The sequence below is a fragment of the Staurois parvus genome, unplaced genomic scaffold (assembly GCF_062004578.1).
Source record: "Staurois parvus isolate SC_StPar_1 unplaced genomic scaffold, SC_StPar_1.0 ptg001066l, whole genome shotgun sequence".
Lineage (NCBI taxonomy): Eukaryota > Metazoa > Chordata > Amphibia > Anura > Ranidae > Staurois > Staurois parvus.
Window position 1 is genome coordinate 3,559,752 of NW_028318862.1, and position 126,998 is coordinate 3,686,749.

Genomic DNA, 126,998 nt, shown 5'->3' on the forward strand with positions numbered 1-126,998 from the left:
TCTCATAATCCATTTGTAATATTCCTTCAATGTAGGCCAACCATGGTTGTCAGACTTTGTATAGTTCTGACAACATATTGGCAGCCACCTGGACACTCCAGAAGATATATTACATGATCTGTTTCACATGTAATAAAGGATTTGATATTATACTGTATATCTAATGCCCTAGAAACAAATATATGCATTTATTTTTGGTGTGACAGCACAGGGCAATGTCACAAGGTATAAAGAGACTGGTAGCATCTAGGGTACATATAGGGGAAGAAGTTCCAGGATGCATAATATATTGGAGGGAAAACTGGGTTTACAGTTTCCTTGTGGATTAGTAAATCCTGGTTTGAGTCCTGAAACTTGGAAGTGTTGTAGAGATTTGGGAGGGATGAGGTTTCCAACCCTAGGTCTATGTTTTGTTGAGGACCAGGCATCACTGCACAAACCCTTTTGATATGGGTGCTGACTACAGTTCAGGGCTCCAACAGAGGAAAAGGGGACGTTTCCAATCAGAGGGGACGTTTCCAATCAGAAGTCATGGTGTGGGCCATTGCAGAAGGAAGCTGCAAGATATACAGAGTATGAGCACAGAGCTTGCGTGGAAAGACTGGAAGATACAGACAAGGGCCTGAGGATTGAGGCCAGGGTAACCACACTGCGAGTGAAAGCTAGGAGGCTGATGTGAAGTTTTTTACTGGCATTGGAGGTAGAATGTTGGATAACACATGAGAGGATAACTTATGTGGCCTGGAAATTTATTTAATAAACATGGGTGGGAAAAGCACTAAAAAGATGATTTTACCAATAGACTGCATACTTGGAAGCGCTACAATTGAGCTAATTTTCCGACAGTGACCATAGTCCATAGGAAATGTAGATAGCAGATTCACAAATCTTATTCCATGGTAAAATGTCTCCATGTTACAAATGGATACAATGTTCCTTTGAATAAAAGCCATAGAGATAAGTGGTCTGGTTCTCATAACATAATACAAACAAGATAAGAAATAAAACTGTTATACTGTACATGGTGTTGAACAGAAACACATGGTATAGATTGTAGAACCACAAATAATGCTGATGGATATAGTGTATATTTATGGCATTTTCCATGTGTGCTATAAAGATATTAATCTTGGAAACTTGGCTGATTTCCATAAGCATATTCTTTTTAAACATATAATTTATATATACAGTTGTGCTAAAAAATCTGCCTCCCCTTGGAGAATTGGTAATATACAATATGTACCATTTTTAAAGAAGTAGGCAAAACGCATTTCTTTTATTCCTTATGGAATTCAACTGTAGGTCATAATGGAATGGCACAATTATAAAACAAAACATGGCAACAAGTAAACAAATGAAATGACCCCAGTTCAGAAGTCTGAATCCCCTTAGTTCTTAATACTGTGTATTGCCCCCTGGGCATCAATGACAGCGTGTAGTGTTATGTAATAGCTGTCGATGAGGCCCTGAATTCTTGCAGGTGGTATAGCTGCCCATTTGTCTTGACAAAATGCCCTCAGGTCATGCAAAGTCTTTGATGTTCTTGCATGAACCGCATGTTTGAGTGGGCTCCATGATATTAAGGTCAGGAGACTGTGATGTCTATTCCAGAACCTTCACCTTTTTCTGATGTGGCCACCGGAGGGTCAACTATGCCCTGTGCGTTGGGTCATTGTCATGCTGGAAAGTCCAAGAGCATCTCATGCGCAGCTTTTGTGCAGAAGAATGCAAATTGTCTGCCAGTATTTTCTGATTACTTGCTGAATTCATCTTGCCATCAATTTTCACAAGATTCCCCGTACCTTTAGAGCTCACCCCCCCCCACACCAAATATCAGTGAGCCACCACCATGCTTCACAGTGGGGATGGCATTCTTGTTGCTGTAGGCCTTGTTGACCCCTCCAAACATAATGCCTATGGTTGTGACCATAAAGCTCTATGTTGGTTTCGTCATTCCAGATTACAGTGAGCCAGAAGCTGTGAGGCAAGTCATGGTGTTGTCCTACATATTGTAACAGGGCTTTTTTGTGGTATTTGTGCTGTAAAGGATTCTGGCAGCTCGACCATGCAGCTCATTTTTGTTCATTGTATTGTGCTCCTTGAAGCAACCACATCATCTTTTTCCAGCCTGTATTTCTCCTGAGGTTATCTGTGAATTTTTCTTTGCATCCTTAACAATTCTTTTGGCAGTTGTGGCTGCAATCTTTCTTGGTCTACCTGACCTTGTCTTGGTATCAAGAGATCCCCGAATTTTCCACTTCTTAATAAGTGATTCAGCAGTACTGACTGGCATATTCAAGGCTTTGGATATCATTTTATTTCCTTTTTCCATCTTTATAAAGCTCCATTCTCTTGTCACGCAGGTCTTTTGACAGTTTTTTCTGCTCCGCATGGCTCAGTATCTAGCCTGCTCAGTGCATTCATGTTAAAGCTAACAAACTCACTGACTATTTATACACAGACACTAATTGCAATGTAAAAAGCCACATACATCTGAAGTTACCCTTTGATTGCCATTTTAACCCGTGTGTCACCTTGTGTGTCTGTACCAAGGCCAAACATTCCAGGGGAGGGAAACTTTTGATCAGAGCCATTTGGGTGATTTCTGTTATCATTATGATGTAAAAAGGAGCCAAACAAGTATGTGATAATAAATGGCTTCATATGATCACTATCCTTAAATAAAAGATAGTTTTTTTGGCATGATCACTTATATTTTCAATATCAATGCAAAAATTTCATGATTTCTGCCAGGGTATGCAAAATTCTGAGCACAACTGTATCTATATATAGAATTTATTCTTCTGCTTTATATATATATACTGTATATATGAACAAATTACAGGCTTTTTCAATGAACATTGAAGCTGAATGGAAAGCTTAAATTGGTACTAAACCCCGGACCCTGCATTCACTATATCTGGTCTCTCCAAACCCTGCATTCTCTATATCTGGACTTCCCGGACCCTGCATTCTCTATATCTGGTCTCCCTGGACCCTGCACTCACTATATCCGCTCTCCCCGGACCCTGCATTCACTATATCCGGTCTCCCCGGATCCTGCATTCTCTATATCTGGTCTCTCCAAACCCTGCATTCTTGATATCTGCTCTCCCCGGACCCTGCATTCTCTATACCTGGTCTCCCTGGACCCTGCACTCACTATATCCGCTCTCCCCGGACCCTGCATTCACTATATCCGGTCTCCCCGGATCCTGCATTCTCTATATCCGGTCTCCCCGGACCCTGCATTCTCTATATCTGGTCTCCCCGGACCCTGCATTCTCTATATCTGGTCTCTCCAGACCCTGCATTCTCTATATCTGGTCCCCCCGGACCCTGCATTCACTATATCTGGTCTCTCCGGACCCTGCATTCACTATATCTGCTCTCCCCGGACCCTGCATTCTCTATATCTGGTCTCCCCGGACCCTGCATTTACTATATCTGGTCTCCCCGGACCTTGCATTCTCTATATCTGGTCCCCCCGGACCCTGCATTCGCTATATCTGGTCTCCCTGAACCCTGCACTCACTACATCCGCTCTCCCCGGACCCCGCATTCACTATATATGGTCTCCACAGACCCTACATTCTCTATATCTGGTCTACCCGGACCCTGCATTCACTATATCTGCTCTCCCCGAACCCTGCATTCACTACATCTGGTCCCCCCAGACCCTGCATTCACTATATCCAGTCTCCCTGGACCCCGCATTCACTATATCCGCTCTCCCTGGACTCTGCGTTTACTATATCTGGTCTCCTCGGACCCTGCATTCACTATATCTGGTCTCCCACAGTACACAGAACATGGAAATGCAAGTATTTTAGTAAATATAAACTGCCAAATACCTTTTCTAAGCAGCAGTTAGAGCAGTCTTGTGACTTCTATCAGTGTCCAGCAGAGTACTGGCTAAAGCTTGTAAGAGAAGTTTTAATTTTACTCTAGGAGTTTTACTCTAGAAGAATGCAGGACCCCTGACCCTCTGTCTGACCAGTGCTGATTGGCCCTGTGCTGATCACATGCACACTCCCAAGAAAAAAAAAAAACCTCTCTAGCAATACACACCAAACTAAGCATGTGCAAAATGCCTATAGTTCAGTCTGTCTCATCAGGAGATAAGAGGTGGTCGCTTGAAAAAGGGGAGGATCAGGGAAGAAAGGATCAAATGGTCTTTTTTCACAATACAGAGGATTAACCCCTTCGGTTCCACAGTGAGTATAACAAGCATGCATTATTGTGTATATGTAAGGGTGTGACGCATGGATGAATACTGACATCTAATGTTAAACTATATTGTGCCTGTAATATGCTCTTTGGTCAGTAGATGGCAGCAAAGTACGAGAATCGATTTTGTAGTGACTTTTGCTAAGACAAGATAAATGCTTATTTACCCTATAAAGTTTAATGAATACTAATTTAGGGGCCGAGTAGGACCCTCAGAAGGGTCATAGTGAACTGTAAATGCAGGTTTGAGGCTGCAATTAAGAAATGACTTACTGCATCACAAACTCTATGGGAAGGGGAGGAGTTCCTGTGCTGAGGAGGAAGTGGAGTCTGGGTCTGGCTGTTGGAGTCTGAGGACGTCTGGAGAATCTGTGTGGGGCCTGGAAGAGGATTTACGGCTCACAGTGGAATCTGGCGACGGCACCTAAGGAAGATCCACAACGAGACCAGGAAACAAGTGACTGTATGGTCCGGTTCCGGAGTGGGTAAGGAGAAAGCACCAAGAGCCTGCCAGGGAACCGTAAGCGCGGCTTTGCCACAGCACATCGCACCACACGTGGTCAGTGACATTTTGGATATACAAGAAAGTTACAAGAGACACACTCCACTTTCCTTTGGATTACAAATAGTATTGCGCAATACTTAGGGTGCACCCCAACGTTATATCTTGCTCAGGAACATTCAGGCGCAGCCAGGCTGCTTTCTGGACATTGGGGAAAAGTCCGCAAGTACGGGGTTAGTGTTAGACAGTATTATTCTTACTGTATGGTTATGCGCTGTTATCATTCTGTTTACGTACGCTCAACTACATGATCTCTATAACTGTTCAGTAAACGTAATTGTTTTAAAAGAACCGCTGTCTGTGTGGCATTGTGTACCCTCTGAATCTGTGGGCCCAGCCCTCGGCTTTCCTTCATTTATAGACTGATTTTTACTGTTGTGAGTTTAGTAACACTTTAAGGATACTGTCATTTATTTTGACAGACTCTACAAATCCATTAGTTGCCATCTTTGCTAGAAGAAGAAGGGGGGATGCTCATTGGGTTCTCTCTCTAGCATAGCATCTGTAAGGAAGATACTTTATGAGCACAGTACTGTAGAGAGCTCAGTCTGCTGACTACAACTGTTAAATATCGAAATCATATGCACTGTTTTGTTTTTGCCTGGTTAACTAAAATGCATATAAAAATGATAGATTTAGCTATAAAGTGATTTTGGTTTTTGTTCACCATCTTTATTTCTCCTAAAGTTGGCCATTACAGACCTCTGCATGAAAACAAACAACTTAACCAAAGCAGTATATAAAGCAAGGAGATGTGGAGCTTACAGTAAATGAGTTGCTTGTGTGTTACAAAACGGCAGATGCTATATTGTCAGAGACGGCTACCCCTAATTACCACAAAGTATCTGATAAACCAAAATAAATGAGAGACGTATGCGCTCGCCTTAGGAAACTAACATGTTTACAGGAAAATGAACAATGTGCAACTGATGTCCAGAGCGGAAACAAAGATGGATTTTTAATATGAATTCACCGTGGGGTCTAAACTCTGAAGTGGAATTGTTTGCTTTTAATTAATTTGTTCTTTTTTTGGATTGATTTTGTGTTTTTTTTTGCACTTTTATATATTTGCTTATCTCTTTCAGTGAAACCCTTCACAAAATAAGGTTTTACCTTCATGTTATAAACCAAATTTTGGACACAAATTATGTTTTTAAGAAAATATTTTCAAAGTTAATTTTAAACATATTTTGCACTTTAAGAGGGTTATATAAAATCCAGATAAGGGAAAAATATCTTTCACACAAAACCCAACTGGGATTTTTCACCAAGCACATAAAAAGTTAACATGAGGTAATGGCAAGAGAAGACTAGGAACTCTTGTAAATCTAATCCAGATAAAGGAGATCAGAACCTCTCCAAAATACGCTGATTTACAGCTACAGGTCTCCACTTAGGCACAATGGCGTTCTTAGGGGGGTGCGGGCCGCATCGGGTGACACCATCACAGCGGGTGGAGGAGCAGGATTCTGGCACAGTGACAGCTGCCCCCCCCGTAGCGGTAAAATGAGTATCCCCTGAAGCAGATGCGATTGTGCCGGTTTCTGTGCTAAAGTCGGAGATCAGCTTCTTCAGCCTGAAACCGGTACATGCGCAGATGCTTCAGGGGATACATATCTTCAAGGAATACTAATTTTACCGCTACACCGGCACCGCTCCTTCCTCTCCGGAGGGGTGACACCACATGTTACCGCACCGGACGACACCAACCTTAGGGACACCTCTGGATAGGCACTTACTGACCCTTTTACTGACCCACCAGCTCAATGGCCACCAGTGTTGGATTACCAATAGGCAGAGTACAGTAGGCTCCAGTTTATAGGCCCCAAATCCAAAAAAAAGGTACAATGAATCTTTCTTAAATTGTTTACAAGAGATAGAAAGATTGAATCAACTCAAAGAAACAAAAACTGTATATTATAAATATTATATTACAGGATTTATATAGCGCCAACAGTTTATGCAGCTCTTTACAACATAAGGGCAGACAGTACAACACAATACAAATTATACAAATTATTGAAGAGAACGATTTGGTTGGTATTTTGAGACCAGGTTGGTGATGTAGCTGGGGGCAGAGTTGTGGATGGCTTATAAGCAGGGGCGGACTGACCATTTGGAAACTCGGGCACTGCCCGAGGGCCTGGGGTCAGTAGGGGCCCCCATGAGATGCCCCTGGTACCTTTTTCATAGGCTTTTTTGAGTTTGGGCAAGGACACAGGGGCCCCATGATCCCCTATTGCCCGGGGGCCCCATGAGTTGTCAGTCTGCTTATAAGTTGTTGTAAGCATCTTGAATTTTATTCGTTATGTGAGTGGAAGCCAGTGGAGGGATTGACAGAGAGGGGTGGTAGACACTAAATGGTTGGTAAGGTGGATGAGTCTGGGAGCAGAACTGATGGACTGGAGGGGGGATAGCCTATGTAAAAGTAAGCCAATGAGGAGGGAGTTGCAGTAGTCAAGGCAGGAGATGACCAGGGAGTGAATTAGAAGCTTTGTGGTGTCATTGGTAAGGAAGGTGTAACTTAACCGGACCCCGAATGCACTTGGGTATTTCCGTTAGACTCCCGCTTCCCTGTCCGAACACAGATCCACGGACACCACCACTGAGCCAAACAAGAATAGATGACACCAGTCTGTCTGAACATGGAACTCTTTATTTTAAACTCAGACAGGCTTTTTATACAATACACAATGAGACTGATCACATGATCATATGCAAAAGCAGCTACATACAGAAATAGACTTAACCTCCCTGGCGGTATGATTATTTCAGATTTTTGGTGCTGAAAGCGGTACCATTATTTTGCATTGAAATATGTAGTTTTTTATTGTAGGCTGTAATTTTTAGGAATAACTCCCTGAAATCTGCCCGAACAAGAGTCTAGTAAACATCCCGGGTATGATAAAATTTGAAACACGAAATCATACATTATAATTTAATAAATAATCATAAAATAATAATAATATAATAATAATACATTTAATTCAATAATATAATCAAACCAAAAACACTGAAATTTGAAACATAGCGCCAAGTTCGCACATCGCTGAGCAAAGTCGCAAAATCGATTTCAGTGTCTGATGACGAATTTCCCCACAAATCATTATCACTCAATTCTGCAAGTGGTTCTGATTTACTATCGCTGTTCTCTAGCTGATCTAAACCCACTTTTGACCTAAAGGGATGCTTTTTGGACGCCATGGACGTTTCTCAGTTTCCAGGCAGAAAGAACAGACAAAATGCAGACAGGGGACAGGAAAAGCACTCGGGACAAAATGTATGTGAAATGGGTTGAAACAGCAATGTTTTACTATGTAAAATTTGTTTGGAAAAAAATGACATTTTTAAAAATGTTCAAATTTCCCGCCGCCGCCAGCGCCCGTACGTCCCGACGTCACAGGGACCGGAACACAGAAGCCGGATGCCGGCATCGGCCGGAGGAGATGGCCGGGGACGCTGCAGGGGACACATAGCGGGAGCGAAGGACAAGGTAAGCTCTGCAGGGACTCCCTATGCAGCGCCGCATGGTAAGCCCGAGTGTAGCTCGGGGTTACCGCTTTTGGTACTGAAATTTTACCCCGAGCTACACTCGGGAATACCGCCAAGGAGGTTAACACTCTAAACCGTAAGTTAATTAGGTTAGCTAGCTGGGTGATCTAAACAAAAGGTGAATGGAAATTCACACCTAGACAATGGTGGGATGAATTAGAATCTCACTAAAGAGCACATGGTCCGGCTCCTTCAATTCACAGCTCTAGTTCAGAATCAGCAACCAGGAATAGTCTTCATATAGGTGATAAATATTACTGTCACATCTGAAGTAATTCCAACCGCATTCTCAGCGTCCATTAGTCACCCTGTGCCCCTAAGAGACACAGGGTGACTTACACATAAGAGGGATATGGGGAGCTGAGACAGGGTCTCCCGACCTCTCCAAAGTGAGCTGTGTTCCATGGGCCCCCCACCCAAAGTGACTCCCGTCACAGAAGGGGCATATCTTGGAGATGTTTCGGAGGTTGAGGCGGAAAGCTTTGACAGCGATTGGATGTGGGGCCGAAAGGAGAGTTCAGAGTCCAGGATTACACCCTGATATGTGGGGACGGGTTGATGGTTGAGCTGTTGATTTTGACAGAGAAGTCAGTGGAAGGGGTATATTAAAGACTCTATAGAAAATCCTGTGTTAATGCAATGTATCCAAAAGAACTTTAAGTCCATAAGCTATAGACATCGGGTTCACATTGCAGTTTGCCTTTTAACCTCCCTGGCGGTATTCCCGAGTGTAGCTCGGGGTAAAATATCAGTGCCAAAAGCGGTAACCCCGAGCTACACTCGGGCTTACCATGCGGCGCTGCATAGGGGGTCCCTGCAGAGCTTACCTTGTCCTTCGCTCCCGCGATGTGTCCCCTGCAGCGTCCCCGGCCATCTCCTCCGGCCGATGCCGGCATCCGGCTTCTGTGTTCCGGTCCCTGTGACGTCGGGACGTACGGGCGCTGGCGGCGGCGGGAAATTTGAACATTTTTAAAAATGTCATTTTTTTCCAAACAAATTTTACATAGTAAAACATTGCTGTTTCAACCCATTTCACATACATTTTGTCCCGAGTGCTTTGTCCTGTCCCCTGTCTGCATTTTGTCTGTTCTTTCTGCCTGGAAACTGAGAAACGTCCATGGCGTCCAAAAAGCATCCCTTTAGGTCAAAAGTGGGTTTAGATCAGCTAGAGAACAGCGATAGTAAATCAGAACCACTTGCAGAATTGAGTGATAATGATTTGTGGGGAAATTCGTCATCAGACACTGAAATCGATTTTGCGACTTTGCTCAGCGATGTGCGAACTTGGCGCTATGTTTCAAATTTCAGTGTTTTTGGTTTGATTATATTATTGAATTAAATGTATTATTATTATATTATTATTTTTTATGATTATTTATTAAATTATAATTTATGATTTTGTGTTTCAAATTTTATCCTACCCGGGATGTTTAATAGACTCTTGTTCGGACAGATTTCAGTGAGTTATTCCTACAAATTACAGCCTACAATAAAAAAACTACATGCAAAATACTTTCCATGCAAAATAATGGTACCGCTTTCAGCACCAAAAATCTGAAATAATCATACCGCCAGGGAGGTTAAGATGTTCTTCCAACTGTCAGTTTGTAAAAGCTTTGGTGCAGCCTCCGTAGGTGTAATGTACAGCAGTGAATGTCAACTCCATCTAGCTGCTGACGGACATGCTACTTAGTTCAATCCCAGAAACCTGCAAGGAGGGGAGGGCAAGGTTTCAACTGTCTAGGGGCCTCCACAGAATTTATTCCAGCACTGATTGCCATGAGAAAGAGACATCTTATCCACTGTGCAGGTAACAATAACCACTGGGGAAACACCGCTTACATTTGTTTGCATTATTCATTTTCCTTTGCGCAAATTGGCAACCTCAGTTTCTCATTTATTTTGGTTTATTGACATAATCAATTGTCCACCAGGTATATATTTAAACGTCTTGCTACTCAGGGCCAGCTCCCAGCTTTTATTGTACCGTGAAGGTGCCACCTCCAACCCTCCAAATCCCACTGTCTGCTGTGGTTCCCAGGCTCTTTAGCTGCTCCAGGAAACAAGGAAGAGGCCTGCAGTAAACAACGTCAGGAAGGTCAAGGAACATCCTTTACCAAATCAGTGAACCTAGAAATGCTCAGCTCTGAGCTTTTCTGGATTTCGAGCTGTCAGAATCCCAGGTTAAACACCAGGTAAACAGCTAATCAAGCACAGTTTTGTTCTTGATCGGTTGAAAGGGAGGACAGGGAAGACATTAGGGGGTTTATTTACTAAAGCTGGAGAGTCCAAAATCAGACTTCCTTCTGCATAGAAACCAATCAGCTTCTAACCTCAGCTTGTTCAATGAAGCTTTGGCAATGAAACCTGGAAGCTGATTGGTTTCTATGCAGAAGGGAGTCTGATTTGGACTCTCCAGCTTTAGTAAATAAACCCCTTCAATAGACACCAATGTCTCTATAAAGAGAACCTGTCATCTGTCAATGGAATTGAAAAAATGGTGCTGCTCTACCGTAAACAGGGCCTATAGACCTAAAAACACACACACACACACACATATATATATATATATATATATATATATATATATATAAATCCTGCAAACTCCACCGTCTTAGATTTATAAAGACATCTTATATAAATAGATACATTCCATACTGTGCAAAAAAAGTATCAAGCATATAAAAAAATTAAAACAGAAAATAAATCACCAAGACTATCAAAAAGTTGTGCAAAACCACAAATTAGTCCCTTAAACAAGGGCATAAGTGACACAAATCACAAACTAGGAAAGTGATGGACAAATGGCCTAAATATTGCCTTAAAGTCTGTGCAGTGAGAATTGACTGACAACTGGCATAAATGTTGCCTTTAACCACCTACCGTCCGGCCGTTGTATAAAAACGGCCGGTCGGTGGCAGTGCTGGGTCGGGTGGCCGTTTATAAACGGCCTCCCCGCACCCTGTTTGTGCGCGCTCCCTGGGAGCGCGCAGCACCGTGATCTGGTGCCCGCTGTGTCCTCCGGACACAGTGGAACACCAATCATCAGACGGGACCTCTGTACGAGGTCCCGATCATGTGATCACTGATTGGCCAATCAGTGATCACATGCAAAGTAGTAAGCAAGATGTCACTTGTGACATCATTGCTTACTACGTGTGAAATCTGTGAATGATCACCGAGGTCACATGGTACAAGGCTATTCACAACAGCCTTGTACCATGTGACAAGCTGTGACCAATCACAGCTCACTCAGTAGTTCTCAATGGCTGCAAGAATGCAGCCAGAGAGAAGGAGAAATTATTGCTTTTACATCCTTTATGGGTGTAAAAGCAATCAGTGTAAAAAAAAAAAAAAAAAATACTCATCACCTCCCACAAGTAGTACAGTGTCACCATGGTAAACCTGTACTGCTAGGGTGACAGTATGTAAAAAAAAAAATAAAAAGTAATATAAAATTTTTTTTTTTTTAAATGTTTAAAAATTATAATTTTGGTTATAAACTAATTTGTTTTTTTGGGGTTTTTTTTTTAACTAAAAACATAAAGGAATAAATTTTGGCCAAGTTTTATGATGAAATACTATTTATTTGCAACATTTTATAAGAAAAACACTTTTTTTCAAAATTTTTGGACTTTTTAATCTACATAGCAAAAAAAATAAAAATCCCAGTGCTGAATACCACCAAAATAAAGCTTTATCTGTCTCAAAATGCTAAAAAATTCATATGGGTACAGTGTTGCATGACCGCGCAATTGTCATTCACAGTGTGATAGCGCTGAAAGCTGAAAATTGGCCTGGACTGGAAGGGGGTAAAAGGGTCCGGACTGGAAGTGGTTAAAGATGCACGGTGAGAAGGTTAAGATATAACCTGAGTGAAAACAGACAACAGGACCAGAAAAATGTCCTTCCACATATACAGTAAGTGTCTCAAAAAAGTGATGGTGACCACAGAAACAAATAATAAACAATAACGTGCTCGAGTCCCTGAATTTGGGACTTAATGTGCTTTATAAATAAACATCAAACTGCGACAACAAAGGAGTTTTAAAAGTGACGCAATGTGCTACATAGATAAATAAACGTAATTCTATACAAAAAGTGGCAATAAATAAGTGCCACCAATGGTTATAATATTAAACAAATGTGTAGCGCAGCACCATTTTTTCAATTCCCTTGTATTCTATGCAGGTGTATAGTCAGGTGACAGCTGCTTCCTAATTTTAGGTTATTATATATGTCATTTGTGGTTAGCGCAGGTGATTCATATACTGTCATCTGTCAATGCCATCACTCAGAGGCTTATTAGTCCACTTGTGATAGCAATAAAGTTAAATGAAAAAAAATGTACCCTCTTCTACAGGTGAAGCTCGAAAAATTAGAATATTGTGCAAAAGTACATTTGTTTCAGTAATGCAACTTAAAAGGTGAAACTAATATATGAGATAGACTCATTACATGCAAAGCAAGATAGTTCAAGCTGTAATTTGTCATAATTGTGATGATTATGGCTTACAGCTCATGAAAACCCCAAATCCACAATCTCAGAAAATTAGAATATTACATGCAATCAATAACCAAGGATTGGACCTCTGAAAAGTAGAAGCATGTATATATACTCAGTACTTGGTTTGGGCCCCTTTTGCAGCAATTACTGCCTCAATGCGGCGTGACATGGAAGCTATCAGCCTGTGGCACTGCTGAGGTGTTATGGAAGACCAGGATGTTTCAATAGCGGCCTTCAGCTCTTCTGCATTGTTCGGCCGCATGTCTCTCGTCTTTCTCTTGGCAATGCCCCATAGATTTTCTATGGGGTTCAGGTCAGGCGAGTTTGCTGGCCAATCAAGCACAGTAATCCCACGGTCATTGAACCAGGTTTTGGTGCTTTTGGCAGTGTGGGCAGGTGCCAAGTTCTGCTGGAAAATGAAGTCAGCATCCCCATAAAGCTCGTCTGCGGAAGGAAGCATGAAGTGCTCCAAAATCTCCTGGTAGACGGCTGCGTTGACCCTGGACTTAATGAAGCACAGTGGACCAACACCAGCAGATGACATGGCTCCCCAAATCAACACAGACTGTGGAAACTTCACACTGGACTTCAAGCCTCTTGCAGTGTGTGCCTCTCCATTCTCCCTCCATACTCTGGGTCCTTGGGCCTCTCCATTCTTCCTCCATACTCTGGGTCCTTGGGCCTCTCCATTCTTCCTCCATACTCTGGGTCCTTGGGCCTCTCCATTCTTTCTCCATACTCTGGGTCCCTGGTTTCCAAATGAGATGCAAAAGTTGCTCTCATCAGAAAAGAGGACTTTGGACCACTGAGCAACAGACCAGGTCTGTTTTTCTTTATCCCAGGTACGACATTTGAAGCCCATGTCCAGGATCCGTCTGTGTGTGGTGGCTCTTGATGCACTGACTCCAGCCTCAGTCCACTCCTTGTGAAAGTCCCCAACACTTTTGCATGGCCTTTTCCTGACAATCCTCTCCAGGCTGCAGTCATCCCTGCTGCTTGTGCACCTTTTTCTTCTACACTTTTCCCTTCCACATAACTTTCTATTAATGTGCTTTGATACAGCACTTTGGGAACATCCAGCTTCTTTTGCAATTACCCTTTGAGGCTTTCCCTCCTTATGGAGGGTGTCAATGATGGTTTTCTGCACAACTGTCAGGTCAGCAGTCTTTCCCATGATTGTGATTCCTACTGAACCAGACTGAGAGACCATTTAAAGGCTCAGGAACCCTTTGCAGGTGTTATGGCTTAATTAGCTGATTAGAGTGGAACACTTTGAGCCGAGAATATTGCACCTTTTCACAATATTCTCATTTTCTGAGATTGTGGATTTGGGGTTTTCATGAGCTGTAAGCCATAATCATCACAATGATGACAAATCACGGCTTGAACTATCTTGCTTTGCATGTAATGAGTCTATCTCATATATTAGTTTCACCTTTTAAGTTGCATTACTGAAATAAATGAACTTTTGCACGATATTCTAATTTTTCGAGTTTCACCTGTACGCTCTTTTACTACTACCAATAGTACTACCAAACCCCGCTGACAGCTGAAACATTAAAGAATGTTTTTACTGCTAAAATATCAAATTACTTATTAGAATAAGTAATGCGGTATTTTAGTAGCTGTGCGGTATCTTACTGCGGTAAGACACCGCTTAGTGAATTGTCCATATGAGAAGTTCACAGTTGAACTTTGTTAGGTTCGAATGTTCGACCGCAAACTGAACAGGAGGGTGTTTGTCCCATCACTACTGGTGATATTAGTGTCAGATTGCCCACCGTACTATTACAGTCCCACTATAAGTCGCTGATTGCCACCTTTACTAGTATAAAAAAAAAATTCCAGTATATATAGTGTCATTTGTAGACGTTATAATTTTCACGGAAACCAATTAATATACACGTATTGGGATATACCAAAGACATGTAGCAGAATACATTTTGGCCCTAGATTTATAAACAAACTGTATTTTTTTTTTAAATTAGATGTTTTACAGCAAAAAGTAAAAAATATAGTTTTTTTTGCTCAAAATTTTCTGCCTTTTTTTTTGTTTATAGTGCAAAAAATAAAAAAAAAACAGTGGTGATCAAATTCCACCAAAAGAAAGCTCTATTTATAAGAAAAAAAATATCTATTGCATTTGTGTACAGTGTTGCATGACTGCGCAATTGTCAGTTAACCTCCCTGGTGGTGTGATTATGTCAATATTTTTGAATGTCAAAGCGGCACATTGTTCTGCATGGAAATTTAAGTGTCTGATGAGGAATTTCCCCACAAATCATTATCGCTCAATTCTGCAAGTGATTCTAATTCACAATCACTGTTCTCTAGCTGATCTAAAACCGCTTTTGACCTAAAGGGACGCTTTTTGGACGCCATGGATGTTCTCAAGTTTCCAGGCAGAAAGAAGGGTAATAGTGCAGGCAGGGCACAGGACAAAGCACTCGGGACAAAATGTATGTGAAATGGTTTGATACAGTAATGTAATACTCAGGGGCGGACTGACAACTCATGGGGCCCCCGGGCAATAGGGGATCATGGGGCCCCTGTGTCCTTGCCCAAACTCAAAAAAGCCTATGAAAAAAGTACCAGGGGCATCTCATGGGGCCCCCTACTGAGCCCGGGCCCTTGGGCAGTGCCCGAGTTTCCAAATGGTCAGCCTGTCCCTGGTAATACTAACAGATTACAATGTATTGTGTGTATGTCATGTTTTTACTTTTTTTAATCTCCCGCCGGTTCCGCCCCCCTGTGTCGTGGCGCTTGCAGGGAATGGAACCCGGAAGACAGATGCCGGCATTGGTTGGAGGACCCAGTGGGAGGACCAGGGGCGGACTGACAACTCATGGGGCCCCGGGCAATAGGGGATCATGGGGCCCCTGTATCCTTGCCCAAACTCAAAAAAGCCTATGAAAAAAGTACCAGGGGCATCTCATGGGGCCCCCTACTGACCCCGGGCCCTCGGGCGGTGCCCGAGTTTCCAAATGGTCAGCCCGTCCCTGGTAATACTAACAGATTACAATGTATTGTGTGTATGTCATGTTTTTACTTTTTTTAATCTCCCGCCGGTTCCGCCCCCCTGTGTCGTGGCGCTTGCAGGGAAGGGAACCTGGAAGACAGATGCCGGCATTGGTTGGAGGACCCAGTGGGAGGACCAGGGGCGGACTGACAACTCATGGGGCCCCCGGGCAATAGGGGATCATGGGGCCCCTGTGTCCTTGCCAAAACTCAAAAAAGCCTATGATAAAGGTACCAGGGGCATCTCATGGGGCCCCCTATTGACCCCGGACCCTCGGGCAGTGCCCGAGTTTCCAAATGGTCAGTCCACCCCTGGGGAGGCGGGAGGATATCGGGGGATTGCAGGGACAAGGTAAATTACACTACACACACACTACAGTGTAATCCCAAGTGTGACTCGGGGTTACCACTTTTGATACTGAAAATTAACCCCGAGCCACACTTGGGATTACCGCTAGGGAGAATAAAGTAGCGCAGTGCTGTATAGCAAAAAATGGCCTAGTCATGAAAGGAGGTTAATCTTCCAGAGGGCAAGCGGTTGAGATAGTTTTTGATCTCTTGTGGAACCATGCTAATAATTTGTGTTGGATATTCTGTTTGTAGAATGTTGTTGCCCCTTAAATTCCCCTATACATGATGCATTATTGCCATAATGCGTATGTAATGTATACCCTGGAAATGCATTGTTTTGTGTTGAAATTCTTTTTTGTCTATTTACAATAAACATCTCTTTGATTTAAAAAAAAAAGGAAAAAAAATGTTTTAAAAAATTTCTATTAAAATAAACACATTAACAAAAACAAGTACCTAGGTCTAACCTTGAATTTGTGTGTAAACAGCGACTCCGTAACTCATATTAGGTATTGCTGGAGTAAGTGCAATCATTTTAGGGTGATCATTCCCTCTTATCCGTAAAATTATGACCTGTAAAGGCTTTTAGAGTGTTGCTTATGGGCAATTTTGAGTACTAAAGTTTTTCTCCATTTCGAGGGCGTGCACAGTGTTAAGGTTTCATATTCATGGTATCTATTCACTCAACGTAACCTCATCTTTTTATTTCACAAACAGGGGTGGACTGACCATTTGGAAACTCAGGCAGTGCCCGAGGGCCCGGGGTCAGTAGGGGGCCCCATGAAATGCCCCTGGTACCTTTTTCATAGGCTTTTTTGAGTTTGGGCAAGGACACAGGGGCCCCATGATCCCCTATTGCCCGGGGGCCCCATGAGTTGTCAGTCCACCCCTGTTCACAAAACAATTGGATATTATATTGTGTTTGTGTGCACTAAAATTAATTTTCATATATTTTTTATTCAAAGTATAGATATGATAATCAGTTGCCAAATATTGTGACACGTAGGGGGTTATTTCCTAAAACTGGTGCATGTGCAATCTGGGGCAGCTCTGCATAGGAACAAATCAGCTTCCAGCTTATATTGCCAAAGCTCAATTGAACAAGCTGAAGCAGGGACGGACTGACAACTCATGGGGCCCCCGGGCAATAGGGGATCATGGGGCCCCTGTGTCCTTGCCCACATTCAAAAAAGCCTATAAAAAAGGTGAATCCAACACAACAAACACTTTACTCCTGCGCTAGGAAAGGACTCAGTAGACCCAATAGGAATGTTCTGGAATTTTCTGGAATATGCACTGCTTGCTGCCCTCAACAGACCGGGGTGGTCCGAATACACTGGATACAAATGGAGAAACAGAAAAAGGGCGCACCGACCTAGTGCATTATCGTTTAAAATAATTTATTAAAGAAACAAAAATAGGTATCATACTCACAATGGACATAACACAGGCATGTCAAACTGAACAAGATGTATGATCCAAACAACATCTGAGTCCATACGTTGGAATCCTGCATGACCAACTGGCTAACGCGTTTCGAGGACACAACCTCTTCCTCAGAGCTCTGAGGAAGAGGTTGTGTCCTCGAAACGCGTTAGCCAGTTTGACATGCCTGTGTTATTATGTCCATTGTGAGTATGATACCTATTTTTGTTTCTTTAATAAATTATTTTAAACGACAATGCACTAGGTCGGTGCGCCCTTTTTCTGTTTCTCCATTTGTATCCAGTATAAAAAAGGTACCAGGGGCATTTCATGGGGCCCCCTACTGACCCCGGGCCCTCGGGCAGTGCCCCAGTGCTCGAATGGTCAGTCCGCCCCTGAGCTGAAGTTAGAAGCTGATTGGCTACCATGCAGAGCTGCATGCAGATTCGGAGTGCTCCAGTATTAGTAAATCTCCCCCTTTGTGCCATTGTTTTATTCTACTCTGCTTTTGGAAAATGGATAATAGTGTGGGGGCTTCAAGTAATTTTCTAGAAAAAAAAATGCAGGAAAATAAAAAAGTAGTGAGGTGGTTAACCGAAGAATAACTGGCCTGTCTATGCAAAGGAACGAATATCCTTCATTCAAATCTTGGAAAGTTGGGAACTGTTCAGTTCTTTTATGTGCGAAGGGAAACGGAGATTGATCCATGTCTGGTAGATAAGAACTATGAGCTGGCAATGCATGCTGGGAATTGTGGTTTCTCAGCAGATAAAGCGCCCAGTCCTTCCAGGTGGGACTTAGACAGTGCTGGAAATTATGACAGATAGACATTACACAGAAACAAAAGACCTTTCAGGACATCTGAAATCCCTGAAATGGAAAAATAACGAGGCTGGAGAAGCAGAGCCAGGTCCCATCACCTTCCATTTGTCAGCCCCAATTCCAGGTGATTAGAATGTTGTTAGCATCGGACTAGCAGCAGAGGAAGATTAATATGATTTCACAAAGCGTTCTGTCGCTCTCCTCACCCCTAATCGGCTTGTGATCTTTCTGCCCACTCTGTATCAGGACAACATTTACAGAAAACAGAACATAAGTCACTAAGTAAACAACACACTTCAAAATGCAACTTTGCCTTCCTTCGGGATGGAGTGTCTCGATTCTCTATGATCAATCATCTGGCAGATGTGTTATCTGGGGTGAGGCAGGCTAAATGCACATTTTTTATTTATATTTTTTATCTAAAGATGTGTGCTAGTAAAACTCCAGGAGTACAAAGGAACGGTCGTAGAAGTTTGCTAAAGTATGCTGAGGAGGAACTCAGAACGAACATGCTGCATGATATGCAAGGCCACCATTAGAAATCAAAGGGCCCCTCCACCACACAGAGAAGGGACTTTAAATACCATATGCACAGTAATCCTGCCAGTTGCAGCTCCCAACAAATAAATAGAAGTTCCCTGGGCCTCATCAGTTCAGCAACAGGAACCAGGAATAAAGAGGGGACTGTGTCACGCTGGTTCTAGTCTGCCCTGGAGGATTGATATAATAAGAGGCTGGAAAGGTCATTTATTTGTCAGGAGCCATGGCATGGAGGATTACTCCGACTGCTACCCAAAAATGAGTTAATAGTATCCTCCCTGTCCCCGGCCCCTGTTGCTTCACTGATAGGGCCCAGGGAACTTGTATTTAAAGCGTTATTAATATCGGTGCTGGTGGCATTTTATGGCACTTATTTTTGCAAATGAAAAGAAATTTAGCAGTTTCATGTTGTGTTGATTCAACCATTAGCCGCCCGGCCTATAGCCGTTTGGCGGCCGCAAAAATGCATTACCTTTCCGGGGTGTACGCCATTTGGCGTCCTCCCGCACATGCGCAGTTTGCGCGGTGGCAGAGCCGCGCAGCGGCGCGATCTCTCACCGGCCGTGTACCTCGGACACGGCCGATGACAGATCTGAGTGCCGGCCCCGTTGTCGGTACCATGTGACCTGCTGTGACCAATCACAGCAGGTCACATGACAGTTGTATACAATGGATGGCTTCATTCATGCCATCCATTGTATACTAGTGCCTAGCTGTGAATGGTCACAGCTAATCACATGCACATGTCATGTGATTAGCTGTGGCCAAATCACAGCTAAGCACAAAATAAAAAAAAAAAAATAAAAAACCTGAATGAATCGATTTCATTCAGGTAAATGCTTGCTTATTCCAAAGTAATTCTTTGCTATAAGCAAATTTTGTAAAAAAAAAAAAAAAATTACTGATCACTTCCCCAAAGTAGTATAATGTTACTATGGCAACATTGTACTACTTTGGTCGTAGTAAAATATGAAAAAAAATCTTAAAAAAATGTAATAAAAAAAAAAAAATAAAAAAAAATATATATATATATATATATATTTTTTTTTTTCATACTATCACCAGTCAGTGTCCCTGATCACTGCCATGCCAGTTATATGATGATGCTGTACTGCACTGGTGACAGTATGTAAAAAAACAAATAGTGAAAATAATTTTTTTAATTTTTTTCATTTTCCGAAAAATTATGACAAAAAAAATACAACTTCAAAAAACTCACCATGCCTCTTATGAAGTACGTTGGACTGTCTACTCTGCAAAAAGGGTCATTTGGGGGATATCTGTACTGTTCTGACATTCTTGGACCTTAAGAAATTAGATTGGCTGTCAGTACTTCAGGATTGATCAATATTCAGATCTATACCATAGTTTGTGAACTATATAACTTTCCTACAAACTAAAAAATACATCCTAATTTGGGTTATTTTCACCAAAGACATGTAGTAGAATACATCTCGGCCTAAATTTATGAAGAAAAATTATTTATTTGTAAACTTTTATAACAGAAACAAAGAAAAACGTGTTTTTTTTTTCAAACTTTTTGGTCTTTTTTTGTTAATTTAGCAAATTTAGCTCTAGTTGTGTGAAGAAAATGATAAAATTTTAGTTTGGGTACAATGTTGTATGACCGCGCAATTGTCATTCAAAGTGTGAGAGCGCTGAAACGTGAAAAATGGCCTGGGCAGGAAGGTGTAAAATTGCCCGGTGTTGAATTGGTTAATATTTTCTACTCTTTTTAAAATGTATTTATTTATTGGGGGGGGGGGGGGTAAGTAGCTGGTTTTGCCTAGGGCACAAAATAGTCTAGCACCGGCCTTGTCTCTATAGACACCTCCTAGCTGGGTACACCTCTCCCAGGAACCCTCCAAGGAAGCAGCCTCATACAGGGATCTCCAGCCCTGACCTAAAAGGCTTTTTGCAGTCTGCCCTATCTCCCATCTCTTTAAGGAATAGAATGTCTACAACTCTGTCTATCTGCTCCCCCCGGTATGCAGATACAGGTGCACTGCACCCGGTCTCCTGCCCTGTCCAGGTCCGATATGTGTTGATTACATTCTCACAGATGTGGCATGTATGCAGGGGCGGACTGGCCATTTAGACACTCGGGCACTGCCCGAGGGTCCGGGGTCAGTAAGGGGCCCCATGAGATGCCCCTGGTACCTTTTTCATAGGCTTTTTTGAGTTTGGGTAAGGACACAGGGGCCCCATGCTCCCCTATTGCCCAGGGGCCCCATGAGTTGTCAGTCCGCCCCTGCATGTATGGCTCCCATGCCTCAAGTCTACTGTGTCCTCTCCCCACCTAGCTTATATATGGATGCTCGTTCACCCAGTGGTGTAGTTTCGTGCTGCCCTAGGCAAAACAAAAATTGGCTTCCCCCCCACACAGAGATCTTGACACCGACCAACATCCCCCTCTCCCACGAAGACAGCCTGACATTGACCAACAACACCCCCCCCCTCCAAGAGAGCTTTCTACTACCACCACCACCCCTCATACACTAGCCACCCCCCCAGCCCGGTGAGAGAGAGAAGACACTCACCTTCATAGCTCTGGACATCCCCGTGAACAAGAGTAGGGCTCTGCATACACCATCAAGCAGCCCACAGCATCTCTCGGATTCCACCTGGTCTTCATTCGGCATGTGTTCCTTCTTCCATTCCTTCTTCCTGATGGCGGCACTGCACCCCTAAAAAATTCTGCTGCCTCCCTGAAAAATGCTGCCCTAGGCAAATGCCTTGTTTTCCTTGTGCCCCTACACTCACCTGTGGGAAGGCTCTACCCAAAAGAGGCCTAACACCTCGTGTCACTACCTGTTGTACCAGACAATATTCTGGTACAGAGCTACCTAGTAGCAAACTGGCCAACTTCACCTGCCTACAAGGCTGTTAAGGAATGATTTGCATGACTTCGCACACTATCTTGAAATGGGAAGTAATCCTTAATATTTGGAATATGTTATGAAGGAGACGTGAATATCTTTTGTGCTAAGAAGGCTCCACTGTTCCACTGTATCAAGTAAATTAATGAACCTCTAAGTAATTCTATTTCTAGACTGTTGCTAGAGGGAGCTCTAATCAGGGGTGTATTTACCACAAGGCAAACAAGGCATTTGCCTAGGGTGGCACTTTTTAGGGGGGCAGCGCTGCCCCCCGGAAGAAGGGACATATGCGGCATGGGGACCAGGTGGGATCCGAGGGAGGCTGCGGGCTGCTTGATGGTGGATGCAGAGCCTGACTGTCGTTCCCAGGGATGTCCAGAGCTGTGAAGGTGAGTGTCTCTCTCTGTTGCCGGCAAGGGGGTGGGTATTAGTGGAAGGCTCTCTCGGGTGGGGGTGGGGATGGGGCAGGGGTGTTGTTGATCACTGTCAGGTTCTTTCCATGGGGGGGACGTCTGGTGTTGGTCGGTGTTAGGCTCTCTCTGCCGGGGAGGGGGGGGGCATCCGATTTTTGTGTTGTCTAGGGCAGCACAAAACCTAAATACACCCCTGGCTCTAATGATTTGTAGTGTGGCTTCAGGGGACGATCAACCAACAAGCTCACATTAAGCTCAGAATGAGCAAGTGAGCAACTTATGTTTTCTGTCTCCTCTTTAAACACAGGCTAGTCACACTCAGTTTATGTTATCTTTATTCAGTTTTGTGTTTGTTCTGACATTCACTTTCTCTGTTTAGTATCCTATATGTTAGTAATGGTAACTCTCTAACACAAATTGAAGTGCTTTTCCATGTGGCCTGCACTGCCACTATAGAGAAAGTAATTATCTGTATAATGTGATCCATTTCTGTTTGTCACATTAAACTCGGAATGAACAAGTGAACCACACGTGTTTTCTGTCTCCTCTGTAAATACAGATACTGCAGGCTGCATCTTTGTCATACCTCACACTCAGATTACCTATAGCCCTGTAACACTAGGCACTGGATAGGCCTCCTTCTGGAAGCAGCGTCTTTGCAGAAAGAATGTATGTCGCTTGTAAAAGTGTCTAACACAGCAATGGGCAAACTACGGCCTTTTAATCCGGCCCGCTTGTTAATGGCAAACATTGGCTGTCAGGATGTAGGCGGGGCAGCGTGACGAACTCCTCTCCTCTCACAGTCCGCCCTGAAGACCGGAACGGCGCGGGAACACGGCGAGAGGAACGCGCGGAGCAAAGGTAAGTGAATTGACACAATATGGGGAATGAATTACTATAGGGGGGATGAATTACTATATGGGGGATGAATTACTATGGGGGATGAATTACTATGGGGGATGAATTACTATATGGGGGATTAATTACTATGGGGGATGAATTACTATGGGGGATGAATTACTATATGGGGGATTAATTACTATAGGGGGGATGAATTACTATATGGGGGATGAATTACTATATGGGGGATGAATTACTATGGAGGATGAATTACTATATGGGGGATGAATTACTATGGGGGATGAATTACTATATGGGGGATGAATTACTATGGGGGATGAATTACTATGGGGGATGAATTACTATATGGGGGATGAATTACTATAGGGGGGATGAATTACTATATGGGGGATGAATTACTATGGGGGATGAATTACTATGGGGGATGAATTACTATATGGGGGATTAATTACTATATGGGGGATGAATTACTATATGGGGGATTAATTACTATGCTTACTATGGGGGAATATTACTATACTTACTATGGATGGCATGGTAGTGGCTGGGCCGGCCAGCAGCTAGTCCGGCCCCCGGGTCCAATATATAAACCCATTGCGGCCCTCAAGTCAAAAAGTTTGCCCACCCCTGGGCTAACACCTTTACAAGCATTTAGGCGCATGTACAGGCATCAAGTGCTTAGGCGTTAATTCATTTAATTGGCCATAAAAATAATTTATACTGGCTATTGAAATGAATTAACGCTCAGGTACTAAATGCACCTAGCCAAAACGCTGCTCCTGGACGCACTGGCAGTGGGGTTTTTTTCTGCCTCTAAATTCTCCTGCCACTAAAAGCTTCTAAAGGTCTCTGTGTACATGGACACATAGGTTAACGTAGAGGGGCATTTGGAAGCAGGATAAAAAAATGCCTGACGCCTCTAGGAGCAGCTGAAATACTCTGAATGGTCTAGGGTCATCAGTAGTGTACCCCAGGGTTCAGTGGTAGGACCCTTACTTTTTAATATATTTATAAACAATATAGGGTTTGGGATTAAAAATCCCATTTCAGTCTTTGCAGATGACACCAAGCCGTGCAGTAGAATAACGTCCTTACAGGATGTCTCAAACTTACAAGCCGACCTCACTGCTCTGTGTAATTGGGCAACTATGTGGCAAATGAGGTTTAATGTTGATAAATGTAAGGTTCTGCTATTGGGGGCTAAGAATATTCATGCATCATACATACTAGGGGGGTACAACTGGGGGAATCAAGGTGGAGAAGGATCTGGGGGGGTCAATGGTGGAGAAGGATCTGGGAGTTCTGGTAGATCACAAGCTTAATAATGGCATGCAATGTCAAGCTTCAGTTTCTAACGCAAGCAAAATCCTCTCTTGTATTAAAAGAGGTATAGATTCCAGAGAGAGATATCATTTCCCCCGGTACAAATCATTAGTAATACCTCATCTGGAATATGCAGTTCAGTTTTGGGCACCAATTCACAAAAAGAACATTGGGGAACTGGAGAAAGTACAGAGAAGGGCAACCAAACTGATAAGAGGCATGGAGGAGATCAGCTATGAGGAAAGATTAGAGGAACTGAATTTATTCTCTTTTGAGAAGAGGAGATTAAGGGGGGATATGATCACCATGTATAATACATAAGGGGGGATATGATCTCCATGTATAATACATAAGGGGGGGGATATGATCTCCATGTATAATACATAAGGGGGGATATGATCTCCATGTATAATACATAAGGGGGGATATGATCTCCATGTATAATACATAATGGGGGATATGGTCTCCATGTATAATACGTAAGGGGGGATATGATCACCATGTATAATACATAAGGGGGGATATGATCTCCATGTATAATACATAAGGGGGATATGATCTCCATGTATAATACATAAGGGGGGATATGATCTCCATGTATAATACATAAGGGGGATATGATCTCCATGTATAATACATAAGGGGGGATATGGTCACCATGTATAATACATAAGGGGGGATATGATCACCATGTATAATACATAAGGGGGATATGATCTCCATGTATAATACATAAGGGGGGATATGATCTCCATGTATAATACATAAGGGGGATATGATCTCCATGTATAATACATAAGGGGGGATATGATCACCATGTATAATACATAAGGGGGGGATATGATCTCCATGTATAATACATAAGGGGGGATATGATCTCCATGTATAATACATAAGGGGGGATATGATCTCCATGTATAATACGTAAGGGGGGATATGATCACCATGTATAATACATAAGTGGGGATATGATCTCCATGTATAATACATAAGGGGGATATGATCTCCATGTATAATACATAAGGGGGGGATATGATCTCCATGTATAATACATAATGGGGGATATGGTCTCCATGTATAATACATAAGGGGGGATATGGTCACCATGTATAATACATAAGGGGGGATATGATCACCATGTATAATACATAAGGGGGGATATGATCACCATGTATAATACATAAGGGGGGATATGATCTCCATGTATAATACATAAGGGGGGATATGATCACCATGTATAATACATAAGGGGGGGATATGATCTCCATGTATAATACATAAGGGGGGATATGATCTCCATGTATAATACATAAGGGGGGATATGATCTCCATGTATAATACATAAGGGGGGATATGATCACCATGTATAATACATAAGGGGGATATGATCTCCATGTATAATACATAAGGGGGGATATGATCTCCATGTATAATACATAAGGGGGGATATGATCACCATGTATAATACATAAGGGGGGGATATGATCTCCATGTATAATACATAAGGGGGGATATGATCTCCATGTATAATACATAAGGGGGGATATGATCTCCATGTATAATACATAAGGGGGGATATGATCACCATGTATAATACATAAGGGGGGATATGATCTCCATGTATAATACATAAGGGGGATATGATCTCCATGTATAATACATAAGGGGGGATATGATCTCCATGTATAATACATAAGGGGGATATGATCTCCATGTATAATACATAAGGGGGGATATGATCTCCATGTATAATACGTAAGGGGGGATATGATCACCATGTATAATACATAAGTGGGGATATGATCTCCATGTATAATACATAAGGGGGATATGATCTCCATGTATAATACATAAGGGGGGGATATGATCTCCATGTATAATACATAATGGGGGATATGGTCTCCATGTATAATACATAAGGGGGGATATGGTCACCATGTATAATACATAAGGGGGGATATGATCTCCATGTATAATACATATGGGGGGATATGATCACCATGTATAATACATAAGTGGGGATATGATCTCCATGTATAATACATAAGGGGGGATAGGATCTCCATGTATAATACATATGGGGGGATATGATCACCATGTATAATACATAAGTGGGGATAAGGTCACCATGTATAATACATAAGGGGGGATAGGATCTCCATGTATAATACATATGGGGGGATATGATCTCCATGTATAATACATAAGTGGGGATATGATCTCCATGTATAATACATAAGGGGGGATAGGATCTCCATGTATAATACATATGGGGGGATATGATCACCATGTATAATACATAAGGGGGGATATGGTCACCATGTATAATACATAAGGGGGGATAGGATCTCCATGTATAATACATATGGGGGGATATGATCACCATGTATAATACATAAGTGGGGATATGATCTCCATGTATAATACATAAGGGGGATATGATCACCATGTATAATACATAAGGGGGATATGATCTCCATGTATAATACATAAGGGGGGGATATGATCTCCATGTATAATACATAATGGGGGATATGGTCTCCATGTATAATACATAAGGGGGGATATGGTCACCATGTATAATACATAAGGGGGGATATGATCACCATGTATAATACATAGGTGGGGATATGATCTCCATGTATAATACATAAGGGGGGATATGATCTCCATGTATAATACATAAGAGGGAATATGATCACCATGTATAATACATAAGTGGGGATATGATCTCCATGTATAATACATAAGGGGGATATGATCTCCATGTATAATACATAAGGGGGGATATGATCTCCATGTATAATACATAAGGGGGGATATGATCTCCATGTATAATACATAATGGGGGATATGATCTCCGTGTATAATACATAAGGGGGGATTTGATCTCCATGTATAATACATAAGGGGGGATATGATCACCATGTATAATACATAAGGGGGGGGATATGATCTCCATGTATAATACATAAGGGGGGATATGATCTCCATGTATAATACATAAGGGGGGATATGATCTCCATGTATAATACATAATGGGGGATATGATCTCCATGTATAATACATAAGGGGGGATATGATCTCCATGTATAATACATCAGTGGTTCATATAGTGAACTTGGTGTAGAGTTATTCACCCTGAGGTCATCACAGAGGACACGGGGGGACTCTTTACATTTGAAGGAAAAGAGATTTAATCTCCAAATACAGAAAGGTTTCTTCATAGTACGAGCTTTGAAAAAGTGGAATAGACACCCTCAAGGGTTGGTTCTGGCCAGCTCAGTGGATTGCTTTAAAAAAGGCCTAGATTCTTTCCTGGATACACAGAATATAACTGGATACTAACATTTATAGGTATGGGTATGGAATTATAACTTGTTTTTTTTTCATGGTTGAACTAAAAGGACAATTGTCTTTTTCTCAGGCAGACTAACTATGTAACTATGTGGTAAACTTAAAATAAAATAGGGCCTCAATAGCAGACCTCAACACTTCCAGAGGACTGCACAATAGCGGTGCTCTTACACGCATTGCGATGCACTGTATTGTATCCAGCTCAGAATGAATTGTAATGCACCTCAATGGCCAAAAAAGTTCACTCTTGCTATATTCTGTAGCATACTGGATGTAATATTGGATAGTGGATGTAATAATACCTCCCCCCGGTATTGGTGTAAATGGATGTTATAATAACCCCCAGCATTGGTATCAGTGGACACAATAACCTCCTGCATTGGCGTCAGTGGACACAATAATAACCCCCAGCACTGGTATTAGTGGTTACAATAATGACCCCCAGCACTGGTATTAGTGGATACAATAATGACCCCCAGCACTGGTATTAGTGGATACAATAATGACCCCCAACACTGGTATTAGTGGATACAATAATGACCCCCAGCACTGGTATTAGTGGATACAATACTAATACCCAGCATTGGTGTAATTGCATGCAATATTAATACAGTCATTGGGAGTACTTTTACTGTATAGCGGTGGGCTTGTATTTACCACTTAGTGGATCTAAAGTTGAAAAAAAAATGATGCCAGCACCAGCAAAGGAATTGAGGTATTTTACTTTTAATTCCATTTTAAATTCCAGGTTGTTTATAAGCATCCTGTAGATTGCACATAGTTAAAGTGGAACTTCACCCTTCCTTCTCTCTATCCCGTTCCCCCTCCACTGCACATCTATTTCTTTTTCTTCCTCCTTTTATTTGTTTAGCTTTTTATCAAACACTTTTTCTTCCTGACCCCCCTTCTGTCTCACCGGGAGCATCCATTCACTAAAGCAGGAGGGGGTGGACCTAGCAGCCTCTCGGTGACATCTCAGAAGAAAATGGTGGCTCAGGACCTGAGTGCCAGCTACAGAGAAGGAGATCTCAGCAGGACAATGCCCACCCACTGGGTGGGTGAGTATCCTTTCTGTGCAGATCTCCACATCAGGTAGGCAGGGGAGGAATTTTTTTTTTTAGGGGGTAGGGTAAAGGTCCCCTTTAGAGACATTTTTATTAGGGTTTTAGAGTAATTGTGTGCAAGAGCATTAATAATTTTGTTTTAATATAAAATATCATTATGGCCTATAAAATTAGGTTTCAATGGTATAAAGTTCCCTCGCTGCTCCGCAAGATATCCCCTGCGACTTCTGATCATTGCTGGCATTGCACTGCAGAAGGCACGTTTCTCCATATCTGGTGGAGTTGCCCTCTGCTTGCTCCATTTTGGTCCAAGGTCCATGACGTGAGTTAGAGTTAGTGCCGTGGAATTTTCTCCAGAGTAATATTTGCTACATCATACAAACCACTCGGTCCATCAGTATACTAGATCCCTATTACTTCACATCATTAATGCAGCCTGTTTAATGAATGTAAAGGCTGTGTATTCCCTTACACTGGAAAGACGTGCACCCCCCTAGCGTACAGGAATGGCTCACTCGACTGGGCAGACTGGAGGAGATGGAGGAGCTAATCTTCACAGCTGAAGATAGAATCTCTTCCTTTACAAAAACATGGTCGTGTTGGGTGCATTTTAAATTCTTGGACAAATTCAAGAACATCTGGACTTAGTGGTTGCATAGTGCGAGCTGTGTCTACTTGGGCTGGGTGTGCCTACTAGCAGTTCCTAAGTTGCCGAAACTAGGAATGTCATTCTGTATGCAATGAAATCTTTGATGCTTGACAAAGGTTTATTCCCTGTGCAGGGATGATGGGAGGGGGATGTGGTTGGTCTCCATCCAGATGCTTCTCTAGCCCTTAAGGGTCCTGCTTTCCTTCTTTTTTGTGAATACCATGAACACAACCACATGGCACCCAGTGCATGGTTACTTTATGATATGTAATTCCAAATGCCCAAGACAGGCCATCTGCCTTGTCTCTGGGCTGCGGTATGTCCATTGTGTAGTCTCGATCACCTTTGTGTTTAGCTTTGTTTTCCTCAAGGAAATGTGTTTTTTTATACTGGCCCTTTGTGGCTCAGTTTTGGTGGGCAAGTTTTGGCCTATATTGATATCATAACTTTGCTAGTCCACACTGATTCTTTGTTATATACCGTATTTTTGTTGGATTTTCTTTTCTATCTTGTTTTATCTGTATTTTGTGAAACTTCAAATACAACATATTATGGAAAAAAAAATCATAATCATGGTTGTTATTGATGTAGTCAGGTGCTGGCTATGCTATCATGGAACACGATGGCATCGCCAGATGGAACAGCTAACCTAACATTCCCCCTAGTGCTTATTATACAAAACGTTACCTCTTTTTCTGGCAGCAGAGTGGGAAATGAACCGCCTGACTTAAAGGAGAGAATCTTGGGACATGAGGTCACACCTTCATCTGATATTAGTTTTTTCACCACCTCCGGAACTACACATCCCAATGAGATGAATCGCAGAAAGGGCTGATGGGAGAGACTATATAGTTGACTGAATTTGTCAGGCCTGGGTCTTCATACAAGAACTTTAGAGCTGCTATCTGCCCACCCGGGTATGACACGCCATTGGGTCCTAGTCAGTCTCAGCCACATTTCAAGCAGAGAACCTGCACCATTGGGTGCAGCTGTGGAAGTCAAGTGTTCCAGCTGTTTTCCAACCTTAGGCTAGCCCAGCAGACTTCGATGTTGACCGCTACAGGGTCAGTCAACAAGTGCTAATCCGTTGCTCTCCGTCTTATGCCCATAAAGGCTGCCTTCAGATTCAGATTGGTGAGTGGGCAGTCGCCCAAATACATACATTATGTCACTCCACCATTTCAAGACACCTTATTTTTGCCATTTTAAAGGACCCATCACTCTAACTACCCCTTCCATTCACACACTCGAAACTGCAGAACTGTAAAGAATCATCATCACTAATGGGCCACAACATGCTAGTGAAGATACCATTGTACATTTAGAGTCTGATCTGTTCTTACTCTGCATAAGACTACTGGAGATTCTGCCTGAGTAAGATTTCCCCTTTTTACAATGTCTTACAGCAAGTGTCCAGTGTCCCAGTGTAAGGGGCAGCTGCACAGGCCCTCTCCTTGGCTTCTTGATAGGGGTTCTTCTTCTAATCCTTGGCTCTCTCACTCCTCTGAGAATTCTAGATTCTCTCGGTCCCCTTGCCTAGTTGTCTCGACACCAGGGGCAGACTGACCATTTGGAAACTCGGGCACTGCCCGAGGGCCCAGAGTTAGTAGGGGGCCCCATGAGATGCCCCTGGTACCTTTTTCATAGGCTTTTTTGAGTTTGGGCAAGGACACAGGGGCCCCATGATCCTCTATTGCCGGGGGCCCCATGAGTTGTCAGTCCACCCCTGCTCGACACTCTCAGTCCTATTTACAAGGAATCTCTCCTCTAGCATGGAGTGCTGCCTCTTCATTGGAGTACCTCTGTCTCCTAACAGAAGCCTTGAGCTTTCCTCAAGCTTGCCATTATAAGGGCTGTGCGCACCTGCACACTCAGCCTGCTGGTGATCTTAACGCTGGGTTGGAGATTTCTCTACTTCCTAAATTCTTTGAAACCTCCAAATTCCAGAGTCCAATCTGGGAATGCCAAAACCAGGAAAAAGTTGTAAAAATTCATTTCTCCGCATGCATGCAAACCATTAGTCATATCTACTTCCCTCTTCACAGTGGCAGGGCTTTACACTGGCACAAGATTCATTACATAGAGCTGTGCTCAAAAGTTTGCATACCCTGGCAGAAATCATGAAATGTTGGCATTTATAATGAAACTATGGCTGTTCATGCCAAAAAACTGTCTTTTATTTAAGGATAGTAATCATATGAAGCCATTTATTATCACATAGTTGTTTGGCTCCTTTTTAAATCATAATGATAACAGAAATCACCCAAATGGCCTTGGTAGAGACACACAAGATGACACACACAGAATAACATAGCAATTAAATGTTAATTTCCCACATCTGTGGCTGGTTAAGTTGCAATTAGTGTCTGTGTATAAAATCAAGAAATTATATCCCGCACCTCTATGTGCAAATAACTGTGTGTATATTAAAAAATATATTAATAAATAAATATTTTAATGGTGCATACAGATTATAAAAACATATGTGAGATGGCTGCAAACAATATTTGTGTTCCCACAATAAGCAATGATCATATACATAAAATGATCTTTGCGTCTCCCCAAACAAATAAGGGTTAAGATATAAGGATTACTTTTTGTTTGGGTAGGCACAACAATCACTTTATATGATCTGTGTATAAACAGTCAATGAGTTTGTTAGCTCTCACATGGATGCAATGAGCAGGCTAGATACTGAGCCATGGGGAGCAGAAAAGTACAGTCAAAAGACCTGTGTAACAAGGGAATGAAACTTTATAAGATGGAAAAGGATATAAAAAGATATCCAAAGCCTTGAATATGTCAGTCAGTGCTGTTCAGCCACTTAATAAGAAGTGTAAATTTCAGGGCTCTCTTGATACCAAGGCAAGGTCAGGTAGACCGAGAAAGACTGCAGCCACAACTGCTAGAAGACTTGTTCGTGATACAAAGAAAAACCCACAGGAGAAATACAGGCAGCTTTGGAAAAAGATGATGTGGTTGCTTCAAGGAGCACAATAAGCCGGTACTTGAACAAAAATGAGCTGCATGATTGAGTTGTCAGAAAGAAGACTTTACTCCCCCTGGGCCATAAAAAAAAGCCACTGAGGAGTGTCAAGGTGTTGTTGGGCATATTGTAATCGGGGTTTTTGTGGTATTGGCACAGTAAAGGCTTCTTTCTGGCAACTCAACCATGCAGCTAGTTTTTGTTCAAGTATCGTATTGTGTTCCTTTAAAAGAAAACAAAAAAAATAAAACACCGTCTTTTTTCCAGAGCATCCTGCATTACAGTTACCTGAGTGTTTTTCTTTGTATTCTAACTCTAAATAAGCAACTTTACAGTGTAATACAGCCAATGCTAGCAAAAGTATATTAGCCTGTATGCCTACAGACTCCAGTTATGGAAATCCAGCCCTGGTTGAAGAGCTCAGTGATGTTCAGTATGGAACCAACATAGCAAATAAACTTTCCAAGAAGTTAGTCAAACTTTTGCCCTGCTAGAGCTTATGCCTTGAGGTTTGTTGAGTTGGGAGTGGAAGGATTCCGCCATGCATCAAACTGTGCACAAGTGCAAAGGGGACCCTTACATTTCATCACCAGTGTGATTAAACAATGGAATAGCAACACTCCCAAGTCTTTTCTATTTCTGAAACATACAATTGGTGTGAACACTCACAGAGATCAGGTCACCTAACAAACCCCAATTATCCTGCAAACTACACCCACCACTGCCTCTGTAAGACTAGTAAGTACAGGAAAGCTGCAGGTAAGATGATTTTGTAAAGAATTGTGGAATCGGGGATTATTATGGAGTTATTATCTAGAAGATGAAGGGAAATTACAGGTCTGAGTGTTACAGCTATCATCTGCCTGGGATAAATGGTCTTCTATGTATGAAGGAACAAAAAAAATCCCAACTGTGAATTACATCTACAGCTATACATATCAGAATAATATCAGAAGCTTTACAAAAGTGAAGATATTTGAGTCAGATAATGGAGACAGCACTGAGTTCCAGTGTTATGACTAGACAGGCAGTCTGACTACGCATTGCCCCTTCCAATACACTAACGGCAATCGGCATTCCTTTTTTTCCAGGAAGTAAAAGCAGGCAGAGTAAAGACAGCCTGCAAGTGAAACTGTATATAAACTGAATAGATTGTTTAGGTTTGTCCAATATTATCCAAGGAAAACTCTGCAACAGAGACACCATTTGACACGAGCAAAAAAAATTTTTTATTTCTAGAGATTTTCCCTCATTTCTTGACCACTGATTGTCTCCAGCGCAAGAAGTGAGAGGAAATACCGCTAACAAGGACAATGATACAATAACAACCTGCCAAAGGATCAAATCCTCCCAAGGTAATAAAAAAATTGGCAGGTGTTCTAATTTAAACATTTCATCAATGTGGGGAGCAGAGGAAGCTTACCTTCCACCAACATAAACCCATTCTGAAATGGGGACGACACTTGTTGAGGGTGACCAATACTCTGAAAACCTTAATCTACTATAAATTGGTAATTTGATTTTATTCTTATACAGTTGCAAGAAAAAGTATGTGAACCCCTTGGGATTACGTGGAGTTTTGCATGAATTGGGCATAAAATGTGCTCTGAACGTCATCTAAGTCACAAGGTCTTCTGAGAGCTCTTTTCTGCGAGGCATGGTTCACATCAGACAGTGCTTCTTGAAACCAGTAAACCCAAAACAGGTGTGTGTTTTTTAAGGGCAGGACAGCTGTCAGCAACACATCCAATATCATCACACTGATTGGAGTCAAGGTTGGCTCACTCCTGGCTCCAATTAGCTCTGGGAGAAGTCGTTAAGCTAGGGCCTCACATACTTTTTCCTCCCTGCACTGTGAATGTTTACATGTTATGTGCAATTAAACCATGGCAACATCTAATGTTTGTGTAGTATTATGTTCAGCAGACTGTGTTCTTCTATTGTTGTGACTTAGATGACGTTCAGAGCACATTTTATGCCCGATTCATGCAAAACTCCACATAATCCCAAGGGGTTCACATACTTTTTCTTGCAACTGTAGCTGATTTCGGCCATAGTTCGGCTTAAAGGGTTATAAATCCCAACCAAGTTATTTATTTCTGCAATAAACTAGTCACATTTGTAAATATTCAATAGAGAAGATGGGACTTTCAGGGTGCATGAACATGAATACAAAACATATTAAAAATATGTTTGTAAAAAACACAAAAGGAAAAAAATACAGAAACATAAAAACAATTTCAGTACTAAGGGTAAAACTGAGATTCAAACTTGGTTATGTAATTGTAGTTACTCCCTACATGTTTCGCCCTCACGGGCTTCTTCAGGGGAGGTTTTTTTGAACATTTGTAATTGCAGTGTATACACTTGTGCTCAAACGTTTGCATCCCCTGGCAAAAATCATGAAATTTATATTGAAAATATGACTGATCATGCCAAAAATCTGGCTTTTATTTACGGATAGTGATCATATGAAGCCATTTGTTATCACATGGTTGACTCCTTTTTAAATCATAAAGATAACAGAAATCACCCAAATGATCAAATGTTTACATACCCTGGAATGTTTGGCCTTGGTACAGACACACAAAGGTGACACACATGGGTTAAAATGGCAATTAAAGGTTAACTTCCCACATTTGTGGCTTTTAAATTGCAATTAGTGTCTGTGCATAAATAGTGTGTTTGTTAGCTCTCAAGTGGATGCACTGAGCAGGCTAGCTAATGAGCCAATGGGAGCAGAAAAGACCTGTCAAAAGACCTGAATAACAAGGTAATGGAACTTTATAAAGATGGAAAAGGATATAAAAAGATATCCAGAGCCTTGAATATGCCACTAAATACTGTTCAATCACTCAATAAAAAGTGAAAAATTAACTCAGGAGAAATACAGGCTGCTCTGCAAAAAGATGGTATGGTTGTTTCAAGGAGCACCATACCACGTTACTTGAACAAAAATGAGCTGTATGGTCGATTGCCCAGAAAGATAGGTATCGGGATGAAATCCTTGAACCCATTGTCAGATGCTATGCTGGTGCAGTGGGTCCTGGGTTCCTCCTGGTGCACGACAATGCCCGGCCTCATGTGACGAGAGGCAGTTCTTGGAGGATGAAGGAATTGATAGCATTGAATGGCCCCCACGCTCACCTGATCTATATCCAATAGAACACCTCTGGGATACCATGTTTTGGTCCATTCGACGCCGCCAGGTTGCACCTCAGACTGTCCAGAAGCTCAGTGATGCCCTGGTCCAGATCTGGGAGGGAATACCCCAGGACACCATCCATCATCTCATTAGGAGCATGCCCTGACGTTGTCAGGTATGCATACAAGCACGTGGGGGCCATACAAACAGCTGAGAACCATTTTGAGTTGATGCAATGAGATTTCAGCAAAATGGACTCGCCTGCTGCATAATTTTTTCACTTTGATTTTCAGGGTGTCTTTGAATTCAGTCCTCTGTAGGTTGATAATTTTTATTTCCATCAAACAATAGGGCATCCTTACCTTCCTAACACATTACGCCGTCCATATCAGTATAGATATCCAGCATATTTTTCCCCATTGAGATCTGATGTGTTTTCAAAGTGTTCCTTTTTTGAGCAGTGTGTGTGTATATATATATATATATATATATATATTGTAACAGTGCGAGGCTCTGTCACTATGAAAATGGCCAGGAAAAAGACACAGAGTTTGCACGTCTGCTTAGTGCAATGCTACAGAGCATAGATTGAAGTGGAGAAAACTGCTTGTGCAGCTTTGTCTGGATCTGGGTATTTATTGCCGGATGGGGCTTTGTGGTTTGGAGATTCCTAAGAGTCTTGGGCGGGATGGAATCTCCAACCCTGTGTCTGAGTGTTGTGGACAACCGGCAGGGTGTGTCCAGGTGCACACAGCCCTTATAATGATGGGCTTGCGAGAACAGTTACCCCCGGTTCACATCTGTGCGGGTGGTGCCGCTGCGGATCCGCACAAAAATCCATGCAGCTGCGCCACCTGCATAGAGATATGTGGACCCGCGGGCGAGTGCCATTAGATCTAATGCACGCCACCTGCACTCGAAAACGCAACTGTACTGAGATCTAAGGTTCCCGTGCGGGCTGCGGTTTCTAAAGAAGTGCAGGGACTTCTTTCCCTGCGTGTCACGGGCACGGGAGTCCATTCAAATGAATGGGCTCTCGTGCCCGTGCAAAACGCGGCCCACGCGGACGCAGAGATGTGAACTGGAGGTCAGTAGTGGAAGTGGAATAGCAGTTGCTATTGCGTCAAGCCTGAAGACAGAGCCCTGTCAGGAGCGCTGGGAGCGCCTGGTGGAGACTACAACCCTTGTGAGGGGGATTCTGGGCCCAAGGACTGGGAAAGTCTGGCCAGTTTCGAGAGTCTGGGAGACCAAGAGAGGGTCTGGGAGGCTGAGTAGGCTGCAGAGGCCAGTGAGTCCAAGGGGCTGGAGGGAATCCGTGAGTCTCTGGAAAACTCTGTCAAGAGGCCACGTCAGGCCTGGACAGGAAGGAGCTGTCACCTAGGCTGAGAGAGCCTGGATAGCCAGTGGTTTGGGAGACCAAGCCAAGCAGAGGTACTGCTAATCAGAGAGCCAAGTGGCTTGGCATTTTCATTGCGTATTATTAAGTGTTCTTGCATGGCAGACGACTTCCTGTTATCTCACATATATATTCTTATTATTATAGCCAAATTTACCACCCTAACTCCTCCCACAGTTTTTACACTACGTAGACAGTAATATACCGATACGTGCGGATTGTTCCCGATTGGTGTGCTATTATTTTGTGGAACGGTTCACGAAATATCGCCGTTTTTGTGGTGAAATTGGTCCCATAGGAATGAATGGCGGAATGTTCAAAACTAGAGTGTGAGCTGAAAAATCAGGACATGATTTCTAAACTGCTATCACTCCCTCATTTTCAAGCCCATCTACACAAATCTTATATCAAAACGTTCAGTTATCCCTGCTGCCACTAAAAAAGTCCACGGCTAAGCCATAGTCCTGATAGTTTTTACAATATGACTATTTGTTTGCAACTCACGCTGCCCATTGACATTTTTGAAACTCCACTCTAGCCACCTCAAATTTGAAGGGCAATTTCTAAACTGCGACTGTGCCTTCATTGTTAATATTTCAGAGACATACTATACATCAAAATGTAGGTCTGGGTCTTGTGATTCTCACAATATAAAGCTCTTCATGTAGGATTTATAATTTTTAAACTACAACCATTTGAAGATGGCAACCGCCAGTGAAGTTAGCAAGTTGGAGCAGTTTGTTTTTAATCGCTCTTCTCTGCCCTTGCTTTAGAGTGAGTTGCCATAGGAACCCAGGTGTGTGAGCAGGCAGCAGAGTGGAGGCAAGAACACTTCCACACAATTTCCCCAGAAGTTGTAGCTTATCTAGTTTTAATTGAAGTTGAAACTCCCTCCTGGGAAACCTTGTGCCAAAAGGACTTTTCAGTTACTGTTTAATAAAAGTGGGCTACCAGGCCCTTAATTTTAGTTCCTGTCTGACATAAACGCACTTAAAAACGCATCTGCTACTGAGCTAAGCATCCCCCATATCACTATATATCGGGGGCGGACTGACAACTCATGGGGCCCCCGGGCAATAGGGCATCATGGGGCCCCTGTGTCCTTGCCCAAACTCAAAAAAGCCTATGAAAAAAGTAGCAGGGGCTTCTCATGGGGCCCCCTAATGACCCCGGGCCCTCGGGCAGTGCCCGAGTTTCCAAATGGTCAGTCCGCCCCTGCTATATATATATATATATATATATATATATATATATATATATATATACATTTTAAAAACAACTAGACCTCACACCACGTTTTGTTCTCCGCCGTTAAATTTTTGTTATGACTGCATGTCAGCGATAATCTGTTTTACATGCCGTCGGGAGCTGCTCCTTATTTCTCCTTTGTCAATGGCTGTAAATTGCCATCACAATTAAATATTGTGCACAGGAAAGCCAAATTTAACCCCAGGCTGCCAAGCCTTTAGGGTAGGCAAGAGACTGATTAATATCTACAAAACCAATTAGTGTCTATATGCTGGGCATCAATGTGATATTAGTTTTGTGATCCGCTCGTTGTTCTGCGAGGTTAGGGCAAGCTTCAACAGCTACAGCAGATGAATACCGAGCCAGACCAGGACTTGTTAAGCCAAGACATGTATGTCATCCGCTCGCACTAGAAGCCAATGTTAATTTTTGCCGCACATTTCAGAAAATGCAGAATGAAGAAACATTAATGACGTCCAGTCACACTGTTTTTTTTTTCTAGTATTAAAACACACAGAGATATGGCATCTTATGTGCTTAGCCAGCATGCATTATTATAAAGCAGCCTATTTACTAAAGACCAGTGACACCACCAGGGGCGGACTGACAACTCATGGGGCCCCCGGGCAATAGGGGATCATGGGGCCCCTGTGTCCTTGCCCAAACTCAAAAAAGCCTATGAAAAAGGTACCAGGGGCATCTCATGGGGCCCCCTACTGACCCCGGGCCCTCGGGCAGTGCCGAGTTTACAAATGGTCAGTCTGCTCCTGGACACCACTGACAATACGGCCTATCCATTCACTATAGGTTAGTGACATCAACAAGTAGACACGTGCGTTTCGTTACGATTCATATTTTGTTTTCGGACATCCGGATGTATACGAATCCCAAAATGGACATAATGAATATCAACGAATCTGAAAAAAAAAAAAAAGTTAACAAAATGAATGAATGCATTTGTTTCATTCGGATGATGTCGCATGATGAAATAGTAGCTCAGGCCCAATGGAAAATGAATTCAATTTTCCAATTCATACGATAACTCAGATTTGGATAACGAATGGATCTGAAATTTAGTTGCGTTTGTTAATTCGGATGCACGCTAGTCAATATTGTCCAATCAGCTCATGCCATTTCTCTTGGTGGGTTGGACTAGCACCTGAAAATATTGAATCCTTCCGATTCGACTCTGTCCGATTTGATAATATATTGAATATATGGAAATCTCCTGGAAAAACTGCAACATTTTTTCAATCCACCTGGACTAATGAATGCTGAAGAAACAAAATGAATTCCAAAAATGAATTGGTTCAACATAACGAATATGTCCAAACAAAATTCTTCAATGAACGAATGCGTCCAAAACTATATGAAAGTTTCTGGCGTGCACATGTCTATCAACAAGAATGCAGCCTATCCATTTCTTAGAGGCAAGTGACATCACTGAAGATGCAGCCTATTCGTTCATTAGAGACTAGTGACATCACTGAAGATGCAGCCTATCCATTCATTAGAGACCAGTGACATCACTGAAGATGCAGCCTATCCGTTCATTAGAGACCAGTGACATCACTGAAGATGCAGCCTATCTGTTCATTAGAGACTAGTGACATCACTGAAGATGCAGCCTATCCATTCATTAGAGACCAGTGACATCACTGAAGATGCAGCCTATCCGTTCATTAGAGACCAGTGACATCACTGAAGATGCAGCCTATCCGTTCATTAGAGACCAGTGACATCACTGAAGATGCAGCCTATCCGTTCATTAGAGACCAGTGACATCACTGAAGATGCAGCCTATCCGTTCATTAGAGACCAGTGACATCACTGAAGATGCATCCTATCCGTTCATTAGAGACCAGTGAGATCACTGAAGATACAGCCAAACCGTTCATTAGAGACCAGTGACGTCACTGAGGATGCAGCCTATCCATTCATAAGAGACCAGTGACATCACTGAAGATGCAGCCTATCCGTTCATTAGAGACTAGTTACATCACTGAGGATGCAGCCAAACCATTCATTAGAGACCAGTGACATCACCGAGGATGCAGCCTATCTGTTCATTAGAGACCAGTGACATCACTGAAGATGCAGCCTATCCGTTCATTAGAGACCAGTGACATCACTGAAGATGCAGCCTATTCGTTCTTTAGAGACCAGTGACATCACCGAGGATGCAGCCTATCCGTTCATTAGAGACCAGTGAGATCACTGAAGATGCAGTCTATCCGTTTATTAGAAACCAGTGACATCACTGAAGATGCAGCCTATCCGTTCATTAGAGACCAGTGACATCACTGAAGATGCAGCCTATCCATTCATTAGAAACCAGTGACATCACTGAAGATGCAGCCTATCCGTTCATTAGAAACCAATGACATCACTGAAGATGCAGCCTATCCGTTCATTAGAGACTAGTGACATCACTGAGGATGCAGCCAAACCATTCATTAGAGACTAGTGACATCAGTGAGGATGCAGCCTATCCGTTCATTAGAGACCAGTGACATCACCGAGGATGCAGCCTATCCGTTCATTAGAGACCAGTAACATCACCGAGGATGCGGCCTATCCGTTCATTAGAGACCAGTAACATCACCGAGGATGCGGCCTATCTGTTCATTAGAGACCAGTGACATCACCGAGGATGCAGCCTATCTGTTCATTAGAGACCAGTGACATCACTGAAGATGCAGCCTATCCGTTCATTAGAGACCAGTGACATCACTGAAGATGCAGCCTATTCGTTCTTTAGAGACCAGTGACATCACCGAGGATGCAGCCTATCCGTTCATTAGAGACCAGTGAGATCACTGAAGATGCAGTCTATCCGTTTATTAGAAACCAATGACATCACTGAAGATGCAGCCTATCCGTTCATTAGAGACCAGTGACATCACTGAAGATGCAGCCTATCCATTCATTAGAAACCAGTGACATCACTGAAGATGCAGCCTATCCGTTCATTAGAAACCAATGACATCACTGAAGATGCAGCCTATCCGTTCATTAGAGACCAGTGACATCACTGAAGATGCAGCCTATCCATTCATTAGAAACCAGTGACATCACTGAAGATGCAGCCTATCCGTTCATTAGAGACTAGTTACATCACTGAGGATGCAGCCAAACCATTCATTAGAGACTAGTGACATCACTGAGGATGCAGCCTATCCGTTCATTAGAGACCAGTGACATCACCAAGGATGCAGCCTATCCGTTCATTAGAGACCAGTAACATCACCGAGGATGCGGCCTATCCGTTCATTAGAGACCAGTAACATCACCGAGGATGCGGCCTATCTGTTCATTAGAGACCAGTGACATCACCGAGGATGCATCCTATCCGTTCATTAGAGACTAGTGACATCACCGAGGATGCAGCCTATCCATTCATTAGAGACCAGTGACATCACTGAGGATGCAGCCTCTCCGTTCATTAGAGACCAGTGACATCACCGAGGATGCAGCCTATCCGTTCATTAGAGACCAGTGACATCACTGAGGATGCAGCCTATCCGTTCATTAGAGACCAGTGACATCACTGAAGATGCAGCCTATCCGTTCATTAGAGACCAGTGACATCACTGAGGATGCAGCCTATCCGTTCATTAGAGACCAGTGACATCACTGAGGATGCAGCCTATCCATTCATTAGAGACCGGTGACATCACTGAGGATGCAGCCTATCCATTCATTAGAGACCAGTGACATCACTGAGAATGCAGCCTAATAGTTTGTACATAGTTATATAGAGGTTGTTTTACTAAAACTGGATTGTACAAAATCTGGTGCAGTTCTGCATAGAAACCAATCAGCTTCCAGGTTTTATTGTCAAAGCTTAATTGAACAAGCTAAAGTTAGAAGCTGATTGGCTGCCATGTACAGCTGCACCAGAATTTGCACTCTCCAGTTTTAGTAAATCAATCCCATTACTGGTAAGGTTGACTAAAGACCATCACCCCATGCAGATAATAGCAGCACAACCCACTATACATTAACAGGCCTTTCTGTAATTTGAAGGACAGAAAGGTAATACCCAAGTCTCGTATCGATATAAATATGACTGCTGAAGCACAAAGAATATAAAAATTCATCCAAAATTCAGCTGCAAAATCAAGTTTCTTTAGATCTGTATGATTAATAGACCAGTACATTTTTTTAAAATTTAAAATGGACAAGAAGACATTGTGAAAGGACTCATGTGTTACCTTTATAAAAGCCGCAAACACTGGCAAAGTAAGTTACTTGGCTCCTTATAGTTCACCAGGACTATGGGTGGGATGGACCAGGGATGCAATATCCCCATCAGAATTCAGTTCTTTCCAACAACTATCATATTCATCACAAAACAATAGCGCAGCGCTAAGATAAATTATAATGTATGTGCAATACAATAGCGCAATGCAAATATATAAAACTCTTATGTGTCACCACAAATTGAAAAAATAAAGGAATACAAATGTAAAGCCAAAACTGTGAATTCAGTGGTTCATCGATTACAAGGGAAATGACAGATGTGGATACCAAACGCCACCAAAACGTCTTGATGAACCACACAGCACCTCGGTGTACAACAAAGGGAGGCTTACCAGAACCATATGACCCCCAATGAAGAGTGGTCAACCGGCCTTTGTGTATCAATCCAAGATATCCAACTTTCCTGAAAACCACATGTGAAACGATGGTACTGCTGTGTCATATCAGATCACCGTGCATATATTATTATTATTATTATTATACAGTATTTATGAAGCGCCGATAGTTCGCTCAGCGCTGTACATTACAAAGGGGGACAGAACATGTGACAGAACAATACCAATACAATGCAAAACATGAGGGGATCGAGGGCCCTGCTCTTTGGAGCTTACAATCTAGGAGGGAGGGGATGGTGGCACAGGAGGAGATAGCTGTGGGGGATGGGGTGGTAGGAAGACTGGAGGAGGTTGGCAAGTTAGCAGGGGGTGGGTTAGGCTTCCCTGAAGAGATGGGTTTTCAGGGTGCGCCTAAAGGAGAGGAGAGTAGGTGATAATCTGATGGGTTGGGGCAGGGAGTTCCAGAGGATGGGTGACACCCTGGAGAAGTCCTGGAGGCAGGCATGGGAAGAGGAGACCAGGGAACTAGAGAGAAGGAGGTCCTGTGAGGAGCGGAGTGTGCGTGCTGAGCGGTACTTGGATATTAGGTCGGTGATGTAGTTCGGGGCAGTATGGTGGACGGCTTTGTACGTCAGTGTTAGGATTTTGAATTTGATCCGTTGCGCAATCGGAAGCCAGTGGAGGGATTGGCAGAGGGGGGTGGCGGAAACGGAGCAGTTGGAAAGGTGAATGAGTCTGGCAGCCGTATTCAGGATCGACTGAAGCAGAGATAGCCAGCGACGAGGCAGGCCAGTGAGGAGGGAGTTGCAGTAGTCGAGTCGTGATATGATGAGGGAGTGGATGAGCTGTTTAGTGGTTTCTGGGGTTAGGAACGTGCGGATTTTGGCGATGTTGCGGAGGTGGAGTCTGCACGAGTTTGTTAAAGATTGGACTTGGGGCTGAAAGGATAGGTTGGAGTCCAATTTAGTTGGACATAGTATCATGAAAAGGAAAAAGATAGGCTCTCCATAGTATAATCCAGATTAAAACACCAATTTATTGTGATAAATGCACTTACAATAAAAAGATTACAATCAGGCACTTCATATCATATAAACAACTTGTATTCCAGAATCCAAAATGGCTGCTGTGGGATCACAAATGCGTAGTGGCGCGTGTTCCGTCTCTGACCATATCATATTCATGCAATGGGTTTTCTATAGCACAAAAAAATTTTAAAAAAAATTTGAAAATCCTGCTGCAAGTGTCACCTTTGTTGTGGGATGGAGAGGGAAGTAAATTGCTTCAAGGAATCTCGACATTGTAGTTTCAAAAACATATAAAAGGAAAATAGATAATCAGTCTGGGAATAGAGAGAGTGATTTTATATTATATTTTTTCCTTTTAAAATCCCATTTTAAACTGCTTTCTGTTTCTAGATTGTGCATGGAAGAAATGTTTGATCATTGCACATATCTGGTGGTGGAATCGCCCAAATTGGACAGGTCGCATGGCAGGTATACAGTGAGGAACAGAAGTATTTGAACACAGCAAGAATTCTGGCTCTCGAAGACCTGTTACTGTGCCTTTAAAAAGTCCACCTCTACTCCACTCATTAATCTAACTTAGTAGCACCTGTCTGAGCTCTTTAAAGACACCTGTCCACCCCACAGTCAGTCAGATGCCAACTACTACCATGGGCAAGACCAAAGAGCTGTCAAAAGACACCAGAGACAAAATTGTGGACCTCCACAAGGCTGAAAAGGGCTATGGGGCAATTGCCAAGCAGCTTGGTGAAAATAGATCAACTGTTGGAGCAATTGTTAGGAAATGGAAGAGGCTAAAGACGACTGTCAGTCTCCCTCGGACTGGGGCTCCATGGAAGATCTCACCTCGTGGGGTATCACTGATAAGAAAGGTAAGGAATCAGCCCAGAACTACAAGGGAGGAGCTGGTCAATGACATGAAGAGAGCTGGGACCACAGTTTCAAAGGTCACTGTAAGGGACCGCCCGGCGGTACCACTAGCACTCCACTGGTCGGATGTTCCCAGCGCACGGAGTCTAAGCCCCAGGGTACTTGTTCACCAGGGCCCCTGATGGTGGGGATGGACTTGGAGTACCCCAGGACCAGGTCGTGACTACTGAGGACACCCGTCAGTAGTAGGGGTATTCGCCAGGGGCTCCCACGGGAGAGAGCCAGGTATGAGGAGGTCTGGAGACCCCGTAGAGAGGGACGGATGGATGGATGGATGGCTGAGCAGGAGCAGGGTCATACAAGCCGGGTCGGTAACTATGGGGACGGTGCGGTACAGAGCAGCGGGCAGAGAATAGTCGGGTCACACGCCAGGTCAGCAACAGCAGGTCAGATCCAATAGGGGGCATACAGGAGAGAGGTCAGGCAAGCAAGGGTCAAAACAGGAGAAAACAGCAAGGTCAGGGCACAATCCGGGTCAGCAACTTACTTCAGACAGGTTCACAGGTTCACAGGATACAAAAGACCAAAAGGCACTGAATGACAGCTCAGGGCCGTTTAAATATCCCGCCCTGCGCTGTCATTGGTGCCAGGCGCGCGCCCGCGGTCACTACTGCGCATGCGCGAACCTGATTGCCGCGGTCGGCCAAGTCCCGGCGCTCGCGTACAGGGAGGTGTACTGCGCCTGCGCCGGGACCAGCGGCGCGACGATCCCCGACAGTCACTGTCGGTAGAACACTACGCCGTCATGGTTTCAAATCATGCATTGCACGGAAGGTTCCCTTGCTCAAGTCATCACATGTCCAGGCCCGTCTGAAGTTTGCCAATGACCATCTGGATGATCCAGAGGAGGCATGGGAGAAAGTCATGTGGTCAGATGAGACCAAAGTAGAACTTTTTGGTCTAAAGTTCACTCGTCCTGTTTGGAGGAAAAAGAAGGATGAGTTGCATCCCAAGAACACCATCCCTACTGTGAAGCATGGTTGTGGTAACATCATGCTTTGAGGGTGCTTTTCTGCGAAGGGGACAGGATGACTGCTCTGTATTAAGGAGAGGATGAATGGGGCCATTTATTGTGAGATTTTGAGCAACAACCTCCTTCCCTCAGTCAGAGCATTGAAGATGGGTCGTGGCTGGGTCTTCCAACATGACAACGACCCGAAGCACACAGCCAGGATAACCAAGGAGTGGCTCCATAAGAAGCATATCAAGGTTCTGGAGTGGCCTAGCCAGTCTACAAACCTAAATCCAATAGAACATTTTTGGAGGGAGCTGAAACTCCGTGTTGCTCAGCAACAGCCCCGAAACCTGACAGATCTAGAGGAGATCTGTGTGGAGGAGTGGGCCAAAATCCCTGTTGCAGTGCGTGCAAACCTGGCCAAGAACTACAGGAAACGTTTGACCTCTGTAATTGCAAACAAAGGCTTCTGTACCAAATATTAACACTGATTTTCTCAGGTGTTCAAATACTTATGTTCAGCAGTGCAAGACAAATAAATTCTTTAAAAATCATACAATGTGATTCCTGAATTTTTTTTTTATTTCTGTCTCTCAGAGTGGGAATGCACCTACAATGTGAATTTCAGACCTCTCCATGATTTCTAAGTGGGAGAACTTGCAAAATCGCAGGGTGTTCAAATACTTCTGTTCCTCACTGTATCTAAAAACAGCCTATGGGCGAACAACAGGATCTTTGTTGCACAATAAGTAGATTATCATTGAAGCAAGTATTTTACTGGTTACTGGTTACTGGTTAGTGCTTCGACTCTGAACCTTGGGTCAGACCATGTCATGCCTCACTTATCCAGCTGATAGGTGGAAGCTCCTCCAGCTCTTAATTTATTAATTTCTATATAACATTATTTTCTTTGTTCTGTGCAAAACCCTTCTATGTGCATCTTCCTTGAAAGCTAGTTATGAATTGGAGAAGTTGCCATTTTTGTTTAGATGTTCTTCGAGTCTCTACTCTTTCACTGCAGTAAAAATGAACATGTTCTCCAAATATCTTTGTGTACGCACGAAGGACCCTTGAAGGAATGTCAGTTGATTTTATTCCTAAATCAAATGCCTCTTTGTAAAGAGGAAACATCACACCATTTCCACATAAGAACCTCTGTTGCAGTTCACGTAAATAAGTGGGTGTATTCTGTTTGGTATATGCCTTGAAGGAAGTAACAAATGTTTTCTTAGATTTTATCAATATATACTTGGAATGGCATTCAAAGGCATTGATTCATAATATATATCTTGAAGGAAACTGTTAACAGTGTCACTGAAAATGATAACATATGCTTTGGGAGCATTCCACCATTTGTCTAGGAACAGTTCAATGGCAGTTTTCTTCTATTGATCTCATAGGAAACGTCACCCCCTCTAGCTTGGCGTCACCAAAAGAATAAAGATGTCTGTCATATGTCTTGTATCCACAATGTTGCAATAGGTAGGGCAGAAAAGTGGCAAAATGGTTAGCACTTCTGTCTGGCAGTACTAGGGTCGTTGGTTTGAACCCACACCACAGCACCACCTGCCTGGAGTTTGCATGTTCTCCTTGTGCCTGCGTGGGTTTCCTCCCACACTCCAAAGACATGCTGGTAAGTTAATTGGCTCCTGTCTAAATTGGCCCTAGTATGTGTATGTATGAATGTGAGTTAGGGACCTTAGAGTGTGCACCAATTGAAGGTTAGGGACTGATGTGAATGTACAATATACTGTATATGTAAAGCGCTGTGTAAATTGACGGTGATATACAAGAACCTATAATAGGTACATCCCCCAGACAAATAGCAAAAGTATCTGTGAAAAATGTATATCACCAGTCCAGATGCAAAATGGGACATTATGTTGGAATGGGACTCAAGATGTGATGGAGATATTTTAGGTGTTTCATTTTGAATGGCTCACCTAAGTCTGAAGATCCTGGATATGGCAATCTGCAATGCCTTCCAAATGAGGCAGGGCGACTATGGAAATGTGGCTGAAGTGAACACTGGTGTTGATTTACTAAAACTGCACAGTGGAGAATCTGGTGCAGCTGTACATAGAAACCAAAAAGTTTCCAGTTTTTTTTGTCAAAGCTTAATTGAACAAGCCAAGGTTAGAACTGGGGAACTGGAGAAAGTACAGAGAAGGGCAACCAAACGGATAAGAGGCATGGAGGAGCTCAGCTATGAGGAAAGATTAAAGGAACTGAATGTATTCTCTCTTGAGAAGAGGAGATTAAGGGGGGATATGATCTCCATGTATAATACATAAGGGGGGATATGATCTCCATGTATAATACATAAGGGGGGATATGATCACCATGTATAATACATAAGGGGGATATGATCTCCATGTATAATACATAAGAGGGGGATATGATTTCCATGTATAATACATAAGGGGGGATATGATCTCCATGTATAATACATAAGGGGGGATATGATCTCCATGTATAATACATAAGGAGGGATATGATCTCCATGTATAATACATAAGGGGGATATGATCTCCATGTATAATACATAAGGGGGGATATGATCACCATGTATAATACATAAGGGGGGATATGATCTCCATGTATAATACATAAGGGGGGATATGATCACCATGTATAATACATAAGGGGGGATATGATCACCATGTATAATACATAAGGGGGGGATATGATCTCCATGTATAATACACAAGGGGGGATATGATCACCATGTATAATACATAAGGGGGGATATGATCTCCATGTATAATACACAAGGGGGGATATGATCACCATGTATAATACATAAGGGGGGATATGATCACCATGTATAATACATAAGGGGGGATATGATCTCCATGTATAATACATAAGGGGGGATATGATCTCCATGTATAATACATAAGGGGGATATGATCTCCATGTATAATACATAAGGGGGGATATGATCACCATGTATAATACATAAGGGGGGATATGATCACCATGTATAATACATAAGGGGGATATGATCACCATGTATAATACATAAGGGGGGATATGATCTCCATGTATAATACATAAGGGGGGATATGATCACCATGTATAATACATAAGGGGGGATATGATCTCCATGTATAATACATAAGGGGAGATATGATCTCCATGTATAATACATAAGGGGGGATATGATCACCATGTATAATACATACGGGGGGATATGATCTCCATGTATAAATACATCAGTGGTTCATATAGTGAACTCGGTGTAGAGCTATTCCCCCTGAGGTCATCACAGAGGACAAGGGGGCACTCTTTACGTCTGGAGGAAAAGAAATGTAATCTCCAAACACGGAAAGGTTTCTTCACAGTAAGAGCTGTGAGAATGTGGAATAGACTCCCTCAAGAGTTGGTTCTGGCCAGCTCAGTGGATTGCTTTAAAAAAGTCCTGGATTCTTTCTTGGATACACAGAATATAACTGGATATAAAATTTTATAGGTAAAGTTGATCCAGGGAATATCCGATTGCCTCTCGGGGTATCAGGAAGGAATTTTTTTCCCTGCAGGAGCAAATTGGATCATGCTTTGCTGGGTTTTTTGCCTTCCTCTGGATCAACTGTGGGTATGGGATTATAACTTTTTTTTATGGTTGAACTGGATGGACTTTTGTCTTTTTTCAGTCAGACTAACTATGTAACTGTAAGGGAGGCTAGAAGGACAAGGATCTTAGAAGTGGTTACAGGAAAAAGCTGAAGAAATGAAGCACGAAAAGGGAAACAACCGTATTGGTTATATGCACAAAAGAAGTGATACTTCTATTCATTCCATTACTAAATACTGTATATGGAACAGCCCAACGATGTACAGAAACTACTGGGCTGATACTTGCACTGGCTTTTGGATGATCGGGATAGATGCAACATCATGCCAAAAAGGACCTCCTATAATTTGAGGTCTAGGAATTTGGTAAGAGGCTGCTTTTGTTGGTGGTGGACAGGACCATGGATAAGGGGGTACCACCAGTCCTCCTGTATGGTGCCCAGGGCAGTGGGGGGGGGGGGGGGGGGCTAGGCAGCTGGGTGCATCAGATGTGGACAGAGCGGGTGGCTTCTTCTCCTCTTCCTCCAACTGACTTTCAGCTGCTGCAGAGAGAGCCATACAGGGGGTCAGCTCCATTAATTGCCCCTACCACACCCATCACCCTCCCTGTGCACCATACATTTCCCCCTGCTGCCCAGGCCTCCACCCCCACAGTGCTGCTGGCTTCCCTCTTCTCCTTTCCACCGGTATCTGCAAGCACACAATAGAATCCTTCAGGATGGAGGGTGGGGAAAGGGTCCGGTAAATATGTCACATTTACCAGCCCCTTCCTTTCCTGAATGAACACAACGAGTGATCGATAACAATCACTCACTGTGATCATTCATAACTGAAGCATATTTTTTTTTTGGTGGAGGGACCCTGTCAGGTTTGCTGTACGGGGCCCCATGATTTCTAACAACAGCCCTGGTGGTGGAAACACTCTTCACAATGAATTGATTGATGGACACTTTCTTCATGGGAGAACCTTCATAGCTTTTGGACTTTAATTTAAATGTTACGTTGGGATTTATCACATTTATTTGAGAATTATTAGTTGCTCACTTACTAATTTACAGCGTAACATACAGGTATGAGTATAATTTAATCCTATGGTGGATGTTTTTTGCGTGCCACTGTACAATTGATTATTTATTTGATCACTAAGTGCAGCAAAAATAGTTTTTTTATTTCTCAACATTACCCTGCTACATCAGATAGCATCTCCACTCTAATGTTCATACTATGATTTCACGTTCTCATTTGACTGTAGCTAGGGATATTTTTTTTTGCTATAATACAGAATATACAGAGTTACGGCTAAGATGTATATTATTATTATTATTATTATACGGTATTTATATAGCGCCAAAGGGTTTGCTCAGCACTGTACAGTAGCAAGGAGGACAGAACATGAGACAAGACAGTAACAATACAATACACGAGGGGTTCGAGGGCCCTGCTCTTTCGAGCTTACAATCTAGGGAATCTAGGGGAAGGTGGTACAGGAGGAAATGGCTGTGGGGGATGGAGTGGTGGGAGGAGTGGAGGAGGTTAGTTGTTAGGTGAGATCGGTTGTTAGGTGAGGTTGGGGTAGGCTTCCCTGAAGAGGAGGGTTTTCAGGGTGCGCCTGAAGGTGAGGAGGGTAGGTGACAGTCTGATGGATTGGGGTAGAGAGTTCCAGAGGATGGGGGAAGTCCTGGAGAAGTCCTGCAATCGGGTGTGGGAGGAGGAGACCAGGGAGCTAGAGAGTAGGAGGTCCTGTGAGGAGCGGAGGGCATGGGTAGGGTGGTATTTGGGTATCAGGTCAGTTATGTAGTTCGGGGCGGCATTGTGAATGGCAGTATATGTATATCTACATACTTGATGCCCATTGGGAGAAAGGACGAAGTATTGCACTAAATCATTTTGTTCTATGGCAGAGCTCTTATTTTTGCAGTATTACCAAACCTGCGTTGCTGTGGATTTGATTATGGCGGTAATAAGCATTATTGTGGAATATTGTATTTTCATCTATTGGACTCTCAATTATCCACATTTGCGATCATACATATGTTTCCAGGCTGTTGTGCTGGACTATTTTTGCTGCGGGTATATGTTGGACATTTGTCCTGCTTGCCTGATCCTCCAAGACTGTGGATACAAGACATATGGCAGACAGACGCCTCTCTATTTTTGGTGACACTACAACTAGAGAGGGTAAAGCTGCTTCCTTATGAGATCGATAGAGCAATACTGTCATTTGATCACTCAATGCTCTCATAGCATATATTATTCTCAGGGGCCTTGTTTACTGCTTCTTTCAAAAAAAAAAAAAATATATATATATATATATACACTGTATATATATATACATATATATATATATATATATATATATATATATATACACATACATATATAGATATAGATACAATTTTTTTTTTTTAAAGAAGCAGTAAACAAGGCCCCTGAGAATAATATATATATATATATATATATATATAATATATACATATATACATGTATATATACATATAATATATATGGTCCTGGATATGCGGGTACCACCAGTTTTCCTGTACGGAGCCCAGGCCATCAGGGGTGGCCCAGGCAACTGGGTGAATCGGATGTGGGCAGGGAAGGTGATTGTCATGACAAGGGGGAGAGGGGCAATTTTAGGAACTGATTCCCTGTATGGCTCTCTCCGCAGCAGCACAAAGCTAGCTCCTTCTCCGCCATATGTTTCTCCCTGCTGCCCAGGCCCCCTTGTGTGTCCCCACCTTCGCAGTGCTGCTGCCTCCCCACTGGCAACTGCAAGTACACAATAGGATCCTTTAGGATGGAGAATGGAGGAAGGGTCTGGTAAATGTGTCCCATTTACCAGCCCTTACCTTTCCTGAATGAACACAAAGAGTGGTCGGTACCGATCACTCACTGTGTTCATTCATAACTAAAGCATGGTAAACCGTGTTTTTTTATGGGGGGGGGGGGGGCTGTCAGGTTGGCTGTATAGGGCCCCGTGGTTTATGACAGCAGCCCTGTATGTGTGTTTGTGTGTATATATATATATATATATATATATATATATATATACTAAGAATCAAGGCCTTTGAAAGCTATGGAGTGCCTTCAGTATGGAGAGTGCGGGAAGGATCTGGTAAATATGTCACATTTACCAGCCTCTTCTTTTACTGGATGAACACAATGCGTGATCGGTACCGATCACTCACTGTGTTCATTCATAGCTAAAGCATAGTAAACTGTGGGGTTTTTTTTTTGGGGGGGGAGCTATCAGGTTGGCTGTATGGGGCCCCATGGTTTCTAACATATATTACGAAGAATCAAGGCCTTTGAAAGCTATGGAGCCCCTTTCCTCGTATATACTACTACAATCAGAGAAAACATTAGTTGCTTCCTTCAAGGCATATACCAACAAAATACACCACTTATGTGAACTGCAACAGAGATTCTTACATAGAGATGTTGTGATATTCCCTCCATACAAAGAAACATTTGATATGAGAATGAAATCACCTGACATTCCTCGAGTGCCCTTTGTTCATACGAGGACAAGATTAACTATCAGCAGCCCCAAGCCATAGGGATGAAAGTGTTTCAAGGGGTGTCAGAAGTTGTTCTTATGGCACTTCCAGTGGGAAAGAAGGTCAGCACAGGGATATGCAGAGTGGGGCAAAGGTAGGTTGCAACAATGCTCTGTTTCTGCCAATCCCCCTCTGGCGTCTCCACCTATAGCAATGAACTAGTTTTTTCCTCTGCCCCCGCTGTTGGAAAAGTACACCCTAGGCACCCCCCCTGCCCTGCATATCAGTTCCAGCGTGGCAAAGTTTCTGGCTGTACAGCTTTTGCCATTCCAGGCAGTTTGCCCCGATCTGTGGCAGCTTCCTGGCAGATGTTTTTTCACCCATCACAGCCCTCCCCAATTGGAAGTTAATGTTTTCACATTGCTGGACCATGTAGTCAGCTGCAGGGTTCACATGACCCCAGACACATGGGCCAGCAAGTGTAGGCATGGATGTTATATCTAGTTTGTGGCCCACTGTGTCATTTTGCTGGCAAGTGGGAAGGACACAGAAAGAAGTATTTATACTTTCAAGGGTGAAAGTTTACTTTTCTTTTGGGTATAATAGATTTATTTTGGTAGATGATAGGGTGCGGAATTTTGTTCATTGACCATAGTAAGCCCTATTCCAAACAAAGCAAGCCCATGCAGGTCACTGGCCTCCTGAGATTGGGACATTGACCAAAGGTAGAGTGACAGCAAACAGCCAGAGACAGCAGAAAGCAGAGGAGCAAAAACTAAGAACAGACAACATGAGGTGAGTGGATTTCCACAACCTTCCAGGACACCTGTACTGAGAGGCTCCTCACCGCCTGTGATGACTGACCACATCCTTACCTGCTCTAGATGAGTGCCTCAAGGTACTGAAGCCATCAGATGAGTAAGCCAGCCAGGCAAGCAGCAATTTCAGAAGGAGAAGTCAGGCACGGCAACCTCCATATTTTTCTTTCTACGTGTTTCCTTTAAAATGAGAGAGCAAGCATGTTCTAATAATCTGACCTGGATTCTACTGACAGATCTAACACTGACTTGGCATCCAATCTATAACAATCCACCTGCAGCAACCCTGTGTACGCAGACAGGGGCGGACTGATCATTTGGAAACTCGGGCACTGCCCGAGGGCCCAGGGTCAGTAGGGGGCCCTGTGAGATGGTACCTTTTTCATAGGCTTTTTTGAGTTTGGGCAAGGACACAGGGGCCCCAAGATCCCCTATTGCCCGGGGGCCCCATGGGTTGTCAGTCCGCCCCTGTTTGCAGATGATGGGCAGCTTGTTTCTTCTCCCCTCCTTGAATGCATAGAAAATTTGGGACTTGGAGAAACTCCAGCTCCAACTCTGCCATCTGCTGGAATTTCTTTAGCATTTGGATATGTTAATGCTGAGGTTCCACACCTGCGGGTAAAAAAAATGTGCATTTATTATTTTTGTCTGCAGGAGCCTGTAAAGCATTGCACCAGCAATCAGCAGATTGCTGGTGCCATGCAGGTCTCCTGCAGATCTGTCAGAATATCTGCTTGCCGTACGGGATGTAGAGGCAAGCAGATATTCTGACAGGAAGAATCAATGCACCGTGGTAGTTCATTGATCCTTCTTGCCAGTATATCTGCTTGCCTTCATATCCCGTACGGCAAGCAGATATTCTGACAGATCTGCAGGAGACCTGCATGGCACCAGCAATCTGCTGATCACTGGTGCAATGTTTTACAGGCTCTTGCAGACAAAAATAAGGCTGTTGGGACTTGTAGTCTCTCTTTCACAGAGGACTGTAAATGTGTGATGCGGTCTGGTGGGCAGGGCCCCGCGTTTTGTGCAATTTGACAGCTAGCAAGGGGGCGGGGGCTGGTCTGATCGTAACATGTTAAATCCTTAATTTTGGTGTAACATATTACGAAAGGTGAATTTATCCTTCAAAGATAGGTCAAATCAGACTGAGTCACCAGTCACACCTCTGTGATTTAACATTGCACAATTTGTGTGCAATAACTGCGCAATCTCAGGTGCGATTTCTGAAGACTTTCTTCCAATTTGTAGTGCGATTTCCATTATATTCTACGTATGTGAAATTGCATGAAAACTGCAGAAAAAGTAATTTATACTTTAAAGTAATTTATAGTACATTTATAGATAAAGTTGATCCAGGGAATATCCGATTGCCTCTCGGGGGATCAGGAAGGAATTTTTTCCCCTGCAGGAGCAAATTGGCTAATGCTTTGCTGGGTTTTTTTGCCTTCCTCTGGATCAGCTGTGGGTATAGGATTATCAGGGGCGGACTGACAACTTATGGGGCCCCCGGGCAATAGGGGATCATGGGGCCCCTGTGTCCTTGCCCAAACTCAAAAAGCCTATGAAAAAGGTACCAGGGGCATCTCATGGGGCCCCCTACAGACCCCAGGGCCCTCGGGCAGTGCCCGAGTTTCCAAATGGTCAGTCCGCCCCTGCTTCCACTATGTAGTGCAGGCGTCTGCCTAATTAGATACAATTGAAAGTGTTGTTTAGATTTGACCTCATATTTTATGGTTTTTGGTAAATCTAAAGCAAAAATCTCAGGAAAATTGTATAATGTATGGCCAGCCTTACACATATTGGGATTTGTTTCTAGCAAAGACATGTCGCAGAATACATTTTGGCCTAAATTTATGACGAAATTTGATTTATAAATTTTTTTTACTGGATATGTTTAATAGCAAAAAGTCAAAAATATTGTTTTTTTTTCACCAAATTGTTGGGTTTTTTTGTTTATAGCGCAAAAAAAAAAAATGCACAGGCGATCAAATACCACCAAAAGAAAGCTCAATTCATGGGAAAAAAAGGATGCAAATTTTATTTGGGTGCACCGTTGTATGACTGCGCAATTGTCAGTTAAAGTAACAGTGCCGTATCACAAAAAATGGCCTGGTCAGGAAGGGGGGTAAACCCCTTGGAGGGCAAGTGGTTACAATCATTTTCTCTCCCTTTTTTTTCTGATTTTATAAATGACACACATGGTAGCATTGCTGTCTGTGACTCCACATTGGCTCCAGCAGTTAGTTCCATGCACACGGGGTGTGCTGATAAAGCTGGTAACGTTGGCTGTGTAAAGTCACATTAAAAAATTGAGTTTTTCAGCTTTTTTTTGCGTTTTTGCCTTAGCATTTAGCGACGTTTTCCTGCTTTTGCATTTTTTAGCATTTTTTTTAGTTAAAAAAATGTCCAAAAATTCCGGTTTGCGGCGTTTTACTGCGTTTTTCAGCTAAAAAACTCCTCTAGAAACCTACTAGTCCTGGGGTTTTTTTTCCAGCCAAAAAATATTGATTACAGTCTGTGTGCATGGACGCATAGGATAACATGCTGGGGGGTTTACTAGCTGTAGTAAAAAACATCAAAAGCCAAAAACAGCCGCTGTAAAAACGTCATGTGTGCATGAGGACTGAAAGTGCATTGTGTTAGGACTGCCCATTCTTTTTTGAATAGGATGCCCATGTACAGGGCTATTGTTAGTAACCATGGAGCCCCATACAGCCAACCTGACACGTTCCCCCTCCTCCCCCCCAAAAAAAACAGTTTACTATGCTTCAGTTATGAATGAACACAGCGAGTGACTGGTACCGATCAAGCATTGTGTTCATCCAGGAAAAGAAGGGGCTGGTAAATGTGAAATATTTACCAGTCCTTTCTCCTACTCTCTGTACGGATGGATTTTATTGTGTGCTTGCAGCTGCCATTGGGAAGGAGAGAAGGGTAGTTGGCAGCACTGTGGGGATAGGGGGCACACAGGGGGGCATGGTGCACACGGAGGGTGATGGGTGCACCTGGGGTGCTGACCTCCTTTCCCACTGGGAGTGCCACAAGAACAACTTCTGACACCCCTTGAAACACTTTCATCCCTATGGCTTGAGGCTGCTGATAGTTAATCTTGTCCTCGTATGAACAAAGGGCACTCCGAGGAATGTCAGGTGATTTCATTCTCATATCAAATGTTTCTTTGTATGGAGGGAATATCACAACATCTCTATGTCAGAATCTCTGTTGTAGTTCACATAAGTGAGTGTATTTTGTTGGTATATGCCTTGAAGGAAGCAACTAATGTTTTCTCTGATTGTAGCAGTATATACGAGGAAAGGGGCTTTTTCAGCTTTCAGCGCTATCACACTTTGAATGACAATTGCGCAGTCATGCAACACTGTACCCATATGAATTTCTTAGCATTTTTTTGAGACAGATAAAACTTTATTTTGGTGGTATTTCTTCACCACTGGGATTTTAATTTGTTTGCTATATAAATGAAAAAGTCCAAAAATTAAAAAAAAGTGTTTTTCTTATAAAATTTTGCAAATAAATAATGTTTCTTCATAAATATTGGCCAAAATGTATTCATCTATCTTTTTAGTAAATAAAAAAAAAACCCAAATTAGTTTATAAGCAAAAGTTACAATTTTTAAAATCTGTTTTACACATTTTTATTTTATTTTTTCTTATTATTTATATATATACTGTGTATATATATATAAATATATATATAGCAATCAGTGTAAAAAAAGAAAAAAATCATCACCTCCCCCCCACAAGTAGTACAGTATCACCATTTTTTTTTCTTTTTTTACGTTGATTGCTTTTACACATATAAAGGCTGTACAATCAGTCATTTCTCCTCTCTGGCTGCATTCCTGCGGTCCACAAAGCGCCTGCACAAAACGTGGACCGCAGGAACACAGATATGTGAATCAGGGCTAAAGCAGTACCGATAGACGCAGCTGCAGAATTCTTCCAAATTCAAAACTTCCATTCGGATTTGAGATCTGCTCCAGCTACGAGCCAGCTCAGAGCTTCAGAGCCTTGCCAAGGATAGTCTGTTCATTTCTGTGAAAAGGCTGAGATCAGCTCTGCCAATGTACACAGGTAACATTAATCAGTGGATCTGAAGAAAGGACTTGGAATGGGGTCAGATGGGGCCAGGTAGGGGTGGACACTACAGCTTTAGATGGATAAAAAGAACTCCGCTAAGTACGATTTACATCTAATCTGACAAAGTAACATAATTCCACAGTTTCCGGAAACATTCATAATAATACGTTTTGTTCCCGCGGTCTTATCCAGAAGTAATGCTTTGCTCCTGTGCTGACCTGGAGGCTTTCAGCGATTTCCTATGATGACACCCCTAGGACATAGTGGAGGGGGGGGGGGGGCACAGGCACAAAGTATCAGGGGGTGTCAGCACTCAGCTATCAGTTTACTGACCATTGTTAGGTAAAGTGTTTAATGCTTTTACTTAGTTATTGCACCAAAGGCGCATATTAACCCCTTCACGCCAGAGCTTCCCTGCCCTTTAACCCCCCCCCCCCCGTATTCCCAAGTGTAGCTCGGGGTAAAGTTTCAGTACAAAAGCAGTAACCTCAAGCTACACTCGGGAATACACTGCAGCGCTGCTCTGCGATCCCTCGATCACTTACCTTGTCCTGCGCTCCCGCGATGTCCCTCCTGCAGTGTCCCCGGCAATGTAATCCGGCAGATGCCGGCATCTGTCTTCTGGGTTCCGTTCCCTGCGAGCGTCGGGACATACGGGGAACAGAATGGCGGGAAATTTGAAAATGACAAAAAGTGACATTCACTAAATACACTAAAATCACATAGTAAAACATTCCTGTATCAAACCATTTCACATACATTTTGTCCCGAGTGCTTTATCCTGCGCCCTGCCTGCATTTTTACTGTTCTTTCTGCCTGGAAACTGAGAAACGTCCATGGCGTCCAAAAAGCGTCCCTTTAGGTCAATAGCGGTTTTAGACCAACTAGAGAACAGCGATAGTAAATCAGAATCACTTGCAGAATTGAGTGATAATGATTTGTGGGGGAAATTCCTCATCAGACACTGAAAGTGACGACATCAACGATTCTGCGACTGAGCTCAGTGATGTGCGATCTTGGCGCTCTGTTTCAAATTTCAGTCTTTTTGGTTTGATTACATTATCGAATTCAAATTATTATTATCATTATTATTATTATATTTTTTTAATCATTATTTATGAAATTTTAATTTATGATTTTGTGTTTCAAGCGTTATCATACCCGGGATGTTTACTAGACTCTTGTTTGGACAGATTTAAGTGACATGTGTGCTGGGAGCGTGCACGGCATGCGCTCTCAGCACATATGTATTTTGTATATTGAATGCAAATGTGTGGCCGTTTGGCATCTAGGCCCAAGAAAGAGAAAGAACAGTAAAAATGCAGGCAGGGCACAGGACAAAGCACTCGGGACATTTAGGTGAAATGGTTTGATACAGTAATGGAATCCTAACAGATTACAAAGTATTGTGTGTATGTCATGCTTTTACTTTTTTGCATCTCCTGCTGTTTCCGCCCCCCTGTGTCACAGCGCTCGCAGGGAAAGGAACCCGGAAGATGGATGCCGGCATTGGCCGGAGGACACAGCGGGAGGACATTGGGGGATCGCAGGACAAGGTAAGTTACACTACAGTGTAATCCCAAGTGTAGCTCAGGGTTACTGTTTTTGTACTGAAAATTAACCCCGAGCCACACTCAGGATTACTGCCAGGGAGGTTAAGGCAGACGTTTGGGATAAACTCACCTACTTACCTATTTTCAGCACCTGATTCGGCTCCCCTGTGTCAGTCAGTGTCAGCTGCAGGGGAGAGGAGGGAGCGTTGACAATGGACGGGCCATAGGACCCTATAGGTGACATCACCACTCCCAGGCATTCCCAAACATTGTCAAGCTCTCTCTGCTCTTCCCTGCAGCCAATGCTGGCTGACACACGGGATCATGTGACCAGACCGGAGTAAGAGAAAATAGGCAAATACAGGTGAAACTCGAAAAATTAGAATATGGTGCAAAAGTTCATTTATTTCAGTAATGCAACTTAAAAGGTGAAACTAATATATGAGATAGACTCATGTCATCTGCTGGTGTTGTTCCACTGTGCTTCATTAAGTCCAGGGTCAACGCAGCCGTCTACCAGGAGATTTTGGAGCACTTCATGCTTCCTTCCGCAGACGAGCTTTATGGGGATGCTGACTTCATTTTCCAGCAGGACTTGGCACCTGCCCACACTGCCAAAAGCACCAAAACCTGGTTCAATGACCGTGGGATTACAGTGCTTGATTGGCCAGCAAACTCACCTGACCTGAACCCCATAGATAATCTATGGGGCATTGCCAAGAGAAAGATGAGAGACATGAGACCAAACAATGCAGAAGAGCTGAAGGCCGCTATTGAAGCATCCTTGTCTTCCATAACACCTCAGCAGTGCCACAGGCTGATAGCTTCCATGCCACGCCGCATTGAGGCAGTAATTGCTGCAAAAGGGGCCCAAACCAAGTACTGAGTACATATCCATGCTTATACTTTTCAGAGGTCCGATATTGTTCTATGTACAATCCTTGTTTTATTGATTCCATGTAATATTCTCATTTTCTGAGATTGTGGATTTGGGGTTTTCATGAGCTGTAAGCCATAATCATCACAATGATGACAAATCACGGCTTGAACTATCTTGCTTTGCATGTAATGAGTCTATCTCATATATTAGTTTCACCTTTTAAGTTGCATTATTGAAATAAATGAAATTTTGCACGATATTCTAATTTTTCGAGTTTCATCTGTAATTCCTCCCTATGCCCACCATTCTATGTTATGTTCTCTTCATACACCTGCCTCTTCAGGGAGCAATTGGAGAAGATACAACTCACAACCTCAGACCCGGACCTCATTGCTTGCCTCCCAACTTGGCCCTTGGGTGGGGGAGTTACGGAGGAGAGGACATTTTTCTTTTCATCTTTTTACTTGGCCTTAGACAAAACAAATTCTTTACCTTTTTAAGGTACGGTAACAGCCATAGAAAAATCTATTTACTCTATTTTTCCTATTTTCTTGATAAATCTGGGCAGCAGGCCATCTCCATTTATTGCTTCCCTCCTGGTCATCCCCAGCCAGGGCCACTGTATTTAAAATATTATTCAGTTTATACATGATTTATACATTGGTATCAATCTCTATGTATACCAATGTTGGATCTCAATACTTCTGCGCCTGGTGTTTTGTTTACTTTTTATATAGTAAAAAAAAGTCAATAAAAGTTAAAAAGAAACACATACCCACATTGGTTCCAATAAACAGTCATAAGGAATTTACACCAGCTGAAACTTTTTAAACATTGTTATGTTGAGTCTGGAATTAGTTTGGCACCATGTGCATTTTTTTTTATCATTTTCTTTCATGCTTCATTTAATAGAATAAACTATTATCTCAAATATCTTTTGCTCTGCAGACTCTGCCATCTTCTAGTCATCGGTATCATAATTCTTCCACATGCATACTGCATACAACTGAGCGGACTGTATGGAAGGATCGCATCTCCTGGGTTTCCACAGCCGTACCCTAATGAACAGGCTGTGACCTGGAACATCCAAGTCCCTGGGGGACATCGGGTCAAAATCTACTTTACCCACTTCGACCTGGAGCTGTCTTATCTGTGTGAATATGACTACGTCAAGGTACAACACCAAAGGAACTCATGTAATGTGGTCTCAAAGCATGATACTAATGTGTCAATGTATGCCAAGCCTGCAGAAGGCAGAATGGGAGGAATAGTTTATTCACTTTTCTATCAAGGCCTTCTTTTACATTTTTGTTCAAATCTGCATTTTTTACTAGAAAATCCTCAAACTATTGTATTTTTTCTGAACAGATAAAGTAGATATCTAGCTGACTTTAAAGGTATCACAATACTGAAAAGCAGAGGCCCTGTAGAATAAAATGGTGTCAGTTACAATTTTGTATGTGCAAATGTAAATGTTAGCTATATTTTGAGGAAATAAAAACACTAAAATGAATTTTAGTGTACACTAACACAACATAATGCTCATTAAAAAAAAAAAAAATAAAAGGGCAGAGTTGAGTAATTAGATACCAAACATGAATGAAGTCACGTGGTGTGTGACGACACGCGTGGGGAGGAGTCGGGTGACGTCAGCACTCCTACACCGATCTGACAGGCAGGATCTTGCTCTCCATTGATTGTTTTGACCGCTGTTTTTATGCGTTTTTAACACAGTTACCGTGTGAGTTCATATGCCTTAATAAATGATATGCCTTTTAAAGAAGCCTACTGCACTACGGTCTACTTTGTGGTTGTCGAGTTTTATCCACAGAGTTGGCTGTACTGAAATCGGGGACCCTTCTATTCGTTTCATTTAGTTTTTCACGTTTATGCACATACAGTTGTGTCCAAAATTATTCAACCCCCAATGCTGTAAAGGGGTTTAGGGACTATAGTGTACATTTGGAATTGTATTCAGAATCAAATCCTACAAGGACGTTGTAACTACCCAAATGCAACTAAAATGACATCAATTGTTTATGTAATACAGTAGTAAATGGTTCTTATGTGGTTTCTTCATTGCCACAATTATTCAACCCCTTAAAGACTACCACTCTGAAGAACAGAGGTTCATACAGGTGCTTTCCATCAGGTATTGAAAACACCTGTGGATGTCACCGAGCAGCAATCAAGCATAATAAGCACCAATTAGGCAGCTTTAAAATGACTGTGATACTCAGCTCCTTCTAGACATTTACTGGTGTGGTTACAAACATGGTGAAGGCAAGAGAATGGTCCAGGAAGACAAGAGAAGAGGTGATTTCTCTTCACAGGAAGGGCAATGGCTATAAGAAGATTGCAAAGATGTTAAACATACCAAGAGACACCTTAGGAAGCATCATTCGCAAATTCAAGGCAAAGGGCACTGTTGAAACGCTACCTGGTCGTGGCAGAAAGAAGATGCTGACTTCGACTGCTGTGCGCTACCTGAAGCGTAGAGTGGAGAGAAGTCCCCGTGTGACTGCTGAGGAACTGAGAAAAGATTTGTCAGATGTGGGTACAGAAGTTTCAGCCCAGACAATAAGACGCACACTGCGTAATGAAGGCCTCCGTGCCAGAACTCCCAGGCGTACCCCCTTGCTGTCTCCAAAGAATAAGAAGAGTCGACTGCAGTATGCCAAAAGCCATGTGGACAAACCACAAAAGTTGTGGGATAGTGTTCTGTGGACTGATGAAACAAAATTAGAACTGTTTGGGCCCATGGATCAACGCTATGTTTGGAGGAGGAAGAACAAGGCCTATGATGAAAAGAACACCTTGCCTACTGTGAAGCATGGTGGAGGGTCAATCATGCTTTGGGGCTGTTTTGCTTCTGCAGGTACAGGGAAGCTTCAGCGTGTGCAAGGTACCATGAATTCTCTTCAGTACCAGGAGATATTGGATGGAAACGTGATGCAGTCCGTCACACACCTGAGGCTTGGGAGACGTTGGACCTTTCAACAGGACAATGATCCCAAGCATACCTCCAAGTCCACTAGAGCATGGTTGCAGAGGAAAGGCTGGAACATTTTGGAGTGGCCATCGCAGTCACCAGACTTAAATCCGATTGAGAACCTCTGGTGGGACTTAAAGAAAGCAGTTGCAGTGCGCAAGCCTAAGAATGTGACTGAACTGGAGGCCTTTGCCCATGAAGAATGGGCGAAGATACCCGTAGATCGCTGCAAGACACTTGTGTCAAGCTATGCTTCACGTTTAAAAGCTGTTATAACTGTAAAAGGATGCTGTACTAAGTACTAAGATTGAATGTCACTTGGGGGTTGAATAAAACTGATAATGCTGTGAGCACAGAAAAGACATTTGTGGTTATTTCATTATAACTGTTATGTTATATTTGTCTGACCTACAAGTGCCTCTTTAATGTAAATGTAAGCAAGATGACTGAATGATCAAAAGCAATGTCAAACTGGCCAAAACACTCAATTTCAGTGGGGGTTGAATAATTTTGGACACAACTGTAATACGTGTTTGCAGCAGCTCATTACTTAGTAACCGTTCAGCTATTTGGCAGCACACAATTTCTTTTTGCTTTTTATTAGATACCAAAAATGTCAAAACTTAAAACGGTGCTCATTCCAAAATGGCGCAAAAATGACTGTTCCTGAACCACTTCCTGTCTGGCCCATGTACATAAACGGCCAGACGTGTGTGAGCTCTGTGTGAGGTCCTGATTCATGTGATCACTTATTGGCCAATCAGTGATCACATGAATAGTAGTAAACAAGATATCACTTCCTGACATCATTGTTTACTACTAGTGAAATCTATGAATGATCACCGAGGTTACATGGTACAATTCTATTCACAATAGCCTTGTACCATGTGACAAGCTGTGACCAATCACAGCTCTCACAGTAATTCTCAATGGCTGCAAGAATGCAGTCAGAGAGAAGGAGAAATGATTGCTTTTATATCCTTTATGGGTGTAAAAGAAATCAGTGTAAAAAAAAAAAAATCTTCATCACCCCCCATAAGTAGTACCGTGTCACTATGGTGATACTGTACTGCTAGGGTGACAGTATGTTAAAAAAAAAAAACCCATAAAATAATAATATAAAAAAATAAAAAATAAAAAATGTAAAAATTTTTTTTAAGAATATAATATATGGTTATAAACTAACTTGGTATATTTTTTTTTACTAAAAAGATAACTGAATACATTTTGGCCAATATTTCTGAAGAAAGATTAGTTCCTAAATTTTATAAGAAAAACACTTTTTTTCAAAATTTGTGGACTTTTATATAACATATGCAATCACTGGCTAAATCCTGCCGCCTCAACCTCCGGAACATTTCCAAAATCTGCCCCTTTCTGGCACCTTTGCCCTCCACCCACAGCTAAACAGCAGAGCCCCATGCACTGGGCCTAAACACCTCCTCAATCTCCAGAACATTTCCAAAATTCGCCCATTTCTGACCAATGACACCACAAAACAACTTATCCACGCCTTGGTTATATCCCGCCTTGATTACTGCAACTCCCTCCTCACTGGTCTACCATTACACAGGCTATCCCCCCTTCAGTCTATTATGAATGCTGCTGCTAGACTCATACACCTTACCAACCGATCAGTGACTGCTGCCCCTCTCCGCCCAAATCGCCCGCTCCGCTCCTCCCATGATATCCTCCTCTCTAGCTCCCTCATCACCTCCTCCCACGCTCGCCTTCAGGACTTCTCCAGAGCCTCTCCCATCCTCTGGAACTCCCTACCACAGTATGTCTGGTCAGCCCCCTCTCTGTCTGTCTTTAGGCGATCTTTGAAAACTCACTTATTCCGGGAAGCCTACCCCACCTCCACCTAAGAACTGTACTTGAATCACCTCCTCCAGATCATCCCCTGCAGCTATCACCTCCCCCTTCCTTTAGATTGTAAGCTCCATGAGCAAGGCCTTCCTATTCCTTCTGTACTGAAATGTATTGTAATTGTACTGTCTTCCCTTATATTGTAAAGCGCTGCGAAAACTGTTGGCGCCATATAAATCCTGTATTATAATAATATTACATTCACATCAGTCCCAAACCCTCAAGGGGTGCACAATCTAAGGTCTCTAACGCCCATTCATACATACAAGGGCCAATTTAGACAGGAACTAATTAACCTACCAGAATGTCTTTGGAGTGTGGGAGGAAACTGGAGTACCTGGAGGAAACCCACACAGGCACAGAGAGAACATGCAAACTCTAGGCAGGTGGGATTTGAACCAATGAACCCTAGTACTGCCAGGTGGAAGTGCTAACCATTTAGCCACCGTGCTGCCCTACTTACAGGTCTTACCACCAGCAGCCTGTGACTAGGCAGTGAAAGAGAAGCAGAAAACTGATGAGCTCATCCCTCTGTCACCCTTCGGTATGTGACACCTCTGAGAGCGGCGGATACCTGTGTCCCCGCTGCGTGCCATGGATCCTTTTTCTGACCCGATGATCACTGCTGAGCCTTGTCTGGGGAGCAGTGCCACAGAGGAAGTATTGCAGGTGGACCTGCTTTCCTTTTTTTCCCCACCATTACAAAAGTATCTATAAGCTTGAGGTTAGTTTTTTTGAACAGCTCCAAAATACAAAATAAATCAGTTTAAATCTGTTTAAAATAATACTGATATATGGCGAAGTATGTCTACCTCCTGTAAATGTTGTCACCGTAGTCCCTGTAGCTTTCCAATGCCTGTCTGGATGGTGAGGCGGAATTAGGATGAAATATAATTACTTTTGATGTATACATCTCCTTCATCAATGTATAAAAAAACCATAATTATGTTTGATAATAAAGTCAATAATGGGATGTGCATTAAGGAAATGCTAGACAAATTATAACTAATTGGTTTGTAAGGGTAATTGTCAGCTTGCAGGAGGACGGTATACGCATTAGTAGAGTTGACTAGGTGTTACATTTACTAGACAAGAATAAATGGATCTATTATCCATGGTAGTCAAACCATCAGTGGAAGATATGTGGAATGAAAGCCTTGTTCCAGTTGTAATCAAAATTAAGTTTATCTTTAGAGAAAAGATCAATTGTACTTCTTAAAAATATGTTCATTCTATTGGATTTATGGTATGTATGCTGGAAGTTTTTTGGAAAGTCCAGATGAGGAGAGGAGGTTTCTGGGGGTCAAAGCTGGCTGTGGGCTTGAAGTGCAGGCCCTTTCTGCTTCCAGTTTAAAAGCTGATGTCCAAGAGATTGTTGAAGGCCAATACAAGGAATGGGGTACTATTTAATAATACATTTACAGATTTTAAGTAACACACAACTGGAATAAATTTGTCAGAGCCTGGGATTGAACCTGGGCCTTCTGCAGTGAGAGGCAATGTTTCTCCTCACTGTGCCACCTGGAATGCTGGACAGCTCCCTTGACAATTCTTTGGATGATCCTGCCTTGCCCTGTTTGCCTTGAACCCTGAACTCCTTGCTCCTCCCAGGAACGTCCTATAAAAGCCATGTCCATGCACTTCCTCCTTGCCAGATTATTGTGCCTTCCCAGCCAATATCCCGCTCATCGGTCCTGCTGCTGTCTACATCTTTGTTACCGACCTTTGGCTTGCTACTGACTATGATTTTGCCTCATCCTAATCTACTACCATCCGTGACCGACCCTTGGCTTGTGACTGACTCTGCTTCTGTTTGATCCCTACACTGTTTGATCCGCTATTGGCTTCCAGCCTTCTCATTCCCCAGTGGGGTGATCCTAAGATCTGCAACCTGGTATTAACACGCAGCCCAATCCATCTCCACCATTAGGGGCTCTGGTGAAAACTGGGTAATACTTAGACCCCGCACCTCAGGTGAGCCTGCGTCATTCCCAGGGGGACCTGCTGGTGTACCTATCCTGCTGGTTTCAGGTAAGCCTTACAACTGCTGTAGCAACTGGTCTCTGAACCTGACCGCATATCGTGACAAAATTAGTCTTCAGATCAGTCCCTGTGTCTCTGTGGAGCCCCTGGCCGTACACCAATAGGATTTTGTTTTATATTGTTTGCTTTCGGAGCGTTCCTTCAGTTTTATAATGTTAGGGGGTCAAGTCAATGTTTGTTTTTCACCACAGTGGTGAAAACAATTCAAAGGAGCAGGATGGATAATTATTCTGGAACCTACAAACTTCTACCTGTGTGTAGCGCTACCACAGAAGGAGCCGCGTGTTAGACTGGCTTCTCTGCTCTTTTGCCTTGACTCTGAAAACAACCTCAGCCCCAGTGACACAACAGACTAACCACTTCCCATCCGGCCCATGTAGATAAACGGCCAGCCAGGAGCGCTGGCAAAGCGGGTGGGCGTTTCTAAACGTCTCCCCGAATTCATTGTCTGGGAGCACGGCACCGCGATGGGTGCCTCAGCGGAACACAGATCACTGTACGGGACCTCTGTGTGAGGTCCAGATCATGTGATCACTGATTGGCCAATCAGTGATCACATGAATAGTAGTAAGCAAGATGTCACTTGCTGACATCATTGCTTACTACTTGTGAAATCTGCGAATGATCACAGAGGTCACATGGTACAAGGCTATTCACAACAGCCTTGTACCATGTGACAACCTGTGACCAATCACAGCTCGCACAGTATTTTTCAACGGCTGCAGGAATGCAGCCAGAGAGAAAGAGAAATTATTGCTTTACAGCCTTTATGGATGTAAAAGCAATCAGTGTAAAAAACTTCATCACCCCCCCACAAGTAGTACAGTGTCACTGCATTAGAAAACATTACCAGCAATGGTAATCTATACTGCAATAACTCCTCTGTAAATAGTAGTCTTTATCCACTTTAAAGTACACTCTATGGTATGAGTGGCAGTGATGACATTTAAGACTCCCTATAGAGGTACCTCTTACTATGGACAATAGGCACAGCTCTTGTGAAGCAGCTATCTGAGAAGTCTTTACCACTAGTTCTTCAGCTGGCTAGCATTGAGGCCCAGTCTTTATGGTGGTGCACATAAATACAGTCCCAGTAAAGTCTGAATGCAGTAAATAATGCTGCTAGTTAGATTTCCAGCCCCTCTGTGCTCTCTGCTAGCAGCAACGGGTTAATAGCAGGAGTATCCTCTTAGCAGTCCCAGTGTCACAACACCAGGGGTCCTGCTGTTCAGATGTCAGCTGACTTCTAGATCTGCCTGGAAGACTCCTGTCACGTACCTGGTTGGGGAGCTTGACATGGAGAGGAGGCGTCCTCTTACTACTCCTGCTCGGAGCCCCTGATAGTGTGAACAGAGGGTGCAGAGCCAGGAGTGGCACGAGTGCCGGGTAGGTCTGGAGCTGGTGGCAGGTAGGCGAAGACCCAGGAGATGCAGGCCAGGTGCAGATGCAGGAACGTAGGTGCAGCAGCAGGCAGGTATGGAGGCAATCAGGATGCAGATTAGGAATGGAAACAGGAGTGTGGATATGGCAGCAGGCAGGTATGGCAATGACCAGGATGCAGGCCGGGTGCAGGACCGTGGCTGCAGCAGCAGGTAAGTATGGCGGTGACCAGGATGCAGGCCGGGTGCAGGACCGTGGGTGCAGCAGCAGGTAAGTATGGCGGTGACCAGGATGCAGGCCGGGTGCAGGACTGTGGGTGCAGCAGCAAGTAAGTATGGCGGTGACCAGGATGCAGGCCGGGTGCAGGACCGTGGGTTCAGCAGCAGGTAAGTATGGCGGTGACCAGGATGCAGCCCGGGTGCAGGACTGTGGGTGTAACAGCAGGTAAGTATGGCAGTGACCAGGATGCAGGCTGGGTGCAGATACAGGTTAGTAGGTGCAGCAGAGTCGGACAAGCCGGGTCAGGATCAAATGAGCAAATCAAGTACAAGGGAGCAGGCAAGCAGATATTCAGGGATAGCCGAGGTGCAGGCGGAGTTCTTTCTTAGTCAGGTCAGATCAAGATACAGGCAACAGAATGAGGTATGGAGTGCAGAATTTTATAGACCAGAAGGCGTTGATTACACTGTATTGCAGGTTTAAATAGCCCGCCTTGCGGTCACCTGTACGCTAATGCTCATGCACGCACTCGCAAGCTCCTGCACATGCGCGCACACACGCTCCCGAACATTTGCGCCCACACGCTCCCACGCATGCTCGCTCGCACCATCGCAGCCTGAGGAGATCTGGCGCACGGCTGCACGGAGGGATCCCTGACAACTCCGGTCCCCAGCACATGGCGACAGGTTTGTAGTAGGTTGATGTACAACCTTCTTGATCCCCGACAGTGTGGCTTCCGCCCGCAACATTCCACAGAAACTGCCCTACTAAACCTCACTAATGACCTACTAACTGCTAAAACCAATGGCCATTACTCCATACTCATACTCCTTGACCTTTCCGCTGCCTTTGACACAGTCGACCACCCGCTCCTCCTCAGTAAACTCCACTCCATCAGCCTCCATGACTCTGCTCTCTCCTGGTTCTCCTCTTACCTTTCTCAGTGCACTTTCAGTGTCGCATACAACTCCTCCTCCTCCGCTCTTCTTCCTCTTTCTGTTGGTGTACCCCAAGGTTCTGTTCTTGGGCCCCTCCTTTTCTCTCTATACCTCCTCCCTGGGCCAAATGATAACCTCCCATGGCTTCCAATACCACCTCTATGTTGATGACACCCAGATCTATCTCTCCACTCCCCAGCTCACCCCCTCAATCTCCTCCTGTATTACAAATCTACTAAGCGACATATCAGCATGGATGTCACATCACTACCATAAACTCTTCTTTCAAAAACTGAGCTGTAATATTTCCTCCTCCCCAATCCCCCCACTCACGACTTTACCATTAAGATCAACAGCACAACCTTTGGTCCTTCCCCTCATGCCAGGGTGCTAGGCGTAATCCTAGACTCTGACCTCTCCTTTGGGCCCCACATCCAATCACTGGCTAAATCCTGCTGCCTCAACCTCCGGAACATTTCCAACATCTGCCCCTTCCTGACCAATGATACCACAAAACAACTTATCCACGCCTTGGTTATATCCCGCCTTGATTACTGCAACTCCCTCCTCACTGGTCTACCATTACACAGGCTATCCCCCCTTCAGTCTATTATGAATGCTGCTGCTAGACTCATACACCTTACCAACCGATCAGTGACTGCTGCCCCTCTCTGCCAATCCCTTCATTGGCTTCCACTAACCCAACGTATAAAATTCTAAATACTAACCACAGCTTACAAAGCCATCCACAACACTGCCCCCAGCTATATCACCAACCTCATCCACAGATATCACCCGAATTGCCCACTCCACTCCTCCCATGATATCCTCCTCTCTAGCTCCCTCATCACCTCCTCCCACGCTCACCTCCAGGACTTCTCCGGAGCCTCTCCCATCCTCTGGAACTCCCTACCGCAGCATGTCCGGTCAGCCCCCACCCTGTCTACCTTTAGGCGATCTTTGAAAACTCACTTCTTCAGGGAAGCCTACCCCATGTCCACCTAAGAACTGTACTTGAATCACCTCCGCCAGATCATCCCCCGCAGCTATCACCTTTTGTATCACCTCCCCCTTCCTTTAGATTGTAAGCTCCAAGAGCAAGGCCCTCCTATTCCTTCTGTACTGAAATGTATTACAATTGTACTGTCTCCCTTATATTGTAAAGTGCTGCGTAAACTGTTGGCGCTATATAAATCCTGTATAATAATAATCTGCACATCTCAGTCTCCTCCATCCAAACAGGAAATCCTTCGATATGCAGCCTCTGAAAATACAGCTCTATCTCTTTATAATCGGTTTGCATTAGGAACTGTAGTTCTGTAATCCATTGACTATCATAGTAAAGTTTCTTTCCTGACCTTCATCTCCAATGATACCGTGCTGCCAACCATCAAGTTTTTTGAGCTCCTTCTGCTTGTCAGCTCCCCCTAGTGGAGGGTAGTATTAAACCATTCAGCGTCCATTGGGAGCACAGAGAGCACTGCAGCACTGTATCCTAAATGGATCTATGTCTCTAGCCAAACACCTGGCTACAAATGAAAGTGATTTTCATCCAGAAAAAAACATATATATTGTAATGCGCATCTGCTAGGCACAAAAGTAACCTGTTTAATACATCTGGGATCCCATTCAAATAGCAGGTCTGGGATAAATTATAAGGGCTTTCAAACAAAATTAGTGATGGCAAGAAAGAATGTTCTGATGAACAATTTTCTAGATATTTCCATACAAACAAAAATCTAACCTATATAGCCAGCTGCACATGGTGCCTCGATTTCTGCCCAAGCTGACTTCACATGCTTGTTCAGGGTCTTCAGCTCAGAAAGTTTTAAAACCAAGGAAGAAAGTCAACAATAACAGCCCATTCATTTCTCTTCTGAAAGGCTTCCTTTACCCCCTTCCTGTCCAGGGCAATTTTCAGCTTTCAGCGCTATCACACTTTGAATGACAATTGCGCGGTCATGCAATACTGTACCCATATGAATTTTTTACCATTTTTTTTGAGACAGATAAAGCTTTATTTTGTTGGTATTTATTCACCGCTGGGATTTTTATTTTTTTTACTATGTAAATGAAAAAGTACAAAAATTTTTAAAAAAAAGTTGTTTTTTTTTATAAAATTTTGCAAATAAATAATATTTCATCCTAAATCTTGGCCAAAATTTATTCCGTTTATTTTTTTAGTAAAAAAAAATATCCAAATTAGTTTATAACCGAAAATTATAATTTTTAAACATTTTTTTTTTTTTTTTTTATTTTATTTTTTTTTATATTATTATTTTTTTTTTTTACATACTGCCACCCTAGCAGTACCATGGTGACACTGTACTACTTGTGGGGGGTGATGAAGATTTTTTTTCTTCTTTATTTACACTGATTGCTTTTACACCCATATAGGATGTAAAAGCAATCATTTCTCTTTCTCTGTCTGCATTCTTGCAGTCATTGAGAAATACTGAGTGAGCTGTGATTGGTCACAGCTTGTCACATGGTACAAGGCTGTTGTGAATAGCCTTGTACCATGTGACCTCTGTGATCATTCACAGATTTCACACGTAGTAAGCAATGATGTCACATCTTGCTTACTACTTTGCATGTGATCACTGATTCGCCAATCAGTGATCACATGATCGGGACCTCGTACAGAGGTCCCGTCCGACGATCGGTGTTTCACTGTGTCCGGAGGACACAGCGGGCACTGGATCGCGGTGGTGCGCGCTCCCAGGGAGCGCGCACAGCTAGAAAAGGCGGGTGCCGTTTAGGAACGGCAACCCGCCCCTGGACTGCCACCGCCCTGCCGTTTATAAACAGCAGGCGGACGGCAAGAGGTTAACCCCCCTGGCGGTATTCCTGAGTGTAGCTCGGGGTTAAATTTCAGTACCAGAAGCGGTAACCCAAAGCTACACTCGGGATTACCCTGTAGCGTTGTTCAGTGATCCCTCCAGCACTTACCTTGTCCTGCGTTCCCGCGATGTCCCCCTGCAGTGTCCCCAGCTATGTCCTCCGGCCCATGCCAGCATCCATCTTCTGGGTTCCGTTCCCTGCGATCGTCGGGACGTATGGGGTACGGAACTGGCGGGAAATTCAAAAATGTAAAAATTTGACATTCACTCAATACACTAAAATCTGACAGTATTACATTCCTGTATCAAACCATTTCACATACATTTTGTCCCGAGTGCTTTGTCCGGCGCCCTGCCTGCATTGTTACTGTTCTTTCTGCCTGGAAGCTGAGAAACGTCCATGGCGTCCAAAAAGCGTCCCTTTAGGTCAAAATCAGTTTTAGACCGGCTAGAGAACAGCGATAGTAAATCAGAACCACTTGCAGAATTGAGTGATAATGATTTGTGGGGGAAATTCGTCATCAGACACTGAAAACGATTCTGCAACTGAGCTCAGCGATGTGCAAACTTGGCGCTATATTTCAAATTTCAGTGTTTTTGGTTTGATTACATTATTGAATAAAATGTATTATTATCATATTATTTGTTATGATTATTTATTATATTATAATTTATGATTTCGTGTTTCAAGTTTTATCATACCCGGGATGTTTACTAGACTCTTGTTCGGACAGATTTCAGTGAGTTATTCCTAAGAATTACAGGCCTACAATAAAAAAACAACATATTTCCATGCAAAAAAATGTACCGCTTTGAGCACAGAGATACTGACATAATCAGACCGCTAGGGAGGCTAACATTAGCTGATCATCATAGAGATCATATGGAGCTATCTTATGAAAAATCAAAATGTTTTAAACTTTATAAATAAAATTTTATAGTTTTATGTCACACAAAACCAACACTAACTACTGTATATCCTCACAGCTCACTTCTCAGGGGAAGGACGTGGCTCATTTCTGTGGTAGGGTGTCTACAGACACAGAAAAAGCCCCCGGAGACACCTCCTTCTACTCCCTGGACAATAAGATGACCTTAACATTTCGAAGCGACTACTTAAAGGAATTCACCGGCTTTGAGGCTTTCTATGTGGCTGAAGGTGAGATATCAATGAATTATTGCAACTGGTTTAGACCCATGTCATGTTAGAACAGTCAAAGTATAGCTTTTTTTTTTTATAGATAAAGGAATTCTCCCCCTTACAAAAGAAACAATTGAGTACTGTCCGTGATACATTTTTTATTTTTTAATTGCACTAACATACAATTTTGAGGACAAGCTTTCGGGGTATGTCCCCTTCTTCAAAGTCCAAACAGTACTATTACAAATCACAAAGTTTAAGCAGAATGTTAGAAGGGATTGAAAAAAAAAAAAAAAAGGCTACAGATAAGATACATCAAAAGAAAGAGTCTTTGCAGTTCTTGTGATTTAAATCAAAGTGGAGACACAGCAAAACTTTGTTTATAGTTTTTGTTGGAGCTGGAAAGAGTCAGACCCTCTTTTATATTTTTTTATTGTTTTTATTTCAAGTTTTATAGTTTACGTGAATAGTCAGATGTCAGTTTACCACCAGCCTGATCCATTGATACAAGGCAGGGTGGATCCATGCTTTCATGTTGTTTATGCCAAATTCTGGCCCTACCATCTGAATGTCACAGCAACCAGTCTGCCCATTCTCCTCTGACCTCAACAAGGCATTTTTGTCAACACAACTGCTGCTCACTGGATATTTTCTCTTTTTCGGACCATTCTCTGTAAACCCTAGAGATGGCTGTGCGTGAAAATCCCAGTAGATCAGCAGTTTTTTAAATACTCAGACCAGCCCGTCTGGCACCAACAACCATGCCACGTTCAAAGTCACTTAAATCATCTTTCTTCCCCATTCTGATGCTCAGTTTGAACTTCAGCAAGTCGTCTTCACCACGTCTAGTTGCCTAAATGTATTGAATTGCTGCCATGTGATTGGCTGATTAGCAATTTGTGTTACCTAGCAATGAACAGGTGTACCTAACAAAGTGGCTGGTGAATGTAGTTTAATCAGAGGTTTGGGTACATATGTAATATGTGCCATATTTAAAAACACTTGAAAAAATGCCTGAAAAATACTCAGTGTGAATGTAACCTTCCCACATGGAAGAAAAATATATTTGAAATATATTTTAGAAATATTCTTCCCAAATATATTGACATATATTTAAAATACTACAATTTTGGCCATATTCAATATATTACAAAACATATTTCTATATATGTATATGTATATACTGTACACTGTATGTTGAAATGTGTTTTTATTACAAAATATCTGAAAAATATTTTTAAAAATACATTTTCAAATAAACTGTATGCATTTCTGGCGGCGCCCCCTAACCAGAAATGCAAAATCATGTACAGGTGAAACTCGAAAAATTTGAATATTGTACAAAAGTTCATTTATTTCAGTAATGCAGCTTAAAAGGTGAAACTAATATATGAGATAGACTCATTACATGCAAAGTAAGATAGTTCAAGCCGTGATTTGTCATCATTGTGATGATTATGGCTTACAGCTCATGAAAACCCCAAATCCACAATCTCAGAAAATGAGAATATTACATGCAATCAATAAAACAAGGATTGTACATAGAACAATATCGGACCTCTGAAAAGTATAAGCATGGATATGTACTCAGTACTTGGTTTGGGACTCTTTTGCAGCAATTACTGCCTCAATGCGGCGTGGCATGGAAGCTATCTGTCTGTGGCACTGCTGAGGTGTTATGGAAGACCAGGATGCTTCAATAGCGGCCTTCAGCTCTTCTGCATTGTTCGGTCTCATGTCTCTCATCTTTCTCTTGGCAATGCCCCATAGATTCTCTATGGGGTTCAGGTCAGACGAGTTTGCTGGCCAATCAAGCACAGTAATCCCACGGTCATTGAACCAGGTTTTGGTGCTTTTGGCAGTGTGGGCAGGTGCCACGTCCTGCTGGAAAATGAAGTCAGCATCCCCATAAAGCTCGTCTGCGGAAGGAAGCATGAAGTGCTCCAAAATCTCCTGGTAGACGGCTGCGTTGACCGTGGACTTAATGAAGCACAGTGGACCAACACCAGCAGATGACATGGCTCCCCAAATCAACACAGACTGTGGAAACTTCACACTGGACTTCAATAATAAAAAGAGGAAACTTTCTAATCCCCACAACTGTGTAGTAACTGTGGTAAGTAACATAAACACCAGAACAAAGTACAGAACAGTGCCGGACTTTACTGGTACCAAGGAACACTCTATTTGTCATTACTTACAGTGAAGTCGCATGGTTTCAAAGTTGGATGATAAGCCGATTTCAGATGTGATTTCCAAGACATCTGACACCGATGTCTATGCAAATCGCACCAAACGTAATGCATGTACTACTTTAGAAATCTGTGAGGCTCTGACCAAGATATGACCGCTCTAATTGTGGGCAATAGTGTGTGGCTTGGCATGCGATTTGCAAGTCGCATGGCATGCAAATCGCATCCAGTGTGACTGGGGTATAAGTCACCCATAGATGGATTGAATCAATCCATGGATAGGCAGGTTGGTTGTACTGAAGTTAATCAACTTGGGTACAATCAGTCTGTGGGATTTTAGACATACTGTATGTTTACTGCAGCTATAGCCCCTAGCAGTAATCATTGTGTTTTGCCAATCACGAAGGCTCCCTGCTGGTAGAACACAATAGCACTGCGGGAAAAATTCCCCCATCAACACTGACTGTTTTGTTGGGGGGGAATCAAGCGATTTTCTTTCCTTCCACCCATGGTAAAAGGAAAATAGATCTCATAATTTATGGCCTGCTTAAAGTGGAACTGCAAAGCATCTGAGCACCACAAACCAAAAAGCTATAGAATTCATTGTTAATATGCAAAGCAAACTCTCCCATCCATCCATGTCTCCATGCTTTATTTTGCTGAGAAATCATTTTGAAAAACATATCCTGGCAGTGGTCATCTTGAGTAAGGGCAGATAATTCTGAATCCATCTTCCCTTAGCTCAGGTATGTAGGCAGGAGCAGACTGACCATTTGGAAACTCGGGCACTGCCTGAGGGCCCGGGGTCAGTAGGGTGCCCCATGAGATGCCCCTGGTACCTTTTTCATAGGCTTTTTTGAGTTTGGGCAAGGACACAGGGGCCCCATGATCCCCTATTTCCCGGGGGCCCCATGAGTTGTCAGTCCGCCCCTGGGCAGGAGGGTGTGTTTAGCTGAGAAATTCTCTTCTTCTCCCCTCCTGAAGACTCCTGGGATGTAGGACATTTTTCTAGGCATAGAATCCAGGAAATAACTGAAGAAATGTAAAAAAAGTTTAAAACATGTAAATATGATCTACAGTATCTCACAGAAGTGAGTCCACCCCTCAGAGTATTCCAACATGATAACAACCCCAAACACACCTCCAAGACCACCACTGCCTTGCTAAAGAAGCTGAGGGTAAAGATGATGGACTGGCCAAGCATGTCTCCACACCTAAACCCTATTGAGCATCTGTGGGGCATCCTCAAAGGGAAGGTGGAGGAGCGCAAAGTCTCTAACATCCACCATCTCCGTGATGTCATCATGCAGGAGTGGAAGAGGACTCCAGTGGCAACCTGTGAAGCTCTGGTGACCTCCATGCCCAAGAGGGTTAAGGCAGTGCTGGAAAATAATGGCGGCCACACAAAATATTGACACTTTGGGCCAAATTTGGACTTTGTCACTTAGGGGTGGACTCACTTTTGTTGCCAGCGGTTTAGACATTAATGGCGGTGTGTTGAATTATTTTGAGGGGATAGCAAATTTACATGTTATACAAGCTGTACGCTGCTACAATGTGACGTAGTCAAAGTGTCATTTCTTCAGTGTTGTCACATGAAAAGAGAATCAAATATTTATAAAAATGTGAGGGGTGGACTCACTTCTGGGAGATACTGTACTTCCCTAGCTAGTTACTGATGCTACCAGTGTAAGGATTACAAATAGTCCATGTTGATTGAGAGAGCGAGGTTCCACTTTAACCCCCCCCCCCCCCCCGGCAGTAATTCCGAGTTTAGCTCGGGGTTAACTTTCAGTACCAGAAGCGGTAACCCCAAGCTACACTCGGGATTGCCCTGCAGCGTTGCTCAGGGATTCCCTCCAGCACTTACCTTGTCGTCCGGCCGATGCCGGCATCCACCTTCAGGGTTCTGTTCCCTGTGAGCGTCGGGAAATTTTAAAATGTGACATTCACTAAATACACTAAAATCACATAGTATAACATTACTGTTTCAAACCATTTCACATACATTTTGTCCCGAGTGCTTTGTCCGGCGCCCTGCCTGCATTTTTACTGTTCTTTCTGCCTGGAAACTGAGAAACGTCCATGGCGTCCAAAAAGCGTCCCTTTAGGTCAAAAGCGGTTTTAGACCAACTAGAGAACAGCGATAGTAAATCAGAACCACTTGCAGAATTGAGTGATAATGATTCGTGGGGGAAATTCGTCATCAGACGCTGAAAACGATTTTGTGACTTTGCTCAGTGATGTGCGAACTTGGCGCTATATTTCAAATTTCAGTGTTTTTGGTTTGATTATAATATTCAATTAAATTTATTTTTATATTTTTTATGATTATTTATTATATTATAATTTATGATTTTGTGTTTCAAATTTTATCATCCCCGGGATGTTTACTAGACTCTTGTTTGGACAGATTTTAGTGAGTTATTCCTAAGAATTACAGGCCTTCAATATAAAACAACATATTTCCATACAAAAAAAGTACCGCTTTGAGCACAGAAATATTGACATAATCAGACCGCTAGGGAGGCTAAGTGAGATCATACGGTAGTCTCTTACTTGCACGGTTGTGGGGGGATTAGAAGGTTCCCTTCCGATTTTTGGTTATATGGTAAGAATAATAGTATACTGATTGTACTCAAATGTATAACTTCCCTGTGTCTCCCCATGCAGATATAAATGAGTGTGAGAAGAACGAGGATGAGGAGGACACATGAGACCACCACTGTCTCAATTACATAGGTGATCATTACTGGAGCTGCCGACCCGGCTTCAGCCTGCACACAGACAAGAGAACCTGCATAGGTAGGTCTACAGGCTTGTACAGTATGACAGATTTGTCTTCAGTCCCACACCTGCCAACATTGTCACATCAAGTCCTGTGGTGAAGCACACCATGACCTAATTTTATGGGTTTTGTTGAAATATAAAGTATTGTCAGCCCTGCCCAGATCTCCCCGGTTTGACTACAGAACCCCTCCCCCTTATGTTATGGAGATGAGGAAAAGGTGAGGTGTTCTGCTCTCCAGCAGGGGAGAACTCTGGCAGGTGTGACAACACCGCTTGCAATTCAAGCACAGCAGAGGCAGCGTTGTCTGCTCACTACATGACGTTTTGGAGCTCAATGGATTTCTAGTGAATCATTAGGAAATTTTCTGTACTCACGGCATTTTATCCGCCTCCTGCCCGCCATATAAGGAAATGATGGGCAGACGGCGGCTCTCTTGTTCTGGGAGGTCATCACATGAAATCCTCCCACTCTAACTGCGCATGCCCTCTGGGGAGCGCAGCGATCGGCAGTGCACTGTGTCCCTGGGACATAGCAGATCACCGATCTTCATAAAGAGCTGATGACGTCGGCTCTATCATGTGATCAGCTGTGTCCAATCACAGCTGATCGCATGTAACAGGAAATGCCGGTTATCGGCAGTCCTCTCTTCACACTGACAGCGTGTTGGGAGAGGGGAGCCGACAAGCGGCATTCCTCAGAGGAGACATCTACACTGATCATCAGTGCCCTGATGATCAGTGTAGCCCCATCAATGCCACATATCAGTGCCCATCAATGCCACATATCAGTACCCATCAGTGCACATCATTGACACATATCAGTGCCCATCAATGCACATCAATGAGACATACCAGTGCCCATCAATGCACATCAATGACACATATCAGTGCACATCAATGACAAATATCAGTGCCCATAAGAGCTGCCTTTTAGTGTCAACCAGTGCCAGTCAGTGCCACCTATTAGTGCCTGTCACGGAGTGCCCATGCCTCCCCCACCCCCCTGTGCCTGCTGTCCTCCGGCCTGTTGTCACCTCACCCCTCTGTTGTCACATCACCCCTCTGTTGTCACATTCCCCCCCCCCCCCCCTTGCCGAGTCCTCTCATTCTGCCGCAACCTCTGAAAACAGGCTGTGCAGGATGAGAGGAAGTGGCCCCTGTGGAAAGGATCACACCTCTCCCGGCAATACCACCGGAAGAGTTGCGAACCCCCCGCCAGGAGACCCCGGCGCAGTGCCGCCTACCTGTTTCTGCATGCTTCCTGGTGGGTACAGCGCGGGCACGAGGCTTCCTGTGCTCTGCGCCCGCCAGAGACAAAGGCCGCACTCCCTGAGCGTGGCCCGAGTGAGGGGGGCATGCCTCGTTGCCCTGGGAACCTGACGCTGGGCCGGCCGTTGCCGGGGCAACCGGGAGGCGGCCTGCGCCGCCAGCTTAAGAAGGACCTGTGGTTCAACCCCCGCTCGGGCCAGGGTGCTGTGTGGGATCCGAGCTAAGGCCAGACCCCCACAGCAAGAACCTGCTGAGTGCTCTGCTGATCCGCTGGGTCCCTAGAGGTTACTCCTGCCTGCTGTTGCTGTGTCCCTGGGAAGCTACCCCTGTCTGCTGACTGCTTTGTCCCTAGAAAACTGTGTGAGGTCTGAGCTGCGGTCAGAACCCACAGCCAAGACCCTGCTGAGTCCCCATGAGCCTGCTGGTGTCCCTGGAAAGCTGAGCCCGTGAGGGTCCCTGCCTGCTGACCGCTTTGTCCCTGGAAAGCTGTGTGAGGTCTGAGCTGAGGTCAGACCCCGCAGCCAAGACACCGCTGAGTCCCCGCGAGCCTGCTGTTGTCCCTGGAAAGCTGAGCCCCGTGAGGATCCCTGTCTACTGATCGAGTGTCCCTGGAAGCCGCCTGCTGCTGAGTTTCTGCAAGCTGCCTACCGTGAGTGTCCCTAAAAGCCGCATGTTGCGGAGTGCCCTGAACTGCCCCTATTGTGTGCCCAGATTACCCTTACCTGAACTTCCCCATTGAGTGCCCAGATCATTGCTACCTGAACTTCCCCATTGAGTGCCCAGATCATTGCTGCCTGAACTGCCCCCATTGCGTGCCGGGATTAATACTTGTTCAGACTGCCTATTGCGTGTCTGAAGTATCGTAGCTACCTGAACTGCCCCCCCCTGAATGATCGGGCCATCGCTACCTAGATTGCCCTATCGTGGACAATTATTTTGGGCTCTTCCCCTTTTTGGGTACATGAACGCTACCTTCCTCCCCTGAGTGAGTGCCTTCCATAGTTCAATAAAGCTTTGTGTGTTTACCATCTTCTTTGTGTGTTCTGTCCTACCTACGCTTCCATCACAGTGCCCATCAGTGCTGCCTATCAGTTCCAATCATTGCCGCCTATCGGTGCCTGCCAGTGATGCCCACCAGTGATGCCTGCCAGTGCCCAGCAGTGATGCCTGCCAGTGCCGCCTATCAGTGCCCATCACTGCAGCCTCATTAGCGCACATCAGTGAAGGAGAAAAATTACTTATTTACAAAATTTTATAACAAAAAATAAGGAAAAAACTTTTTTTTTAGTTTGTTTAGCAAAAAATAAAAACCCCAGTGGCGATTAAATACCAAAAGAAAGCTCTATATGTCTCAAACAAAAAGGTAAAAATTTTGTTTGGGTACAGTGTTGCATGACTGTGCAATTGTCATTCAAAGTGCGACAGCGCTGAAAATTGGCCTGGGTAGGAAGGGGGTAAAAGTGCCTGGCAGGCAAGTGGTTAAAGAGACAAAAACATGGGAAAATGCGTATGCAAAATAGAAACGTGTAGGCTTTTTATTTTTGCTCAGACACACACTTTAGGCTCTATTCACGCTTGTGTGACTTCAAAATCATGTGATTTTCATTACGACTTTACAGTGCGACTTTGGATGAGTGCAGCTTTGACTTTGACCAAGGATAATTGTTTGCGCTCTACAAAGTCAAATGTTTATCATCCAAGTGCAACTTTCATGCAACTTTGGAATGTTTACATTGAAGTCTATGGCCCTCAAGTCGCATGAAAGTTGGACGAAAGTAGTGCAGGAACTACTTTCAAGTCACTGCGACTTGAAGTCCCACAGATATGGATGGTACTCATTGGGAAACATGGGGTGTGACTAATCATGAGACTTTGGACCTCAAAGTTGCATGACAAGTCGCACAAGTGTGAATGGGCTCTAAAACAGTTCAAACTTCCATACAGAGGATCCTGGAAAGCAGCTTTTGTAAACCTTTTTTACGCCAAAGGAACCATAAAATAATTTTGGAGGTCTTGAAGAACCCATGACACAACCAAACCACTCGTGGCAAGTGGGAAGAATGCCTCCCTTGTAGACAATAAAGATCATTTGTATCATGCAGCTGGCTCTGCCAAAAGGTGTTTGCCCCGAAACTATGCAGGCACCATCGCATTGCAGATCAATATGGAACCCCCGAGCAACCTCTGGAGGAACTCTAGGGTTCCACGAAACTCTGCTTTAGAATAGCTGCTGTAAATTAAATCAGATCCTGAAAAGCAAAGATCTGGGCAAACCATCTAGATACCTTATACTGTTCTTGAGACAAGTGCAGACAGGCTTAGGAATTGCCTGCTAAAGGAGATATTGATGGCCAACGGTGCAAGTGACTATAAATGAGGATTGAACACCTTTCTTAGTAGAAATGACATTTCCAGCCACAATTAATAGAATTCATCAGTGAAGTAATTGATATAGGGAATTAAGCTGTTGATGGAGTCAAAAGGAAATCTGCTGTCCCCATTGTGAAGATAAATTGGTAGATGCCTCACTGGGCTCTTAATTTCAGCTTCCTCTGGATCAACAATACTATTCGAATAGGCTTAGGCGGATCAGACTTTTTTCCACCTTTGCTATGTTTGGATGCCTGAAATGTTCCTAAACCCTGGACCCTGCATTCACTATACCTGGTCTCCCCGGACTCTGCAGTCACTATATCTGGTCTCCCCGGACCCTGCATTCTCTATATCTGCTCTCCCCAAACCCTGCATTCACTATATCTGCTCTCCCTGGACCCTGCATTCACTATATCTGCTCTCCCTGGACCCTGCATTCACTATATCTGCTCTCCCCGGACCCTGCATTCACTATATCCGCTCTCCCCGGACCCTGCATTCACTATATCCGCTCTCCCCGAACCCTGCATTCACTATATATGGTCTCCTCGGACCCTGCATTCACTATATCTGGTCACCCCGGACCCTGCATTCACTATATCTGCTCTCCCCGGACCCTGCATTCACTATATCTGCTCTCCCCGAACCCTGCATTCACTATATATGGTCTCCCCGGACACTGCATTCTATATATCTGCTCTTCCCGGACCCTGCATTCTATATATCTGCTCTTCCCGGACCCTGCATTCACTATATCCGCTCTTCCCGGACCCTGCATTCACTATATCCGCTCTCCCCGGACCCTACATTCACTACATCCGCTCTCCCCGGACCCTGCATTCACTAAATCTGGTCTCCCAGGACCCTGCATTGACTATATATGGTCTCCCCAGGCTCTGCATTCTCTATATCCGATCTCCCCGGACCCTGCATTCACTATATCCGGTCTCCCCGGACCCTGCATTCACTATATCCGGTCTCCCCGGACCCTGCATTCACTATATCCGGTCTCCCCGGACCCTGCATTCACTATATCCGGTCTCCCCGGACCCTGCATTCACTATATCCGGTCTCCCCGGACCCTGCAGTCGCTATATCCGGTCTCCCCGGACCCTGCATTCACTATATCTGGTCTCCCCGGACCCTACATTCACTATATCTGGTCTCCCACAGAACATGGAAATGCAAATATTTTAATAACTATAAACTGCTAAAAACACTTTATCATCAGCAGTATATAGCAGTCTTGTGACTTCTATCAGTGTTCAGCAGAGCACTTGTTAAAGCTTGGTAGAGGATGTATATAGGGCGCATCAATGGAGGAGGCTGTGGGCACAGAGATGTCAGCCAAGGATGGAGGAGGTACTGGAACACAGGCACTGCCAGCACTTCTAGGAGTTGAAGCAGACTCTGTATGTGGAAGAGAATAAAACAGGAAGGCACTTCTAAGCCTGTGTTCACATACAGTATATGCGGTGCGGTATATCGCATGTGATTCGCACAAGAACCGCACTGCATTCCTGTGCAAGTCACGTGATTTGTTTGCAGTTGCGATTGCAGCCATACATTTTGAATGGCTCTAATCTCACAGCACCCGCACTAAAAATGTGCAAGACCCTTTTTTTGGTCCACACTAGAATCGGATCACATGGGTATTCACACCTATGCAATCTGATTCTTCATTCGCCCAGAAAACGCTGCGAATTCCGCACCGCATCAGATTGAACCAGGGATTAGTGCAGTATATCCAGATGAACTTTAACCTCTTGCCACCTGCCAAACGCAAATGTGCAGCCTCCCGGCATCTGGACCTAGACGCCGAGAGGCTGCACATTTGTATTCTATTAAAAAAAAAAAAAAAAAAAAGTGCTGAGAGCGTTCGCCCTGCACGTTCCCAGCACACATGTCCGATACTCACGGAAAGGTCCCGATCTCCTCTTTCGATCAGGACTTTTCCCGATCATGTAACAGCGTGTCACTGCGGTCACATGACCCTAAATCCCGCACCCCGGCTTCTGAAACCCTTAAAGGGCCGGGAGGCGCCTGCGCCAAGGAGTTAATGATGACAGTTAGAAACACTTAACAAACTTGCAGTAATAACTGGCTCAGTAAATTCATCAGGATGTGGGGGCTCTATCCACCGAGAACCCGCTGTGCCGGCCAGCAGCTTCAGGGGGAACTAAGGATAGGATGTCCAAGATGGCAACCTCAAGTTCCGAGGTCGCTGGAACGCACGCAGGAGCGCATGCTGTCCAGGAGACCACAACGGGAAGTGACCTGGATGTGGAATGGGCGTGGAACAGTGACATGTTTCGGAGCATGCGCAGAGCTCTTTCTTCAAGACTGATGGCAAAGAGTAGGTGAAGCTGAATAAATACAGTCAGGTCCATAAATATTGGGACATTGACACAATTCTAACATTTTTGGCTCTATACACCACCACAATGGATTTGAAATGAAACAAACAAGATGTGCTTTAACTGCAGACTGTCAGCTTTAATTTGAGGGTATTTACATCCAAATCAGGTGAATGGTGTAGGAATTACAACAGTTTGCATATGTGCCTCCCACTTGTTAAGGGACCAAAAGTAATGGGACAGAATAATCATAAATCAAACTTTCACTTTTTAATACTTGGTTGCAAATCCTTTGCAGTCAATTACAGCCTGAAGTCTGGAACGCATAGACATCACCAGACGCTGGGTTTCATCCCTGGTGATGCTCTGCCAGGCCTCCTACTGCAACTGTCTTCAGTTCCTGCTTGTTCTTGGGGCATTTTCCCTTCAGGTTTGTCTTCACCAAGTGAAATGCATGCTCAGTCGGATTCAGGTCAGGTGATTGACTTGGCCATTGCATAACATTCCACTTCTTTCCCTTAAAAAACTCTTTGCTTGCTTTTGCAGTATGCTTTGGGTCATTGTCCATCTGCACTGTGAAGCGGTATCCAATGAGTTCTGAAGCATTTGGCTGAATATGAGCAGATAATATTGCCCGTAACACTTCAGAATTCATCCGGCTGCTTTTGTCAGCAGTCACATCATCAATAAATACAAGAGAACCAGTTCCATTGGCAGCCATACATGCCCACGCCATGACACTACCACCACCATGCTTCACTGATGAGGTGGTATGCTTAGGATCATGAGCAGTTCCTTCTCCATACTCTTCTCTTCCCATCACTCTGGTACAAGTTGATCTTGGTCTCATCTGTCCATAGGATGTTGTTCCAGAACTGTGAAGGCTTTTTTAGATGTCGTTTGGCAAACTCTAATCTGGCCTTCCTGTTTTTGAGGCTCACCAATGGTTTCCATCTTGTGGTGAACCCTCTGTATTCACTCTGGTGAAGTCTTCTCTTGATTGTTGACTTTGACACACATACACCTACCTCCTGGAGAGTGTTCTTGATCTGGCCAACTGTTGTGAAGGGTGTTTTCTTCACCAGGGAAAGAATTCTTCGGTCATCCACCACAGTTGTTTTCCATGGTCTTCCGGGTCTTTTGGTGTTGCTGAGCTCACCGGTGCGTTCCTTCTTTTTAAGAATGTTCCAAACAGTTGTTTTGGCCACACCTAATGTTTTTGCTATCTCTCTGATGGGTTTGTTTTGTTTTTTCAGCCTAATGATGGCTTGCTTCACTGATAGTGACAGCTCTTTGGATCTGATCTTGAGAGTTGACAGCAACAGATTCCAAATGCAAATAGCACACTTGAAATGAACTCTGGACCTTTTATCTGCTCATTGTAATTGGGATAATGAGGGAATAACACACACCTGGCCATGGAACAGCTGAGAAGCCAATTGTCCCATTACTTTTGGTCCCTTAACAAGTGGGAGGCACAAATGCAAACTGTTGTAATTCCTACACCGTTCACCTGATTTGGATGTAAATACCCTCAAATTAAAGCTGACAGTCTGCAGTTAAAGCACATCTTGTTCATTTCATTTCAAATCCATTGCGGTGGTGTATAAAGCCAAAAATGTTAGAATTGTGTCGATGTCCCAATATTTTTGGACCTGACTGTGGGTAAAAGGGGCACGGATCGGACGGCCTGAGGAGACGAACATGAATGTCCTCTGAAGACCAAAAAACGGAGGCCAAACAATGTGGAGTAGGGAAAGGGGGAAAGACTATTAAAAAATGGAGTAGAGGACAAAATTAAAAACAATGAATTTAAATAAAAAGGATAAAAAATTATAAAAAAATGGCACAGAACTCTGCTGAGGAGGAGGAATGTTTGGAAAAAAATGTGCAAGGTGTGTGTGGGACATAAAGGGAAGAAGAAGGGGATCGACAAGCAGGTTGTCGTAGAGCAGTGGTGAGAATTCCCCAGTGGGCTAAATAATGAGCAAAATGGATATAAGTATAAAATATACGAGGCTTACATGGCATTTAGAATACGTTGGTAAATGATATTAGATATACAAACTAAACTAGGAAAATGAATAAGTACATCCGTGATAAATAAATGACTAGATAAATTAATGAACAGGTCAATAGTTAGCTGGTTATTTGCACCATTAGTGAGAATTATGGAGCACAACAATTAAGTATAATCTTACAGAAGATGTATCTGAAGAAAAACGAGATTATAAATTGGCAAAGACTTCATAAAAATATACAGGTGGCAATCGGGGACAGGGAAAAACAAGAAAAAGGGGGATGGGGATTATACAAGATGCATGAAAGTACATATATCTGTTTGTGGGGGCATATAAATGTAATGAAAATATATAAAGGTGATAGGAAATGATAAGTCTATAGAATGGTGTGATTCTATAGAATGATGTGAATCTCAAGGTCCAAATTCAGACCTCCAGGTGATAATACATCTAGAGAATAAATCCAGTATGTTTCCCTGCCACATAAATGCTGGAATCTCTGGGGAGGTTGGTGGGCATGGCCTCAATGACCCAGACTTTGAATCCTTTTGTGGATTTTCCATGCTGTTGAAGAAAATGTCGGGGGACTCTATGTTTGTCAATACCGTCTTCGATGAGGCGGCAATGCTTCCCAAAGCATTTACGTAGAGTGCGGATGGTTCTGCCTACAGAATTTAGGCCGCAGAGGCATGCCAGACAGTAAACCACAAATTCTGAAGAACATGTGTGGAATGCAGCAATCTTGTATGTATTGCCTTTTATGTGGAAATCTTTTTGACCATGTTGGACAAATGGGCATGTTAGACAGAGGTTTATTGCATCGATACATGCCAAAGATAGGGAATAGTCGAATGGGGACAATGTTTGACTTGATGGGTTTTAGTTTACATTGCGCTAATTTGCTTTTGATATTACGAGCTTTCCAATAGGCAAGCCTGGGTTTGGTATGTATGCTGTTAAGCAGATGTGGGTCTTGTAGAAGTATGGCCCAATGTTTTCTTACTATATTTTCCATATGTATGTGACGACTGTGGAATTTGGTAGTAAACCTGATGGTGGGTTACTCTCTCCTGAATGACGACGGGTGGTGTTGGGACCTGTATTGTAAAGTGATTGGGCTTCATCATTGAGCTGGTGGATATCCTTTTTCTAGGAATTTGTCTTGAAGGGTTATGCTTTGTAATTGATAGTCCGGAGTTTAGTACAGTTATGACGAAGTCTACAAACTGACTTTTAGGATTATTGTTCAACCATCTGGGGTGGTGACAGCTTTTGTAGTGTAAAAACGAATTGCCAGCAGTTGGTTTGGAATCATTTTTGACAAAGATACAGTCAAATTCATGACAAATGAGCAGGTCCAGGAAGGCTAGGGTGTTTTGATCTATCCCAGAGGTGAATGTTAAACCCATGTTGTTGGCGTTACAGTGGGTAACAAACTGTTGAACACTGTCAGCATCACCATCCCAAATGATGACGTCATCGATGTACCTGCCATAGTAAACAATGTGAGAGGAATGTGGATTATTGTTCCTGATGTGTAAAAACTCCCACTCTGCACATGCCCAGTTTTGTGTTTATTGCCAGAGAGGTTTCTTTTTTCTTGGGAGAGTGCATGTGATCAGCACAAGGCCAATCAGCACTGTCCAGACAGAGGTCAGGGGTTCTGCATCCTCCTACAGGAGAATGAAAACTCCTAGAAGCTTTAACCAGTGCTCTGATAGAAGTCACAAGACTGCTCTAACTGCTGGTGAGAAAAGGTATTTAGCAGTTTATAGTTACTAGAATAATTGCATTTCCATGTTTTGTGTACTGTGGGAGACCAGATATAGTAAATGCAGGGTCCGGGGTTTAGTAACACTTTAACTAGCAGTAAGAGAACTTGAAAACCATTGCTGACCTCTCTAGCTGCTTCTACTGCTAAATAATTCATTCTTAAATACTTTAGTGTGCAAAGCTCGAACACAGGACCGTGTAGATTACAAGCTGATTGTTCAATCTCCTTCAGACCTACCAGCAAGGGCCTTCCAAATTAATACTTCTAACTGCTCTACCCTCATAGGGATGTGATTGGTTGCTTATTGTTACTGCCACTGGCACACTGCTCTTTGCCTTGCCCTAGAGGAATCATCCTGAATATACTGTAACATGCCACCCATCCTAGTGTGAAGATTCAACCCCTCATTGTATTTTTGTTTCTTATAGAAGAGTAAAACTTGACTAGCTTAGCCAGCACTGCAGCCTACATTTTCCCTCCATACTAGTTTCCTTTAACCGCTTCCCCACTGCCCTATAGCAGAACTACTGGGGCAGGGCTGTGCAAAATCATATATATATGTATGTATGTATGTATGTGTGTATATATATATATATATGTATATGTGTGTGTGTGTGTGTGTATATATATATATATATATATATATATATATACACAGTGGGGATCAAAAGTTTGGGCACCCCAGCTAAAAATTTATATTAATGTGCATAAAGAAGCCAAGGAAAGATGTAAAAATCTCCAAAAGGCATCAAATTACAGATTAGACATTCTTATAATACTTATAATATGTCAACAAAAGTTAGATTTTATTTCCATCATTTACATTTTCAAAATAACAGAAAACAAAAAATGGCATCTGCAAAAGTTTGGGCACCCTGCAGAATTTATAGCATGCACTGCCCCCTTTGCCAAGCTGAGACCTGCCAGTGTCATGGATTGTTCTCAGTCATCCTCTGGGAAGACCAGGTGATGTCAGTCTCAAAGGTTTTAAATGCCCAGACTCATCTGACCTTGCCCCAACAATCAGCACCATGGGTTCTTCTAAGCAGTTGTCTAGAAAACTGAAACTGAAAATAGTTGACGCTCACAAAGCTGGAGAAGGCTATAAGAAGATAGCAAAGCGTTTTCAGATGTCAATATCTTCTGTTCAGAATGTAATTAAGAAATGGCAGTCATCAGGAACAGTGGAAGTTAAAGCAAGATCTGGAAGACCAAGAAAAATATCAGACAGAACAGCTCGCAGGATTGTGAGAAAAACAATTCAAAACCCACGTTTGACAGCACGATCCCTCCAGAAAGATCTGGCAGACACTGGAGTTGTGGTACACTATTCCACTATAAAGAGATACTTGTACAAATATGGTCTTCATGGAAGAGTCATCAGAAGAAAACCTCTTCTACGTCCTCACCACAGAAATCATCGTTTGAACTTTGCAAATGAACATATAGACAAGCCTGATGCATTTTGGAAACAAGTTCTGTGGACCGATGAGGTTAAAATTGAACTTTTTGGCCGGAATGAGCAAAGGTACGTTTGGAGAAGAAGGGGCACAGAATTGAATGAAAAGAACCTCTGTCCAACTGTTAAGCATGGGGTTGGATCAATCATGCTTTGGGGTTGTGTTGCATAGGGAACATCTCACGAGTAGAAGGAAAAATGGATTCAATAAAATTTCAGCAAATTTTGGATGGTAACTTGATGCCATCTGTGAAAAAGCTGAAGTTAAAGAGAGGATGGCTTCTACAAATGGATAATGATCCTAAACACACCTCGAAATCCACGGGGGATTACATCAAGAGGCGTAAACTGAAGGTTTTGCCATGGCCTTCACAATCTCCTGACCTCAACATCATTGAAAATCTATGGATAGACCTTAAAAGAGCAGTGCGTGACAGACAGCCCAGAAATCTCAAAGAACTGGAAGACTTTTTTATAAGGAAGAATGGGCAAAGATACCTCAAACAAGAATTGAAAGACTCTTGGCTGGCTACAAAAAGCGTTTACAAGCCGTGATACTTGCCAAAGGGGGCAGTACAAGATATTAACTCTGCAGGGTGCCCAAACTTTTGCAGACGCCATTTTTTTGTTTTCTGTTATTTTGAAAGTGTAAATGATGGAAATAAAATCTAACTTTTGTTGACATATTATAAGAATGTCTAATCTGTAATTTGATGCCTTTTTGAGATTTTTCCATCTTTCCTTGGCTTCTTTATGCACATTAATACAAATTTTTAGCTGGGGTGCCCAAACTTTCGATCCCCACTATATATATATACTGTATATATATGTGATATCACATATCTGGGCAGGGGCACACGTGCGTGTGTGTGACGTCATACTCTAGCCGCCATTGGTGGCTACTGCTGTCGATCACCAAGTCCCTGCCGGAAATTCCCCACCGGCACCCAGCGATCGCTGAGGAACACTGACAGGGGAGAAGTCTGTATTTCAACAACACAGGTGTCTCTCCTGTCAGCATGAACATGCTGCTGTGTATCTCTCTGCACAGTGTCTCCCTAGTAAAACACACACAATTAACCCTTTGATCACCCCAAATGTCAACCCCTTCCTGCCCAGTGCCATTAGTACAGTGTCAGTGCTTTTTATTAGCACTGCTCACTGGGGATGTCAGTGACAGTCAGTTCCCCCCAAGTGTCAGAATGCCCACTGCAGTCCCGCTATAAGTTGCTGATCACCGCCATTACTAGTATAAAATTAAGAAAACAAAAAAATCCCAGTATATATACCGCCATTTGTAAATGCTATAACTTTCACATAAACCAATTAATTTACACGTATTGAGATTTTTGTTTTAGCAAAGACATGGAACAGAATACATTTTGGCCTAAATTTATGGCGAAATTTTGTTCTTTTACATTTTTTTCCTGGACATGTTTAATAGCAAAAATTCAAAAATACTGCTCAAAACTGACGGTCTTTTTTTGTTTATAACACAAAAAATAAAAATCGCAGAGGTGATCAAATACCACCGAAAGAAAGCTCCATTTGTGGGAGAAAAAGGACATACATTTGTGCAGCGTTGCACGACCGCGCAATTGTCAGTTAAAGTAATGCAGCGCCGTAACACAAAAAATGGTCTGGTCAGGAAGGGGGGGGGGGTAAATCCTGTGGAGGGCAAGGAGTTAATTAACTCTATTAAACTAATAGGCTGAATAATCAAACCCCAAACCAGCCAGTCCAATCTGTATGCAGCAGGCGCATGTTAAAGCAAAATGCTGTTACAGCATCAACATTTAATGTAAAAAAGACGCACGGTCCACTTGTAGGATCCAGGGAGCCATGGAGCTGCAATAATGAGGACATAGCAATGGCTTACTTAAGCTTTGAGAGGTAGGTCACTGTTGGTGTGCAAGTCTCAGTTGCAGCTACAATGTTCAGGTTGACACAAGGGAATGTTGACCATGGCATGCATTTATTTTTGTTACACATTAACTACTTGTCTACCAAGGTATGTCCTTGTACTCAAGAGGTCACGAAGGAATCTGTCCTTTGCTCAATGCTATCCTGAAAGAGGCCCCCTTCTTATAGCAATACAGCTAATTTAAAAAAAAAAAAAAAGTGTTGTATAATGTGATTATGGAAAAATTAATAAAAATATCAAAAAAGACATATTAACCACTTGCCCTCCTGAGGGTAAAAAAATTAGCAAATAAAAAAAGATAATAGTGTATACAATAGCAACTCAAGTCATATTGTAATTGAATGTTATTAAAAATTACCTTTCCTTTTAATATTTAAATAACCACGTGCCCTCCTGAGGATCCCCCCCCCACAAATTTAGCTTTCTTTTGGTGGTATTTGATCGCCTGTGCATTTTTAATTTTTAGCGCTATAAAAAAAAAAGACTGACAATTTTGAGAAAAAACAATATTAATTAATATTAAAAAAAACATAAAAAAAGACATATTAACCACTTGCCCCCCCCCCTTCCTGGCCAGGCCATTTTTTGAGTTACGGTGCTGCGCTGCATCCAAATGAAATTTAGGTCCTTTTTTTCCCCACAAAGCTTTCTTTCGGTGGTATTTGATCGCCTGTGCATTTTTTATTTTTTGCGCTGTAAAAAAAAAAAATAAATAAAAAGACTGACAATTTTGAGAAAAAACAATAATATTAATTAATACTAATAAAAATATAAAAAAAGACATTAACCACTTGCCCTCCTGAGGATTTTTTTCAGCACAAAAAAACTCCAAAAAATTTAAATGTCTTAAAGGGTAACTCCACTTTTGTAGGAAAAGAAAAATTAGCAAATAAAAAAAAAATAATAGTGTATACAATTGCAGCTCAAGTCAAATTGTAATTGAATGTTATTAAAAATTACCTTTTCTTTTAACCTCTTGCCGACCGCGCATAGCCGAATGACGGCTTCACCGCGGCCGGCCAGTTCTGAGTGGACGTCATATGACGTCCTCCCAGAACGCGCTCTCCTGCGCGCCCCAGGGGGCGCGCACCCGGCGATCTCCGTGATCGCTGTGTCCTACGGACACAGCTGATCACGTGATGTGGTGAAAGGCCGATCCCACCGGTCTTTTACCACGTGATCAGCGGTGTCCAATGACACGCTGATCACAGGGAAATGCAAGTGCCGGTTCTCGGCTGCACTTTCCTCACGCTGTCAGATCGTGAGGAAAGTACTGCCGAGAACCGGCAGTTGTCAGAGCGGGGATCGGCACCGATCATCAGGGCACTGATGATCAGTGCCCTGATGATCGGTGCCCAGCAGTGACACCCGCAAGTTCCGCCCAGCAGTGCGCCCACTAGCCCCGCCCACCCGTTCCCAGCAGTGCCCCCACCTGTGCCCAGCAGTGCCCCCACCTGTGCCCAGCAGTGCACCCACCTGTGCCACTCTGCAGTGCCACCTACCTGTGCCCAGAAGTGCCACCTACATGTGCCCAGCAGTGCCACCCACCTGTGCCCACCCACCTGTGCCCACCAGTGCCACCCACCTGTGCCCACCCACCAGTGCTGCCCACCAGTGCCACCCACCAGTGCAGCCCAGCAGTGCTGCCAGTCAGTGCCACCAGTCAGTGCCCAGGGGTTGTGCCAGTCAGTGCCGCCAGTCAGTGCCCAGAAGTGATGCCAGTCAGTGCCGTCTATCAGTACCCATCATCAGTGTCACCTATCAGTGCCGCCTATCAGTGCTGCATATCAGTGCCGCCTATCCGTGACCCCTAATTAGTGCTGTCTATCAGTGCCGCCTATCCGTGCCACCTCATTAGTACTGCCTATCAGTGCCCTTTAGTGCTGCCTATCAGTGCCCATCAGTGCCGCCTATCAGTGCCCATCAGTGCCGCCTCATCAACGCAAATCAGTGAAGGAGAAAAAATACCTGTTTGAAAAATTTTATAAAAGAAACAAATAAACTTTTTTTTTTTTTCAAATTTTTTGCACTTTTTTTAATTTATAGCGCAAAAAGTAAAGCGCCCAGTGGCGATTAAATACCACCAAAAGAAAGCTCTATTTGTGAGAAAAAAATGATCAAAATTTCATATGGGTACAATGTTGCATGACCGCGCAATTGTCAATCAAAGTGCGGCAGCGCTGAAAGCTGAAAATTGGCCTGGTAAGGAAGGGGGTATAAGTGCCTGGTAGGCAAGTGGTTAATAACCACTTACCCTCCTGAGGATTTACCCCCCTTCCTGACCAGGCCATTTCTTGGTGTTACGGCGCTGAGTTACTTTAACTGACAATTGCACGGTCATGCAACGCTGCACCCAAATGAAATTTAAGCCCATTTTTCCCCACAATTTGAGCTTTCTTTCGGTGGTATTTGATCGCCTGTTTTTTGCGCTATAAAAAAAAAAGACCGACAAGTTTGAGAAAAAAAACAATATTTTTGATTTGTTTGCTATTAAACACGTCCAGTAAAAAAATGTTAAAAGTCAAATTTTGTCATAAATTTAGGCCAAAATGTATTCTGCTACGTGTCTTTGCTAAAAAAAAAATTCCAATACGTGTAAATTAATTGGTTTACGTGAAAGTTACAGCATTTACAAATTTACACAGGGAAGAACTAAATTGGTGTCACTGACATCCTCAGTGACACCAATACAGTGATCAGTGCTAAAAAAGAGCACTGACACTGTACTAATGACACTGGGCAGGAAGGGGTTAACATGAGGGGTGAACATAGGGTTAACTTTGTGCAGGGAGTGTTTTACTAGGGGGCAGTGTCTGTGTGCTTCACTGTAAGCACACTGCTTTGGATGGCTGTGCACAGACATCCAGAGCAGTGTGCCCGATTCCAATGATTCCTTCTCTGTGCCTGCCCTCCAGTTTAATTGTGGGCAGTGGAAGCCATAATCTGTCTATGCCGGGACTTCATAAATTGCTTTTTGCCTGAGTGGGCCCAATGACCATCTTGGTTTTAAATGTATTTCTCTGCCTCAGTTCGGTGCGATGAAACGTACACCACAAGTTCGGGGAACATTACAAGCCCAGACTTTCTGGATATCTACCCCAAATTCGCCAACTGCAATTACACCATCCAGGCAGAAGAGGGGTTCTCCATTCTCCTGAGGTTCATACACTTTGATATTGAGTCACATCCAGGTGTCTTGTGCCCCTACGACCGGCTCCAGGTAAGGAATTGCTCTTAACCACTTGCCCTCCTGAGGATTTACCCCCCTTAATGACCAGGCCTCTTTTGGCTACTCGGCGCTGCACTAATTCAACTGATAATTGCGCGGTCATGTCAGGAGCTGTCAGGGACCTGACAGAGAGCAGAGCTACTGCAGCCCTGCTCTCTGTCAGTGATTGCCACTAATCGCCGGGACACAGCTGGTAACGATCGGCTGTGACCCGGCGACTGACATCCGCGGCTGTGATCAGCGGGACAGGTAGGGCGGCGGCGCGCCTCGCGCACGCCCCCTACCTGTTTTGAAAACACACGTTTTAAAACGTGGTTTTACCCAGCTGTGCCGCCCTGCTGTCGTATTTCTACAGTGGCTGGGCGGCGTGTGGTTAATGGCGAATTTCTAGAATAAGCTGTAATAAGGTCATTCAAGTTCCACTACATGGCCAAAGTACGTGGCCAGCCTCTGTTCTCAGGTGTTTTCCAAAGAAGTGTACTCTTACTGCCACCTGTACACACAAATACATTTTTGACAATCATGGACTTCTAACCTTTTGGAGAAGGCCCTTTTGTGTTCCAGCATGATGTTGCCCCTGTGTACAAAGGTGACTTCATACCAAAGATATGGCTTGACTATAGTGTGGAGGAACTTGAGAAGCCCCCACAGAGCTCTGATCTCAACCCTACTGAACACTTTTGGGATGAACTGGAAAGCCAATTGTGAGGAAGGTCTGCTGGTACAATGTCAGTACCTAACCTCACAGATGGACACAAAGTCCCTCAAGCACACGCAAAAATGTTGTGTGCAAAGAGAGTGGAGGCTGTGCAAACCTGAGATCATCATGCAACAATTCCAAGGAAAGTTCACAGTGGGTACCAAACCTCACATTTGTTAACCTGGGCTATACAAGGACATCAACATTTTTTTAAGAGGGTGTTCTACTAATTTCACGGCGCAAGTCTGGCTGTGAAACCAACCCATATAGCTGCCTATAGATGCTTGATTTAGTTCATTACTGGATCTGTATCCTTTACCCATGTTTGCAATCCTAACACAAACTTTTTCCTGGCAGAATATATCAACAGCCAATTTATCAGCCATTACCGTATGATTCTGTTTTGGGTTGTTCTTGATTTTATCTGGAAATAAAATGTCTAGCAGAAGCAGAAAAAAAATTGTTTTCACAGCTCTTGTGCCGAACTTAAAATGAAATGAAAATGCCGGAAAGCTCTTAAAGATTTATCTTGGCCAATGTGTGCTGAAATGTTTCTGCTTTTTAGTGCTGAACCAGATCTATAGATACCGCTGATATGGCTTCACTTTCATAATCGCACAAAAATCCATTTGATAACTGACACTTGAGTTATTTGCTACGATGTTCCCCAGGGGACTTGTGTAATTTTCCAGTTTGTGCACTGTTTAATCTTCATTTTCAACCTGACAGAAGCTGCCCAGCGAAGGCCAAGAAATTTTGTACTCCTCCCCATCCGAAATGAATGTGACCTGTAACCGCAGAACACAATACCCAGGCACAGCGGACCACATGTGCCATGGGGGGTTATTTACTAAAACTTGAGGTTTTTTTTTCTAAAGCTTAATTGAACAAACTGATCTTAGAAGCTGATTGGCTACTATACGCAGCTGCACCAGATTTTGCACTCTCAGGTTTGAGTAATTAAAACCATAGTGTCTGACGAGAGGAGAGTCCTTGTTGTTCTTAGTAAACAGATTATGCCTTCATTCTTCCATACTGCACTATGAACATGTAAGAAGAGTCTTGTTAGGGTGGGCCTGTTCCTGCCAGTATACGAAAACCGGCATTGTGGTTTAACCTCCCTGGCGGTATGATTATTTCAGATTTTTGGTGCTGAAAGCGGTACCATTATTTTGCATGGAAATAAGTAGTTTTTTTATTGTAGGCTGTAATTTTTAGGAATAACTCACTGAAATCTGTCCGAACAAGAGTCTAGTAAACATCCCGGGTAGGATAAAATTTGAAACACGAAATCATAATTTAATAAATAATCATAAAAAATAATAATATAATAATAATACATTTAATTCAATAATATAATCAAACCGAAAACACTGAAATTTGAAATATAGCACCAAATTTGCACATCACTGAGCAAAGTCGCAAAATCGTTTTCAGTGTCTGATGATGAATTTCCCCACAAATCATTATCACTCAATTCTGCAAGTGGTTCTGATTTACTATCGCTGTTCTCTAGCCGGTCTAAAACCGATTTTGACCTAAAGGGACGCTTTTTGGACACCATGGACATTTCTCAGTTTCCAGGCAGAAAGAACAGACAAAATGCAGGCAGGGCGCAGGACAAAGCAGTAGTGACAAAATGTATGTGAAATGGGTTGAAACAGCAATGTTTTACTATGAAAAATGTGTTTTGAAAAAAATGAAATTTTTTAAAATTTTTAAATTTCCCGCCGCCGGTGGCGCCCGTACGTCCCGACGTCACAGGGACCGGAACACAGAAGCTGGATGCTGGCATCGGCCGGAGGAGATGGCCGGGGACACTGCAGGGGACACATAGCGGGAGCGACGGACAAGGTAAGTGCTGCAGGGAATCCCGATGCAGCGCCGCATGGTAAGCCCGAGTGTAGCTCAGGGATACTGCTTGTGGTACTGACATTTTACCCCGAGCTACACTCGGGAATACCGTTAGGGAGGTTAAAGAACCCAGATTTTGTGTTTAAAGCGGAGTTCCATCTTTTTTCATGATCCTTGCCACACAATGCTCACCCTCAGAACAGCCTGTTATGGGATTTTTTAATTTTTAATTTATTGATTTCTAAATACCTTTTTTGCTGTCAGTATCCTGCAGCCTAGGCGATTTCGTCATTAGGTGATTCCCTAGGACTCTTGGGAAATCGCCATTGGTTTTCCCATGTGTCTTTGGGAAGCCTAATGGTGAAGTCTTGCGGTATTTCTTGACTAGAAGTGGCGTTATCAGGAGGAATGATTAACAGATTGCCATAACAACAGGTCGGGATCTTCTGTCGCCGCCTCCATTGTTATGGCAACCTCCAAACAACAGTGTGCCATCCTGTGTCCTTACAGCTCAAGCGTGAGATCAGGAGGTGCATGCTGGGTAGCCAGCTGCACCGAATCCAGAAGAAAGTAGGAGCTGGCTTCAGATGCCCACACTAGTAATGGCCGCTGCCTGCCAGGATCCTGCTGAGGAATGTCACATTTTACAAGTAAGCAAACGACATACACTTACAACACGGTCCTAATTATATACTGCAACTGAAGAGAATCACGGAGGTGCTTTTTATAGAAAAGTGCAGCGGAGACTGGAACTCCACTTTTAAGGGTTCGTTCACACTTGACTTTTTTTCTAACTCTTGCCAAACGCCTCTATAACCTTTGACAAGTGTTAGACCGGCGTTTGAAGCATTTTTAACGCTCTGCAAATGCTCCAAAAACGCCATATGCGCGGTTTTGGGGTAGTTGGTAGGCGTTTCCAAGCGTTAAAAATGCCCCACAAACACCTATAATGAAGTTTAAATGGTGTTAATGCTCCACAAACGCCTCACAACCGTGTCGCAACCGCACCGTCAAACGCCGGCCAGCCATTTGCAGAGCGACACCATAGACTTGAATAGGAGGCTTCAACTCCCCTTGACTCAACCAAAGGCGTCCGTTTTGCCGCAACGCTAATGCTTCCGTGTGAACAGCACTATGTGCTGCCATGTGCAGAATTTTCAGAGGCATTTGGAAAGCGTTAAAAACGCTTCCCAAACGCCTGTCTGCCGCCTGCTGACAACGCTAGCGTGAACGTAGCCTAACTTCTCCAGGCAAGCTAAAGACTACAACCCACAACTAGCTGCTGCATTTTAATAATTAGCCCCAATCATTTAGCAAAATTTCTGAAAGCACAATCTTATTCCCAAGAGCAACCTCCTATTTTTGTGGTGCAAGAAGAAGCACCTGGTCAGGGTTCTCTGCATTGGTTGAATACACCATGCCACCAAACACCATGCAAAAAACTCAATCAGTAACCTATTAAAGGGGGAACACATCATCTAGAATGTATCTTTGCACACTAGGTATTCCAAACTTCAACCATCAAACTATCTCTGCCCAATCATGCACATCAGAATAACAAGTTGGGCATACTAAATTGGGTTGTGTATACTAAATCTTCACCACAGCAGAATGAGGTAACTAAAATTCGTGGGAACGTGAACTGGGGTAGGCATGGAAGGCAGAAAAAGAAGCACTGCTTAGATCTGCAGCATGGCATCCCTGGACACCCAAAGCCCAAAGAGATCTATATGGGAATGTAGGCAGTATTCTTTATTCTATACAATAAAAGACCACAACTCGTATTGTTTTGGTGCTAACTTGGCCGCGGCCGTTTTATTATTGGTTTAAATATCATTCTTTATAATAACACTTTATTTTAACATATTAGCTTACTAATAATTGTAAAACATTTGTACTAAAATTAATTTTACTCAAAAAACCCCCAACTTAGTCACTACGACTCAAGCTGCATTTATGAACACAACACTTATCAACCATACCCATTAACCACACATGGTTTTTTAATTTACATACTTATTTTACCATCATTAAATATGATACCAATAATAATTGGCCGCGACGAAAAGGGCCGGTGAGAGGGAGCACCACAGAGATGCCTCCCAGGCTTCTGTTTTTTTCTGTTAATGGACCCCCCTTTTATAGCCCTCTCCTCTCTCCAATTCTTCTCCATATTGGTCACTTTTTTCTTCCAGGAATGTCGAGGTGTAATGGGGAGCTGAAAACTCCCAATTTCTAGAATCTTCCCCATTATATAATATACCCCGGGGTGGCTTAACACTGTCCAGGTGTAGTGAGGGGCTTAAAACTCCTATTTTCTAGAAGTGTTCCTATTATATAATATACCCTGGGGGTGGCTTAACACTGTCCAGGTGTAGTGAGGGGCTTAAAACTCCTATTTTCTAGAAGCGTTCCTATTATATAATATACCCTGGGGGTGGCTTAAAACTGTCCAGGTGTAGCGGGAGGCTTAAAACTCCTATTTTCTAGAAGCTTTCCTATTATATAATGCCCTGGGGGGTGGCTTAAAACTGTCCAGGTGTAGTGGGGGGCTTAAAACACCTATTTTCTAGAAGCTTCCCTATTATATAATATACCCTATATAATATACCCTGGGGGTGGCTTAAAACTGTCCAGGTGTAGTAGGGGGCTTAAAACCCCTTTTTACTAGAAGCTTCCCTATTATATAATATACCCTGGGGGTGGCTTAAAACTGTCCAGGTGCAGTGGGGGGCTTAAAACTCCTATTTTCTAGAAGCTTCCCATTTATATTAGTATATCATGGGAGAATTTGAAACCTTAATGTTTTTTTCTCCTCCTCACGCCAATGGGGGGATTAAAGCCCCTTCTGACCATTTAGAATGTGGGGGGACTTGAAACCTTACTTCCCCTGCCACAGTCCCATAACAAAAAGGGGGGGCCTATTAATTCCCCTTTTTCTTTTCCTATTATATGTAAAGCTGATGACGTTTTCAAATCAGTGGCACCAGCCCCAACCCTTCTTTAAAGCCCCATTCACACCTGAGTGTTTTGTAGGGTGTAGCTCCAAAATGCTCAGAAGTAAAAAAATCAATATTACTCTATGGAGATGGTTCACATCTTCACTCATAGTCACCTGAAGCAGAATGCCTGAAGCTTAAAAGAGTTCAGGCAGATTGATGCCTTTTTGCCTCGTTTTAGTTCCCATAGAATTACATGGAGACTTGCAAACTGCGCGTTTTGATGCACTTTTGCACATTTTGAAGCACCAACAAGAGCATTTTTCTGCCATGGCTAAACATGGCAACTAGAGATGAGCGAATTATTCAAAAATTTGATTCGGCTGATTCGCCGAATTTGCGGGAGAAATTCGATTCGATGCGAATTTATTCGCCGCGAATTTAACTTATTAAAAGGGTTTCTAGGCTTCAGAGAGCCTTTATATTAGTGCAGAACACTGTACCTTTAAGTTAAATGCCCTTGGAGTCTGCTGGGGAAGAGAAATAATACTGTCAGTCAGTATGACATGCAGATGAGTGCCGTCGATCTTAGAATCACCGCACACTTCACTCATTTGGGCAGTCACGGGGCACGACGAAGAAGAAGAAGAAGAAGAAGAATGAAAAGAAGAATGAAAAGAAGAAGAAGAAGAATGAAAAGAAGAAGAAGAATGAAAAGAAGAATGAAAAGAAGAAGAAGAAGAATGACAAGAAGAATGAAAAGAAGAATGAAAAGAAGAATGAAAAGAAGAATGAGAAGAATGAAAAGAAGAAGAAGAAGAATGAGAAGAAGAATGAAAAGAAGGAGAAGAAGAATGAAAAGAAGAAGAAGAAGAATGAAAAGAAGAAGAAGAAGAATGAAAAGAAGAATGAAAAGAAGAAGAAGAATGAAAAGAAGAAGAAGAATGAAAAGAAGAAGTATTCCAGTACAGCAAAAAGTGTATCTGCAGAGAGCTCCGCTATTTCTGACAGTTCTCTGACAGTTCCTTCACATTTACAGCGGTTGAAACATTGTATCTGTTTCCGAATAAAAACATCTGTATCCTAAATGGAAACAAATAGATACAATGTTTCAACTGCTGTAAATGAACTGTCAGAACTGTCAGAAATAGCGGAGCTCTCTGCAGTGACACTTTTGCCGGCTGATCGGGAAAAATTCGATTCGTGCACCCGAAGTTTGCTAAAATTCGGATTCGATGCGAATTGAATTTTTCCTGATATTCGAAACAAATTCCACTTCGCCAGGTTCGATTCGCTCATCTCTAATGGCAACAATTGATGTCACAGATAAATGGTTACTTTGTTGGCTAATACAAAATCGTCAGAACTCAAAAAGCTTGAAAATGACTGAACAAATTGCGCACAAACGTTTGCAAATGCACATAAAAACCACATGAAAAAAAGCTATGCTCAGATGTGAATGGAGCCTAAGGCTACTCATTACCATAATGGGCCAAAAGAGAAGTACATTGGGTGGGAAGAGGAAGAATGCCATATCCAAATTAGCCTGCAGACATATAGAAGTGCCCCTTAGTTGGTGTAAGTAGTTTTTTTTCCTTATATAGATTTCCTCTACCCAAAGTGTTTATTTAATTCCTTCCCGCTGCTGCCCCCTTGAACCTTAAGAGGTTTCAGGCGCTGGTTTAATTGGCTGTCACAGCGGTCACATGATCAGAAAGCTCCTGATCTCAGGAGAAGTAGAGATCAGTAGCTTTCCGTTACCCGCCGCTGGTAGGGCACGCTCTCTCGGCATTGTCTACATTTTGGTACACATATGCGGCCTCTCAGTGTTAAGGCCCACCTACCGAGAGGTTGCATATATGTGTACGGCCGGCAGTAAGAGATTAAAGAAGAATTATATATAACATTTATTTGACTGTTCGGTTCTCTGTGGGACAAAGTACATGTACCACTCTTGCTGTTAGGTCAGAACTGTACTATACTGTAATGGCAGATCTGACAACAGATAGGAAGGAGATGGGTGCTTCATAATGAAATCTTGGCTGATATTTTTCCCATGACAAGCAGCGGCAAGCGGGATGCAGATGCTGAGAAGCAGGGGTGAACTGACCATTCGGGCACTCGGGCTCCACCTGAAGGCCTGGGGTCAGTAGGGGGCCCCATGAGATGCCCCTGGAACCTTTCATAGGCTTTTCAAAAGGCTTTTTTGGGTGTGATTTGAGTTTGGGTGAGGACACAGCAGACCCATGATCCCCTATTGCCCAGGGGCCCCATGAGTTGTCAGTCCCCCTGCTGACAAGTCTCCCCTCCCTGTGTACACCTCTTACTGTTGTTCATCTTGTGAAAGTGCTCAGAGCTGAGATAATCTGCAGCCATCTCCTTCCTAGGTGTTGTCGGATCTGCAACTTCAGAGGAGCAGGGGGTACGGTTCAGCGGGCATAGGGGTAAACCCAGTAGAATGACTTTAGCACAGTCACAAGGTTTACTAGACAGCATAGCATTTAATTTATTGATTTTACATGCCACCATGTTAAAGGCAATCATGTTTTTCCTGCTTCATACAGATTACAGCCAAAGGGAAAGAAATTGCTGTACCATGTGGAGAGATACTACCACCAGAGATCGACACAAGGAGTAATAAAGTGGATATTGTGTTCACAACAGATGGATCAGGACATCACACAGGCTGGAACCTTCAGTACACAGTAAAGGGTGAGAATGCTGATGAATGGTTTAAAAAATAAAATACACCAAAAAAGTATTCACTTTTCGAAGGTGGAGTGCGATGTAGACAGACTATCTGAATATCTAGTTCTGTGATGTTCCTCCACCAATCTCCACACTTCACAAACTTGGGGTCCATTTATCAATGCTTTATACCCAAGATTCATCCAACTTTTATCCATAAGGCATACATTTTTTGTTTGGATTCAGATGGGAAAATGTGTGAGTTCTAGGTAAAATCATTGAGACTGAACAAAAAAATGGCAACCGTCCCGACCTATAACCAGCCTTTGCAGCAAGGTGCACATGGAAAGGAAATGCACATCACAAACAAATCATTGAAACCCCTTGGCCCCAGTTATTCCAGGAATTGCCTTCTGCCCACCTACAGTCTCCAGATCCGAAGACTGTTCTAAAACTTGCCATTTTCTAGAGCCTTTTTTAAGTCAATGAGTAGCTGTACGGCCACATGGTACATTTTTGTATTTCAGATGCATAAACAAGGTTAACTGTGCTGCCAAAATTTGGTATTTCAAAGTCCGATTCAAACATCTGTAGTGCATCACCATGTGTTGTGGTAAAGAAGCCCTTCATTTTGAATAGGCTGCCAGGGCACCAAAACATACAAAAAGCAGACATGCACTTTAAAAAGAAAAGCAGCACACCACAACACATAGATGGTTCACATATGTGACTTGTGGTATGCTGGCAAAGTAGAGTGAATGACACAGCAATGCACTGCAAAATAAATGACAACCGTCCCAACCTATAACCAGCCTTTGCAGCAAGGTGCACATGGAAAGGAAATGCACATCACAAACAATTCATTGAAACCCCTTGGCCCCAGTTATTCTAAGAACTGCCCTCTGCCCACCTACAGTCTCCAGATCCGAAGATCTGAAGACCACGTATGACTGCAATGCAGAAACATCTTTTAGCCGGTTTTCTATCCATTTACATACAGATGTTTCCAAGCCTATAGACTTTACCTTACACATTAGCTGTGTGTGGGGAACTGTGTCAAACGCTTTTGCAAAATCCAAGTATACCACGTCCACCGCCACCCCTCTGTCCAAGTATACCACGTTCACCGCCACCCATCTGTCCAAGTATACCACGTCCACTGCCACCCCTCTGTCCAAGTATACCACGTCCACAGCCACCCCTCTGTCCAAGTATACCACGTCCACAGCCACCCCTCTGTCCAAGTATACCAAGTCCACAGCCACCCCTCTGTCCAAGTATACCACGTCCACAGCCACCCCTCTGTCCAAGTATACCACGTCCACAGCCACCCCTCTGTCCAAGTATACCAAGTCCACAGCCACCCCTCTGTCCAAGTATACCACCTCCACAGCCACCCCTCTGTCCAAGTATACCACCTCCACAGCCACCCCTCTGTCCAAGTATACCACCTCCACAGCCACCCCTCTGTCCAAGTATACCACCTCCACAGCCACCCCTCTGTCCAAGGTTTTGCTCACCCCCTCATAAAAAGAATTTAGATTTGTTTGACAACTTCTGTCTTTCATGAATCCATGCTGTCTGTTGCTTAAAATTTTTTTTTCCAGCAAGAACCCATCTATGTGGTCTTTTATTAAACTCTCCAGTATCTTCCCAACTATATATGTTAAACTAACAGGTCTATAATTACTTGGTAAAGATTTTGATCCCTCTTTAATTACTTTAGGACCACCCTATAGCAGATATAACCTGTGCGCAGGATCATGTATATATGTCATTTTGCATTTCCGGGTAGGGGGCATGCACACGCCCTGCCCGCTCCGCCATTCGCGGCCATCGTTGGTGTCATTAGTAGGAATTGTGCCCCATCATTGGTGCCAGTGGAAGGGAATTATGCCCTTTCATTGGTGTCATTGGGCTCCATTCTTGGTGTCATTGGTAGGAATTGTGCCCTATCGTTGATGTCATTAGGAGGAATCGTGCCCCATTATTGATGTCAATGTGGGGGAAAATATGCCCTTTCATTGGTGTCAATGGGGAGCTTTTATGCCCCATTGCTGGTATCCGTGGATGAAAAAGTGCCCCAGGGGCCGGATAAAAGCAAAAAAGGGCCTCATTTGGCCCCTGGGCAGCAGTTAGGAGACCACCGGCATAAAGTATGTCTAAAAAAAGGTGAGTACATGGAAAGCTGCTATTATTTTTTGATTTATTGAGGTGAAACTTTGTAGAATTATTGAAATCAATTACAAAGCGGTGAAAAGTGAGAACAGAAGCTGCGCACTACTACACCCAGCTCCATGATTTATGAGGGTTGCCGGCTACTGTTAACACACCGGCTATTTTATGTTTTCCTTGGGTTGGGTTAAGAGCGTTTTCACAGGCCCCATGTAATCCGTGTCATTCACTTCACTGGCCGGCTACTCTTCCTGGCAGCTCTCCAGCCCATTGGGTTGTAATTAATGATAGGGATCTGACTCCTTTCTCTGTTAGAAATGATCCAAGGCCAGGAGCAGGCAGAGGGTTGTTCTAATCCAATCATTACATTTGTGTGAAGATATTCTTGTTTCTTTGAATGAGAATGTTAATTCATCTATTCACTCCTAAAGCAATGGAACAAACTGCTCGCCACATTGTAGCCGGTTAAATCAAGGCCAGGAAATCATTTTTTTTTCCCTTCTCCGCTCTTGTCCATGATTAGCCCTTCCATGTCCCGATCCTGTGCCGCCATCCAGAGGACATTTTACGCCTGTAAAGAAAACGTACGTTGTGAAGGATCGCTTGACACTTACCTGTGAAAAAGGATACACGCTCATAGAGGTAGGTACCTTTAGTGGTCTCATAAGCCAGTTTTCTGCCCTGTCTAGTAAAGTAAAAATGGCAATTGCTCAGATCAATTATAACTAGCAAAAGGTGAACATGGGCAGGACAGAACAATACATTCACAGGATTTTTTCAGCACAAAAAAAAAAAAATATCTAAAATGTCTTAAAACGGTAACTTCACTTTCGAAGGGAAAAAAAAATGAGAAAATAAATAAAAAATATTGTATACAATTGCAACTCAAGTCATATTGTAATTGAAGATTATTAAAATTTATCCTTCCTTTTAATACCCACTTGCCCTCCTGAGGATTTCTTTCCTTTTTTTCCCACAAATTGAGCTTTCTTTCGGTGGTATTTGATCGCCTGTGCATTTTCTATTTTTTGCACTATAAAAAAAAGACAATTTTGAGAAAAAAAACAATATTTTGGACTTTTTGCTATTAAACATGTCCAATAAAAAATTAAAAAAAACAAATTTCATCATAAATTTGTCAAAATGTATTTTGCAACATGTCTTTTCTAAAACAAAATCCCAATACGTGTAAATTAATTGGTTTACGTGAAAGTTATAGCATTTACAAATGGCGGTATACATACTGAAATTTAAAAAAAATATTTTTTACTAGTAATGGCGGCGATCAGCGACTTATAGCAGGACTGCAGTGGGCATTCTGACACTGGGGGGGAACTAAGTTGGTGTCACTGACATCCCCAGTGACACCAATACAGTGATCAGTGCTAATAAACCCACTGACACTGTACTAATGGCACTGGGCAGGAAGGGGTTAACATAAGGGACGATCAAAGCGTTAACTGTGTGCTGTTTTACTATGGGGCCGTGTGTATGTGCTTCACTGTAAGCACACTGCTTTGCATGACTGTGCTGTGCACAGCTATGCAAAGCAGTGTGAACTAGCTGACAAGGAGGAGAATTGGTTTGTTTACGAACAGTTCTCCTCCCCATCGGAGATACTCGGCAATCCCCAGGTGCTGGTGAGTAATCACTATCTGGGACCCGGTGATTCACAGCCACGCCCGCGAATGGCGGCATGGGTAGGGTGTGCGCGCACCCCCTACTCGGAAATGCAAATACATATATATATGCAGGGGCGGACTGACCATTGGGAAACTCGGGCACTGCCCGAGGGCCCGGGGTCAGTAGGGGGCCTCATGAGATGCCCCTGGTACCTTTTTCATAGGCTTTTTTGAGTTTGGGCAAGGACACAGGGGCCCCATGATCCCCTATTGCCCGGGGGCCCAATGAGTTGTCAGTCCGCCCCTGTATATATGTGTGTGTGATTTTGCGCACATGTGCCGCCCTGTAGCAGTATTTCTGCTATAGGGCGGTTGAGAAGCGGTTAATCTGCAGTGCTGTAATTTTTTCGTAAATTAAATATGGCTACTTGGAGGTATCCTGCAGACAGACAATGTACAGAACACCCCCTGAAAATGTAATTTCCTGCTTGTGTGATGGGCTAAGGCTTCATCTACACATGAACTCTCCTAGAAGTTTAGCTCTCCTGGCAGCAGAAAAACACTAAACACGGTAAAACGCATTTAGCCACGTTTAGTACTTGGACATTTATTCATTTAATTGGCCTTCAATATTTTCAACTGACATGAATAAATGCCCAAGCGCAAACGTGGCTGGAATTTAGAAGCATTTACACGCATTTTTGCCACGCTTAGCATTTTTTGCTCATAATGTTCCTCTCCTAAATGCAGAAGAATCATGTTCAGGAGAGGAACGTTTAAGGCCAGGTTCACACATGTGTGGCCGTGCGGGCCACGTTTTGCTCGGGCACAAGAGCCCATTCATTTGAATGGACTCCTGTGCCCTGGGACACGCAGGGAAGAAGTCTCTGCACTTCTTTGGAAAACGCAGCCCGCACGGGAACCTCGGTTCCCAATACGGTTGCGATTTGCAGTGTGGGCGGCGTGCCATTAGAATTAATGGCACCCGCCCGTGGGTTCCCCATTCCTCTGTGTGGGTGGTGAAGCTGCAGGTACTGTTATGTGGGTCCCGCAGCGGCACCACCCGCACAGATGTGAACCTAGCCTAACTGCCCTTAAGCTCTGCTGCTCCTAAACCCTGGTAAAAGCCTACGTGTACATGGACAAATAGGCGTTTCTTGAGTTGAGTTCAGGGGCTTTGGTAAAAAAACGCCAAAAGCTCCTAAACTCATGCTGGAACAGCTGTGTACATGAGGTCTTACTGATTTTCACAGAAGTCTGCACTAAGATACAAGTCAGATTTTTGGCATCTCCCCATGCTCCAGCGGTCTAAGTTTATGATGTCATCAAAGCGATATAGAGCCCATAGCATTAGACATGGTGACACAGAGGGACAGTTCACCCCTGGAGCATGGGGGAGCACTGTCTGCAGGGGTAGTGGAGGATTAGGTAAGTAAAAGCACTTCTCTTCCCCCTACACTAAACAAGAAATTAGCCTTGCAACACAGGCAAGCCCCACTGCAAGGGATCATTTTCATGTTTCCAGGAATTGGGCTTTAAGTTCACCTTTTTTTTTTTTCCTCTAAATTCAAGCTCCCCTATGCACCAATATACCATTAATATACTTCTTTTGCAGAAATAGAAAAGCTTTCTATTTATCCTACACAGGGCTTTTTTCTCAAAGAATAGGTGCAGGAACTTCCCCCTTCTGAGTCATCCCTGGTCTCTGCCACCTACCCACCTCCTAGCATAGTGCCTTGATTCCATCCCCTAACCACTTTCCAGTACCATCCCTTTTAAAGAATACAGAACCAAGTATCATTTTGTGGAGCTAAGTAATTTGTAGGGAATTTGGTAATAACAAGAAATGAAGTAAAATGGATCCCCTTCAGCCAGCAACAATAGATCCCCCCAGAAACAATGGACTTTCCCAGTAACAATATATCCCTCCTTTCCTCCAGCAACCCAATACCAACCCAGCAGCAACAACAGATCTACCAGCAGCCAGCATCAATAGGCCTCCATTTTGAAATGTAGTATTTCAAATATATGTCAACATATTTGGGAACAATATTTTTCAAATATATTTCAAATATATTTTTCTTCCATGTGGGCTGCCTCTGTTATTTTGACACTTTTGTTTATCTCTTCGTTGCTGTGAGACTGCCCCTCTTTGTCGGTTTTATTGATAGTGCCAAGTCTCCTCTGTGCTACGTATAAAAACTGTGCAGAAAATATCTGTCTTTACGGTTTGCTTTTATAAAGCCAGTTTTCAAATCCCTGTACACCACATAAAGGGAGATGTTCAACAAATTAGATTTGGCTGCTGCATACCTATGAATTTAGGGTAAAATAAAGAGATCCCTAGTGCCTGGTAAAGAGTTAAATAAAAGCAGACCGCTGGTTGACCTGTTCAAAATGGCATTCTATACAACATTATCGACCATCAGCCATAGAGACAAGGCAGTAGTGCGGTTACTTATGCATTAGTAAATGACCACCTAGCCCTGTAAGCAGAGAAGACATTTTGGTGAATTCTTGTAGTACAGGGGAATGCATTTTGCTGCAGAGAAGACATTGATGCCCAACTCCCCACACCCTGTTAGAGTCCATAAAAAAAGGTGCAATAACGAGTTGGTGCATGAAAGTCTGGCAACCTATGTGTTACTCCAACTTGGAATTACGGTTAAACATAGGAACTTATTACAAATTTAAGTTGCCATGATCATGCAATGTTGTAGACCATTTCTAACAAGGTTATAACTATGCATGTACAATAACTGCATTTGCATATCTCCGGGAAACTGGGCAAATCGCCCACAGAGACATTTGACAGGATTCGGCAAGTTTACGGCAATGCTGCAATGAGTCTTTCAAGGTTTTTTGAGTGGCACGTGCGCTTGAAGAGTGGAAGAACATCACTGGAAGACAATGAGAGATCAGGTAGACAATCAACAAGCTCAACCCCCAAAAATGTCAAAACCATTTGGCAGCTTGTGCATGATGGTCATCGGAGAACAATCCACAACATGCCATTGTCAATGTGTTATACGGAGTAGTCCAGGCAATCCTAATGTGTGATTTGAACATGCGCCATGTTGCTCTCAAGTTCGTCCCCAGGCTGATGACCCAGGAGCAGTAGGAACACTGCCTTGAAGTCTGCCAAGAACTCCGTCAGCGTGCCGTGGGTGACCTGTTCTTCATGTCGAGGATCATTACTGGTATCGAAACTTGGGTGTACAAGTTTCACACAGAATTTTACGTTGGCTCTTTGTTCTAACTTGCTGTCCACAATGAAACAGCAGATGTGGTAGCGCACATGGCCAGAATAGCTCCAGTTGCACAGCTCCCAATGTACACAGGACAATGTTTTTGGCACACTTATGAAGGTTGATGCTCCCTGTGACTGTGCCTGCAGCTTTGTGCTGCCATCCGTTGGTGTGTTACAAAATTTGTCTCAAAACATTTTGACATCACCTCGTATACTCACCTAGGTGGATGCAGCATTGATTTAACTGTCAACCCCCCTGCTCTGTGGTGAGAACTGAATGATCAAACGCCACTGCTTGCTCAGTTCCTCCCTCCATTCTGAGCAGAGAGCCGGGACTGTCAGTCTCTGGCTCTCTTATCTGCCCCTCCAGTGCTCACTAGAGTGCCGGACTGTGGAGGCAGGGAAAGGGGCTGGCTCAGGCTCTCGGCAGATCGCTGAGAGGCTGAACCAGGTGCCGGTCCAGACTTCTGGGTGGATCCCAGCCATATCATCAAGATTTTTTCAGAGCCTGGACCAAATCACAGGAGTTTAGAACGAACTGCATTCCTGTGATCCATAGAAGTATAGCCAAAAAACCTTTACTTCTCCTTTAATTCAGAGCCTTACATTGTGTAAATAACTAGATACATTTCAAAAGTTCCAAAAATACTGCTAAGTGGAAAACAACCAAAAATGCATTTTTAAAAATTCAAACATCTTTGTCCATTTGCTAGCCTTTAACCACTTGTCCTCCAGAGGATTTACGCCCCTTCCTGACCAGGCCATTCTTTACGTTACTTTAACTGACACATGCGCGGTCATGCAACGCTGCACCCAAATTAAATTTATGTCCTTTTTTTCCCCACAAATAGAGCTTTCTTTCAGTGGTATTTGATCACTTGTGCAGATTTTTTTGTTGTGCCATAACAGAAAAAAAAAACAAAACGACAATTTGGAGAAAAAAAACAATATTTTTTATATTGTCCAGTAAAACAACAATATTGTCCAGTAAAGAAATTAAAAAATTCTAATTTCATAATCTCACAAATTTAGGCCAAAATGTATTCTGCTCCATGTCTTTGCTAAAACAAAATCCCAATACGTGTACATCAATTGGTTTACGTGAAAGTTATAGCGTTTACAAATGGCGGTATAGCTACTGGAAGTTTTTTTTTTTTTTACTAGTAATGGCGGCAATCAGCGACTTATAGCGGGACTGTAGCAGGCATTCTGACACTGGGGGGAACTGACTTTGTGTCACTGACATTTCCAGTTACACCAATACAGTGATTAGTGCTAACAAAAAGCACTGACACTGTACTAATGGCACTGGGCAGGAAGGGGTTAACATCGGGGCAATCAAAGGGTTAACTGTGTGCTGTTTCACAGTAAGCTGTGTGTCTGTGCTTTCAACTGTAAGCACACTCCTGTGTATGGCTCTGCTATGCAGAGCCGTACAAAGCAGTGTGCTGGAGCTGATAGGCGAGAGAACTGTATTGTTTACATATAGTCCTACCCCCCCCACCGGTGATTGGCAGCCAAGGCCGCGAATAGCTGCATGGGTAGGTTGTGCATGCGGCTCGCACGTGCCCCCTACCCAGAAATGCAAAATCATGTATATATAGGTGATTTTGCACACCCTTACCGCCCTGTAGAAGTATTTCTGCTATATGATGGCAGGAAAGCAGTTAATAATAAAAACATGATCAGGGTATTTATTAAAATGTTGCACCTAATAAAAAAACCTTATATGTTAAAGAATTACTTTGGCCGACAAATTAAATATAGGGGTATTGTTACGTTAAACAAGGCACACAGATGCTCCTAAAACTGGTCTGGGCATCTAGGTTTCAATAACCTCTGATCACAAAAAAAAGGGATGAAGCATGCGTTACAGGCACACTAAAAAGCTATATAAAACACAAAAGGTGCGGCGCTACGGATAATCACAATAAAGAACAGAATGTATAAAATAAAATTCCAATGATGTCTGATTATAAATAAAATAAATGCCTCTGTAATAAAATATTGTTGATGTCATATAAATTCCAAAATAAAAAGTTCCAATGGATTGGGAGAGTCCACCATCACCAACACCCTAAAAATTGCTGCCTCGTACCAGACCGTAATGACCCCTAAATTAAGTACAGGTCAAAGAGCGCAGTATAGATTCCAAATGTAGATAGCGAACCCGAATGCTTTTTGGCTCCAAAGGGACAAAACTGACCTCCAATGGGTTCGGGTTCACTATCTACATTTGGAATCTATACTGCGCTCTTTGACCCGTACTTGATGCTACACATACACAGCACTATCTGTTGGTGGACCTAGGCTATCTCCTTCTGGTACAGTCACCCAAAACATCTGGCATAAGACATTTTACCTCTTCACCACTTGAGCCTGTTTTTAATTTCCAAGATGTGAGTTACTACTTATCTTTTTTATTACATACTACTACAGTACACACCTAGAGGTGCTGTGTTCCTTTGTTCCCTTTACCGCAGAGTACGCTTCGCTCCACCACAGCTTGCCCTTAGTGCCTGCTGGACTATCCCTGCCCATGGGAACTTCATACCACCTACATGGTTTACCGCACCATGCTCCTGTCTTTCTCCTTTCATTACTTCGGAAGGTACCTATTTTTTTCTTTCTCAGCTAGGGTAACTACTTGAAATTTGGCTTTATATAGAGTTGGGTGCAAGCCAAGCCTGTTGAATGTTGGGTTTGTGGCTTCTTTGTGATGGGACAGATTGAAAGACAGGAGCATCGGTGGAACTGAAAACTCCTGAAGAAGCATTGTTACCCTCCTTGGAATGTTTTTCCTTTACTTTAAAAATATTTGGTGTTTGTATTTTTCAAATCTGTAGTTCACTTTTTGGGTGATTTGTTTTTTGTGTTTCTAATAGTTGTTAACTGTGGACCCCCAGAGGTTCTAGAGAGTGGGAATTACTCCTTTGTGACCCCTAAAGATGAGACCACGTACAATGCCATAATCCAGTACAACTGCATAGCTTTCTACATGATGAAAGATGACTCAGGGGAGACCTAAATGGGTAATTATAGTTCTGTTTATGCAGACAGTTGTGGCTCTGATACTACCTCATTTCTACAGCTACACTATCCTATGATGATCACGTTAAAGTGATATTAAAGTCTTGATTTACAGAAAAAATAACAAACATGTTATACTTACCTGCTCTGTGTAATGGCTTTGCACAGAGCAGCCCGTATCCTCCTCTTCTCGGGTCTCCTGGCCCCTCTCTCCTGTCGAGTAACCCCACAGCAAGCTGCTTGCTATTGGGACACTCAAGTAGGCTCACTCTCGAGCCACTGCTCTGCACACCGGGGGACCACACATCTGGAAAAATGGGAGCAGGTAAAACTGTAGAGTGCTCATCAAATCACTAATTTACTATTTTCCCATGGTATTAGAAGACAGCATGACCGAATATTGTTCCAATGGCATTAGTTTGAGAAATGTTTGCAAAGAAAGACATAATTACTTCTAAAAACATCAGATTTTTATATGCAAGTCTGAAAAATCCCCAAACCTATTAAATATGTTTGTTTAATGTAACACGCTCCCCTTCCTCTCCCAACAGAGGGTGGGGAAAAGGAAGATTTAATGAATTAATCCATTTTTAAACCATCCAGCTGTAGCAAACGTAATCTGGGATCATAGGTGAAGGCAAGAGGGAAGGATCACAGAAAGGGGGGTTTAAAGGGCCACTGGCCACCAATGTCAGCAGATTGTTTTGGGTATTTAACTGCCCTTTAGGAGAACTATTCCTATAGATTCCCCGCCGGCACCCGGCAATCGCCGAGGAACACTGACAGGGGAGAGGTCTGTATGTAAACATTACAGATCTCTCCCCTGTCAACACCAGCACACTGCTTTGCATTGCTCTGCATAGCAGTAAAACAGCAAACAGTTAACCCTTTGATCGCCCCAGATGTGAACCCCTTCCTGCCCAGTGTCATTAGTACAGTGTCAGTGCTTTTTATTAGCACTGATCACTATTTTGGTGTCATTGAGGATGTCAGTGACACCAGGTCAGTTCCCCCCAGTGTCAGAATGCCCTCCACAGTCCTGCTAAAAGTCACTGATTGCGCCATTACTAGTATATAAAAAATAAAATCCCCGTATCTATACCGCCATTTGTAGACACTATAGCTTTCATGTAAACCAATTAATTTACACATATTGGGATTTATTTTTAGCAAAGACATGTAGCAGAACACATTTTGGCCTAAATTTATGCCGAAATTAATTTTTTAAACTTTTTACTGGATATGTTTTATAGCAAAAAGTAAAAAATATAGTTTTTTTTCTCAAAATTGTAGTTTTTTTTTGTTTATAGCGCAAATAATAAAAACCGCAGAGGAGATCAAATACCCCCCCAAAAAAAAGAATTACCCGTTTGTGGGAAAAAAAACATTTAATTTAATTTGGGTGCACCGTTGCATGACAGCGCAATTGTTCGTTAAAGTAACGCAGCACCGTATCGCAAAAGATGGCCTGGTCAGGAAGGGGGGGTAAATCCTCTGGAGGGCAAGTGGGTAAAGTGCCAGTGACCACCAATGATGGGGTAAGGTGATGGTCACTGATCAGGGGCGGACTGACAACTCATAGGGCCCCCGGGCAATAGGGGATCATGGGGCCCCCTGTGTCCTTGCCCAAAGTCAAAAAAGCCTATGAAAAAGGTACCAGGGGCATCTCATGGGGCCCCCTACTTACCACGGGCCTTCGGGCAGTGCCCGAGTTTCTAAATGGTCAGTCCGCCCCTGTCACTGATCACCAATAACTGTGTGCTCTGGTGGAAAAGGCAAAATGCAGAAGAGGGATCAGAGAGTGGAGTGTTTTGCATGAAATAATGTTTGGAGGAATTGTGGCCCCAGGCAGGCTCAGCCTCTTGTTTGGATTTAGCTATGCATTTGTGGTGGAGACAGAGCCCGAGGATTACATTCACTGCTGGAGATGTGGGGCTGATGGGGAACCTTGTAGCAGTGTTGTAAGTTTCCTCATATAAAATGTTAACAAATAATATTTCTTCTCTCCCCTTGTTAGTGCGGTATCAATGCGGAGCTGGAGGAGAGTGGGAGGAAATAAATACAAAGAGGAAAACGCTGCCAATATGTGAACCTGGTATGTTCAATTCAGAGACTCGCTTTATAGTGTTTGAATATTTCCTGCACATATGCACCATTTACACCACAGGTGTCAAACAGAAGGCCCGTGAGCCGAATCTGGCCCTCCAGGCCATTTCATGTGGCCCTTGCACCTCTCCTGCAGGTACCCCCTTGTCTCTGCCCCTACCTTGTCTCAGCAGTCCCCAGCAGAGAGGAGAATAGAACAAATCTTCCAAATCTTCCTCATCCCTGCACCCCTTCATCTCTGCCTCCCTTGGTCTCAGCATTCAGCAGACTCTTATAACTGACTCCACTCCTCTGGTCCTCCTCCAGACCCTGCACTTTCTGCTTTCCAGCTCTTCCCCCAAAGGGGGTGCACAGTGATGTTAGGGAAGGTGTGGGATTCTTGGCATCTGATGTAATGGGGAGTGGGGTGCTCTGGACATCTAGTCTTACAGATACAACCGGCCCTTTGAGGGCAACCATAATGCTGATATAGCCTGCGATGAAATTGAGTTTGACATCCCTGCCTTACAACATGGTCACACCTGGTGGATGCCACCTGCCAAATCCTGCACCTCTCAGTGCAGTTGCAGCACCCCCTCATCTCTGCCTCCCCTTGTCTCAGCATTCAGCAGACTCTGGTAACTGACTCCACTCCTCCTCTGATCCTCCTCCAGACCCTGCACTTTCTGCTTTCCAGCTCTGCCCCCAAAGGGTGCACAGTGATGTTAGGGAAGGTGTGGGATCTTGACATCTGATGTAATGGGGGGTGGGGTGCTCTGGACATCTAGTCTTACAGCTACAACCGGCCCTTTGAGGGAAACCATAATGCTTAAACGGCGCGATGAAATGAAGTTTGACACCCCTGATTTATACTGTCCACCAACCAAAGGCCTAGGAACCGCATATGACCCCTTTCTGAAGGTGCTCAGTAACCTTCTGTCAGGGATCCTACTGCGGTAGCCTCTAGCGCTCCACAGACCAGATTCCCCCAAGGCACGGAATCTAAGTCCCTACAAGCTTGTTCACTGATGGTGGGGATGGACTTGGAGCAGGCCGAGACCAGGTCGCCTGGGTCCTAATGCCCGCCTGCCTATACGTTATGTCAGGATTCTACGCATGTGCAGATTCGATTGCCACGGCGATCTTCCCATTCCCTGACATCTTCTCTGAATATCTGATGCATTTAATTAGAACTTTATATGAAGTAGCATTAATATTCTTCTGTCATGGTAGTCAGTCTCAATCTAAATGGCACAAACATGCAAAGTTAGCCCAACCTTTGTAGGCAATTTAATAAAGCAGCGAGAGGAAGTAACCTCATGTCACCAACTGTCCATTTGGTATAGTTCCTCCCAGGTAAGCTTCAGCTGTTGCTGTAAGCAGGGGTGGACTGACCATTTGGAAACTCGGGCACTGCCCGAGGGCCCGGGGTCAGTAGGGGGCCCCATGAGATGCCCCTGGTACCTTTTTCATAGGCTTTTTTGAGTTTGGGCAAGGACACAGGGGCCCCATGATCCCCTATTGCCCGGGGCCCCATGAGTTGTCAGTCCGCCCCTGGCTGTAATGGAATGCATAGCAGTTTTCTTTTATTATTTACTATTATGTTAGGAACTAAAATATTTTGAGGTTAATATAAAACCATAACTACAAATAAATCCTGTTTCTGTATGTGCAGCTTTAGACTCCTTTTCACATGTGTAGCTTAGACATATTTAGTCTATGCTTAACTGCTCTGCTGACAAAAAAAAAAACCTTTTTACAGACCTCAATAGCTGAAGCTTACATTTACACACAGAACTAAGCCCCATTCTTGACATGAAGCGCACAGTGCGCAGATGTCACCAACTGTCTGCAGAGTCAATAGCTAAAGACCTCCAAACTTGGTGTGGCCTTCAGATTAGCACAACAACAGTGTGTAGAGAGCTTCATGGAATGGGTTTCCATGGCCGAGCATCTGCATCCAAACCTTACATCACCAAGTGCAATGCTAAGCGTCGGATGCCGTGGTGTAAAGCACGCCACCACTGGACTCTAGATCAGGGGAGATGTGTTCTCTGGAGTGACAAATCATGCTTCTCTGTTTGGCAATCTGATGGATGTGTCAGAGTTTGGCGGTTGCCAGGAGAACGGTACTTGCCTGACTGCTGTAAAGTTTAGTGGAGGGGGGATTATGGTGTGCAGTTGTTTTTCAGGACATACAGTGCATGCAGAAAGTATTCACAGCGCTTAACTTTTGCAACATTTTGTTATGTTACAGCCTTTTTTCAAAATCGATTAAATTAACTTTTTTCCTCAACATTCCACAAACAATACCCCATAATGACAACGTGGAAGAAATTCTTGGCACACCTACTTTTTGGTAATTTCTCCCATTCCTCTTTGCAGTAGCTCTCGAGCTCCATCAGGTTGAATGGGGAGCGTTGGTGCACAGCCATTTTCAGATCTCTCCAGAGATGTTCAATCAGGCTCAAGTCTGGGCTCTGGCTGGGCCACTCAAGGACATTCACAGAGTTGGCCCGTAGCCACTCCTTTGTTATGTGGGCTGTGTGCTTAGGGTCGTTGTCCTGTTGAAAGATGAACCGCCGCCTCAGTCTAAGGTTCAGCGTGCTCTGGAACAGGTTTTCATCAAGGATGTCTCTGTACATTGCTGTATTCATCTTTCCTTCAATCCTGACTAGTCTCCAAGTGTCAAGGTCCTACCTTTTCCCAGAGGTTATGTTACTCCATGTGCTGGCATCCATCTTGGATTTCTGCTGAGCATGGTGGGAATCTTTTATGTCTTCAGGTCTCTGAGGTCCATCCCCCAGAGGGGTGTGGCTGAGTACATATAAGCCTGTGATCCGCACATGCTCTTTGCACTTTTGTCTTGGTCTTGCTACAGCTCTGTGTATACTCTCGTGACTCTTCTGGTATCTGACTTGGCTTGTGACTAGACCATTCTCTGTGTTTTCCTTCGATCTGACCTTCTGTTGCTGAACCCAGCCCGTTTGACCTGTGATTCTCTGTCTACTGTTCTGTACCGTTTTGTCCCGTTGTTGTCGACCCGGCCTGTCTGACTACGCTATTGTCATTCTTACCAGTTACACGCCATTGGCGGCGGCTATTACCACAACCGGGGTGTCTCGGGGGCCGCGACCTGGTTCCTGGCTGCGTCAAGTCCATCCCCACCATCAGGGGCCCTGGTGAAGGGCAGCCTGGGACTTAGACTCCGTGCCCTGAGGGACTTCGGTCTGTTGGTGGTGGTTGTCGTCAGTCAGTGCATTACCCTGCCACTAGGCCTACCTGTCCGTGCTACAGCCCTGCCCTGACACCAAGTTCCTGCCACTGAAAAACATCCCCACAGCATGACGTTGCCACCACCATGCTTCACTGTAGGGATGGTATTGGCCAGGTGGTGAGAGGTACCTGGTTTCCTCCAGACATGATGCCTAAACAGGCCAAAGAGTTCAATGTTTGTTTCATCAGAGCAGAGAGTTTTGTTTTTCATGGTCTGAGAGTCCCTCAGGTGCCTTTTGGCAAAATCCAGGCGGGCTGCCATTTGCCTTTTACTGAGGAGTGGCTTCCGTCTGGCCACTTTACCATACAGGCCTGATTGGTGGAGTGCTGCAGAGATGGTTGTTCTTCTGGAAGGTTTTCTCTCCACAGAAAAACGCTGGAGCTCTTTCAGAGTGACCATAGAGTGCTTGGTTACCTCCCTGGCTAAGGCCCTTCTCCCTTCGGCAGCCCATTCTAGAAAGATTCCTGGTGATTTCAAACTTCTTCCATTTATGGATAATGGAGGCCACTGTGCTCATTGGGACCTTCAATGCTGCAGAAATGTTTCTGTAACCTTCCCCAGATCTGTGCCTTGATACAATCCTGTCTCAGAGGTGTACAGATAATTCCTTGGACTTCATGGCTTGGTTTGTGCTCTGACATGCACTATTAACTGTGGGACCTTATATAGACCGGTTTATGCCTTTCCTAATCATGTCCAATCAACTGAATTTCACACAGGTGGACTCCAATCAAGTTGTGGAAACATCTCAAGGATGATCAGTGGGAACAGGATGCACCAGATCTCAATTTTGAGTGTCTAGCAAAGGCTGTGCATACTTATGTACATGTGTTTTTTTTTTTAGTTTTTTTAATACATTTTTTATTTTTAAGAAATTGCAAAGAGGAACTTCTTTCACGCTGTCAATATGGGGTATTTTTTTTAGAGTGTTGAGCAAAAAAATGAATTTAATCCATTTTGGAATTAGGCTGTAATATAAAATGTGTCATAAGTTAAGCACTGTGAATACTTTCTGGATGCATTAAACTGAGACATTTTGAACAATTTCATGCTCCCAACTTTGTGGGAAGAGTTTGGGGATGGCCCCTTCCTGTTCCAACATGACTGCACACCAGTGTACAAAGCAAGGTCCATAGAGACATGGATGAGCGAGTTTGGGATGGAGGAACTTGACTGGCCTGCACAGAGTCCTGAGCTCAACCGAATAGAACACCTTTGGAATGAATTAGAGCGGAGACTCCGAGCCAGGCCTTCATCCGACATCAGTGCCTGACCTCACAAATGTGCTTCTGGAAGAATGGTCCAACCTTCCCATAGACACCCTCCTAAACCTTGTGGACGGCCTTCCCAGAACAGTTGAAGCTGTTTTAGCTGCAAACGGTGGGCCAACTCAATATTGACCCCTACAGACTAAGACTGGGAGGCCATTAAAGTTCATGTGCTTGTAAAGGCAGGCGACCAATACTTTTGGCAATATAGAATGTGTATAAATGAGAGTTAAAGTGTTACTAAACCCAGGACACTGCATTCACTGTATCTGGTCTTCCACAGTTCACAGAACATGGAAATGCAATTATTTTTGTAAATATAAACTGCTAAAAACCTTTTCTCATTAGCAGTATATAGCAGTCTTGTGACTTCTATCAGTGTCCGTCCAAGCACTGGGTAATCTTTTAGAAGGAGAGCCTTATGACTCTCCATAACCCCTGGCACTCTGTCTGGGCAGTGCTGATCGGCCTTGTGCCGATCACATACACCCTTTAAAGACAAACAAAAAAACCCTTTTAACAATACACACCAAACAGAGCATGTGCAGACTTGCCACTACTGCTATAACAGACGGTTTGGGGACAGCAAAAGAAAGGGAGGATTAGAGAAGACAGGATCTAACAGCCTTTTACACAATGCAGAGGATTAACCCCTTAAACAAAATAAACAATTTCCCCATAGAAAGAGCTAATACTGTGTGTAATCACCTACGCATGCATGCCGCAATCATTATTTTGTTATAAAAAAAATGAAACACTGTGCTAAACAAATTAGAAATCACTGGTGTGTGAGTACTCCATGTGTTTCTAGCAGTTCTTCTGCTTTCATTTCAGATTGTGGAAAAAAGGTCAAATCAGTCAAACCATATGCACCACGTATAATCGGAGGTTCATTGGCCAAAATGGGACAGTTCCCATGGCAAGTATTCATTAAAGCCAATGGTATGGGAGGAGGCGGAGCCCTGCTCTATGATAGGTGGATTATAACTGCTGCCCATGTTGTACAAGACACTCACCTTCCCGAACTTACTATGAAAATGGGATTCATCAGTAAGAATGACACAAAGGTCTACAAGGCCGTGCCAGAAGCCATCTATATTCACCCCAGTTACAAAAACGATGACACGTTCAACCACGACATTGCTCTGATTAAACTCAAAAACAAAGCACCGATTAATGAAAACATCCTCGGTATCTGCCTTCCAACCAAAGAGGACTGATATCGGATTAGCGAAGACGAAAATGATCATCACAAGGGGCAAGTATCTGGCTGGGGAGTCACCGAAAGGAAACACGATTCAAGACATCTCCGCTTTGTCCAGGTGGACGTAATGAACCATGGGAAATGTAGGCAAGTCTATAATGAAAAGTCAAGCAAAGCCAAGGTCACCGAAAACATGATCTGCGCTGGTAATGAAAAAGGGGGAAAGGATTCTTGCCAGGCTGACAGTGGAGGCGCATTGGTTTTCTTTGATATTATAAGCAATAGTTGGTTCATTGGTGGGATTGTGTCTTGGGGTGCGAATTGTGGGGAGAAAGATGAAATAAATAAATATGGAGTCTATATAAAGGTAAGCAACTACCTTGATTGGATACACAATACTGTTCAGAACAAATAAAGATTATTCATAATAAACTATTTAAAAATGTGTTTTTGTTGTCTACACAATTTACTTATTGTCATAGTGGGTTCAGTCAGTGGTCCCAAAAGTGTAAAGAAAGGGGTCTCCAAATTTTCTAAACGAAGGGCCAATTTATTATCCTTCAAACTTTAGGGGGCCAAACTGTGGCCAGCGGCAGTGTAAAATGTATTGGCATCAGTGGGTGTAAACATTGCCACATTTGGTATTGGGGGAGGAATAGTGCCCCATCATTGGTGTCATTGGAAGGTATAGAGCCCCCTCATTGGTATCAGTAGGAGGAATAGTGCCCCATCATTAGTATTACTAGGAGGAATAGTGCCCCATCATTGGTGTCATTGGGAAGAATAGTGCCCCATCATTGGTACCAGTGGGAGGAATAGTGCCCCATCATTGGTATCAGTGGAAGTAATAGTGCCCCATCATCTGTATCATTGGAAGGATTCATGCCCCGTTATTGATGTCAGTGGGAGGAATAGTGCCCCCTCATATGTATCAATGGGAGGAATAGTGCCCCATCATTGGTATCAGTGGGAGGAATAGTGCCCCATCATTGGTATCAGTGGGAGGAATAGTGCCCCATCATTGGCATCAGTAGGAGGAATAGTGCCCCATCATTAGTATTAGTAGGAGGAATAGTGCCCCATCATTGGTGTCATTGGGAAGAAGAGTGCCCCATCATTGGTACCAGTGGGAGGAATAGTGCCCCATCATTGGTGTCATTGGGAAGAAGAGTGCCCCATCATTGGTACCAGTGGAAGTAATAGTGCCCCATCATCTGTATCATTGGAAGGATTCATGCCCCGTTATTGATGTCAGTGGGAGGAATAGTGCCCCCTCATATGTATCATTGGGAGGAATAGTGCTCCATAATTGGTGTCATTGCTAGGAATAGTACCCCATCATTGGTGTCATTTGCAGGAATAGTGCCCCATTATTGGTGTCAGTAGGAGAAATGGTCCCCCATTGTTGGTGTCTGTTGGCAGAATAGTGTGAGAGGACTAGTGCCCCAAGGGCTAGATAAAGGCAAGCAAAGGGCTGCATCTGGCCCCATGGCCGGTGTTTGAAGACCACTGGTGTAATGTATTGCAGGTTATCATTCCTTAGATGTGGTGACTTCATCAACGCTCTTTTTTTTTCACCTGTCCCCCTTTAATGTATTAATTCAGGATCAGTGTCATCTTCCTAGGACAGGAAGTGTCTTAGTAAGAAGAGTTGAAATTGAAGTGTCACCCCATGGCTAAGAGGCCCAGATACAACTTTTTTCCATTAAAGGTCAGGGGTAAAATTTGAGAAGTATCCAATGCGTTTCGGGAGTCTAAGAGCCTCCATTCATCAGGGCTTGACTGGCAATAAAGTGAACAGACCAGAAGTGAACTGGACCTACAATGGTATTTTTTCCAGTGTGAATTAAAAGCGAAGGCCTGATCAGCAGCTTGTTTGGCCTCCACACTAAGACCCCCCCAAAATGCGTTGGCTACTTCTCGAATCATACCCCTGACTTTTAATGGAATACAGTTGTATCTGGACCTCTTAGCAGTGGTGTGGTGCAATTTTAATTCTCATTACAGTACGCTACAAGCCAGGGAGACTGTGGAGATCCTCTGGGGTGTGGAAGCCGCCTGCCCGGGAACCGGATCATTTACACCAACATTTGTATCTTAAGATAACAATACCAGTGGGGTGTACCTGCGGATCCAGCGCTGTCTTTCCACTTTCCTCAGGAAGTGTTTTAGAACTACAGAACACCCTCCCTTCATAAAATGGTGGCAGGTGTTCTGCAGTTCGCAAAGGTGAACTGGGCAGGAATAAAACACTGTAGAGAATGCAAGACAGCAAAGGATTTCTGCCAGGATCAACAGACATTTTTTGCACATATCAACCAGATATAACAAAATAAATAGTATATGTAACAGACAAATACATGAATAACTGACGGTTATGGCTGACATACTTGTTAGGAAAAGTAGTGTAAACATATGCATTAGGCTTCTATCACATTAGTGTTCTTATTGATTGCCCACCCTCTAAAAAGCGATCCACTGTGGATCATTTTTCAGAGGATGGTGAAAGGAAATTAGGAGTGTTCAGGAGGCGACATTGGAGCCTCTAGATTTTTTTTTTTCACTTACATCGGGCAGTTTGCCGGATGGTGTCACCTGCATGTTTCTTTACAATGGCCACAGCAATATGTACTGCTCTGAACAGCAACATTTCTGCTTGTAGGTGGACAGTCGGGGGGAGGGAAGACCAACTGACTGTTTTTACTGCCCCCTGGCTGCTCATGTAAGGGAGCCTCAAACAGTTACTTTGTTGGGAAAAAAAAACCCTTCCCCTCTGGGTGATCTACGTACATTGCGGGCATTTTACCGAACTTTGTTGCAGATTCTTACCTTTTGTTATTGTGAAGAAATAGCTGTTTGTTTGTACATGTGCACAGGGAATCTGTATGAGAGTGATTTTATCATTTTCAATCAGCTGCTGCACCTGCAGGGTTCTAATGAGGACATTTGCAGGGTCTGCATCCCTTAAGTCACCCCGCTATGATTTAAATTTGTGAGATTTATGTGCAATTTCAGCACGATTTCAGGTGCGATTTCTGAAGACTTTATTGCTGCTTGTGAAGATTTTCAATGATTTCTTGCAATTTGCAGTGCGATTTCCATTATATTCTATGTATGTGAAATTGTAACAAAACTGCAGAAAACGTAATGCAAGAACTACTTTAGAAACCACTCACCTTTGTTGCCAGCGGTTTAGACATTAATGGCTGTGTGTTGCGTTATTTTGAGGTGAGAGCAAATTTACATGTTATACAAGCTGTACACTGACTACGTCACATTGTAGCAAAGTGTCATTTCTTCAGTGTTGTCACATGGAAAGATAGAATCAAATATTTACAAAAATGTGAGGGGTGGACTCACTTCTGGGAGATACTGTATATACAGTTGTGTTCAGAATAATAGCAGTGTGTTGAAAAAAGTGAATAAAGCTCAAAATCCTTCTAATAGCTTTTATTTCCATCCACACAAATGCATTGGGAACACGACACATTCTATTCCAAATCAAAACATGAAGAAAAATAGATCAAATTTGTGTTGTTCCTCTAAAAAAAATTGAAGAAAAGTGAATATTAGACGGTTCAAAAAAATAGCAGTGTTTGTATTCTTCTTTACAAACTCAAACATTCACTATATAAACTGAAAAATGTTTGAAGATTTTGCTTTCCTTTGAATGACTTCATGAATATTTGGTTGTAGTCGCACTGTTTCTGAGAACTGCTGTACATCTGTGTTGCATGGAGTCACCCAACTTCTGGCACCTGTGATCAGGTATTCCAGCCCAGGATGATTGGACTACATTCCACAGTTCTTCTCTATTTCTTGGTTTTGCCTCAAAAACTGCATTTTTGATGTCACCCCACAAGTTTTCTATTGGATTAAGATCCGGGGATTGGGCTGGCCACTCCATAACATCAATCTTGTTGGTCTGGAACCAAGATGTTGCACGTTTACTGGTGTGTTTGGGGTCGTTGTCTTGTTGGAACACCCATTTCAAAGGCATTTCCTCTTCAGCATAAGGCAGCATGACCTCTTCAAGTATTCTGATGTATTCAAACTGATCCATGATCCCTGGTATGCGATAAATAGGCCCAACACCGTAGTATGAGAAACATCCCCATATCATGATGCTTGCACCACCATGCTTCACTGTCTTCACAGTGTACTGTGGCTTGAATTCAGTGTTTGGGGGTCGTCTGACAAACTGTCTCCGGCCACTAGACCCAAAAAGAACAATCTTACTTTCATCAGTCCACAAAATGTTGCACCATTTCTCTTTAGGCCAGTCAATGTGCTCTTTGGCAAATTGTAACCTCTTCAGCACGTCTTTTTTCCAACAGTGGGACTTTGCGGGGGCTTCTTGCAGATAGCTTGGCTTCACATAGGCGTCTTCTAATTGTAACAGTACTCACAGGGAACGTCACACCTTCTTTCATCTTCCTGGAGCTGATTGTTGGCTGAGTCCGCGCCATTTTGGCTATGCTTCTATCCATTGGAATGGTAGTTTTTTTGCTTTCTTCCACGTCTTTCAGGTTTTGGTTGCCATTTTAAAGCATTTGCGATCATTTTAGCTGAGCAGCCTATCATTTTCTGCACTTCTTTATATGTTTTCCCCTCTCCAATCAACTTTTTAACCAAGGTACGCTGTTCTTCTGAACAATGTCTGGAACGACCCATTTTCCTCAGAATTTCAGAGAGAAATGCACTGTAACCAGCATGGACAACATTTGCTGCCTTCCTTCCTTAAATAAGGGCAATAATTTGCCACCTGTTTTTCAAAGAATGCATGACCTCACTAATAGAACTCCACACTGCTATTATTTTGAACATGCCCCTTTCAATTAGTGATTCAATGACACAGAACCAGCAGCATGCATGTCATGACTGTTGGGTCTGTTGGATTTCTATTACTCTACTACACCTGCTAGTAAATTATTTGCCATGTAGAAATATCATTTCTACCAAAAACAGTGATTGATCCGGTTAGTGATGTCTGACTGCTATTATTTTGAACACAACTGTGTATATATATATATATATATATAATTTTTTTTTTTACTCACAAAAGTGGAGTTACCCTCTAAGGGTCTTTTCACACGAGAATTTCGGTTTTTCATCAATTCAGTCATGTTTTTTCAAAGCAAAAACAAGTCAGTTTTCATCGATTTTTCATCAGTTTTTCATCAGTTTTAATCAGTTTTTCATTAGTTTACATCATTTTTTCCATCCGTATACATCAGGTTTTCATCCAGACATACGGAACACCTGTGTGAGAGGCCTAAAGCTGGGTATCCACTAGTAGAATTCTGGGGTTTTTTTTTTCGTTTTTGAATGTTTTTCTACTCATTAGAGAAGTCAAATTGACGTTCGTTTTAGACCCAGTAATAAGAAAACAGAAGCAGGATGCAAAATGTTTCTCTAATGAATTTTTTCTAATAATGTATGTGGTTTTCCTTTGGGAAAATACATTTGTACTAAAGCAGTAGTAAACACCACCTGGTCACTTGTAACTGTAGGCAAGCCTTTAATAAAGCTTCCCTGTAGGTACAATGAATATCTCCTAAACGTTCACCATTTAGGAGATGTTCTCTATTTCTGTGACATCACCGGTGCACAGGGGTGGACTGACCATTTGGGCACTCGGGCACTGCCAGTGCATGTGCATATTGTTCTGAATTGAAGACATACTGAGTATGCTGTTAATCCAGAGCACTGTGCCGCAGTCGTGACTCCCTTGCACAGGTGTGACATCATCACGACTCGACCATTCAAATGGCCAGAGCCCACGAACCCGGAAGGAAGACGGGGTGAAGATGGAAGCCCTGT

At 43.3% G+C, this 126,998-nt stretch overlaps 2 pseudogenes across 2 annotated transcripts; both read left to right on the forward strand.

Annotated features, from left to right (window-relative positions):
* Positions 1-53,633: 53,633 nt before the first annotated feature.
* On the forward strand, positions 53,634-84,502 carry LOC149440617 (mannan-binding lectin serine protease 2-like; annotated as a pseudogene). Its single transcript, XR_016307561.1, has 5 exons — positions 53,634-53,713; positions 61,219-61,444; positions 73,542-73,713; positions 78,561-78,692; positions 84,441-84,502. The product of XR_016307561.1 is annotated as a mannan-binding lectin serine protease 2-like (transcript).
* A 7-nt stretch (positions 84,503-84,509) lies between these two features.
* On the forward strand, positions 84,510-121,622 carry LOC149440618 (mannan-binding lectin serine protease 2-like; annotated as a pseudogene). Its single transcript, XR_016307562.1, has 5 exons — positions 84,510-84,675; positions 94,884-95,074; positions 103,141-103,288; positions 105,963-106,085; positions 120,806-121,622. The product of XR_016307562.1 is annotated as a mannan-binding lectin serine protease 2-like (transcript).
* The last annotated feature ends 5,376 nt before the right edge of the window (positions 121,623-126,998 follow it).